The sequence below is a fragment of the Ovis canadensis genome, chromosome 3 (genome assembly GCF_042477335.2).
Source record: "Ovis canadensis isolate MfBH-ARS-UI-01 breed Bighorn chromosome 3, ARS-UI_OviCan_v2, whole genome shotgun sequence".
Lineage (NCBI taxonomy): Eukaryota > Metazoa > Chordata > Mammalia > Artiodactyla > Bovidae > Ovis > Ovis canadensis.
The window spans coordinates 3,324,224-3,439,937 of record NC_091247.1 but is presented as its reverse complement, the minus strand read 5'-3'; the positions used below and the strand labels follow the sequence as shown (position 1 = coordinate 3,439,937).

The 115,714-nt window shown below is 57.1% G+C and overlaps 2 protein-coding genes and 2 long non-coding RNA genes across 8 annotated transcripts; 2 read left to right on the top strand and 2 right to left on the bottom strand.

Moving 5' to 3' along the window:
* Window positions 1-2,319: 2,319 nt before the first annotated feature.
* On the bottom strand, window positions 2,320-85,237 carry NACC2 (NACC family member 2). 3 transcript variants are annotated; one of them, XM_069579923.1, is made up of 7 exons: window positions 85,050-85,237; window positions 83,917-84,611; window positions 40,892-41,834; window positions 11,128-11,292; window positions 8,850-8,955; window positions 8,473-8,570; window positions 2,320-7,298 (listed from the first exon to the last, which is right to left on the bottom strand). In XM_069579923.1, the coding sequence occupies exons 3-7, from the start codon at window positions 41,772-41,774 to the stop codon at window positions 6,793-6,795; spliced, it is 1,758 nt and encodes a 585-aa protein (XP_069436024.1). In that variant the 5' UTR covers window positions 41,775-41,834; window positions 83,917-84,611; window positions 85,050-85,237; the 3' UTR covers window positions 2,320-6,792. The 3 variants fall into 3 exon arrangements, with proteins under 3 accessions (XP_069436024.1, XP_069436027.1, XP_069436026.1); XM_069579926.1 differs by lacking the exon at window positions 85,050-85,237 and having other exon boundaries at window positions 2,877-7,298; window positions 83,334-83,959; XM_069579925.1 differs by lacking the exons at window positions 83,917-84,611; window positions 85,050-85,237 and adding an exon at window positions 43,136-43,574 and having other exon boundaries at window positions 2,877-7,298.
* A 3,604-nt stretch (window positions 85,238-88,841) lies between these two features.
* LOC138435380 (uncharacterized) lies at window positions 88,842-91,513 on the top strand. The gene is made up of 2 exons (XR_011255070.1): window positions 88,842-89,965; window positions 90,563-91,513. It is a non-coding gene; the product is annotated as an uncharacterized lncRNA (long non-coding RNA).
* A 9,161-nt stretch (window positions 91,514-100,674) lies between these two features.
* TMEM250 (transmembrane protein 250) lies at window positions 100,675-104,866 on the bottom strand. 2 transcript variants are annotated; one of them, XM_069579928.1, is made up of 2 exons: window positions 104,743-104,866; window positions 100,675-102,966 (listed from the first exon to the last, which is right to left on the bottom strand). In XM_069579928.1, exon 2 carries the CDS (start codon window positions 102,843-102,845, stop codon window positions 102,426-102,428), a length of 420 nt encoding a protein of 139 aa, XP_069436029.1. In that variant the 5' UTR covers window positions 102,846-102,966; window positions 104,743-104,866; the 3' UTR covers window positions 100,675-102,425. The 2 variants fall into 2 exon arrangements, with proteins under 2 accessions (XP_069436029.1, XP_069436028.1); XM_069579927.1 differs by having other exon boundaries at window positions 104,353-104,779.
* LOC138435379 (uncharacterized) lies at window positions 104,387-107,663 on the top strand. Of its 2 annotated transcripts, none has more exons than XR_011255069.1 (3): window positions 104,387-104,691; window positions 106,017-106,083; window positions 106,213-107,663. It is a non-coding gene; the product is annotated as an uncharacterized lncRNA (long non-coding RNA). The 2 variants fall into 2 exon arrangements; XR_011255068.1 differs by having other exon boundaries at window positions 104,559-104,691; window positions 106,210-107,663.
* The last annotated feature ends 8,051 nt before the right edge of the window (window positions 107,664-115,714 follow it).

Here is a 115,714-nt window from a genome sequence, read left to right as displayed (position 1 = left end):
CCAGCCCCGTGTGCCCGACCTGTGTGGCACAAAAGGTCTTGGAGCTGGGTGCCCCCGGGCAGCGTCCCTCCTGCCCTCCCTGCCCTCCCGTCCTGACCTGGGTGCTAACCCTCTCCCATCCGCCCGCCCCGCTCTCCTTCCCTTTACAGGCGAAGACCCCCAGCGGTCCCTTGACAGCCATCTGCGTCCACTTCCCAGTGGACCCTCCGGCCAGATGGAATGGACCCAACACAGAACCACAACTGACCACCCAGGCCTCCTCGGCCACAGCAGACAGGCCTGGACACCCTCCCACACCGCTGGGATGCCTTGAGGGAGCGGTGATGCCCATTCAGGGCCAGGAAGGACACACCGGCAGTGTCCACCCAGATTGGGAGCGTGCTGGTCACCCCTGTGCAGGGTGCCCCTCCCTCACGGCTTAGCCCCCCCACCCCCACCCCCGGGCTCCGACCCTTTGTTCCGGAGGACAAAGGACTCCTGGCCGAGTTCCGGGTCCTGCTGACGCTGCACCCACTTCCAGGACAGGACAAAGGGGTGGGATGCAAAGGTTCTGATGCCTCAGCCAGTTTCTGTGGAGGCTGCAAGGGCAGGGAGGCCGGTTGAAGGACGGAGGCTGGGGAAGACAGAGCTCGGCCGGCAGGTGCTGGATCCCGTCCTTCGGGGAACCTGGAGGCTCACCCGGGGCAGGGGCTGGGCTGGCGGCTCGAACCAGAACATGGCAGAACTCCTGGGTTCAGAGCAGAGTCCTTTCTCACAGTACCACCCCCAGCCCTGGTCTGAGCTGTCCCTGCCACCAGGGGCACGGGGCTGCCCGAGTGGGGGCCTTCGAGGGGTGCAGTCTGTGGCCCAGAGATCAGGTGTCTCCGTCAGCAAGCCCAGGTGGGTGACCCGGAATTGGCCAATCCCGCAGGTTTGAGGTCTTGGGCAGGAGGGGCAGGGGCTTGTGGCAGTCAAGCTGATGGGTGAGCAGAGCTGAAAACCAGACCCCACGGAAGTGCTCACCCACCAGGGCTGGGTGTGGGGTGGGACGGGCATGCCGGCTCCTCCTGGGCCTGTCTCTGACCAGGCTCCTGGGCATTGATGAGAGGGCTGCGGGGTGGCCCCTCCGAGAGGCCCATCTGGGAACCACATCCACCCACGTTAGACCTTGTGCCTGCTGCACCCTGGCCATGGCTCCAGGGGACCCCGCCCCCTTTGGGGAATGCCACTCCAAGCAGACTTACAGACCCCTGCCTCCTCCAGACCCCTACTCTCCGACCCCCACCCTGTGTTGGGGGGCAGTTTCCAGAAAACAGATGAGTAAATACCATGGCAGGGCTTCCCAGGTGGCTCAGTGGTGAAGAATCTGCCTGCAATGCGAGAAGCAGGTTTAATCCGTGGAGAATATCCCTTGGAGGAGGAAATGGCAACTCACTCTGGGCAGAGGAGCCTGGGGGCTACAGTCCTTGGGGTTGAAAAGAGTTGGACATGACTGAGTGGCGAAACAGCAGCAGCTTGGGCAGAACAATTGCTACAAAGCCTGAGAAAGGGGAGAGGACAGGGGTGCCTTCAGAAAGTCAGCCATGGCCCCTCTGGACAAGACCCTGCAAGGACAGAGGAAGTGAGGAGCCTCCCCACCTAGATGTCTGAGCATGAGTCCCACGTGAGAACCTGAGAAATGATTGAAGTCCATGGGACAAACGGATGCACAACCTTGCCCGCTGGAGCCTAAAAAGGTCCTTGTGGGTACAGCAGTGGAGTCTAGGGTGGACAGAGCTGCCACGCCTGAATCTGCAAACCAGCCCTGGGGAACCTGGAGGGATGGCTCCAGAGATGGTCAGGGGATGGAGCCAGGGGCTCTTGGACCAGTGACCTGCTCCGCCCACTTGCAATTCCTGCCTTGTCCACCTGGGGGCGGACCTGGCCCAGGAGCAGAGGAGGGGAAGGGCGGGGTGGGAGGCAGCTGCACGCCTGGAGGGGTAGGCAGGTGAGCCAGGTGCCCCAGTTTGCAGACAATGAAAGGGAGAGCCCCCTCAATTCACCGGGAGCTCAGGTGCCTCCCCACCCCAGGCATGGGGCACCCCGACCCCCCCACCCCCCTCCCCACCACCGACATCCTACCTACCAGCCCCCTTCCCGTCTAAGAAACTGGGGGCAGGGAGAGGTGAGCGGACCAGGTGTGGACAATGGGCAGCGAGCCTGGGGATGGCCTCTTCTCCCACCCAGGGCTCCCGGGTCCTGAGGGTGCCCCTCCTGGGACGGTTGATCGCCCCACCTCCAACAAACCCATGCCCTCCCTAGCTTCTCCCAACCCCACAGAGGAGCCAAGTGCAGGCAACCTGGGTTTGAACTGACTTTATTATTCTGTAAATGTGAATTTTACAAAGCGCTTTACAATGAACGATCACATCCTTTTGTTTGTAACGGATTTCCACTTCCGGAATCGGCTCTGAGCACACTGCAAGCCTTCTGGTTCCTGGTCGCTGGTGGACGTTGTGTCCTCTGAGTTATGATAGGGTGTCAGCCGTGGCGAAAAAGCAACAGTCTGAATTCTGCCAAGTAGCAGCACGAAAGAGAGGGAGGCGCAGGAGGAACAAACAGAAGTTTCCTCCTTCTTTTAAAAAAAAAAAAAACAAGAAGAAAAAAAAAAAGCCAGTCTCTTCTGAGGCTGAAATGGAACTCAGTGTTACTGTGAAACAGGCCTCCTATACAGCACAGGACAATTTATTTATTGATTTTTAACAGTCGTGAGTTACAGTACTACTTAACCCCTCCACGGACTCTTTAACAACAACCGTCTCCTTTTCAAAAGTCTCTTTTCTTTCCCCAAACAGTCCGTCCAAAGGATGAATGGTCTATTTGCACCCAATGCCATTCAAATGTTCAAGTCAAAAATATTTATACGGTTTATATTTAGTTTTTATTATTTTTTGTCTGCTAAAAATAGTATTGCAAGTTTTGGCTTCTTTTGACATAAAAATGACAACCATGTGCGAAACGCTAACGAAGAAGCATCGATCAGAATCCAAGCGGGCTGTCCAACCTGAATGCTTTAGATGGGCGCTGCGTCAGATTCCTTTTTGTTTTTCTCAAAGAAACAGAACAAAACAAACAAACAAAAACCAAAAACCCTTGCCAGGTTAGAAACACCTTGCACCCCCCCACCCCCCCATGGCCTCTGGCCGCTGGCGGGTGACACGCCCGGAGCTGGCTGGCTGACATAAACACAAATGTATGCGGCAGAAACATTCAGAAACAGTAGTTAAAGCTCAAGACGGCTCTGAGCTCTCAATTCTGCGTTTAGGATTTACTGCTGGCAGAGAGGCAGGCAGAGGTTTTCTCTGAGTTTTCAGATGGTTAATGGGCCATAGGCCTTTTTTGACTTGCAGCAGAGTATTTCCATAAAGATAACCCGGTGGAGGGGAATCTAAGCCATCCACGGCAGGGGGGTGGCATGCACCCAGCCCACGCTGGGAGGTTCCGGCCATCACATGGGGACAGAGTCAGGGCCGGAACCGAGCAGGCCGCTCCCAGGCTGAGCCCCTGCTTTCCTCCTTCCTCCCAGCAGAAAGGCCGCCGAGGAATGAGTTTTCATGGAGGAGAAACACGCCCGGCTCCCGGGGCCCCAGCACCCGGACAGCGGTTTTGGGGCCGCAGGCCGCACGCCCAGAGGCCTCTCCCCTTGCCTCTGGTCCACATTCAAGGGCAGGGTAAGACGATCGCATCAAGTGCAAGGTTAAGCAACCACAGAGAACTCTGGGTGAGACCAGACAGTGCAGAAAGCAAGACAGGTTTCAAGTACGGAGGCCACCGGCCGGCCGGGCGGGCGGGCAGGCAGCCCCACCAAGCTCACAGTATCTGTCACATTGCGGTCCCTTCTCCTGGACCTCTGCACTCGTCCCAACTGCCTCCCGGGGCCCAGCCCGGCCGCCGGGGAGGGCAGGGATGGGGGGCGGCCGCGGAGCCCAGGCGGGCCGCCCGCCACAGCCGCTGGGACTGGCCCAGTCCTTCTCTCTCCGAAAGGTGCTGATAGACTTAGCTCTATGTAGACTCTATGTAGTATATGCGTATTGCTAATAGTCAAGCTTAGGGATAAAGGTGCGGTTATCTCATAAATACTGAGTGGCTTGTCTCTCGGTCTACAGGGGTCGGGTGTGGAGGGTCACGCTCAGGGGACAGGAATTAGTCATCTTGTAAACAGAGGAGGGGAGGGTCTGGTTCTCCTAATTGGTTTTCCTTGGGAAAAATGATCAAAAGATGCTAAGGCACTCTGGAAGGCCCCCCTGAGCCCAGGCCCGCCGCCGCCCGCCCCGCGGAACATTCCGGACACGGCAGGGGGGGGAGCACCCCGGCAGATACAATCATCAGCCACGCCCGTCTGCAAACGCTCCGCCCCACGTCCACCACGGGACACATTAGTGCAAAACGCTCGGCCTGGCCCGTCCGGAGCGCAGGAAGAGTTCAGCAGCCATTCACATTAGATTCTTATTAAAGTTTCACCTGCAGCTCTAGCCTTCCTTACCCAGAACAACGAAACAGACGGCGACTATAAACAATTAAAGGACAGAGGTCATGGGACATTGTGCTGGCCTGAGCAGCGCAGTCAGGCCGTCTCTGGGAGGCCGGCGCCCCTCCCTGTCCTGGCCTCGGGGCCGGGGAAGGCCGCCGGGCCCACGTTGGAGTGGGGGTCAAGAGGAGAGAGCAAAGCCCTTCTGTCCATAGCCAGGGTGGGCAGCCAGCCCCCGAGGGTCCCCAGGGGCTAGTCGGATAAAAGTGCAAACATGGGGTGTCGGCCCCGATGAGGGGGGCTCCACAGGGGAGCTGGTGGGGTCCGCCTCACCCATCCCCACCCCCACCCCCACCTAGGGGCTGTGGCCTCCTCCCAACTCCAGGAGGACTTGGTCCTGGTCCCTGGTGGGCTGTGGGCCCTGGGCTGTGCCAGCTCGCCCCCCTGGGCCTGAGACGGAAGAGGCCTGAAGCCCCAGCAGGAAGGAGCCGCAGCCCCTGGGGCAGGGACAGGCAGGTGAAGGGGCTGAGGTCAGCTCCCATGTGCCCACCCAGGGTCCTCCTAGCCCAGCCCGTGGCCATCAGACCTCTGCAGAGGGCAGGCCACATGTCTGGCCTAGCTGGAAGAAGCACCCCTCGCCCCCCCCACCACCAAGGTCTCCTCCAAGGGCCCTCCACGAGGAAGCGCGGCAGTCAGCAGGATGAGGAGCCTGGGGGGGTGGGGGTCAGTGCTGAAGCCCCCCTCCCATGATGCCCCCCTCCCAGCTGGGACCTGCAAGAGGCTGGGGGTGGCTCAGCTTTGTGGGTTGGCGGCGGGGGTGGGTCACACCTGCCTGGCAGGGGTCGGGGGGAAGGGAAGGTAGAGTGCAGGGAGTAGGGCTGGGGTGGGGGGCCTCTGGCCATGCCTGGGGGCCACCTGGGACTGGGTGGGGGGCGGCCCCTTGGCATGTGGATGGGAGCACTTGGGACAGCATGTGCCCCTTCCCTCAAACAGCAATGAAACTTCACAGTGAGCTTTCCAGCCTCAAACCAACAAAGCCCTTGCCCCCTGACCCCCATCAACACCCCCTGCCCTGACGCATTCCAGAACCTCTGCGCCTGCAAACCGCCTCTGCTCAGGCCTGTGCCCAGTGCCCACCTACCCACAGCCTCAGAGGCCCGCGCACCCTGGGGCTCCGCACACATGTCGGGAGCCCAGTGCCCGCCTGGCCCCCAGTTCCCTTCCTGTTCACCCTGGCTGCCCTTCCACAGGGGTGAGTGGGACCCAGCCTGGGGTCTGGCACACGGACCCCCCAGAGCCGTAGTGGGTCGGGGCAGGGACACCCCAGCCTCTCAATTTTTTTTTGCTCTTTTGGGGCTGAAAGTTTCCAAACCAAGTATGAAATAGATCTGAATTACGATGAAAACGAATAAACAAGCAAACATAAACCCGACGTGGCTGAGGGCTGCGTGGGCTGCACCAGGGGTGGTGGCCCCACCCCACGGGGCGGCGGGCGGCCAGGCGGACGGGGCCAGGCGGGAACCAGGGGGTGCTGGGCGGCCTGGGCCCTGGGTCCCAGGTGGGCTGAGGGTCCGTGGAGCCACGGGGGTCAGGCGGACCCCCCGGGTGCGGGGCAGGAGAGCAGACACAGCCAAGATCACTTCCTCTCACACACACGGACTAGCACGGCCCACCGCCAAGCCGTCGCCACCGCCCTTGCACACGCTCACACACACACACATGCTTTGCACACACACACCCACACCCCATACACACGGCGGACCTGGCAGGCCTGACCCCCGAGTCTCAGGAAGAAGGTAAAACAAGGATTTGGCCCCTGGGGGCCCAGCCTTGGCCCGTGGCCCCAGAGGGGTGGGGGTGGGTCCCCGTCCCCAGGGGTGAGGACCAAGGACCCCAAAGCGCGTGTTCCCGCCCCACAGGCCCCCGGCCTCATCCCGGGCAGGGGGAGCGAGGGGCGGTGGGGTGGGAGGCCAGCAGAGCCAGGCACCGGGGCCTGGGGGCCTCTCGCCCCCTCCCCACGCAGGAGAGGGGGAGCTACAACTTGGAGACTAACCTCTCAAATATCAAAAAGGAGCCCCTGGGACCCTTCTCGCAACTAGGTCGCCAGTGGCCTAATCGTTTTACAGTATAACGAATGCATTTGTTTCCTTCATAAATTTTAAATACAAGCAGAATAAAAATCACATTTTTTTCAGGCAACAGTAGCAGTTCAGTAGGTAAGTGGCTTGATCACATTTGTCTGTATTAGTAACGCATGCAAGCAGCTTCCGTACCCGCCTGGGCGCCGGTCCGCCTGGGGCTCCTCCCTACAAGGGCCCTGCGTACGGGCCTTCCGGTCTCCTCCCCGGGGCCGGCGTGGCGGGCCGGCTGCTGCTGGCGCTGCCCTGCTCGAAGGGCTGCGGGGGGCTCTGGCCGTCGGCGGGCAGCGGCTCGGGCGCGGCCACCTCCTGGATGACCGAGCCGGCCCCGTCGGCCTCCTCGCCGGCCTCGAAGGCGGGGTTGGCGGAGGCGGCCAGGTCGACGCTCACGGCGTCAGTTCTCAGGGCCACGATGGCGGCGGCCTCGCCCCGCCGCTCGGCGTAGATGCGCTGCTCGAACACCTGCGCGGCGGCGGGCGGGAACTCGGGGTCCAGGGGCGCGCTGGCCGCCGAGGAACCCATGACCGTGCGGTACATCTCCACGCCCTCGGGCAGCATGGACTTGATCTTGGGCAGCCAGCGCTTGCGCACGCGGCGGGCGTTGGTACACATGTCCGCGGCGATGACGTTCATCTCGCTCTCCTTGAAGCTGGGGGCGAAGTTCTGACAGTACACTGCACGGACAGGCCGTAGGAGCAGGCGTGAGCGGCCACCCACCCGCAGGAATCCCAGGGCCCCACCCTCCGCCTCCACAGGGGCCGTGGCCTGAGACCCGCCTTGGGGGTGGGGGCGGTGCTCCGGGCTGGGGCCGCCACGCTGGGGCCAGTGGAGGGGGCGTATCCTCCTCCACCCTGTCCCTCCAGCAAAGGAGGCCACAGGGCCACTCAGGCCTCTCCTGGGGCAGTTTGAAGACCAGCGGTCAGTCACCCTTCTTCCTGCTGGAGGCCCCGTCCCACTCCTCTGGGGGTGGGGTGGGGTGGGGTGGGGTGGGGTGGGGTGGGTCTCTCTGGGCCCGAGATGGACTGAAGGGCCGGCAAGGAGTGATGAGGGGACTGGCTCATGCCTGCTTTCAGCAGCATCGTGTTTGACAGTAATAGCCTGCCCTCTCCTCCTTTCTGCTCCAGAAGCCAGGAGACCCAGCTCTCCACAAACAGCAGGGAACTCAGAGGTGGGTCCCCCAGAGTGAGCCCCCCGCCACTGTGAGCCCCGCTGTGGGGCGGGCCAGCCCCACCCCACATGCCCCCTGCCAGCACCGCATGCTCTGGGATGCAATTATGGGCTGCAAAGGCCCCTCTTTGCTCTAAACAGAATTAGCCTCATGGGAGAGATTCTTTTAAGCAAGAAAACTAAGACAGTGTTTCTGGAAGACGGGATCGGCTGGTCTGGCCTGGGCCGAGCATGGGTGGCTTCTTCCCTGTCCCAGGGCAGGGGTGAGTGGGTGGGTAGGGGGTTTCGGGGATGGGGGGGCGGCGGTCTGCCACCAAGATGGACCCGGTTCCGCCCCCACGCACCCAGGAGCGGGAGGCAGAAGCAGGCCGAGCAGATGGCAAAGGCTCAAAATAACCCCCAAATGTAAATAAGGGGTTTTGTTCAAAAAGGAAAATTAGATCTATTTCACATATTAAAATAGTTTCACAGCTGAATTCATCACGCTTGGAAACCTACCAAGAACGTTCACACCTCGAGCCCGGGCTCCTGCGAGCTGTTCTTTTCTCCCCGTCGACCCCAAGACCAGCTCCCTCTGGGAGAAGCTGCCTTTTCCAGGCTGAGATCCAGGGGTCTGGCGCCTCCTGGAGATGCGCCCCACCCCCCAGCATTCCCCCAGTGACCCCCCAGCCCTCCTCTTACATTTCACAGCATTCAGGACGCGGCTGTCCAGCGGCTTGCGGCTCGGGTCGCTGGTGGACGAACGGATGCCTGTGCCACAGCTGTTGGCCAGCGTGTTCCTGGCGGAGGGGTGGGCAGGGGAGGCAGAATGAGGTGGCAGTGGGAGGGGACACCCGCCCACCTGCCTGCACGCCCCACCCACAGCCTGCTGCTTATCTTCCTGGGGGGTCGGGGTGTCCCCGTGACATCAGCCAGCATGCTTCTTCACGTGGGGGGTGGTCAGCAAGCCCTCCCCAGGCCCCGGGCTAACACTGGCGTGGGGCTGGGAAGGTACAGGGCCGTGCACAGCCGCGCCAAGGGGGATGAGGCTTCTGTGCCCGCCCCCCCGGGGGGCCTACCTGTCGAAGAAGGTGGCGAGGAGGCGGCGCAGGAGGACCTTGTGCTTCACTCCCGCGCACAGGTGGCAGTTCATCAGCTGCCCGCGCGTGATGTAGACGCCAGAGCCTGCGGCCAGCGGGCACAGACAGACAGAGAGGCCCTCAGCCCAGACCCAGGGCTGCAGGCCACAGCTGAGGGGGCAGGTGGGGGCGGGCGCGGCCTTCCCAACACTGACAGCAACCCCCCTCCAGGCGCAGGGACCCCAGGGTGCCCCAGGCTGTCCCTGCTCCCTCGGGGCCCTGTCTCCAGGGGGAGGCCGCCTCGGTCACTCGCTTCCACGGGGCGGTCCCCAAACTGCCTTCTGGCCCTCAGGGGAACTGCCTTGGGTGTGGGTTTGCGTAAACCCCTATCTCACCTCTCAGTTGCTCCCCGATCAAAGAGCTGCAGGCAGGGGTGGGAGGTGGAGTCTTGGCACTCAGGGAGGGGCTCCCCGGCCCAGCACTGACCCTCCCTCCGGCCCAGCACAGAGGCAGGACCACACACCCTGCAGTGCTGTTCGCCCCACGGAGCCCGGTCAGACTGGGCCCGCCCAGGGCTCGGCCAACGAAGGGCAGGGATGACTGCAGGCTCGGGCCGCTGGAGCCCGGGTTCACCTCGGATGGTTCACCTCGGATGCTGCCCGAGGAGAAAGGAGCTTAGGCCAGAGACAGTGTCCCCAGCTGGGAGCCGCAGGCGTGAAGAACGCAGAAGGGCAGGGAAGCACCGGGCACGGGGTGCAGGGAGCCTCCAAGGCCTCCTCGGGCCTTTGTCTACGATCTGACTCTACAGAGCACGCACTGAAGCACCTTAGTGAAAAGCAGGAACAAGGCAGCACTCCCTTCTGCGGGGGTGGAGCGGAAGGCGCGAGGACACCCTGGGGAGACGTGACACGCCAGCTCGGGGGGTGGGGGGGCCTTCCCTGGCTTCACGCTTTGTCCCCACTACGAGCCAGGTCTCCAGGGACGCCCGCAGCCTCAGGGCCAAGAAGCATGTGGCTGATGCTGGATGCAGAGCTCCAGTGGGCGCCCAGGCCAAGACACAGCAAGTATCGCCAAGGGCCTCACCACCCCCAAGGTCTGCAGAGCCTCAAACCCAACAGCAAGACGGGTCACCCTGAGCCACATGGGCCGGACAGGCGCCTCGCGGTGGGGACATCTGTAAAGGGGGGACCAGCAGGAGGCTTGGGGCTCGGGTGGGACACAGCCAGGGAAGGTGGCTGGCCCGCACCCCTCCCCAGCCCAAACAGGCCTCCTTGGGGACCATGCCCACCCCCAGGGCTCTGAGGAACCTGCCCACTCTCAGAATCCATCCCAGTCCAATGCTGACAGTCCTGGAACTCAGGAGCTGGGCCCTTGCTGGAACGGTAACAATGGGCATGGGGGCAGGGTGCGTGGGGTATGGCCGGGGGCACCCTCACCCCACCCAGGCCCGTCCAGACCAGGCAACACCTCCTGGTGACTCTCCTGTTGGCTAAAAAGGCCAGGCGGCCTGCTGAGGTGGGGTTCGAGCAGTAAGGACGTCTCGGGCAGAAAAGCCCCACAAAGCTGCCCAGGAGCGGCAGGCAGGGTGCTGGACAGGAGTGGGGGCCCAGTGGCCCATGAATTCTCATCTCTGCTGGACAGCCTTAAACATCTGCAAGGAGGGATGCCCCTCGCCATTCACTGGTTAGGACTCTGAGCTCCATGGTCAGGAAACTAAGATCCTACAAGACCTGTGGCTTGGCCGGGGGTGGGGGGCAGGGGGCGGTGGAATCTACAAGGAGCTGTGAGGCCCAGTGAATTCCAACATTGAGAAGATAAATATTTCCAACAGGCACCAGCCCTAATGGGCTTTGGACCCCACTGTGTTGTTTGTTTTTATAGAAGAAGCGAGTCCATTTAGGAGCCGCTGTGCGGAAGCTGGCGACTCTGCCCCTTGAACATGGCATCTGGACGCTCAGGGGAGCTGGGGAGGGTGGGGGTGGCAAACTGTACAAGACTTGGTTTTAGCCACGACCTAAATTAAAACACAATCATGATTGCGGCCCCTGCCAATCAGAAGCTCGACCAGCCCAGGGGATTCAATTAAAATGCTAAATTAATTCAATTGAATAACTCCTCTTCGTGACACAGTCTTCTAAAAGGAAATTAAGAGGAAATTTAAGATGTTCTTTTTGTTTGTTTGTTTGACTGATTGGTGATGAGGATTGTTCACAGCTCTGAAAAAAAACAAAAGGGGAGGGCCTCTGCACACAACAGACGCGGTGGGGCGGGGCCTCACCTGCCACCAGCTCCAGCTTCTCACCAGGGTCCCCCTCGGAGTACAGCTTGGGGTGGCAGCGGTACCCGATCTGGCTGATGAGGCTGGCGGGCAGGGCCACCAGGTCGCGGCGGATCAGGACGCAGGAGCGGCTCTCCAGCGGCACCGGCTCCGGCTTCTCTTGCACTGTGGACACAGGACCGCCCGGTCAGGGGCGTCCTGGCCAAGCCCTGGGGCCACGGACGGGGAGATCGGCCCTCCTCCACCCAGGCCCGCGTGAGGGCTGCTCTGCGCTCATCCTCCCCACCCACCAGCTGCTGCCCCTACGGGAGAACCCAAGAGAGTAGACAGAGCAGGTGGGGGGATGCCCAGTCCGGCCCAGGAGGCTTCCGGGGCAGGGGGGTGTCCACCAGGCCTTGGGGGACAGCCCAGTAGAGGCGGAGCGGCCACCTCTGCTGGGGGAGCGAAGGCTCGGGGAGGGGACAGACCTCGTCCTGTCAGCCCTCCACCCAGCCGCTCCTCACAGCAGCCCCATGCCACACAGCCCCTCTGCCAGTGGGCACTGCGCCCTCTGCTCCTGGCCAAGAGTGGCTCCATCAGTACCATCCAGCAGTGAAGCCAGGGGTGGCAGAGCCAGGCAGGGCAGACGCTGTGTCTCCACAGCCGGCTCCAAGCCTCTGAGCCTTCAGGGAATGTTCCTGACATATCACCACTCGGGGGGTACTCAGGGACCCCCAGTTGTGCCAGAACTGCAGCCGTGATGGGGTGGCAGGCATGGGGGAGGCCCCCCGACGCTCCCCTGCTTGAACCCCACCCTGAGCTCAAGCACGCCCTGCCCCCATGCCAGGCCAGCCTCCCAACCACCCCCCTACTCTCCCCTCCCCTGCAGGGTCTCTTGAGGCCTGGGTGGGGTTTCCTCTAGTGCTCGGGATGGAGGGGCGGGTCCTTCGGGCACTTGGTGGGCACTCAGCACACCCCTGTGCCTCACCAGGTGTTGGGAGGCTGAGGGGGAAGCCAAGGGCCTGCCCCCTGCCCACAGGAGTGCCCAGCCAGCAGCGAAGGCAGGGTGAGGGCAGAGCCCACATGGAGGACTCCACTATGGACAGGACCCCCCTCTCACCAGGCTCCATGCCCCAGCACCCTTCAAGCAGGCCCCCAGTTCTTCCCCCCTGCCCGTCCCCCTCTCCCCCATGTCCCCCTTCTCTGCAATGCTCCTGCCCCATTTTCCTGCCTGGCACCAATTCCCCCGCGCAGCAATGCAGGCCCAGGCCTCTCAGCAGGATCAGCGAGAGGCCCGTACCCAGCAAGCCTCCACTCAGACCTGCAGACTGGCACCTTCGCCCCAGCTCACGCTTGCAATCGGCCATCAGCCTACCCTCTTCACCCTGCTGCCCCGGCCAGACAGGGCAGGGCCAGTGCCTGCCTTGTGCGTGCACGCGGGCGCACCCGGTCACTCCCAGGGGGGCCACTGCCCCGCAGCTGTGTGGGTGAGAACCCCAGCTGCTCTGGGGCGGGCCGCCGCACACCTGGCCGCGCAGCACGGCCTTCAGGGGAGCCCAGGGCCCAACCCCTCACCCACCCGGAACCCTGGCAATGTCTGCAGGTTGGATAGGGCCCCAGGCTGCTCTGATGGACGCCGGGTGGGTCTTCCCTGCTGAGAGCCTTGATGAGTCCTGGGCAGGGCAGGAGGACACAGCTTGTCAGACCCACCAGGACTTGGACAGCCAGGGGGTGGGGGTCAAGGACACTAGGGGCCGAGGCCTGGCTGGATGCTCTCCTCCAGGTAGGGGCTCAGGGGCGGAGTCTGTTGGGGAGGTGCCACGACCACTCCCAGAGGGTCAGAGGCAGCCCCTTGGGCTGGCCAGTGCCCCCTGCCCTCTGTACTGTGACACCCCCTTGGGGTCACAGGGCAATTCAGCATGGACACCTGAGCCTGGGGAGGGGGGAGACCAAGTGGGGCTGGGAGAAGGACCTGGAAGCCACACGGGGGCTGCTGTAAAGGGGCTTTGGGAGGGAGGGGTGGTGGCAAGGAAGGGTCGCAGCCCCAGAGCTGGAGCAGGTGAGTGTGCATTAGCCCCAGGTTATCTCTGCACCAAGCTCTCGTGGGGGAAGGGTCAGGGCGACCCAGGCCCTGGGGAACCAGCATTCTGCCAACCACAGGGCGAGCCCCACGGGGTAAGGTAGGGTGGTCAGTCCCATCCCTGAGGATGGGCTGGGAACCCACCTGCTGCTCTCGCTGCCTCACCCAGGGTCTGGGATCACTCGCGCTGGAGTCACCCTCCATTTCCAGCAGGGTCCCCCGGGGGCCCCTCTACCCTGTCCCCACAGAGCTCAGCCCTTCCTGGGGAGGCGCTTGCCAACGTGCACAGGGTGAGCATGGTACCCAGTGCCTTCGGCCCGGAAGGGGCCAACTCCAGGACGAAGGAGGGAGCCTCCTGGGAGCTCAGATCAGGGCAGAAGCCAGAAGGGTGGCCCCTCTGGGGGTCGGGCAGCATCGCCCACCTGGCATGTTTGGGGAATGCTGGGCGGGGGTGGGGGGGGCGGTGTGTCGGGCAGAACGGCAGAGAGCCGTCAGAATCTTCCAAACCTGGAATTACCCAGGGGCTCGGGGAGCACAGGAAAAACAACCCGGATGATATTTTAAAACATAATTACTCAGCCCGCCACCCCCACCCCAGCCCGCTGTGATTACACTCAGACTCGGAGCAGAGTGCCAGCACTGGCGCCGTGGCATTTAAATAACGAGCGCTCGCCAGCAGAAATAATCCCATCCACAACCCTCGGCCTCGATGTTTCTCCAAACAGCAGAAGTTGTTTGTGCTCCGCACGCTCCCCCCCACCACCCCAGCCCGGCTCCCCAAGAGCCAGAGGCTGTCAGATCCAGAACAACCAAAAGAGCCTCTTCTATTTCTGCTCCGGCACGTGCCGGATACTGCGCCAGCTAAAAATACCCCCCTGAGCGGCGGCGCATCTGGAAAGGTGCTCCGATTGCTCCGCACGCCCCCGGCCCTAAACTACCCTCTGCCGGGTTGGAGCTGAGCCTCTAGCAGCCTCCGTCCTGGGAGTGGGTGTCGAGTCACAGAGAGGCTCCAGGAACCCAGGAGAGCCTGTGCACCGGGGCTCAGTGACGAGGCCCCTCGAGCACCCCTGGTGGCCTTTGGCAGGTCATACAGTGCCTGATGGCAATAGCAGTGGGAGATGCCTCAGTGGGCTGTGTGCAGGGGTCACACCCAGGCTCCCCCTGCACTGGGCTGGGGGAACCTGCCGGCTTCCTGCTGCCCCAAGACCCGGGCAGCTGCCTGCAGCGTCAGTGGCCCCGTGTCCACCCCTTTATGATGCTGCTTTCTAGGGTCATGGGCTCCAAATATTTAGCCCTGTGAAATCTGGTGGGAAGCACGTGAAAGCCATTAGCCGCTTGCACGGGGAGGTGAGCGGGTGAGTCATGGCCATACAGGTCTCGATGGAATGATCTGGAACAGAAGCTCACCTGGGCAAACAGGCAGCAGAATCGAGGCCTTGGGGCTGGAGAGAACACGCAGTGTGTCCATGGGGTGGGCGGGGGACCCTGTGGGGGGAAGAGGGGTCCCTGCGGTGCCTTCGACTCTGCTGCCCACCTGCCCAGGACACTGCCTGAACCCAAAGAGGGGAGAGACGTCACGCGAGCGAGGTGACACGGACGGCAGAGCCTGCATGACGCACTCGTGTGAGGCCCTGGGGCTGAGGGAGGGGAAGGGGTGGGTGTGCAGTGGGGACAGAGCTTCGGCTTGTGAAGAAGATGGTGGCGACGGCCACACACGTGAACGCACTTGGCTCTGTGCACTCAGAAGTGGTTCCAACAGTAAATCTCCTCTTAGGTACACTCTACCACAATAAAGACACTGTTTCAAAGGCATGAATGGAAGGAGGGAACTGGGAGCATCATGCTGCCCGCAGCCCCAAACATCCTCAACCTCCTGCGGGTCACGGGCAGGGAACCTGAAGCACGTGCTGGACCCTCTGCACGGGCAACACACAGCAAGGCGCCCGCCCCCAGGGTGCCATCATGTCCAGGAGGCTCAGCGGGGCCCCGTTCTCATCCCCAAGCGCAGGTGCGTCTGGGCGTCACCATCGGAGCCCCACCAACGCCGTGACCACCGGCAGGTGCCCAGGCTGCCCTGGTCCCGCCACTGGGGACCTTGTTGAGGTGGGGCAGGGTGGGGAGAGGGCAGAGAAGGTGATGCCTGCTCCACAAAAGTGTATGCCATTTGTTCAGATGGCAGAATAAGAAACTGAGCCCCTAGTCCTTCCTGATACAGAAAAATACAACTGAAAACCAAATGGAAAGAACACAGCCCTACACGACCCGATGCTGGCGGTGACCAAGCCTGCCAGACACAGCGCGGCCCAGAGCCAGACCCACGCGAGCACACTCAGCCACTCCGTGACAGCGGTGCACAGGGGTCCGGTGGGGAGGCGACAGGCTCCCAACAAGGGCCACGCGTGAGTCACACGCAGGCGAAGCCAAGCCGAACGCCCACAGGCCCAACCAGCACCGTGTGTGAAGCTGAACCCAAGTGGGCTGCAGACCTAAGCGTTAACACAAACCTACAGAACTTTCAGCAGCAAATCTGCGATCTTGGGTTTAGCTAAAAGCCTAGACAGAAGCCCAAAAGCACAATCACTAACAGAAGTTAAATAAGAAACTGAACACCATTACAATGAAACGGAACTTGTCGTCTACAGAAGATGACCAAGGCAAGATCTGCAAAGCACGTGCCTGACAGAGAAAACCCTAGGGAAGACAAGGGAAACTCAAGCGGAGCAGGGCGAACAATCCGACTTCAAAAACGGGCAGAAGAGCTGAACAGATACGTTAGCAGAGAACACACAGACAGCGAATCAGCACAAGAAAAGACGCTCATCACCAGCCCTTAGAAAAACGGAAATTAAAGCCACGCTGAGACAACACTCCTCGGGGTTCGGACAGCTTGGCAGGACCCAAGCACAGCGCACCCAGCGAGGACCCAGGGCCCCTGGCACAGTCACGCACCCGCCTGCCCGTCCACGGGAACAAGATGGCACAGGCCGCGGGGAACCACGAGGCCATTTGTTACAAAGTTAGATGTGTGCGGTGCTGAGCCAGCACTCCGCTTCCAGGTGTTTACCCAGGAGAAGAGAGAGAGATGAGCACAAGCCTGTGCAGTAATGCCCGCACAGCTCTGTCCACAGACGCCGACTGGAAACACCCAACATCCCGCATCGGGGGAGGGACAGCCAGGGAGCCGTCCACACGACGGTCACCACGGGGCCACGAGGTACCAGTGGTTGGTGCACAGTTTGGATGGATCCCAGGCTTGCTGCGCCCAGTGGAGAAGCAGCGTCCAGGGTTATCTCCAGGGTGGGTCCACATGGAGGACACGGCCAAAGACACAGCCAACACCAGGGTGAACAGAGGAGAGGGGCTGCCAGGCCGTGGGGTCGGGGTGGTCATCAGAGCAGCATGGGTGAGCCCTGGGGCCCTGGAGGCTGGTTGACGGAGCTCTGCTGGGTGGTGGATGCTCAGGTCACACCACCCGGTGCCCAGGAGGCCACCCAGCCCCCTCTGCTCAGCTCCAGGTGGCTTCCACTCACGACAAACACACCACAGGTGGGCAACCTGGCTTGTCCCTGCAGCTGCCAGCTCGGTGCCAACTAGACCCGCAGTTTTCAAAGGGCCACACCTGTGATGGACATCGTGCGCTGGATACCCCCGGGAGCCTCCTAGGAACAGGGCAGGTGGGTCTCCTGCAGGTACATGCAGGCCCAGGCGGGAGGGACGGGGTGAGCATCCGCAGCCGTCGTCCCGCCTTTACGTGCCTCCTACGTAACCGTGACGCACCACAAACAGTAAGACGCATCTTGTTTCTTGGATTTAAAACTTCGGGGGGAGGATACATCCAAGAACCAGCGCAATTTGGCACATGGGGTAAAAAAAAGTAGCAAAAGTCTAGAAAGAAAGAAAAACAAAGGTGGAAACAGAAATTCGAGGCCAAGGCTGGGGAGGACCTATGTGCAAACCCTGGCCAGCAGACCCCGGGAAGCGGGGTCACAAAGGGACCCATGTGGGTCTCGGGGGCCCTGCGCTCAGGAAGTTCCGGGCTCAGCTGCTGGGAAGACGTGGGGGTTGCAGAGGCCTGTCCCTGGCCTGGCGACTAGCCCCTCTGGGACAGCTCGGAACCCTGACACTCCCCCTGGGCAGCTCCACAGCCTACTTGGCCCGCCCCACTCAGACCCGGGTTCCGTTTGTTGTTTTTTGTGTCCTGTGTCCGAGTCTGGCCCTGGGAGACCCCAGTGGTCCCGTCTAGCCTCCCACCCCTCCCCCCCGAGAGAGCCCAGCAGCTTCTCCCATCGCCACTCTGACCGCGTGCCTCTTCTGTTCCCCATCCTTCCGTCCAGTGCTGACCTAGAGACGCTCGCAGGCCCGCTGCCCGCCCGTGGACGCCGGGCTGACTGGGGACGCTGCTGGGGACCAGAGTGGGAGGCGCAGGGCCATGAGGGTGGGTGGCTTTCCACTGCGTGATTGTTCTGCCCTCCTCAAGACAGCGAGCACAGGCACTTCCCCAGCGGTCCAGCGGCTCCCAGTGCTGGGGGCCCGGGTTCAATCCCTGGCTGGGAACTAAGATTCTGCGCGCCGCACAGCACGGCCAAGAAGGACACAGAGGAAGCTGCCTGGTAGAGATGGTCACACTAAGTCAGTCAGACAAAGACAGCTATCAGATGACATCATTTACACGCAGAATCTTAAGAAAGCCACACAAACGGACTTACAGAAGCAGCCTCACAGATACAGAAAACAAGCTTGCGGTTACAGAGGGGAGGGATACACCAGGCGTTTGGGATTAACATACATACAGCTCTATATGCAAAGCAGATAACAACAAGGACCTACCACACAGGAGAGGGCACTCTACTCAGAGTTCTGTAATGAGCTTAAGTGGGAAAAGCACTGGAAAAAGAACAGACACCCGTGTGTCGTGCAAAGACTCACTCAGCCGCGCACCGGGAACTGACATAGCATTACAGATCGGACGGAGGACAGTGGCTGCCCCGCGGGGTGGGGTGGGGGGGACTTCTGGGAGCAGCAAGCCCAAGGAGGGGGCCAGCAGCGGGGGCCGGGCAGACAGACAGAGGGGTCGAGAGCCTGCAGGGTCCCGGCCGGGAGCTGACACCTGGGCACAGCTTCCCAAGCTCTCTTCGATGTATCTGCCGACCGCTAAGTAGCACGCGTGCAGGACCAGAGGCAGAAAAGCTATTGCCAAGAAACGGAAAAACAACTTAAGTTGGGAATGTGGTATCCCACGTGCGAGCTAGACAAGCATCGGATCTGAGGGCCTGCAGAGGAGGCGGTGCTCGGGGGAATACCAAGACCCGGGGACAGCCAGGGCCCACGAGCAGGGCGGCCAGGAGCGCCCCGCCTGACTTGCTCCAGCAGGTCACATCACTTCCTGACAAACCCGAGGGTCTCTCGCGAAGGACTCTAAAGACAGGTCCCACATCCTCTGAGGAGCAGCTCTGCTTAGAGCTTCCAAAATGTATTCACACATCGTGAAGCATTCAATAAAAAATCACCAGGGGGACTTCATGGTGGTCCAGTGGTTAAGATCCCGCCTGCCAATGCAGGGGACGCAGGTTCAATCTCTGATCCGAGAAATCCCACACGCTGCGGCGCCACAACTACTGAAGCCCCCGAGAAGCCGCCACTGCAACTAGAGAAAGCCCATGAGCGGCGACAAAGACCCGGCGCAGTCAAAAACGAGTGATTAAGAAAAACAACTCACCATCTACAAAAAAGACATCTGATCGGACCCACAGGCGATCTGTAACAGAATACAGGCAGATTCTGTCTTTCAAATAACCTCGCTTCGTTTGTGCAAGGAATGGACATGACGGAGAAATTTCACCAGAAAACTAGAATCAGTAAAAACAATCTAATGCTAGAAAGATGATTGGTTCAGGAGTAAATTAAACAGGGCAGATGAGAAGATTGGTGAGCCGGAAAATAACTCAATCCAAAACACCCAGATGGAAGCTGCAGAAGAAAAAAGGAATAGAAAAGTCGTGAAACAGAACAAAGGTTACGTGGAATTCACAGGACGCGGTGAACGGGAGGAGGGTGGGTGCACGTGGGGAGGTATTGTGACCGAGAATTTCGAACTGATCAAAGACATGAAGTCACGTGAAAGACAGTGACCCTTGGAACTTCCCCAGGGGTCCAGTGGTTGACTTTACCCTCCAGGGCAGGCAGCGGGGGTTCAATCCCTGGCAGGGGAGCTAGGATCTCACATGCTTCACGGTCAGAAAACCAAAATACAGAACTGAAGCACTGTTGTAAAAAATTCAATAAAGACTTTTTAAAAACGGTCCACATTAGAAAACAACAACAACAACAACAAAAAACTGATCCCAGACAGAGGGTAACACAGGAAGACATGGAAAAAATAAATGCGCAGATAAGTATAAACACAGGTATTTAAAACAGCAATGACAAAGGGTGCAGCTAAAAACATGCAAACACTCTCACCCCTACCCAGTACGTCAGGGGGACACAAAGGAGGCTAAAGTCGTGGAGGTCTTGGCAAGCACTAGAGGGGAAGGTCCCTGAAGGAAGGCTCTGAGTCAAGATGACCTCCAACCCTTAAGAGACCAGCTGTTGTTTATGTGCTAAGTTGCGCCTCACTCTTTGTGACCCCATGGGCTGCAGTTTGTCTGCTAATCTCTAAGGACTTCCCAGATGTTCAGCTCAGTTCAGTTGCTCAGTTGTGTCTGACGGTGGACTGCAGCATGCCAGGCCTCCCTGTCCATCACCAACTCCAGGAGCTTACTCAAACTCAGATCCATCGAGTCGGTGATGCCATCCAACCATCTCATCCTCTGTCGTCTCTTCTGCCCTCTATCTTTCCCAGCATCAGGGTCTTTTCCAGTGAGTCAGTTCTTCACATCAGGTGGCCAAAGTATTGGAGCTTCAGCTTCAGCATCAGTCCTTCCAATGAATATTCAGGACTGATTTACTCTAGGATTGCCTGGTTTGATCTCCTTGTAGTCCAAGGGACTCTCAAGAGTTTTTTCTCCAACACCACAGTCCAAAAGCATCCATTCTTCAGCGCTCAGATTTCTTTATGGTCCAACTCTCATATCCATACATGACCACTGGAAAAACCATAGCTTTGATCAGACAGACCTTTGTCAACAAAGTACTGTCTCTGCCTTTTAATATGCTGTCTAGGTTGGTCACAGCTTTTCTTCCAAGGAGAAGTCTTTTAATTTCATGACTGCAGTCACCATCTGCAGTGATTCTGGAGCCCAAGAAAAGAAAGTCTGTCACTGTTTCCATTGTTTCTCCAACTATTTGCCATGAAGTGATGGCATTTCCCAGGTGGCTCAGTGATAAAGAACCCGCCTGCCAATGCTGGACATGTGGCAGGAGCTATGGGTTGAATCCCAGAAGTTGGGAAGGTCCCTTGAAAGAGGAGATGGCAACCCACTCCAGTATTCTTGCCTCGAGAATCCCATGGACAGAGGAGCCTGGGAGGCTACAGTTCATAGGGTTGCAAAGAGTCAGACACGACTGAGCACGCACCTGTGGACTGCAGCCCATTAGACTCCTCTGTCCATGGGCATCCTGCAGGCAGAATACTGGAGTGGGCAGTCATTTCCTTCTCCAGGGGATCTTTCCAACCCAGGGATCATAGCTCTGTTTCCTGCATTGGCAGGCGGATTCTTTACATTGAGCCACCAGGGAAGCGCTAAAGAGACCAGCAGGCAAATTTAAAACAGACACAGAAAAGCAAATAAGCAGATTAAAGTGCTTGAGTGACCTGAACGAAAGAGGGAAAATGGAGAAACCACAGTAGATCAGGGGAAAAAAAGGAGATGAAACCCCCAAACACCAGCAGTTCATGAAATGTAGTTGGACTAAACACTCCAATGAAGAACTGTTAAAGACTGCATAAAAAAATAAACAAACCACCACCACCACAACAACAAAAAAAACAGGAGACAACCTTACACAAAAGGACAAAGAAAGTCTGAAAGCAAAAGGTCGGGGACAAGATGCAGCAGGTGAACATCAAAGAGGAGGGCCCAGGGCAGCTGCACCGAGGCGAGACCAGCAGACTTCAAAGCAAGGGGCCTGCCTGCTGCTGCGGGGTATTTCCAAGACGACCAGCTCGCCAAGAAGATAAAGCAAGCCAGTGGTAAGATAGAACAGGGGTCCAGATCACAACTTCACAATAACTGGCAGAGCTGAAAGGAGAAATGGCGCATCTACCGTATACCTGGAGACGCGAACATCCCCTCTGGGGAGCCAACCCGTGTAAGAAGGAAACAGCGAATCAGAAAGCGTATGTGAGACTCGATGTCACTTTCGGTGCAGTTTATCAGGGCTGAACGATGCAGTTTTTGCCGGTGCATGGAGAACATGTTCCAGGGTACAGAGTGAGTCTCAGCAGATGCCAGCGCAATGGAGTGCTTGGAGGAGGCTCTGAGACCACAGGGAATAACAAATCAGAGATAACCACAAAAGGATGACCAGAAATCCAACACAGGATTGAAATTTTAAACCCACATAACACCCTTAGATAACCCAAGGGTCAAGGAAAAACAACAAAAAGCAACAAAAGCACTGGGGATTATTTTTAACTGAATAATAATGGAGAGAACAACATATCAAAATGTGTTGAGTAGAATGAAACCATGATGAGCAGGAAATGGACAGTCCTTGAGTGTTTATATTTGAAAAGGCTGAGAAATCAACTGACCACAGAAACTAGGGCAAGAGTAGCAGGTTAACTCAGAGAAAGCAGAAATAAACTGAAATTAAATATATATATATTTAATTTAAAATTAATAATTGAATATATAAAAACATATAAATTGAAATTTTATATACAATTATATATGTTTTTATGTATATATAAAGCACAGTTGACCCTTATACAATGTGAGGGTTGGGGCACCCACCCCCCTGAGCAGTTGAAAATCTATGTAAAACTTCTGTCTCCCCAAAACCTAACTACTAATAATCTACTGTTGACGAGAAGCCTTACATCTTAGTCAGTTCACACAGATTTTGCATGTTATATATATTTATACTGTATTCTTAAATTCAGCTGAAGAAAAGTAGGCGTTGTTAACAAAATCGTAAGGAAGAGAATGTATTTACAGCGCTGGACTGTATTTACTGATGTCCTTACGTTTACGCTGTTTCCAAGGTGAATCACCTATTTGTCAGTACCTACATTTATATGGTCCTATATGACATGAAACACTGCACGTATTAACATGTCAGTGGTACCAGACATCAAAAAAGGAAAGACAGTGTGGAAAAGAAATGCATATTTATTTACAAGGACTGCATTTATTGCCAAAAACCTATATATAAGTGGACCCATGCAGTTTGAAGGTCAACCATATACATAAGAGAGAAAAAGCCAAAAGTTGGCTCTTTGAAAAGACTAGTATGTTGGAACTTTCCTAGAGATCCAGGGGTTAAGACTTCACCTTCCAGTGCAGGGGGTACAGGTTTGATCCCTGCTTGAGGAACAAGATCCCACGTGCCTTGGGGCCAAAAAACCAAAGCGTAAAACAGCAGCAGTACTGTAACACATTCAATAAAGACTTTTAAAAAATGATTCACGTAACTTTTTTTTTCATGACTAATATGTTGGAAAATCCCCAGCAAGCCTAAATGAAGGATAATGAGGTGAAAAGACCCTAATTAACAATATTAAATGCTACCGTTCTATGAACATGACCCAGCAGAGTCTATAGAACAGAGGTTGGCAGACTTTTACTGCAAAGGGTCAGAGGGTCAGAGGGTCAGTCTTTTGGGCTACCTTCGGCTGCATTTCCTTCTTTGTTTTCCCCTTTTTCCTTCTAAACTTCTCTCTGAAAATATAAACAGCAGCCTTTGTGTGGGGGCGGTACCTACACTGGCCAGGGGGCAGATCAGTCTGTGTCGCAGTTTGCCACTTTCTTCCACAAACGTTAGGAAGATGTTAAGAGGATATTAGCAGTAGATTCATGCCAATGAATTTGAAAATTAGATGAGGCCCTTAAGCTTCTAGAGAAACGTAACTTAACCAACACTGACGCAAGAAGAGACAGAAATCTGAGCCGGGACCTGATCAACATGAGTCTGAAAACACCATCTTACTTCAGATATTTAAGAAGGAAGTCAGCTAGTCTTATACAGACTCTGCCAGGTCATTTTATAAAAGGGGCGGGGGTGACTCTCAATTCATTTTATGAGGCCAGATAATTCTGCCAGCAAAAAGGAAAACGTGACCTTAAAGGAAAATCAGAGGGCCTCTTCTCTTGTCCATATGTTACAAAACTCCTAAAGGAAATATGAGCCCATATGAAAAGCATGGGCTTGTCCCACATGGCTGGCGATCCAGGCACTGGGTCCAAACTCTTGCCTCCTCTGAGGTGGGTTTGAGAAACTTGTACTGGCACCCGGGCTTCCCAGGTGACTCAGATGGTAAAAGAATCCGCCTGCAATGCAAGAGACAGGGGTTCAATCCCTGGGTCAGGAAGAGCCCCTGGAGGAGGGCATGGCAACCTACTTCAGTATTCTTGCCTGGAGGATCCCATGGACGGAGGAGACTGGAGGGCTACGGTTCATGGGGTCACACAGACTCTGAAGCAACTGAGCGTGCGTGCGTGTGCGTGCACACACACACACACACACACCAGCACCCACAGTGCTTGTGCTGTGTGTGGGTGGGGGGTATGCACACACACGCACGCGCACACACACACACACATACCAGCACCCACAGTGCTTGTGCTGTGTGTGGGTGGGGGGTATGCACACACACGCACGCACGCACACACACACACACACATACCAGCACCCACAGTGCTTGTGCTGTGTGTGGGTGGGGTGTATGCACACACACGCACGTGCACACACACACACATACCAGCACCCACAGTGCTTGTGCTGTGTGTGGGTGGGGGGTATGCATTTAACAGGATTCCCAATGCTCCAGGCTGGAGCACTGGACAACTGTAAGGGGCAGCGGGCACCCTCCACAGAGCCAGGGGCTCCACGTGCAGAGTCTGGCTGCAGAGGGGTGGCTCCCTTGATTTAGCAACCGCTAAACACCCCGCTCCAGTCCTCTTGCCTGGAAAATCCTGTGGACGGAGGAGCCTGGTGGGCTGCAGTCCATGGGGTCAGGAAGAGTCGGACATGACTGAGCGACTTCACTTTCACTTTTCTCTTTCATGCCTTGGAGAAGGAAATGGCAACCCACTCCAGTGTTCTTGCCTGGAGAATCCCAGGGATGGGGGAGCCTGGTGGGCTGCCGTCTCTGGGGTCGCACAGAGTCGGACACGACTGAAGCGACTCAGCAGCAGCAGCAGCAGCCACCTGACATCTCACCTGTCTCTCCTACCTGCGGCCTCCTTCTAGGAGATGAACACTGAGGAGGGTGTTCCAGGTCTGGAAAGCCTCTCTCAAAAGGGCAAAAATGTTAGGCACTTGAATCCAGGGGTAATGAAAAAGGATTCTACGTCACAAGGTTTAACTTATTCCAGGAACACAAGGTCTTTTAATATTCAAAAGCAAGTCATAACATTAACAAAGCAGAAGAGGAAAACTATATGACCATTTCAATATTTAAAGAAAAGGCTTTTTTAATCTTTTTTTTTTTTTGGCCATGCTGCACAGCATGTGGGATCTTAGTTCCTGGACCAGGAATTGAACCTGCATCCCCTGTAGCAGAAGCAGAGAGTCTCAATAACTGAGCCACCAGGGAAGTCTGGAAAAGCTTTTGTTCAAATGGACACTTATTTATGAAAAAAAATACTCAACCTAGGAAAGAAAACTTTCTTCATCTGATAAAGTGTATCATATACACACAAAAGCCTTGAGCAAATATCCTACTTAAAGATGAAATATTGATAGCTTCTCCAGAGTCTGGAAAGGAGACAAGAATGAATGAGAAACCCTGGCCAGTACAGTCAGGCAAGAAAGAAAATTAAAAGGGGAAGAACGGGAATAAATAAATAAAGTGGTCATTTTTAGCAGATGACATGACTGTACACAGAGAAAATCCAAAAGAATCTGCAAGCAAACTGTTAGAATAAATAAGTGAATTTAGCTAGGTGGCCAGATTTAAAAAAAAAACAAACACAAAACCAATTTGTTTCTAGATACTAGTAACAAATAATGAAAAAAAAGAGAGAGAGAGAAACGTAAATACCATGTGGATCAAGACCAAAAAAATGAATTCCTAGGAATAAATCTAACGAAAGATGGACTGAAAAACTACAAAATATTTCCAAGAAAAATGGAAAAAAATGTAGATAAATGGAGGGACGCACCCAATCTTATAGACAGCGGTTCACCTTAGACTAATCTGGAAGGTCAATGAAATCCACCAGCTTCCAAGAGGAATTGTGCAACATTTGACAAACTGCTCCTGAAAGGATAAACAAATGCAAAAAAGAACCAAAGCAGGGCAGCAGTAAGGAGCAAAAACCTGGGAGATTTATACTATACAGACATCAGGAGACTGGGGCCTGGCAGAGACAAGCCAAGCTCAGAGAGAATTCACACACTTTACAGACATCTGGGCTCAACACAGGGGAACTGTTGCATCGGTGCGGAAGAGGTGGTCTTCTCAAAAGAAAGTGGTGGATCGGCTAGCAAGTCATATGAGAAAAAAGTAAATCTTCAGCCCCATGTCACCCACATTGAAAAAACCACACACACACAATTCCAGATATACTACAATGTGAAGACACCTGACTTAGCATGGACCGTTGATTATACAGCAGTGCTATGTCAAAACTGAATTTTCTGAGTTGTGAACACTGTGTTGTGTTTATGCAAGAGAATATCTCCTGGATAAACAACGTTCAGTATTTTGGAGTAAAAGAGCACAGGATCTTCAACGGTTCTGAAACAGTTCAGGACAAACACACACACACACACACACACACACACACCTACACACAAAAAGTGAAACATGAACAGCGTGAAAAGGCGAAGAGACAGGAGGCGGGAAGAGGAGCGAGGTCGGGGGGCGCCCAGCAGGCTCCTGGAGAAGAGGAGAAAGAGCCGCAGAGAGAATGGAGGGACGGAGCCAAGGCAACAGCAACCCCGGCTCTGGATGCGACTGCAGATGGAAGCAAGGTCCGATGCTGTGAAGAGCAGTACTGCGCAGGGACCTGCGATGTCAGGTCCCTGAATCAAGGCAAATCGGGTGGTCAAACAGGAGACGGCAAGAGTGAACGTCGACACCTGAGGAATCAGTGAGCTAAAATGGACCAGAACGGGAGAATTTAATTCAGATGACCATTATATCTACTACTGTGGGCAAGATTCCCTTAGAAGAAATGGAGTAGCCATCAGAGTCAACAAGAGAGTCCAAAATGCAGTACTTTGGTGCAGTCTCAAAAATGAAAGAATGAGCTCTGTTCATTTGCAAGGCAAACCATTCAATTCTCACAGTAATCCAAGTCTATGCCTCGACCACTGATACCGAAGAAGCTCAAGCTGAACGGTTCTATGATGACCTACAAGACCTTCTAGTACTAACACCAAAAAATGATGTCCTTTTCATTATAGGGGACTGGAATGCAAAAGCAGGAAGTCAAGAGATACCTGGAGTAACAGGCAAGTTTGGCCTCGGAGTACAGCATGAAGCAGGGCAAAAGCTAATAGAATTTTGCTGCGAGAATGCACTGGTCATAGCAAACACCCTCTTCCAACAACACAAGAGAAGACTCTTCACATAGACATCACCAGATAATCAACACCAAAATCAGACTGATTATATTCTTTGCAGCCAAAGATGGAGAAGCTCTTTACAGTCAGCAAATACAAGACCGGGAGCTGACTGTGGCTCAGATCATGAGCTCCTTATTGCCAAAGACAGACTTAAATTGAAGAAAACAGAGAAAACCACTAGACCATTCAGGTATGACCTAAATCAAATCCCTTACAATTATACAGTGGAAGTGAGAAATAGATTCAAGGGCCTAGATCTGATAGACAGAGTGCCTGATGAACTTTGGATGGAAGTTCTTGACACTGTACAGGAGGCAGTGATCAAGACCATCCCCAAGAAAAAGAAATGCAAAAAGGCAAAATGGTTGTCTGACGAGGCCTTACAAATAGCTGAGAAAAGAAGAGAAGCTAAAGGCAAAGGAGAAAAGGAAAGATATAAGCATCTGAATGTAGAGTTCCAAAGAATAGCAAAGAGAGATAAGAAAGGCTTCCTCAGTGATCAATGCAAAGAAATAGAGGAAAACAATAGAATAGGAAAGACTAGAGATCTCTTCAAGAAAATTAGAGATACCAAGGGAACTTTTCATGCAAAGATGGGCTCGATAAAGGACAGAAACGGTATACACCTAACAGAAGCAGAAAATATTAAGAAGAGGTGGCAAGAATACACAGAAGAACTGTACAAAAAAGATCTTTATGACCAAGATAATCACGATGGTGAGATCACTCACCCAGAGCCAGACATCCTGGAATGCGAAGTCAGGTGGGCCTTAGGAAACATCACTACAAAGCAAGCCAGTGGAGGTGATGGAATTCCAGTTGAGCTATTTCAAATCCTAAAAGATGATGCTGTGAAAGTGCTGCACTCAATATGCCAGCAAATTTGGAAAACTCAGCAGTGGCCACAGGACTGGAAAAGGTCAGTTTCCATTCCAATCCCAAAGAAAGGCACTGCCAAAGAATGCTCAAACTACTGCACAATTGCACTCATCTCAGTTCAGTTCAGTTCAGTCGCTCAGTCATGTCCCACTCTTTGCGACCCCATGGACCACAGCATGCCAGGACTCCCTGTCCATTACCAACTCCTGGAGTATCTCACACGCTAGTGAAGCAATACTGAAAATTCTCCAAGCGAGGCTTCAACAGAACGTGAACCAAGAATTTCCAGATGTTCAAGTTGGATTTAGAAAAAGCAGAAAAACCAGAGAGCAAATTGCCAACATCCGCTGGATCACAGAAAAAGCAAGAAAGTTCCAGAAAAACATCTACTTCTGCTTTAATGACTACACCAAAGCCTTTGACTGTGTGGATCACAACAAACTGTGGAACATTCTGAAAGAGATGGGAATACTAGACCACCTTACCTGCCTCATGAGAAATCTGTGTGCAGGTCAAGAAGCAATAGTTAGAACCAGACATGTTCCAAATTGGGAAGGGAGTATTGTCAAGGCTATATATCGTCACCCTGCTTATTTAACTTATATGTAGAATACATCATGGGAAAATGCTGGGCTGAATGAAGCACAAGCTGGAATCAAGATTGATGGGAGAAATATCAATACTCAGATATGCAGATGACACCACCCTTATGGCAGAAAATGTAGAACTAAAAAGCCTCTTGATGAAAGTGAAAGAGGAGGGTGAAAAACTCGGCTTAAAACTCAACATTCAGAAAACTAAGATCATGGCATCTGGTCCCATCACTTCATGACAAACAGATGGGGAAATAAGGGAAACAGTGACAGGCTTTCTTTTCTTGGGCTCCAAAATCACTGCAGATGGTGACTGCAGCTATGAAATTAAAAGCTTTGTTCCTTGGAAGAAAAGCTATGACAAACCTAGATAGCATATTAAAAAGCAGAGACATTACTTTGCCGACAAAGGTCCGTCTAGTCAAAAGTTATGGTTTTTCCAGTGATTATGAATGGATGTAAGAGTTGGACCATAACTAAAGCTCAGTGCTGAAGAACTGATGCTTTTGAACTGTTGTGCTGGAGAAAACTTTTGAGAGTCCCTTGGACTGCAAGGAGATCCAACCAGTCCATCCTAAAGGAAATCAGTCCTGAATATCCATTGGAAGGACTGATGCTGAAGCTGAAGCTCCAATACTTTGGCCACCTGATGTGAAGAACTGACTCAATGGAAAAGACCCTCATGCTGGGAAAGACTGAAGGCAGGAGGAGAAGGGGGTGACAGAGAATGAGCTGGCTGGATGGCATCACCAACTCAATGGACATGAGTTTGAGCAAGCTCTGGGAGTTGGTGATGGATAAGGAAGCCTGGCGTTCTGCAGTCCATGGGGTCGCAAAGAGTCAGACACGACTGAGTGACTGAACTGAACTGAAAGAGTAAGAGTGATAAAGCAAATATGGCAAATTCTTACCAGCTAATGAGTCTGTGGAAAATGTACACAGGAGTTCTTAGTACTTTTCTTGAAACATCTCTGTCAAATTTAAAATGACTTCAAATCAGAAAAAAACATTTTTTTACAAGTACACAGAGAATACCACAATGGCCATGAGGTAAAGGAAGAGTTCTTTAAACATGAAGTCAAAATTGCCATTGAAAAAGAGAAAAACTAATCAACTTACTACATCAACATTACATTAAGAAGATGACAAGACAAGCTGTAGAGTGGGAGAAGCTATTTAGAACTTTCAAACTGAGAAAAGAGGACTATCCAGAGTACACAGAGCTCCCGAGAAGCTGTGGGAAAAGAACAGACAACTCGCTCTGCAAACATGTGGGAAAGAAAGTTTAAATGGGCCCTTCACAGAGGAAGACGGCCGAACTGCCGAAAGTATGAGAAAGTGCTCAAAGTTATTACTCATTATGGAAATTCCACTTCACTGTAAGAGATTCGGGACAACAGACTGCCTGCCAGTGCTCGACATTCACGATGTCCAGCATCTGTTACAGAATTAACAGAAGCATGAAGAACCACGAAAAAGGGACTCGCCTGGTGCTCCAGAGGCTAAGACTCCACACTCCCAACGCAGGGGGACCAGGTCTGACCTCTGGTCAGGGAACTAGATTCCACATGCTGCAGATAAGACCCAGCACAGCCAACTTAAAAAAGAAAGAAAGAGAGAAAAATGAACCACAAAAAGGAAATCCTAAGGCGAAGAAAAATCGGTAGGTAGAAACAGACGAAGACGTGACAAAGAGGAGGGCACGAACAGGCAAAGACTTTAAACCAGCTGGAAACACAATCAGAAAATAGCTTTAAAATGTCAAAGCCCGAACTCACGAGCAGAGAAATGCAACATGCAAATAAGAACAAAATGCAACCACGAGAAAGATCAGAGACCATGAAGAAACAGCAATGGAAAAACTCCTCCATCTGAAGCCTAAAGAGAAAAAAGGCTCTACACTAATACATAAACAGAGCCTTGGGATCTCAGGGGCAAAAGCATGTTTAACTGGAGTTATGCAGGGAGGGGCACAAGATAATTGAAGGAATAATGGTATAAATGCACACGTCCAAAAAGCTCAACAAACTGTAAGCAGAGACAAAAGCAGCCTAAAAAGGAAGACACAACTTGTAAAGAGACACACAGAGAAAAATGACGTCGATTTCCTGAGGGGGAAAAAACTGCATTTCAGAAAACGAGACAATGTCTACTGAAAGCAGAAAGTAATAGTCAACCTAGAATTCTATATCCAGCAAAAATACCCTTTAAAAACGAAGGTGATGACTGTATAGTGAAGGTTAATCTCACTGTATATAAATTATACTTCAATAAGGCAGATTTTTAAAAAGGTGATATAAAAACCTCTTTGTAAATTTTTGAGGCTTCATCACTAGTCCATCACTAGGACTGTAAGAAATGTTAACGGAAATTCTTTAAGCAGAAGGAAGATGACACCAGATAGAAACGAATCTATATGAAGTGTGAAGAACTGGACAAGGTAAATATGTGGGCAAATATAATAGTTTTTTTCATATTTTAAATTTCTTCAAAAGTCAATGAGACATCCACATGAAAAAAATATTCAGAACCTTGACCATATCTCTCACTTTGTACAAAAATTAACTCAAAATGGGGCACAGACTAAAACATCTAGAAGGAAACATAGCGGGAACATTTTTTATAATTTTGTTAGGTAAAGACTCAAACACAACACCAAAAGCATGGTCTGTAAGATAAATGATTAACTACTTAGACGTCATCAAAAATTTTAAATGTCTACGAAAGACATTATTAACAGAGAGAAAAGACAAACTACAGACTGGTGGAAAATGTTTAGAAATCACATATCCAACACAGGATTTTCCTCTGGAAGGTATGAAGAATACACAATATCAACGATACTCACTATTCAAACCACCCAATAAAAAGAGGACAAAGGCTCAAAAAGACACCTGAGCAGAATGGGTATACAGAAGGCACACAAACACACAAAGGACGTTCCCCATCATTGGACAGCAGAGAAATACAAATTATAGCTGCAGGGAGACACCATTACCGACCTTGAAAGTGAAAGTGAAGTCGCTCAGTCGTGTCCGACTCTTTGCGACCCCATGGCCTGTAGCCTACCACGCTCCTCTGTCCATGGGATTTTCCAGGCAAAAGTACTGGAGTGGGTTGCCATTTCCTTCTCCAGCAGATCTTCCCGACCCAGGGATCGAACCCAGGTCTCCCGCATTGTAGGCAGACGCTTTACTATCTGCGCCACTGGGGAAGTCACAGTGGTGTCACAGTCACGTCCTTGAGGACGGCTTTAAAAAAAAAAGACAAGACAAAACCAAGCACCAATGCGAACATGGAGCAACAGGAACTCTTGCTCTGCTGGCTGTGATGCAAAGTGACAGGACTACTTCAGACAAGGGTCTGGGCAGTTTGTTATGAAGTTAAATACGTCTTACCATACCACCTATGATGTCACTCCTAGGCTAATTTACCAAATAGAACTGAAAACTGAAGTGTGTGCAAAAAACCTTTTCTTTTTGCACGTTGGCAGCAGCTCAATTCATAACCACTAAAAACCAGAAAAAAACCACAGGTCCTTCAACTGGCAAATACTGGGCTGGCCAAAAAGTTCATTTGCGTCTTTCTGTAAGATGTTAAACCCACTGTGGGAGTACTACTCAGCAGTCAAACAACAAATGAACCAAGAACGCACACAAAAAGAATGAACCTCAAATGCATTTGGACTCGAAAGACCATACAGTGTGTGATTCTACTGATGGGACGAAAACAGGCCAGTGGTTGCAGGAGCTGGGGGAGAGGAAGGAGACTACCGCGGGGCCTCACGGGGATGGTGACATGTGTGAGGTCACGGGGAAGGTGACGTGTGTGAGGTCACAGGATGGTGACGTGAGAGGTCACAGGGGATGGTGACATGTGTGAGGTCACGGGGAAGGTGACGTGTGAGGTCACAGGGGATGGTGACATGTGTGAGGTCACGGGGAAGGTGACATGTGTGAGGTCACAGGCGATGGTGACATGTGTGAGGTCACAGGGGATGGTGACATGTGTGAGGTCACAGGCGATGGTGACATGTGTGAGGTCACGGGGATGGTGACATGTGAGAGGTCACGGGGAAGGTGACGTGTGTGAGGTCACAGGGATGGTGACGTGTGTGAGGTCACAGGGGATGGTGACGTGTGTGAGGTCACAGGGGATGGTGACGTGTGTGAGGTCACAGGGGATGGTGACATGTGTGAGGTCACGGGATGGTGACGTGTGTGAGGTCACAGGGGATGACATGTGAGAGGTCACAGGATGGTGACATGTGTGAGGTCACGGGGATGGTGACGTGTGAGGTCACGGGGAAGGTGACATGTGTGAGGTCACAGGGGATGGTGACATGTGTGAGGTCACGGGATGGTGACGTGTGTGAGGTCACAGGGGATGACATGTGAGAGGTCACAGGATGGTGACATGTGTGAGGTCACGGGGATGGTGACGTGTGAGGTCACGGGGAAGGTGACATGTGTGAGGTCACAGGGGATGGTGACATGTGTGAGGTCACGGGATGGTGACGTGTGTGAGGTCACAGGGGATGACATGTGAGAGGTCACAGGATGGTGACATGTGAGAGGTCACAGGATGGTGACATGTGAGAGGTCACGGGATGGTGACATGTGAGAGGTCACGGGATGGTGACGTGTGTGAGGTCACAGGGGATGACATGTGAGAGGTCACAGGATGGTGACATGTGTGAGGTCACGGGGATGGTGACATGTGTGAGGTCACAGAGATGGTGACGTGTGTGAGGTCACAGGGGATGGTGACGTGTGTGAGGTCACAGGGGATGGTGACGTGTGTGAGGTCACACTGCTCTGGGTCTTGATTATGGAGGGGATCACGTGACTATATGCATTTGTTTAAGCTCAGAGAATAATGTGCCCAAGAGAAGAAATTCTACTCTAAATTGTAAGTGTGACTTAAAGTAGAAAAAACACAACTGGTTGTTTCAAGTAAAAACAGTAACGTTAATAAAGCTTCCCTGATGGCTCAGCAGGTGAAGAATCCGCCCGCAGTACAGGAGACGCAGGAGACTAGGGTTCGATTCTTGGGTCAGGAAGATCCCCTGGAGGAGGGCATGGCAACCCACTTCCGTACTCTTACCTGAAAAACCCCATGGACAGAGGAGCCTGGCTACAGTCCAAAAGGTAGCAAAGAGTCAGACATGACTGAGCACAAGATAAGATTCAAAACAGCCTACGAAGAAGTAAAATATTTTACAATTTCGCAAAGAACTAGAGCAGGTAAAAACGCACGGACAGTCTGAGTTGCGAATTGCCATTGTATCCCCATGGGAGGGGGCAATACACCTGAGAAGGCTGATGGGATAAGTCAAAGATTTGTGTAGCAGCTCTAGGCAAAAAAAGCACGGCGGGAGTGGAAGGTGACGGCACCTATCGGTAGAGCTAAAGAGGAAATCTGGGAAAATTCAATCAGGAAGTGGTGAAAAGAGGAAAAAAGAAAATACGGCTAATAAAAAACTAATGAGATAACAGATCTGACCTTAACCCCCTTGAAAATTACATTAAATGTAAATGGTCTAAAGACTCCCAATAAAAGATGCTAAGACTGGAAAAAGAAGCAGATCTCAACCGTGCGCTTGTATATCATGCGAAATAACTGGGCTAGGTGAATCACTAGCTGGAATCCAGACTGCCAGGAGAAATGTCAACAACCTCAGATATGCAGATGGTACCACTCTAATGGCAGAAAGTAAAGAGGAACTAAAGAGCCTCTTGATGAGGATGAAAGAGGAGAGTGAAAAAGCTGGCTTGAAATTCAACATTAAAAAAACTAAAATAATGCCATCCAGTCCCATTCAATTCAGTTCAGCTCAGTTGCTCAGTCGTGTCTGACTCTTTGCAACCCCATGAATTGCAGCACGCCAGGCCTCCCTGTCCATCACCAACTCCCAGAGTTCACCCAAACTCATGTCTATCGAGTCGGTGATGCCATCCAGCCATCTCATCCTCTGTCGTCCCCTTCTCCTCCTGCCCCCAATCCCTCGCAGCATCAGTCTTTTCCAATGAGTCAACTCTTCGCATGAGGTGGCCAAAGTACTGGAGTTTCAGCTTTAGCATCAGTCCTTCCAAAGAACACTCAGGGCTGATCTCCTTTAGAATGGACTGGTTGGATATCCTTGGACTCTCAAGAGTCTTCTCCAACACCACAGTTCAAAAGCATCAATTCTTTGGCGCTCAGCTTTCTTCACAGTCCAACTCTCACATCCATCCAGTCCCATCACTTCATGGCAAATAGAAGGGGAAAAGGGGAAGCAGCGGCAGATTTTATTTTCTTGGCTCCAAAATCACTGCAGATGGTGACTGCAGCCATGAAATTAAAAGACGCTTGCTCCTTAGAAGAAAAGCTATCACAAATCTAGACAGCATATTAAAAAGCAGAGACATTACTTTGCTGATAAAGGTCCATCTAGTCAAAGCTACGGTTTTTCTAGTAGTCATGTATAGATGTGAAAGCTGGACTGTAAAGAAAGCTGAGCACCAAAGAATTGATGCTTTTGAACAGTGGTGTCGAAGAAGACTCTTGAGAGTCCCTTGGACTGTTAAGATCAAACCAGTCAATCCTAAAGGAAATCAACCTTGAATATTTATTGGAAGGAGTGATGCTGAAGTTCCAATACTTTGGTCACCTGATGTGAAGAACCGACTCACCGGAAAAGATCCTGATTCTGGGACAGATTGAAGGCAAGAGGAGAAGAGGGTAACAGAGGATGAGACAGTTAAATAGCATCACTGACCAACAGACATGAGTTTGAGCAAACTCTGGGAGATAATGAAGGACAGGAAGGGCTGGTGTACACAGGGTCGCAGCCAGACATGACTTAGTGACTGAAGAACCATCACCACCACCACGTGCTGCCTACGTGAAATGAGAAAGACACAGGCAGACTAACAGTGTCGTATCTTTCTGCCTTCTCATACTGTTCATGGGGCCCTCAAGGCAAGAATACAGAAACGGTTTGCCATTCTCTTCTCCAGCGGACCACACTGTGTCAGAACTCTCCACCATGACCCGTCTGTCTTGGGTGGTCCTGCACAGCATGGTTCATAGTCTCACTGAGTTACTGAGATAGTGAAGGAAAGCGAAGCCTGGAGTGCTGCATTCCATGGGGTCTCAAAAGAGTCGGATGTGACTTAACGCCTGAACAACAGATTAACAGTAAAAAGACGGAAAGAGCCAACAGCAGGACTAAACCTAAGAGGTCTGGCGTGGCTATTTTAATATTTACATAGATCGGAAATGGATAAGTTCCATGAAAGATATAAATTACCGTGGCTTGAAGGGGATGAAAGAGAAATCTGAATAGTTCTATACCTCAACTAACAGAAGTGAAGTGAAAGTGAAGGTTGATCAGTCGTGTCTGACTCTGCCACCCCATGGACTGTCCATGGAATTCTTCAGGCCAGAATACTGGAGTGGGTGGCCTTTCCCTTCTCCAGGGGGTCTTCCCAACCCAGCAATCAAAGCAGGGTCTCCTGCATAGCAGGCAGATTCTTTACCAACTGAGTATGAAAACTGCAGGCCCAAGTGCGTTCCCTGGTGAAAGAACGCTTAGGACGGAAACAACATCAACCTTAAACTCTTACAGAAAATAAACGAGAAAGGACATTAGTGTATCATCCTACAAAACCAGCAAAGACACTGGAGGCAGACTGCGGATAATTAGCCTTCATAAATGCAAAATTCCTTACGAAAATACTAGCAAATTAAATACAGCAATATACAAAATGGTAACACATAATGACCAAGTGGAGTTTATCCCAGGAATACAAGGGTGGCTCAACATTTAAAAATTAACTGATGCAATACACCACATCAATACGTTAATGAGAAAACCCAACCACTTCAACAGAAGGACAAAAGTGTAGTCCCACTTATACAAGGGCGTCCACGGCAGCGCGATGCCAAGAGCCATGCTCAACCAGCGCTGGTGGCAGGTCCACGGCACGGGAGAGCGACCCAGCGGCTACGAGGCCCAAGCACCCTCGCTCGGAACCACAGGGATGAACGGACCTCAAGACACAGCAAGCGAAAGAAGGCAAGAGCAAGAGATGCCATTCTGTGCAGCCCCCCTTGCGCAGCAGCGACTGTGACCGGAAGCTGGTGTGTGCTGGCCGGGGCTGGGGTAGGGGCGATCCGGGACAACTTTGAGGGGAGCAAACTGTCGCGTAAACTTGACTGTGCTGCTCGCCGAATCACAGTGACCAACCTCATCACCTGTACGCTCGAAACGGGCACATTTTATTCTGTGTAAACACTTACATAAACAGAAGGTGGGAAGGGTAAGGCAGAACTGCCCCCCAGCACAGGCGAGTCTCAGAGTCTCTCTGCTGATGCTACAGCTAGACTGGAGTGCGGACAGCCTGAAGGTTTAGGTGACGGACAAACGTCCCCAGAGGACAGAAAACAGATCTCAGGCTGCCTGCAGCTGGCGGGGGGGGGCGGTACCCACAAAGAGGTGTGAGTGTCCCCAGGGTGAGAGACACATCCTCTCTGACTGTGCTAACGGCCCCACAGCTGGTCTCAAATGGGTACATCTCATACCCGTGTCACTGGGGTATGTAAGTCACACCTCAATAAAACTGGCTTAAGAAGAAATCTCAGGGCATTGGGTGGTGAGGGTTAAATGGGACACTGCAGGGGGCCGGGGAGGCCACCCCTGGAGGCCCTCAGGGGCCAATCTCAGATGACACCGGGGGTGCTGGCTGGCCCCCAGGGCAGCCTTTGGGGCGCACAACAGGACAGACCCCTGGTGCTGGGCCCCCTCTCACCTGAGCTGCCAGGATGCTACCTCAAAAGAGAGAGGACCCCCCGACCCAGGCAGGGCCCCCCACCCTAGACAAGCCGGGGTTTTTGCTGCACTCTCATGGGGTGATACCCCTGCCCCCAGGCCAGGAGGCAGTGTGGGGGGTCGGCAGGGGGCCTGCAGAACCAACCCCATCTTCTCCCTTCTTAGCGGGACCCCCAAGTGAGCTCCTGTGGGCTCTGAGCTGCGGGTGGGAGCAGTGATTGCCAGGAAGCCCGGGGGCCTGCTGGAGAGACGCCCCGCTGTGTAGAGGGGTGGATATCGCAGGCTTGGCCCCCCAGCCGTAAGATGGGTCAGCGGCCACACTGACCTCACAGGTCATGCCGGGCAGGGGCAGGGCCAGGGCAGGACTTGGTCCTTCTGCACGCAGACACCACGTGCAGCCTCTGATCGGAGTGGGCGGAACCTGGGAACAGACGTGGAGCCGCGTGCCAGCACCCGCTCCTGAGCACCGCCAAGTCCACCCTGCATCCAGGCGTGGGGACAGCGGGCAGACCCGGAGGAGGAGCAGAGCCATGCTGGGCCACCAGCAGCGTCCACGTGCATCCGCAGGACACCCTGAGGCGGTCCTTGCCCGGGAAAGGATTAACATGGAAGTATGTGGTTGGTGTGTAAATACCCAGGCGCCCAGGTCTCAGATGCCCACGGGGAGCACACCTGCCTGCTGACCCAACACCTGCACAGTGAGGGCAGAGCAGGCCTGCAGGCCAGAAGGTGGTCAGACCACAGAGAACAGGGGAGGGGCCCAGGGCGGCGTGGGTCCCCACTCTGTGGCTCATCCCCCGACGGGATGTGGATGAATCAACCAGGGCATCTCCCTGATAGATGGCACTGCCAGACCTGCCCGGAATGGAGGAGACACATGGGCTGGGAACAGGAACCCAGAGGGGGCTGTTGGAGAACTGAGATGCATTTGCTCATCTGTAACGGTCCATTCCTCGATTTCTAAAAGCAGGGGCCCAGCGAGCAGGGGCTGCCAGCGGCTCTTCAGGGGATGAGGCTGGGGCTTCGGTCTCTGGCTCCTTCACGGCCCTGCACGCAGGGTGCTGGTCAGAAGACCCCTGAAGGTCACTCAGGCCACCCTCTCCCTTGGCCAAGAAGGAGAAGGGACTCCAGAGAGACCAAAAGCTCCAGAAGTCCACCTTCAAACACTCCAGATTCCACCAGCTTGGAGCCCTGCCCTGCCTTTGTCCGGGTGCCAGGAGAGGGGCACCTGGCTATCGAGCAGCCCGTGGAGGGTGTGAGGACGTCGCCCGCCTAGATTCAGCCAGTGCACAGTGGGGGCCTGGGGTCTGGGGAGCCAGCACCCAAGGAGCAGCCTGCCACTGGGGATGGGCCCTCTCCGCCTGCCCGGCCCCACAACCCTCTTCCCAGCACACCTGGCACCCAGCAATGCCAGCCACGTCACTGCCGATAACCTAGATTTTAACCAAGAAATAACACCCTCCCCTCCCTGCCCCACTTATGGGCTCACCGAGGAGAACACCCAGACCGGAGCCTCGCAGGTCAGCTGGAGGCAGGGCCGCTCCCAGGCCCACTGTCCCTCCAGTCTCCCAGCTTGCCATCACCACCCTGTCTGCCTCCAACACCCCAGGGGTGTGGGGTAAGGGGATCCAGGGACCGCGGGACACAGGCATGCAGGACTTGCTGAGCCGTGCCCGCCCCGGAGGACTCAGCATGTGGTCTCAGGGGAAGAGGGGCTGGGGAGAGGGCCCAGGCACAGTCAAGGCTGTGGGGCAGCTCGGTCTCCCAAGCCCTCCCCGGGCTGTCCACGGCCACTGTCCCTTGGCCTCTCAGAAAATCCCAGATCACAGGAGATGGCCAGGCTTGTGCACCCAGAGCAGCAGGTGCCCCCAGACGAGCTACTGCCCTGCCCGCACACCAGCACCAGCCTCAGCACCCTGCCCCGTCTCTCCCCGTCTCCGACTCGTCAATGCCTGAGGCTGCAGAGCAGGGCGGGCTGAGCAGGGAAGACCCTGGGGAGGCAGCTGTACCAGGGCCCTTGTTGGTTTGGCATCGCACCTCCAAGGACCACAGGTGGGCAACCCCGCCCCGGGCCCTCAGCAGGTTTGGCCCTGACCCCTCCGCTGAGCCCTGTCCTGCTGCCGGCGTGTGTGTGTGTGTGTGTGTCTGTGTGTGTGTGTGTGTGGTGGTCCTTAGAGGCTGCACATCCCAGGGAAGGGGCTTGGGAGCCACCCCAGCTCCCTCTGGGCACCGCCTGGGGGCTGCTGGGGCGGGAGTGGGCAGAGGGAGCTGCCCAGGCCTGACCCACACCTGAGCTTGTGGGTTTCCTGGGGTCTGGAACACCAAGCCCTTCCCTCCACCACGAAGAGGAAAGCCCTGTCCAGATAGAGGCGGTCTGTGTGCTGGCATCCTGCAGAACTCACACATGCGTGACAAAAACATGTTCAAATAAAGTACTGCCCTCCAGGGAAGACGACACCCGAGCCCACGGGAGCTGTCCAGGGCACCGCCACCCCTGCAGCTCTGAAAGAGACCCCGGGAGGGGCCCAGGTGGGCCAGACCAGAGCCGAGACCCAGCCACCCCGTCCTCGGCCGCTGGGGACCGGCTGTCCCAAGGGCCTGAGTTGGCCGGTGCTCCTGGCTCCCCGTCCCCATTCCCCCAGGACTGACGGACCTGCGCCTGCCTGGAGGTGGAGGAGTGGAAGGCGGCAGGCGGGGAAGAGGGGGAGCGGACAGCATTGGCCCCATCGGGGCGCGAGGGCACGGGCAGTCTCAGGAGAGGAGAGAGTCTCCGAAGTGCCCCAGGGCCCAGCTCTGGGAGGTGCCTCCCCACTGGCACCAAGCTTCCGGCCAGCCAGTCACTGGACTCGGGCCTCGCATGCAAATCAGGCCAGGCGGCGGGCCAGGCACACAGCCGGTCTTCGGGGAACGCGGAAGGCAGAGGGGGACACACCAGGGCCTCGATGTTGGGGCCCTCCACCCACGAACCCTGAACCCTCTCCGGGGTCCGTGAGGAGTTTACAGGCAGCACCAGGAGTCTCAAGTTAGGGTGTGCCGGCTTTATGATCCCAAAGGTGGGAGTCCTTCCGAGACAAGAGCAGGGAGGCACTCGTTGCACTCAGGAGGCACTTCCTGACCCGCCCCGGGGTGTTGGCCGCAACTTCGAGGCTCCAAGGACACTCTAGCCTCGAGGTGAAAGCACGTGGGAGGGGCAAAGGGCGGAGGTCAAAGGTGACAGAGATGGATCTGAGGGGGCAACCTCACTGACAGAGCAACTGAGGCCTCAATCAGGCGAGGGGCCAGCCAGGGCTGTATGGTGCCCTGTGAGCCCTCGGGCAGGTCCCTGGTCCACCAAGGCCCAGAGTCTTTTTCACCTGTCCAGAGAGAGTCCGGGTCCTGGCCCAGGCGCTCCGCTGCAGCTAAACTTTTTCAGAGCCTCCCATCCCACCCAGTGTCGACTTTATACAAAGTCCTCAGCTAAGGCCTTGCAAGAGGGACCCAATTCCTGCCGGTGCTTCGGGGTCAGCTCCCGCCAGCTCGTCCGGTCTGAGCCGGGACTGACCCCTGCACGCCTCGGGCACAGTGGCCGCCCTGAGGTGTCCCAGCCCTGGGACGTGCCTGTCTCCCCACCAGGCTGTGAGGCCACGGGTAAGGCCTGGTCAGCCTCAGTGCCCACACGGGAGGTGCCTGGAGGGCCCCGGCCATGCCCGTGGGCGGGAGGCCACAGTGGCGGTGGAGGCCAGGCCCGCCACGCGTTACCTGCATAGCTGCCCGTGGCCTTGATGTACATCTGGCCGTACTGCTCCTCCACCATGGTGTCGTAGGCCTCGTCGTCCTCCTCATCCTCCTCGTTGTGGTAGGAGGTGGGGCTGTCCGTGGTGGGCAGGCTGCTGGCCCCGGGGCTGGTCCGCTCCCCCTGGGAGTACGGCGCCTGCTGGATGCTGGGGATGAGGGTGGCCAGGCTGGGCACCCCGTAGTAGGAGACGCGGGGCAGCTTGAGAGGGGCCGTGCCCGCGGCCACTGCCGGGCCGGCGGCCACCGCTGCGCCATCCCGGGGCCCCGTCTCCAGAGGGCGCTTGGCGGCCAGGCCCGGGCCGGCGGCCAGAGGCAGCTCCAGGGCTTCGTGCTTGACGCGGGTCAGCAGCGGGATGGGCACGGAGGGGGACACGACATAGGGAGGCGCGGCGGCCGGCTGCAGCTGGTTGCAGGGGCTCTGGGGCTCGGAGCTGGCGTCCTCGATCATGGTGGTCTGCGAGTCGCAGTGGGGCGAGCTCACCTTGAACATGAGGTCGGTGCCGCGCTCCACGATGTGCTGGATCTGCAGGAAGCCGGCCGTGTACATGACCACGAGCTGCTCGCTGGCCGCCATGGTTAGCCTGCCCGTGTAGCAGAAGGACAGGATCTGCTGGAAGCAGGCGGGCGGCACTGTGCCCGGCAGCTCGAAGGCGCTCTTGCTGTTGCCGCTGAACAGGTCGCGGAAGTAGAGGCTGCTGGCGGCCAGGACGGCCCGGTGGGCCTTGAAGGCCTGGCCCTTGACCACGATGGACACATCGCAGTAGAGGCCCAGCAGACGCTGCTCGTTGAGGCAGCCGAGCACCGTGTTCCCGAAGTTGGGGATCTCGATGTGCAGCATCTGCGACATGGCGGGAGGCAAGGGGGCGTCCTCAGACTCTCAGCGGGGGAGCCGCCGGGTGGGGCGCATCTGCGGGAGACAGGGCGTGTACGCGGGGGTCAGGGTCGGGCTCCTGGACGTCCAGCGGCCGGGCCACGCTCCACGCCACCCGGCTCTGCCCCAGCGCCCGCCTCCCCTGTCCCCAGCTCCGGGGCACCCCAGCCTTGCCCCAGCCACGACGCGCCAGACCAGGTCTGGCCGCAGACCCAGCAGCAGCGGGACCCTGGCAGAGCTCTCAGCGCTGCCCAGGAGCCCCAGCCGGGTTCCCAACCAGGTGTCTGTGTGGGTGCCCCCATGCCACCCCAGGGCAGAGCGCAAGAGCCCCTGAGGTGCGGAGACACGCCGTCCTGGCGGGGCCCCGGGAGGAGAGGCCTGGAGAGAGAAGACGGGGCACACAGAAGGACAGGACAGGCCGGCCAGCCACAGCGCCGGAGGGGCAAGGGCAGCGGGCCTCTGTCTGTCCGCACAACTCTTCTCCCAGGAAAGTTAGCAGCAAAGGGAGGGGCCAGAACCCAGAGCACGGCGATCGGGGTTGGGGGGGGTCCTCTCGGAGGCTTTGGTTTCGGTTTGCTCTTTTCCTTTTCTCTTAGAGCAGCCATGCAGAGAGCCGCCGGGGGTAGGGGGGAAGTCCTGCCCCTGCAGGGTGAGAAGCAGCCCCCCTCAGCCCCCTGGAGAGGCGGGCAGGGGTGGGGGGGCGCCCAGAGAAGGGAGCTGGGGCAGGGAGAACTCAGTCGCTCCGCCGTCTCTGCTTCCCTCCGAGCAAAGGAGACTGCGGACTCCCCAACCCGAGCTGCAAGTCCGACTCCGGGACCCAGCTCCCCCCCATCCGAGTTGCCTGGGGATCGGGGCAGTCAGTGCTGGAGTTGGGAGCCTGTCGCAGCCCCACCTGCGTGCCCTCCTGGGCCCCCCACCCCCACCCCGCCGGTTCCTGCTGCCAGCCAATCCCTGCTGGCTTGCTCCCAGCCCAGGTGACTAGAGGGGTCCTGGGGGAGACAGAGGAGGGCCCAGCGAGGGCTCAGATGCCGCCAGGGGTGTGCTGCCAGCCCCCGGGGTCTGGAGCCAGACTCCCCCGGGCCCGATGGGCTGGAGAAGGGCCGGCCCAACTCCACGCAGTCAGAGCCCGTACAAAGGGCCGCTCTGTCCCGCGGGAGGAAAGTGCGGGCATCCGGCGAAGGAGGGCGGAGCGCGGAGACAGGAGTTGGGCAGGTGGGCAGCTGCTGGGGGGCGACGGGGAGAGCCCGCAGTACCTCCCCCCGCCCCCCCCCCCCGCACCCCCGGCTGCGGAGAAGTTGCTGGCCCGGCCGGTGGCACCGGCGGCGGGGAAGACCTACCTTTGGCCGCTGCCGCCGTGGCCCCAGCACTGCCCACTCAGCCTGGCAGGGGCAGGCTCGCCCGCACGCCCGGCCGCCCGCAGCCACCAGCTGCTCCGGGAATGCAGCAAACGGAGCGGGAGCCCTTGGGGTGGGGAGGGCGAGAGGAGCCGGGAGAGGAGGAGGAGGAGGGGGGCGGGGGGGCGCGAGTCTCGGCGCGGGGCTGGGCCGCGGCTCAGCTGCACCCAGCCCGGCTCTCCGGGGCAGCGCGCAGCATCCAAATGAAGAGGCCGGATGCAGACGGACATTCAGGCAGCTCTCGGGAATGAATAGCCGCCTTTGATTTGGGAGCCGAAGTAAATGCCAGCTCCCAGCCCCGGCTTTAAAAAACAGTGGAGTGCTGGTGCCAGAGGAATGCACGGCTCCGGGTGTTGGTACAAGACAGACTTTTGATGACTCACTGCAATGCAAACAAAGATGGCAGAAATACTGTACTGTACGCGGGGAGACGCTTCGTGGTGCCACGGCAACTGAGACAGCCTGGAAATTTATAGTGCAGTTTTGCATATGAATTACCCAGTAAACTGCCACCCTGCCACCCAGTACAGCCAGAGTGTCAAAGCATTTAAACTATTCCAAACAGTCTGCTGGGCTGGCAGAGCCGCCTGACTCCTGGGGAGGGGTGGGGGGTGGCTGGGGCGGGCAAGGGGGCAGGGAGGCCAGGGGGTCCGACAGACAGAGAGCAGAAGCTGGTGAGAGAGGGGAGCCCAGAAGGGGAGGGAAAGAAGGGAAACGAGCAGAAAGGGGGGAGAGAGAGAGGAGCCAGGAGGAGGAGGAGGCGGCCCAGGGCCCCGCCCCCAGTGCCCCCCTCCCCACTTCCTGGGGTCTTGGGAGCCGTGATGGTCCAGCCCCAACACCCCCACCCCACTCACCCACCCAGGGAGCCAGTCGGCACCCCAACTCCCTCCGCCTTGGCCAGGACAGCTCTTAGAGTGGTGCAGCTTTGTGCTGGCAGCTGGGGCCAGGCCCGCTACAGACAGCAGGCAGGAGCCCTCTGAAGAACCTGCCCTGGTCCCTGGTGGACTTGGCACGGGGAGGCGGCAGGTCACCCGTGTGGCCCCACACTGTCCATGGACCGCTGAGCCTGTGCCTGGCACGCTGCCTGCCCTGCTAAAGAGAGGACAGTGCCCCCCAGCCCGCCCCACCGCATGGCTGGATTCGTGGGCCCAGGGGCAGACCACTGGCCTGCCACCCACGGGGCGGCCGCCTGCAGGCAGGGGCTGCGCTGAGACAGGAGACGGCCAAGGCAGGCCTGGTCCCCGCAGCGCCCAGCATCACGGCCATCAGGGAGGCATCCCGCATGGTCCCCTCCGCGGCATCCGGAGAGAAGGAAACGGCCATCTGGCGCCTCTCCATTCACACCCCACGGGGCTCGGCTTCCAAGAGAGAAAGACCGTAGGAAAAGCCGCCGAATGGAGAGCAGGAGGAAGTCCAGGTGTGGGGAGCCCGCCCAGGGAGCAGCAGCCGCAGAGGCAGCTTTGCGCATCCTGTGTGGGGCCTGTGACAACTCCAGGGTGAGGGCGACGCAGGCCCGTGTGGGCATCGTTCACAGAAACGGCGCCCACTCGGCGCTCTGGGGACCTGGGGGCCACGTGGGCCGAGGACAGCGGGGTCCGGCCGGGCCTCCCCTAGCTCGAGGCTCAAGTGGGGCAGCCGCATCCTGGCGAGGCATTGAGGACCCTTCTTCCCCGCGCGGTCAGCCCCCTTGGCGGCCTCTGCATCTGGGCCGCAGCCATATCGCGGGTCCACACAGACACCCATGTCTGCACACCTCTGCTCACGTGTCCCCCCTGTCCATAGCATCGCCAGGCGCCCCCGGACTGGGCTCCCGGTGTCCTCCTGGTGGTCCCCCTTTGCTGGGGCCTAGGTGAAGTCCACCGGCCCCAAGATACAGGGCTGGGGCCTCAAGTGAGGGGTCGCAGGCACAGCCCCCCGCACCCACCCAGCCACAGAAAGCGGGGCAGACTGGGCACAGAGGAAGCCAACCTGGGGCAACAGGGGGAAACTCAGGTCAAAGAACAGCAGGACCCGTGATGGGCAGGGACACGCAGAGAGGCACGCCCTCCACGAGCTCTCCCCGCCACCTGCAGGTGCCACCTCCACAGGGAAGTCCTCCAGGTGCCACACAGGAGCTTGGTGACGCTGGGGTGGGTCTGCCCGACACCTGATGGGCATTTAACCCCGTGCTGGGAATGGCCAGGGAGGGCTAAGTAAGGGACGGGCTGTGCTGCCCAGGAACATACACCGCAGTGGGGACGGGCCTCCCACATAGCCCCCTGCACCCACTGCTGGGAGACTCCCAAGGGGTCTCTTGAGCTAGATGGGGCTCTTGTGCCGTGAGAGGGGAGCGGTGACCTAGCCTGGCGGGGGTGGGCAGAGGCTGCAGAGGCACAGTGGGCACTAGCCCCAGAGGGTCTCAACTGCCCAGGGCTGGGCAGGGAGCAGCCAGATCCCCAGCTGAGAGCAGGGGCCGGGGTGCAGCCTACGGAGCTGTCCCCTTCAAGAGCATGTCCCGGTTCCACTGGGCACTGCCCCATGGGCTGGGCCACCTCGAACGCAGGTGCCGTGGCCTCTATCTAGCAAAGGATGCCCACCCGGGATGGGGGTGGATCACCCTCCTAAGGCGGCCGCAGGGTCATGGGAGACAACGTTATTAGCAAGTGCCCAGCTGGAGCCTGGCACAAGCAATGTGTAAAATCCATCTGGTGACGCTCCCTGCTGGGACCGCCCCCACCGCCCCCGCCACCCCAGCTCTGCTGCGTGGGCCTCCCCCGGGGGCTGCGGCCAGACCATTCGCCCAGAGAGGGGCCACTGCTCTCCCCTGTGAGGTGACAGGCCGCCTGGTCCCCGGGGACGGGGACAGCCAGCCCTGCTGTTGCCGTGTCCTCAGGCCACCTGCGAGGGTGAGGCGGCTGCCCCAGCCGCCCAGCCCGGGACAGACAGCCCAGCCCGAGCTGGTTTCAGGTTGCTTTCTTAGAAGCCTCAGCCGGAGCGAGAACAAAGCTGAACTTTAGGAGAAAAGAATAAAATAAAGGCTTGGTTTACACACCCAGGCCAAGAAAGCAGGACAAGCCCAGGGCCAGCCTGCGGGCAGCGGCAGAGGAGAGAGAGGCGGGGGACCCAGGCGGCCTCCCCTTCCCACCCCCACGTGACTGCCTCTTCCTTCTGTGCCTCAGCTTCCCCTCCTCTTCTCTTCCCTTCACAGCCGGACTCCTGGGCTGGCTACTTACAGAAGGTTCGGAAGACGTGGAGGGAACATCCGAGACCCCGAACTTCTCTCATCCCGGCTGCCCTCAAAGCCACTGCGCCATGGAGCCCTCCCCCTCATAATGCCTTTCAGAATGGAACTTGCTTTGGGAAACCCCAGCTGACACCACAGAGCCAGAGTCCAGCCCATGCAGCTGTGCCAGTATTGGGGGGGCGGTCCCACTCCACACAGACCCCAAGAGCTCCCAAGGAAGAAGTGGGGGGCGGGGGGGATTCTCTTCTGTGAGCCCTCCCTCAGGTTCAGCTGAGAGCTGGACCTGGAACGACGGCTTGTCCACCAGAGCACAACCAGGCACCCTGCAGGCAGTGTGGCCCCCAGATGGACGAGAGAAGGACGCGGGGGTACGGGCCCCAAGAGTGCAGACACACACGCACACGGGGGCCGAAGGGGTATCCAGGGGCGGCGGTGTCGGAGTTCACCCACCCCAGATCCCAAAGAGCCTCCCGCAGCAGGGGCACGGCGGAGGAACGCACCGTTTCATTTCTGCAGGATCGCTACCAGTGAGGGAAAGGGAGGCGAGATAAATTACATTAAATAAAAATTATTTTGCAGGATTTAATTTTACCAATCTAATCAGAGGTCTGGACCTTGGCAAATGCACAGCCATTAAAGGCACCCACTGCAGGGGAGGGGGGGGCAGGTGTGCCAGGAACATTCTGGAAGCAGTAAAAGGAGCACCTCCGGCCCCCAGCCCAGGGCCCATCCCCTTGGCAGCCCTACTGCCCAGCCTCCAGGCCCTGCACCTCAGGACCTCGGCGGGGGGTGGGAGGGCAGCCGGCCTGGCGACCGGAAGGCAGGGCACTGTAGAGTCAGGGCCAGGCCCCAGTGGCCATGTCCGCCAGGACCACGTCTGTCCTGCAGGGCGGCAGGCAGGTTCCTGAGTCAGCACGAACACACGTGGGCACATCAGGGCCCCAGGAATACACTCAGGTCTCCACCCAGAGGCCACAGGAGAGCGTGGGGGGCAGGGGAGGGCTCCTCCTGGCCAGCTGCCATTGGAGCAACGGCCTGGCTTCCCCGTTGCAGCCCAGTCTCCAGTAAGCCGGCTCTCTGACACTCCAGCTCCAGTCCCTGGCTGATGCTCTGCTTCTCAGAGGGGCAAGGGGGAAGCGGCCTGGGGGCTGACCCTTGGGAGGCCCAGGTGCCCGGGTGAAGCAAGGCTGCTCAGTCAGGCGTGCCAGCCCCCCAAGAGGTGGGTGAGGTCCCACTCAGTGTGAGCCTCAGGTTTGCATTAAACTTTTAACACCTCCCCAGGCAGGGCTGGGCCGCCACGGGGCTGCTAATGGAAGGGCCAGGGCAGGGCAGCAAAGCTCCGGGTGGGGTGTCAGCTGCCAGGAGCCTCTCCCCCTGGTCTCCACCTGTGTGCTCGGCTCCCAGCCCTATTTCCTCCAAGTGGGTGCGGGTGAGGAAGCCGGGGCACTCAAAGGGTGACCTTCCTGCCCAGGCCTCCGGCCGGGACTACACTTGATCACCCACCCACCAGCTGCCTGCTTTCAAAACCCCTCATCCTGGGCAACTTAGGTCACTGGGCAGGGGTGGGAAGGGGTGACCCTGCTGGGCAGAGACACTGGACACTGGGCACTGAGGCCTGGACTTGCCCCTGGTCCCCAGGACTCTGCTGCAGAGCAGAGACTCTGACCTCAGCCTCTGTGCCTGGCAGTCTGAGAGTCCCCAGTGCCCAGGGGAGGGGGTGCACAGGCTTCCAAAACCTCAGGGTCATGTGGGTCCCCGGCTGTGGCTCCACCTCCAACACACCCCCACCCCAGGTCACCGCACCCCAGCCCTACAGGCAGAGGCGAGAGGCCTCCTGGGTTCCGCCAGGCACCTGGGCAGCCTCCACCCAGACCACAGCCTGGACCGGCATCAAGCATAAAAGCCGGTTTTAACTGCACTAACAAATGTTTGCCTGGAAGCTTTTTTTTCTCAAACAGAGAAGGGCAGCCTGCCAGAATCCGCAAATTCAGAAATGTGCTTCCCAGCCCTTCCCCTGCCGCCCCAGGAGGCAGGGCCGGCCCTCAGAGAGAGGGGCAGGCGCAGTTGGCCGGCCCTCCAGAATGATCCCTAGCCCCCTGGGGGCCCAGGGCACCGGACTGGGCACCCACAGCAGGGGCCTCATCGGCCCCACTGGCTATGGGACCCCAGGGGCCAGGCAGGGACGGGGTGGACGCACCATTGGGTGGGCTGCAGGGCCCTGTGCCACACAGCAGGTGGCGTATGCGGTGGGCTCTGACCAGGGTCCAGAATAGGGGTCTGGTGGCCCAGCTCCATCCTACATGCCACTGGGAGGGTGACTTCCTGCCACCAACAGGCCAACCTCTGACCCTCCGCCGGACATTTCGACTTCGGTGTGGGTCGGGGGTCGGGAGCCAAACAAACAGGGTGAGAACCTAAAGAAACAGCAATGGCGCCCAGCAGGAGGACAGGGGCCACCTGGCCAGGAGCCCACCTGGACGCCTGTGTCCCACCGAGCGCTCACTAGCCACCGACGGGTCCAGAAGGCTTGTGAAGAATGAAGCAGTGTTTAGAACAGAGCTGACAATCTCTCCCACCCGTATTTGTAATTTAAATACCATAAGCTTGAAGAGTGTCCCCCTCGGGCATCGTTTAATAACTTAGAAAGCCGGCTCTGCGCCTGCAGACGGCACCTTCTCCTCCCTTGTGGGCTGAAGCAGGGTCTCCCCAGGTGCCCAGGCTCGAGGGCACAGGGCAGGGTCCGGGGGGTGGGGGCGGACTGAGAGCAAGGGCTGCCTGGCATGGGGAGCCGGGCCTCAGGCTGTGGCCGCCCACCATGGTCCCCACAGCACCTCGACGTCCCCTCGGAGGGCCGGCAGGGGTCTTGGAAGCAGCTAGGCCTGGGTGGCGGGTGGCGGGCGGGTGGGGGGCAAGCACGCCAGGCCGGCCGGTCACCCAGCTCATTAACAACAGCGCCTCCATACACACTCCGGTCTTTAATATTCATAGCTCTCTTCATCTGCATATCATGCCATAAATAGTCGAGGTAAGACACAAAGCTCTCCTGCATTTCTAATTATGCTTAAAAATCTAATGTAAATCAGACCGACACAGAAATACTAAATCAGCCACTGGCGGGGGGCGGGGGGCAGCAATTACACTGAGATGGGGGCCACGGAGCATGCACCCCACCTCCACCCTCCCGGCTGGGTGGCTGCGGGTGTACCAGGGGTCCAGGCCCACCCCTGGCTTGGAGCTAGGCAGCGGCGTCCCAGGCCACTCCTGAGCCAGGCTCACCCACGTGGCCCTAAAGCAGAGAGACAGCGAGGGGGCCGGGGACATGCCCGTGGCACCTTAGGGAACCCCCCCCAGCCCTGCCCCAAGGCCGGCCAGCCTGCCCCACTGAGGGGTTCTGGTAAAGAGCCTCCCTGCACCCCCACACCTGAGGCCCCCTGGCCCCACACCCCACACAGGGCCCACGACCCCTCAATCCCGGGCTCCCCCTGCCTCCACACCCTACCAGCTCTACAGAAGAACCTGCCTCCGCGGCAGAGGAGTCAGTCTATGTGTCCCAGCCCCAGGCGAGGCCCGCTCGGGGGAACAGAACTGGGCAGCCGGGAATCGCAGGCAGAGCATCAAGCCACGGAAGGGCGTGGGGACAGGGCTGGAGGGGACAGCGGGTCCCCAGCCCTCCACGGGCAGGAGAGGCCTGGGGCGGCCGTGGCGCTGCCCCCTGGGCCCAGTCCCATCTGCGGGAGACGCAAAGCAGGGCTTCAGAGCAGATGCCCAGGGCCATTCAGAGCCTGTCAGCCCCTGCCACCACGGGTGGGCACCAGAGGGGCGTCCGGGACCCCCACAGGTGGCCCTGACACCAGATCTCAGGGTCTCTGCAACTGGGACAGTAGGGTCACCTGGACGGGGGAGCCCAGGAGGAGCAGGGCCAGAGGCAGGTGACCCAGCCTCCATCAGGGCAGGCATCTGCCTCCCACCCCTCACCCTGGCCCCCAGCTTTCTGGGAAGCCCCAGGGGACAGACTGGCACTCAGCACAACTTCAGCCCAGTCCCGGGCCCCCAAAAGGCAGCCTGGAGTCGGGGCCCAGGGCTGCACACCCGTGCCCATCCTGGAGCATGATGGGAAGGCCACCCGAGGAGCCTGCAGGACGCCCAGGCCCGGGTGACACGGGGGTTACCCCACTGCCTTTAACGAGACGCAGAGACGCCTGCTGCCCGCATCTGCCTGGCATCATGCCCAGACCTATTTTTAAGCCCATTTACTAGAAATCCCACAAATTAAAGGAAATACGGATAATGCAGTCAGAATCCTGGGGGGCAAATAAAAGCTGAACACAGTCAGCTCCAGCTCCTCCTACTCCAGCGTGAGAATCTCAACCACAAACCAGATCTCCCCAAAGTGCTCCGGGGATGCAGGCACATCCTGCGTGAGGAGGGCAGTCCAGCGCACCTGGGGCTGCAGGCCCGAGCCGCGGCCCACGGCAGGGCTGCAAAAGGCAATTACCTCTACGAAAAATAAAGGCAACACATACAAATACCCGACTTTATGGCCCGGGAACGCAGATCACCAGTCACTACTGATAGCATGTCAAGACGGCACGTTCTCTCCCTGAGGTGAGGCCAGGCCCCCAGGACAAGCTGGCTGGCCGAGGTGAAGGGCAGAGAGCCCCAGGCCTGCTGGCCTCCAAGGTCGAGAGTCGTCCTGCAGGCTTACCAGCTTATCCGCGCCTAAAGTTGTCAGGACACATGGCTAGACAGCTCCTGAGGAAAACACATCAAAGGCACAGCTGGGCACCAAGCCTCTGCAGACCCCCAGGAGCCCCGGGGCCTCTCCTCCCAGCCTGCAGGCCTCTGGGGTCCCCTCCCCTGCTCGCTCCACCGGCCAGGTGGCCAGGTGTCCGCTCTCCAGCCACCCCTTCACCAGAGCCTCCCCCCTCTGCATCCTGACACAGTGGGTGCCAAGAGACTGGGGGTTGGGGGTCTGCACAGGTGAAAGGGGAGCCGCGGATGGGGAGGTGTGTGCCTGTGCGTGTGCGCATGTGTGTGTGAATGTGTGTATATGTGCACACACGTATGTGATGCAAGTACACGTGTAAGCAAGTACGTGATTGTATGTGTGCACGCGTGTGTGTGCCTGTGTGCGTGTGAGTACATGCATGTGTGTGAGCGAGTATGCATATGTTTGTGTTGTGTGCGTGTGTGCATGTGTGTGGGTACATGTATGTGTGCATAAGCATGTGTGAATATGTGTGTGCAGGCATGCAAGTACATGTATGTGTGTGCGTGTGTATGTGTGCGTGAGTGTGAGAGAGGCAGAAAGACACAGAGACATCCCCAGATCCCCCTGCCTGAGGTCACCCCATGCATTCTGAGCTGACACACGGTGGGGAAGAGGCCCGCCGGTCCCACCATGTTCCGGGATGGGGCAGACCCTCCCCTGGGGGCCAGGGGGAGGAAGCGGCCCCAGTGGCTCGGCCCCGCCCCAGCCCCGCCTGCCCCCGATGGCCCTGGAAGCCACGCTCACATCCTGCCGGACGCCAGGCGGCCTCCTGCTGCAGGGGTGGGGGCGGGCAGCTGGAACTGGAGCGGGCCACGTGTCCCCCGCTCATCTCCGGGACCACAGAAGGGCCTGCAGCTGACATCCCCAGCTACTGGGAGCTCGCCTCCCTCGATCTTACCGCCCTACAGAGCAAGAGGCTGACATTCATGGGCGGTGGGCAGGCCATGGAGGCGTCACCTCAGCCTGCAGGAGAGGCTGGAGGTAGCGGGAAGGGCAGAGTCCCTGCCGCACCTGCTCCTGTAAGACCACCCCAGCCCCCGGCCCCAATGCCACCCAGTCAGGAAAGGCCAGATGGTGAGGCTGTGCCAGCCCCGTGACGGGCAGGCAGCGGGTGAGGGGCGAGCCCACGGGGACACATGAACATCAATTTCAGGTGGACGGCAGACTGTTCAGAGAATTATCAAAAGCTTGGAAATTAAGCACAATGTCGAATGCTTGACCCTTCGCCATCACAGGGGCCATCCAGGGGATTGTCCCAGGACAAGGACCCCCCACCGTCCAGGAGAATCACCCGTCTGCTTGCATTCCGCCCAGGCTGTGCCCAGCTATGCGCACACTCGTTCATTTTTTTGTCCAGGAAAAATTTCAGAGACTTTTCTCCATAGAAAAGATACCCCTGGGCTTCCCTGGTGGCTCGGTGGTAAAGAATTCGCCTGCTGATGCAGGACACACGGGTTCTATCCCTGAACCAGGGGGATCCCACATACTGTGAAGCAAGTCAGCATCTGTACAAGGATCCTGTCTACCGTCTTTAAACAGCTACACGTGACAGGTGCCCAGGTGGACTCACCTGCAGAAGCAGGTCGAGCGGGTTGTTGGCAAAGTCCCTCAGTCTGCCGGTGTCCTAATGTGTGGTTTGGGCCATGTCCCTTTTCTGCATCGGGGACAGTGTTTACTTCTGTGGCTGAAGCAGTGGCCTCGCCAGTCTCGAGGGAAGCCCTGTCCTCACACTGAAGGCAGAACTTTTTCCTACCTCTGAAAGGTATCCAAGAATTACAGACTCTCTTAAAGAGCTATATCCTTACTTGCTAATAGAGAATGAGCAGTTTTATAAGCCAAATGTTTTCAGAGTTCCTGGAACATAAAGAAACTTCTAATATTTTAAAGAGGCTAGCGTGTAAGGGGGAGGGGACACTTTTCAGAGAAACCACTAGCTCAAAAAGCATCTCCGTGTAATACCCTAAATTTCTGCAATCAAGGGGAATCCTGGGCAAATCAGACTGCTTTGATAATGGGTTAAAAAGACGACACGCTGTCTTTGTCCTGATTTATAAATCCAGTGCATATTTCACTTTCATGATCTGGACGTTTTTTCATGAGAGAAGTAGTTACTCTGGATTTCCTAAACTCCATATACTGTTTCAACCAGAGAAGCTAGCATCACTTCTACGTGATACTCAAGATCACGAAAATCATAAAGTGATAAAGTCAACTACACTGCAGAATTCTGACAAACAGGCATCAATGTTAGTTTTGAATATGTAATACTGGAATACTGCGGTGTTGCTTTAAAACCTCTGACAGATAAAAACAATAACAACCCAAAAACAAAACAAAAAGAAACCCTGTCAGACAATTCTAACGTCTGTCATCTGAAAACTCTTAAGAGATAAACAACACGTGAAAACACTCAGCACCTGAAAAATATTCAACCAGCTAGGAAGGGGGGCACTCCATCTGATGGAGGACCTGCGTGAAAAACCTAAAGGTGACGTCATACCCCAAGGCGAAACACTGCATCCTCCCCCCAACATAAGAACAAAGGAAGCAGGCCAACACTGCACAAGCTCCACGTCCAACTGACAGAAGTCAGGCAAGACGATGAAATGACCGACATATAGTTAGAAAGGGGAAAGAAAACCTATCTCAGTTCATGGACAACATGGTCTTCTACAAAGACAATGCTAAGGAATCAACCAAAAGACTATCAGAACTGAGAAGCAGGTTCAGCAAGGTTGCAGCATATAAGGTCGATAGACTAAAAAATCAAATGCATTTGTATGTATCTACAGTGAACAATCTGAAAATGAAATTCAGTAAGAAATGCCATACATAATGATATCAAAAGCGTAAATGATTTAAGAATAAATTCAACAGAAGAAGTATGAAACTTCCCTCATAGCTCAGTTGGTAAAGAATCTGCCTGCCTGAAGAATCTGCAAGAGACTCTGGTTCAATTCCTAGGTCAGGAAGATCCGCTGGAGAAGGGATAGGCTACCCACTCCAGTATTCTTGGGCTTCCTTCGTGGCTCAGCTGGTAAAGAATCCGCCTGCAATGCGGGAGACCTGGGTTCAATCGCTGGGTTGGAAAGATCCCCTGGAGAAGGGAAAAGGAACCCGCTCTGGTATTCTGGCCTAGAGAATTGGAAAGAGTTGCAAAGAGTTGGACATGAGTGACCAACTTTCACTTTACTTCACTTCAGTATAAAACTTACACTTTGAAAACTACAAAACTTTGAAAGAAACTACAGATTTAAATAAATGGAAAGGTATTCAAGTTCATGGATTAGATGTAACATTGCTAAGATGGCAATACTCCCCCAATTGATCAACAAAGTCAATGCCCTCCTAATCAAAATCCTAGCTGACATCTCTGTAGAAACTGACAAGTTAATTCTAAAATTGATATGGAAATGCAAGGGACCCAGAACAGCCAAAATAACTTGTACAGGAGGAACAAAGTTAGAGCACTCATACCTCCCAATTTCACAACTTACTACAAAGCTACAGTAATCAAGGAAGCGTGATATTGGTTCAGTTCAGTAGCTCAGTTGTATCCGACTCTTTGCAACCCCATGAACCACAGCACACCACCTCCCGGAGGCCACCCAAAACCATGTCCATTGAGTTGGTGATGCCATCCAACCACCTCATCCTCGGTCGTCCCCTTCTCCTCCTGCCCTCAATCTTTCCCAGCATCAGGGTCTTTTCTAATGAGTTAGCTCTTCGCATTAGGTGGCCAAAGTACTGGAGTTTCAGCTTCAACATCAGTCCTTCCAATGAACACCCAGGACTGATCTCCTTTAGGATGGACTGGTTGGATCTCCTTGCAGTCCAAGGGACTCTCAAGAGTCTTCTCCAACACCACAGTTCAAAAGCATCAATTCTTCGGCGCTCAGCCTTCTTCACAGTCCAACTCTCACATCCATACATGACTACTGGAAAAACCATAGCCTTGATTAGATGGACCTTTATTGGCAAGGTAATGTCTCTGCTTTTTAATATGCTGTCTAGGTTGGTCATAACTTTCCTTCCAAGGAGTAAGTGTCTTTTAACTTCATGGCTGCAATCACCATCTGCAGTGATTTTGGAGCCCAGAAAAATAAAGTCAGCCACTGTTTCCACTGTTTCCCCATCTATTTGCCATGAAGTGATGGCACCAGATGCCATGATCTTCGTTTTCTGAACGTTGAGCTTTCAGTCAACTTTTTCACTCTCCTCTTTCACTTTCATCAAGAGGCTTTTTAGTTTCTCTTCACTTTCTGCCATAAGGGTGGTGTCATCTGCATATCTGAGGTTATTGATATTTCTCCAAGCAATCTTGATTCCAGCTTGTGTTTCTTCCAGCCCAGCGTTTCTCATGATATACATTGCATATAAGTTAAATAAGCAGGGTGACAAGATATAGCCTTGATATACTCCTTTTCCTATTTGGAACCAGCCTGTTGTTCCATGTTCAGTTCTAACTGTTGCTTCCTGACCTGCATACAAGTTTCTCAAGAGGCAGGTCAGGTGGTCTGGTATTCCCATCTCTTGAAGAATTTTCGACAGTTTATTGTGATCCACACAGTCAAAGGCTTTGGCATAGTCAATAAAGCAGAAATAGATGTTTTTCTAGAACTCACTTGCTTTTTCGATGATCCAGCGGATGTTGGCAATTTGATCTCTGGTTCCTCTGACTTTTCTAAATCCAGCTTGAACATCAGGGAGTTCACGGTTCACGTATTGGTATTGACATACAGATCAGTGGAACAGAACTGAGAGTCTAGAAATAAACCCATGCATCTATGGCCAACTGACTTTCCAGCAAGGGTGCCAACTGTCGGGGCTGGGGGGGGATTGTTTCAAAATATAGTGCAAGGCTCATGGATAGTCAGATGTAAAAGAATGAAGCTGGACCCTTACCTCACACCATATACAAAACTTAAAAGGAGTCAAAGACCTAAATGTGAAAGTATAGCTAAGACTATAAAATACTTAAGAAAATACAGGGGTAAATGTCTGCGACAGTGGAATCTGAGATACGACACAAAAAGCCCAAGGGAAAGAAAGAGATAAATTAGATTTCATAAACATTTTAAAATTTTGTGCTTCAGAGAATCCCATCAAGAAAGTGAAAAGACTAAGAATGGGAAGGGATATCAGTAAGTCACATTTCTGGCCAGAGACTTGTATCTGGAATATCTAAAGAACTGACAGCTTGACAATTACAAGACACATAACTGAATCTTAAAATGGGCAAAGCGTCTAAAGAGACACTTCTCCAAAGAGATATATAAACGTCCAATATGCACGTGAAAAGACACTGAACATCGTTAGCCGTTACAGAAATGCAAATTAAAACCACACGAAATAGCACCGCACACCCCCTGGAATGGCTACAACAAAAAAAGCAGATGAAAACTGGTGATGATGTGCTGGGATTGTGAAACGGCACAGCCGTTTCCAGAAAACAGTCGGCCAGTTCTTCGAAAGGTTGAACACAGAGTTAACACGTGACCAAGCAATTTCACTCCTAGGTATCTACCCAGAAGAAGTGAATACAAATGTTCATGCAAAAGCTTACGCATGAATGCTCACAGCACCATTATTCACAACACCCCCAAACTGCAAACACCACGAAATGTCCATCAATGGGGAAACAGATAAACAAAATGTGGTCTCCCAATACGACGATGTATTGCTCACCACAGAAAAGAATGAAGTGCTGATTCATGCTACAACATGCTGCTGCTGCTGCTGCTGCTGAGTCGCTTCACTCGTGTCTGACTCTGTGCAGCCCCCCAGACGGCAGCCCACCAGGCTCCCCCGTCCCTGGGATTCTCCAGGCAAGAACACTGGAGTGGGTTCTTCTCCACTCCAACGCATGAAACACTGGTGAACCTTAAAAAAAGATGATGGTAAGTGAGAAAACTAGACAAAAAAGGTTGCATGTTATACGGTTCCATTTATATGAAGTGTCCAGAACAGGCAGTTTACAGAGACATAAAGTAGACCAGTGTTTGCCAAGAACTAGGAGCAGCGAAGGTTAGAGAGAGATGGAGGAAATGAGAGTGACTGATGAAAGGATGAGGTTTCTTTCTGGAGTGATGAAAATGTTCTAAAATTGATCGTGGTGATGGTTACACAACTCTTAACAGACTAGAAACCACTGAATTTTACATGGTATGGAATTATATCTCAATAGAGCTGTTACTAAAACACAGATACATCAAAATAAAATTTTATAAAACATTCAAGTGACCCCCTGGAAGGCAAGAGAAAAAAACAGAGAAATAATCAAGAAACAAACAGGATCAAACAGAGAAACAAACAGAATCAAAAAATAAAAAAGCAGATTTAAGCCCCAACATATCAGTAATTCCATTAAATGTAAACGACCTAAATAGACCAATTAAAAGACAGAGATTGAGCAGACTTTTTTTTTTTTTAGACTCAATAATATGCTGTCAACAAGAAACTCACTTCAAGTATAATGATAAAGGCAAGTTTGAAAAGTATATATAGGGACTTCCTGGTGGTCCAGTGGTTAGGAATTCGCCTGCCAATGCGGAGAATCAATCCCCGGTTCAAGAAGATCCTGCGCGTCTGGGGCAATGACCCCCACGTGCCACAATTGCTGAGCCCGTGTTGGAGAGCCTGAGCTCCACAAGAGAAAGCATTGCAATGAGAAGCCTGCGCCGCAATTAGAAAGTAGTCTGCGCACAGCATGGACGACCCAGAACAATCAAAAATAAGCAGATAACTCTGCCGTATACCTGAAACTAGTACAACACTGATGATCACCCGGCTTTCAACACAAGTCGGAATGTTAAAAGAGAAAAAGGGAGAGAAAAAGACAAGTCATGCCAGCCTAAGAGAAAACAAAGATCAGGAACCCCCTGGTGGGCCAGGGGTTAAGACTCTGCGCTTCCACTGCAGGGCGCACCAGTCTAGTCCTTGACTGGGGAGCTAACATCCCACACACTCCGTGGCATGCCTCCCCATGCACCTCCCAAAGGTACCCAGTAAAACAGATTTCAGAACAAAGAAAATTATCAGAGACCCATAGAGGGACATTTCACAGTGGTCAAGGGATTATTAATCTCTGAGATTACATAGCAGTCTTACTTGTGTACCAGACAACACAACAGCAAAATATATGAAGCGCAAACAGGTAGAACTGGGGGGAAAAAAAAGGACAAATCCGTAATGAGAGTTGAGGACTTCAAAACTCACTTGGACAACTGATCGTCATCAGATCAGCAGAGTCACCGAGTCATGTCCGACTCTTTGCAGCCCCATGGACTGAGCCTGCTAGGTTCCTCCATGATAGACCTAGATGATTAATCCACAAAGATACCGAGAACTAAACATCAACTAATAGGGTCTAATCAACCTTTACAGAACTATCCACCCCGAAATAGCAGAATACACATTCTCTCCAAGTACCTATGAAACTTACACCAAGACAGTCCATATTCTGGGCCAGGAAAAACAACTTCAAGAAACCGAGAAGAACTGGGACCATACAGAATGCACTCTCCACCCACAATGGGCTCAAACAGAAGCTCAGCGACAGAAAAGCAACAGGGAGCCCTCCAAACACCTGGAAAGCAGCAACATTCCTCCAAGTCATCCGATGTCAGAGAGGAACTCTCAAGGAAATCACATTAAAAGAAAACGAAAATATAATACACCAAAACCTGTGGAACACCACTTAAGAGCTATGAGGAGAATTTACAGCGCTAAGTTCATGTACTAGAAAGAAGGAAAAGTTTGAAATCAATAAGCTCTCATCTCAGGAACTCAGAAAAAGAACAAAACAAACCCAAAACAAGCAGAAGGAAGAAAAATAATGATAAAAATAGAAATCAATGAAACTGAAAACAGAAAATCAATAGAGGGGAGGAAAAAAAGAATCAATGAAATAAAGAGCTGGTTCCCTGAAAAGATCAATCAAATTGAAAAGCCTCTAGCAAAACTGACAAAGAAAAAAGAGAAAAAAGACAAATCACCAATATAAGAAATGTTTCAGGTGATGACATTACAGACCATGGGGATGTCAAAGGACTAATAAGGTAATAATAGGGACAACTTTAACGCATAAACTTGACAATCTAAATTAAATGAACCAATTCTTAAGGGGGGCTGGGGCAACTACCACAATGAAGCAAAGCATTCAACTAGCCTATAACTATTTGAAAAATCAAAATTTTAATTTAAAAACTCTCAAAAAAGCAATCTCTAAGCCCAGATTCCCTGGAGAATTCGACCAAGCATTTAAAGAATTAGCATCATATATACAATCTTTTCCAGAAAATAGAGAAAGGAGATTTCCAATTCATTTTATTAATCACCCTGATACCAAAACCAAACTCTGTACAAAGAGAGGAAACTGCTGGCCAGTGTCCTTCATGATGCAGATCCAAAGTGAACGTGAAGGTCCTCAGGAGTGTGTGACTCTGCGACCCCATGGACCATAGAGTCCATGGGATTCTCCAGGTCACAATACTGGAGTGGATGGCCTTTCCCTTCTTCTGGGGATCTTCCCAGCCCAGGGGTCGAAACCAGGCCTCCTACACTGCAGACGGATTCTTTCCCAGCTGAGGCACCAGGGAAGCCCAAGAATGCTGGAGTGGGCAGTGTACCCCTTCTCCGGTGGCTCTCCCTGAGCCAAGAATAGAGCTGGGGTCTCCTGCGCTGCAGGCAGATTCTTTACCAACTGAGCTATGAGGGAAGCCCTCCTCATAAAGTATTAACAAATAGAGATTAGCAACACATAAGAGGAATTATATATCCCAATCAAGTGGGAGGCAAGCCGGTCCAATATCTGAAAATCAGTGAAACCACATGAAAATATCATTCAATACATAAGAAAGCTGTGAAAATACTCAACATCCATCCATGATAAAATCTCTCAGAAAACTTCCTGAACTCGATACAGAGCATCTACAAAAATCTTACAGTTATAACGCTTTCTCCTCAAGATGGGGAACACAGCAAGGGTGCCTGCTCACCACTCTTACTCAACACAGTGAGATGAGGCAAGAAAATGCACACAGATTGGAAGGAAGACATAGCCTTGGCCCTGTTTGCAGACGACAGGGATGTCTTGGTAGACAATCCCAGGGAATCTACCAAAAACTCCTAGAACAAATAAGTGAGACTATCGAAGTCACAGAATACAGGGTAAACTGCAATTCCACGTACCAGCAATCACTGAAATTAAGAATGCAATACCACCTACAATCACACACAGAAAAATATGCCTACGTGTAATCTAACAAAACACGTACAGGACTTACACGCTGAAAACCACAAATTCCTGATGAAAGAAACCTAGGTCTACATACACGGAGAGACATACCATTTTCACGGATTGAAAGACTCAACACAGTAAAGATGTCAGCTCTCCCCAAACTGATACGCAGGTTTAACACAATTCCTTTCAAAATCCGAGCAACATTTTTTTGAAAAGTCATATAGAAAGGCAACAGAGGTGGACTAGCTAGGACCATTTTGGAAAATGATTACGTGGGAGGAATCAGTCTATCTGATTTTAAGACTTACTATATAGCTACAGCAATCAAGACTGTGTGAGGAGAGACAGGCCAATGAGCAGAACAGAGAAACCCCAAGACAGACCCACAAACATGCCCCACTGATGTTTTACAAAGACTCAGACCAGTCAGTGAAGGACAGACAACCTCTCAGCAAGTGGTGGTGGAGCAACATCTCACCAGAGGCCAAAAAAAAAAAAAAAGTGACCCTCAACCTAAACCTCATACTGACACAAAAATTAATCCAGGACAGATCAGAGCCTAAATGTATAACTTAAAACTAGAAGAGAGCACAGGAGAGGATCTTTGGGATCCAGGACAATGCAAATACTTTTTTCTGTAATGAAAAACTGATAAACTTGACTACTTGACCCAAATTTAAAACTTCTGCTTGGAACCCCTCATTGCGAGAATGTTTTTTAAAAAAAAAAAAACCAACAATATGGACCAAGACAAGGATGCACACTCTCACTGCTTCTATTCAACATGGTACTGGAAGTCCTGGCCTCAGCAGTCAGGACAAGAGAAATAAAAGGCATCAAAACTGGAAGGAAGGAGGTAAAGCTGTCACTATACGCAGACGACATTATACTACACATGGTTCTCCATACAGAAAATCCTAAGGCTCCACACAAAAAGTGCTAGAGATGATAAACAAATTCAGCAAGGTAGGCGGATATAAGATTAAAATACAGAAATCTCTTGCATTTCTTTATACTGACAATGTAATATCAGAAAGAAAAAGTAACAAAACAAAACCACTTTAAAAATTGCATCCAAAAAATAATACTTGGGAATAAACCTGACCAAGAAAGTAAAACACTTACTTGCTAAGAACTGTAAAACACAGATAAAGGAGATCAAAGATGATTCAGAGATGGAGAAATATCCCATGCTCTTGGATTGGAAGAATTAATATTGTTAAAATGGCCATACTCTCCAATCTACAGATTTAATGTGATTCCTATCAAATCAACCATGGTATTTTTCATGAAACTAGAAGAAATAATCCTACAATTTATATGGAACCATAAAAGACCCAGAATTGCCAAAGCAGTCCTGAGGAAAAAGAACAACTGGAGGCATAACCGTTACAGACTTCAGACAATACTACAAAGCAAAGGTAATCAAATAAGCTCAAATAGTAATCAAGTAATCAATAAGCTCAGCTGGTAAAGAATCTGTCTGCAATGCAGGAGACCCAGGTTTGACTCCTGGGTCCAGAAGACTCCCCTGGAGAAGGAAATGGCAACCTACTCCAGGATTCTTGCCTGGAAAATCCCATGGACAGAGGAGCCTGGCGGGCTACAGTCCATGGGGTTGCAAGAGTCGGACATGACTTAGCAACTAAACCACCACAGTCAATTAACCTATGACAAAGGAGATAAGAATGGACAATGGGGAAAAAAAAAGAATGTAAAATGAGAAAAAGACAGTCTCTTCAATAAGAGGTGCTGGGAAAGCTGGATGTGCTTGCAAGCTCAGTCACTCAGTTATGTCAGACTCTTTGTGACCCCATGGACTGTAGCCCACCAGGCTTCTCTTTCCATGAGGTGTTCCAGGCAAGAATTCTGGAGTGGGTTGTCATTTTCTCCTCCAGGGATCTTCCCGGCCCAGAGATTGAACCCAGGTCTCCTGTGTTTTCTGCACCGCAGGTGGGTCCTTTACCACTGAGCCACCTGCGAAGCCCAGAAAGCTGGACAGCCACATGTAAGTCAGTGAAGTTAGAACATACTCACATCATATACAAAAATATAAGACACAGAAGAGGACACAGGCAGAACATTCTCTGACATAAATCATAGCCGTATTTTATTATGTCAGTCTCTCCATAAAAGCAAAAATAAGCAAATGGGACCTAGTCAAATTCAAAAGCTTTTGCACAGCAAAAGAAACCATAAACAAAATGGAAAGACAACCTACAGAATGGGAGAAAACATTTGCAAATGATGCTACCTACAAGGGGTTAAGTTCCAAACTATACAAACAGTTCCTGCAACTCAGTAACAACAACAAAAAGGAACAATCAAAAAGCGGGCAGCGGACCTAAGTAGACATTTTCCAAAGAAGAAACACAGATGGCGAACAGACACATGAAAAGATGCCCAACATCACTAACTATGAGCAGTGCAAGTCAAAGCTACAAGGCGGTATCACCTCACACCAGTCAGAATCAGTTCAGTTCAGCTGCTCCGTCATGTCTGACTCTTTGCAACCCCGTGGACTGGAGCACGCCAGGCTTCCCTGTCCATCACCAACTCCTGGACCTTGCTCAAACTCATGTCCATCGAGTCAGTGATGCCATCCAACCATCTCATCCTCTGTCACTCCCTTCTCCTTCTGCCCTCAGGCTTTCCCAGCATCAAGGTCTTTTCCAGTGAGTCAGCTCTTCGCATCAGGTGGCCAAAGTTTTGGAGTTTCAGCTTCAGCATCAGTCCTTCCAATGAATATTCAGGACTGATTTCCTTTAGGAGGGACTGGTTTGATATGCTTGCCCTCCACTAGTCTCCAGTAAGAATGGCTATCATCAAAAAATCTACACACAAATCTGGAGAGGGTGTGGAGAAAAGGAAACCCCCTTACACCATTGGTGCAAATATAAACTGGTACAGCCGATGATGGAAAACAGTAAGGCCGTTTCTTAAAAAACTGAAAGATTTTCCACGTGATCCAGCAAGCCCACTCCTGGGCATATACCCAGACAAAACTCTAACTCGAAAAGATACGTGCCCTCCAATGTTCACAGAAGCACTATTCACAGCAGCCGAGACATGGAAGCAACCTAAACATCCATCGACAGAGGACTGGATAAAGAAGACGTGGTGCACACACACAACGGAATACCGCTCAGCCACAAAAAGAAAGAAAGGAGCGCTGTGTGCAGCAACGTGGATCGACCTAGAGCCGATCAAACTGAAGTAAGGCGCTCAGGGAAAGACAATGTTATATAACATTGCTTGTGGAATCTAAAATATGATATTTATGTTCAGAATAAATAAACTTATTTCACAACAGAAACAGACTCACAAAGAAAATACTGGTGGATGCCAGGAGGGAGGGGGTCTGGGGAGGGTTCGATTGGGAACCAGTGAGCACAAACCACTGTATACAAAACAGATGAACACCAAGTTCCTACTGCATAGCACAGCGAACTATATCCAGTATCTTATAATAAACCGTAAAGGAAGAGAATATGACAAAAGAATGTATTACAATATCTTATAATAAACCTCAGTGGAAAAATGTGTGTGACACTGTGCTGTACATCAGGACCTAGCACAGTATCATAAATCAACTTATACTTCAATTAAAGAAAAATCACAGAAGAATACTGACAACATGAAAGAAAAGTATGTTACGTGAAGACATCAAAGTGTAAAACCAAATGTGTGCTCAGAACGCAGTTTTTCAAAATAAATGGTATACATATACACACCTTGGACAGCTAGGAGATCCAACCAGCCCATCCTAAAGGAAATCAGTCCCGAATACTCATTGGAAGGACTGATGCTGAAGCTGAAACTGCAATACTTTGGCCACCTGATGTGAAGAGCTGACTCACTGGAAAAGACCCTGATGCTGGGAAAGACTGAGGGCAGAAGGAGAAGGGGGCGACAGAGGATGAGATGGTTGGACGGCATCACCGACTCAATGGACATGGGTTTGAGCAAACTCTAGGAGCTGGTGAAGGACCGGGAAGCCTGCCATGTTGCAGTCCATGGGGTCACAAAGAGTCAGACAGGACTTAGCGACAGAGCAACAATACATACACGTGCTGAAAAAAAATTAAAAACTGGCTGAAGTCACGGATGAGAGTGAAAAGTGAGAGTGTTAGTCGCTCAGGCATGTCTGTTTCTCTGCGACCCCATGAAGTGCAGTCTGCCAGGCTCCTCTGACCATGGGATTCTCCAGGCAAGAATTCTGGAGTGAGCTGCCATGCCTTCCTCCAGGGGATCGTCCTGACCCAGGGATTGAACACGTGTCTCCTGTGGCCCCCGCACTGCAGGTGGATTCTTTACTGCCAAGCCAGCAGCAAACACCCCATACTGACATTAAATTGAATTAACTACTGATGATTCAATAGTTGTATAATTTGTAAGTACAGGATCCAAACCGTGGTCAACAAGCCGGGCTTTAAGACACACTCTGCTTCTTACGTGTGTTCGTCAGATCCCCTGCCCACGTATCTGGCCATTCTAACAAGGTGTGAAAGGCACGTGTGTGTGTGTATGCGTGTGTGTGTGTTGGGGGGTGCGGACAGGCATGCTCTGGGTTTGCCCAATGTGCTAAGACATTCGTGCAAGACACACAGGTCCCTGTCATGCCCCTCCCGTCACCTGCAGTCCTCTCCATCAAGAAGAGAGTTAAAAGGTGCAACTTGGGGCTCCCCTGGTGGCCCAATGGCTGAGACTCCGTGCTCCCCATGCAGGGGGCCTGGGTTCCATCCCGTCGGGGAACTAGAGTCCATTTGCCACAGCTAAGAGTCTGCCTGCAGCAGTTAAGACCCTCGGCAGTCAAATAAGTAAACATTTTTAAGGGGGCTACCTGCAGGCACTTCCTTGGTGGCTCAGATGGTAAAGTGTCTGCCTGCAATGCGGGAGACCCGGGTTTGATCCCTGGGTTGGGAAGATCCCCTAACTCACTCCAGGACTCTTGCCTGAAAAACTCCATGGACGGAGGAGCCTGGTAGGCTATGGTCCATGGGGTTGCAAAGAGTTGGACATGACTGAGTGACCTCCTTAGCAGGCACTGCAGTGGCCAAGAAGCTGGGGGCACATTGAAGGGTGTGTCATTCTGCCCAAAAGTGAAATGTCTGGTTGCTCCAGCAAGTGAAAGGGGACAGATAAAAACAAAGATGAGTACAGGGAGCGCTGTGGGGGATCCACAGAGAATAACATTTCCTGCATTTAGAATGCCCAGGTGGCTCAGATGGTAAAGAATCTGCCTGCAATGGCAGAAGACCTGGGTTCAATCTCTAGGTCAGGAAAATCCCCTGGAGAAGGAAATGGCAACCCTCCAGCATTCTTGCCTGGGAAATCCCATGGACAGAGGAGCCTGGCGGGTCCATGGGGTCGCAAAGAGTCGGACGTGACTGAGTGACTAACACACACATAATACCTGGACAGGATGAGCCTGAAAAGAAGCCATGAGATGTTAAAATCTGGGCATGATTTGCTTGGCTTTGATGGGCTTATTCCTAGGTGTTGAGTGAAGCTGGCAGCTGGTGCTGGTGTTAGGGTCCACCACCCTCCAAGACGAGGTGACCAGGAAGGGGGATTCACCACCGCCCCGACGGCTGGTCCAAGTCGCCCCAGCGTAGTAACTGCCAGTACTTTGCACCAGCCACGACATTTTTTTAAAATTAACAATCTCCACTCCCAAAGCAGTTAGGGATCCTTATAAAGGTGTTACTGATTTCTAACATTATTTTTCTAAATGTGTCATCCTTTCGATCAACAGGCAACCAGGCTAAAGCCATGCCTTGACCCACTTGATCAAATATCCACGTCTCTTCTGATAACGAAACCAACTTCATTTCCCCCAAATCAGACCCTGAAATAAATGAAGTCAGATTTTACGTCTGCAGTTTCCCAGAGTCCATCACAAGCATGTTTTCAGCCGATGAACAGGGAAATGTTTGACGTGGTATGCCCCGGGATTCTCAGTCCCCAGGAAGAAGTGCACAGAAGAGGCATCGAATCCAGAGTGATCATCCCGGGCTCAGCTTGGCCCAACCGGTGCACCTACGGGAACAGAATCCTCACGCTCCCTTCCAGGAGCTCGACACCAGTATCTGTCCTCACCGTCCACTTACGCTCTTACTCAGGGAAACAGCGATCAAAGCCTCATACTACTGTTCCGCTCAGTGGCCATGCAGTGTCCCTTCCCCCAGGCTGACCCTGCTGGCTGCCCCATGAGAGGAGCTGATCCCTTCTGGTCATCTACAGGTAGCTTCTGCCCCCTGGAAGCTGCAGGCCAGAAGAGGGTTGTCCACAAAATGAGGCTTGCCCGCAGTCATCTCCCACGGAGGCGCCCTGCACCGCTCACCCTTAGACAGCCGTCACCCCACCAGCGAAGCGGGAGGTCTCCAGACACCACGAGGTCCACAAGGGATGGGCTGCTGACCAAGACCCGCAGTGAGCGAGCTCTAACGCGGGGCTGGTCTGGGAATGTTGGGGAAGAAAACCCTCCTCTTCTGCCCCGATGCAGCTGGGGCCCTCCACGCAGCAGATTCACTTCTACAGACTACACAAAACGTTCTGGACACCCTGTGCCCTCTCCCCGAGGCTTCAGAATTCAGAAACAAATACTTTTCCAGAGTCCCTTTACCTTTCATGGCAATGTAGCTATTGGCAGCGGTTCCATGGGAATCTGGACTCTCTCACTCCCTGATGGAGCTGGGCGGCTGAGCCTAACCCGAAGGCCACCCTGGCAAAATGCATGGGCTCCCGAGCTCCAGGATGGGGGGGTGCTGGCGATCACAAGAACAAAAACCCACCTCTGCAGTGAGCGAGGTTCCTGAAAATGGATCAGAGCTTCCTTGTGAAACGCAGAGAAATCGAGTAGCTTCAGTGGTTGCCCAGAGCCCAGCCGCTCTGCGGCTCCTCTTAACCACGGCGTGTTATGAATCAGAACACGAAACCCACTTCTAAAAACTATACTTGGAAATTATGATCACAAAGGGGGGGCTGAACAATTGTCAAAAGCTTGGAAATGTGGTAAAGAGTGACTGTGACCTTTCCATGTCACAGGAGGCCTCCAGGCTTATTTCATTCTCCAGGGGACTGAGGTCCCTCCGCCGGGTTACTAGCTCACACCGCCTGCATCCCAGACCCTGTGACGTGCTAACTCTTCAACAAGGTGGTGCCCCAGAGACACGCAGCTGGTGATCTCTGCCCAGGAGCAGAAAGAGTCCCAAAGGGGCGGGAGTCCTTGTCTGGGGGACCCTCAGCAATTGTGTAACTAACTGAACAGTCTGAGTGCAATATTCTTTCCTCAGGGACTATAAATACACACAGTTCCTCAAATGCTCTTTGAGCAAGCTTTCCTGCTCAAACCATGAAGAAATATTACTCCGCCTTAAGGGGACCCAGGTTCGATCCTTGGGTCGGGAACATCCTCTGGAGAAGGGAATGGCTACCCGCTCCAGTATTCTTGCCTGGACAATTCCATGGACAGAGAAGCCTGGCGGGCTATAGTCCACGGGGTTGCAAAGAGTCAGACAGGACTGAGCAATGAACACTTCACTCTCACTTAAAAAAGAAGGGAATCTGTTGATAAACTGTATTTCATTCAAATCGAGAATTCAAAAGGTCCACCGTTGAGAGCGAAAAGGCCACAGGGAGGAGGTATTTGCAATGCTTTTAACACAGAGGCTGTGTGCTCAGAATATCTAAAAATTCTGTAAGTCAATCAAAGAAAGGGAGGCTCAGGAAGGGGGAGGGAAGCCAAGACCTGAATGGGGCTCACAAAGAGAAGAACACAGCAGGCGGGCAGGGCACCTGTCTCAGGGGTGCAAACAGACCCAGGCAGCGCTGCGCACCTGTCCTGGGCGGGGTCAGCTACAAACACCTGCGTCCAGGCACCTCCCCTCCCCCCCAGGTTCACCCAGCACTCACACCTGGGACCTCCCTAGCAGAGGGTGTCCATAACAGCCCCGAAGCGAAAAAGATGCCGGGCCCTCAGGAGATTAGATACTGAAATTGTGGACGAGCCCCCTGAAATATCATCTACCAGGAACCCTCCAGACTTGTGCCCAAGGGACACGTCTCAGTCTTTACGCTGAGCAGAAGCCGGGCCCTCTCTCTACAGGAGGTTCAAGAACAGTGAGCTCTCCCGTCATGTGATGCAAAGGGCCGACTCCTTGGAAAAGACCCTGATGCTAGGAAAGATTGAAGGCAAGAGGAGAAGGGGGCGGCAGTGGATGAGATGGTCGGATGGCATCACCGACTCAATGGACATGAATCTGAGCAAACTCCAGAAGACAGTGGATGACAGAGGAGCCTAGAGTGCTTAGTTCATGGGTCACAAAGAATCAGACAGGACTTAGCAGCTGAACGACAAACAAAGCTCTTCCGAGCGCTAGAGGTTCGAGGTCTGGGTGGGGGCCTGGGAGCTGAGGCTTCCCCATCACCCTCGTCACACAGGTGTGCTGGCTGCATAAAAACACATCACGCCGTGCACTTGAGATGGGTGTGCTTTCTTAGGTGGCCTGGCCAAGTGTGTGTAAAACACCCACGTAAATGGTAATACAAGACGAGCGGAAGCAGTTTGAGAACTGAACGAGGAGCTTAAATATTGCTTTGTACTCATTACACGAAGGTGTGCTTTTTAAAGGAGAAAATCAGATAAATACAATCACTCTATTAACAGTTTTTTGCTCATAAAGCTTTCAGCGCTACAAATAAAAACCCATGTACAACTTTTAAAACATATAGTGCTGGGGAGGGGGCAATGCCCGCCTGCAGATCATGTGTCCACAGGCCCATGGACCAGGCACACCCCACCCTGCAGTGGGGCAGCCCGGGGCCCCCCAGGACCCTGGCTCCCACAAGCCCTAATCCAGCAAACCTCAGGCCCTCTGAGCTCAGTACCCAGTTTCCACGAGAAAAGCAGACGTGTCTGTGTGTGCAAGAGGCTCCCTCAACTACCCCAGGCTTTGTTTCAATGGCCTAAATTCCCAGGTCCTATGTCCTCTTTGAATTCAAGGTTAGGAGAAATACCATAACCCCATTTTACAGATGGGGAAACTGTGGCTCTGAGTGGGGAAGGAACTTGCCCACGTGGCTTGAGACCTGGACCCTGGATCTTGGGAGTGGACATGAGGCCTCTGCATCCACAGACAAGACTCAGGACAAAATGCTCCTGGGCCGAAGGCCAAGGCTCAGGCCCCGGGTGTTGCCCACAGGGGCTGAGCAAAGCCCAGGGGAAAGAGCCGCCAAGCTGGGTGGGGTGAGTGGGTCTGAGTCCTCGGAGCCATAGCACAGCCCACTGCCCAGTCTCCTCTGCCTGCTCCAGAGAGAAGTGCCCCGCCCCCACCCCTGCCCAAGGCCCCTGCACGTGTCGGGGGAGGTGCAGGGGAGGCTGGGGGCCAGCGCTCGAAGGCCCGCCTGCCCCAGGAGGTCCCGAGAGCCGAGTGCCACCCGCCAACAGCCGTCACGTCGCCACACACGGAAGCCACCACCGCACCTCTGCAATTCTCTCATGCCTCCCCTGGGAGCACTGAAGGTAAATACGCTAATTTGACTTCAATCATGGCTTTTTAGAACGAAGTGCACGCTATATTAATTTAGGGCACAGAACCTGAAAACTACTCATGCGTGTGTCCGAGCCTCCCAGGCTGGGCAAGGGGGACCTGGCACATGCAGGGGCCAAGGGGGTGGGAGGGAGGCCCACCTGTCGAATCGCCAAATGTGAGCTGCAGCGGGACCCGAGCCCCGGAGGCCCAGCCCAGCGGCATTGGCTGGGGGGCTGCCCCTCAGCTTCGTGGCAGAGGATGCTCTCTCTGCAAGGGGCCTGAGGCAGGTGGGCAGGGTCTGCAGGCCCACAGCAGCCCAGGACCCTTGGGAGAGCCCGACTCCCTGGTTCCTCAGTCCCTGACTATGTCTAAGCACAGCCTGGAGGCAGGGCCCAGCCCGTGACAGTGGGACCCCAGGTCCGCCCCTTGTCGCCTCTGTCTCCAGCCTTGTAGGCTCTTTACAGGGGCCCATGGGTCAACCCACTGACTGGGGTCTTAGGGAAAGTGTTAGTTGCTCAGTCGTATCCAACTCTTCATGACCCCCATGGACCACAGCCAACCACAGCTGCCCTGTCCGTGGAATTCTCTAGGCAAGAATACTGGAGTGGGTTGCCATTCCCTTCTCCAGGGGATCTTCCCAACCCGGGGACTGAGCCTGAGTCTCCCGCATTGTGGGCAGACCCTTTACCGCCTGAGTTACCAGGGAAGTGCTGTTAATGCCAGACAGCACAGAGGTGCTCGGCCCAGACTGCACGCAGACAGCCAACGAAGGATACTGGCACCCTCTCATCTTATTTTGGGAGGTGCCATAGGTGGCGGGGGCAGGGGGGAGAATCTCCTCTCCAGACACCTGGTAGGGGGTGAACATCAATACCCCAGGCAGGAAGGGCTAGGGAAAGGACCCCAGCTCACTGTCTGAGCAGGTGCCTGAGGGAGGTATAGACCCAGGCCAGCCCCGCCTGGGACCCGCCAAGCCAGTGAGTGAGAGAAACAGACCAGTTCCCAGCATGAGCGTTAAGATGACTTTACATTTAATAAGCGATGGCACCCCACTCCAGTACTCTTGCCTGGAAAATCCCATGGGTGGAGGAGCCTGGTAGGCTGCAGTCCATGGGGTCGAGAAGAGTCAACTGAGTGACTTCACTTTCACTTTTCACTTTCATGCATTGGAGAAGGAAATGGCAACCCACTCCAGTGTTCTTGCCTGGAGAATCCCAGGGACGGGGGAGCCTGGTGGGCTGCCATCTATGGGGTTGCACAGAGGTGGACATGACTGAAGCGACGCAGCAGCAGCAGCAGCAGCGAGGAACCACACCTGTGCTGTCCATCACCGTGACGACAGCACCAGAGGACCTGCTGGTCTGTCTCCATCACAAGCAGCCCTGACCGTGGTCCCAGGAAGGTCCCCTCCACACAAACTGGGGCAGGAGCCTGCCCACTGCCCCTCCAGCCGCCCTAAGGAGACAGGGAGCCAGAGGAAGAAGCCGATCCAGAAACCCAGCAGCCCAGGGCCAAGGATGTCCCCTAGTCTCAGGGAGAAGAAACTGTTCGTATGAAGTGAACTTCAGCTGTTTTGGAACTTAGGAGGGACGTGGGGATGAGTTCCCAAGGAGAAAGACCAAACCAAACTCGGAACCGGGAGGGCCACCATGGGACCCGCCAGGCTCCCAGGCCGCTGGAAAAACCCAGAGGGAAGGGCAGCCAGGTGGACACAGGCCGGCCAGCTGCCCACGGGCTAACCTGGCCCACCATGTGAACCAACGCCCTGCACGCACCATTCCCCAGGCAGCCTGGGCCGGCCAGGCCAGGGCGACAGGCCAGCCCCGGCCCCTCCTCTCGCCAGGCCAGCCAGGCACTCCCCCTGCGCCAGGCCATGCAGGGAGGCGGTGCCCGGCGCCCGCTTCCACTGCGGCTCTAACGAATTCCCTCGTGAGGTTTCTTGGAAATCAGTGGCTGCAGTGTAATCACAGCTGCCGGGGCTCGGAACAAGCCCGCTCGGGGGCTCCGTGTGGTTATAATTATTACGAAATCGCAGTTAAGAAATAGTGAGGAGGAACCGAAACCTTGAGGAATATCCGAGAGCCCAGAGGGTGGCGGGCCCACCCTCGCCCAGGACAAGGACACGCTTGCCCCTTCCTACTGGTCCCCTGTGCAGCCATCCTGACCCACAATCGGCCCACCTGATGACCTGGGCCAGGTAGCCACTGCTGCCCTGGGGAATCCAGGTGTCTTTATCTCGCCCTGCCTGCCAAGGGCAGCACCCTGGACCCCTAAGAACCCCAAGAGTGGGCAGAGTTTTCCACCCCTGGGTCTGCTCTGACTCACCCCTGGGTCCATTTCCTTCCATGAAACAAGCAAGCATGAGACACTCTCCAAAGACCCCTTGGCCCTGACGTGACCTGATAACTGCTCTGGGCAGCTCATCACCCAGGCAAGACCATGCCTGCCAGGGGCTCCCTGCAGGGCGTGGGGTGTGGTTCCCCCAAGAGGGCAGTGGTGGTGGGCTGGTGGGGGGCTCTGATGAAAGGGAACAGCCAGCAGGTCACCCCAAGGCTCTGCCTTGGGGTCTTGAGCCAGCGGCTGGACCTGCCTCTTCCTGGGGGGCAGGGGGTGCCCTTGCCCATAAATCACGGGGCGGGCCCTCGGGGTCACGCCCAGCAACACAGAAGGGAGCCTGCGGAGCAACCCTTCTGTGGGTGCCAAAACCCCACCTGCTCCCCAGACGGTGCCCCTGCTGGCACCAGACCCCCACCCCCCACCCCCTGTTGCAGCCCCAGGTGGGAGGAAGGTCTGGCCCTGCCCAGAGCGCCAGAGACAGGCGGGCGGGCGGTCCTGAGCTGCCACATCCAACCAACACCCATCAGCGGCCAGCCAGCCACCACAGGTGAGGCCGTCTCACCGCCAGAACAGCCCCACTGGCCACGCCCAAGCTCTGGGGTTCACTCCCATCCTTCTCCCCAAAATGAAAAAGACATGCTTTCCATAAGAGGTGACTTTATTTTGGTAACTTAACCTTCCCGTGTGGACCACTTCTGACCAGGGTTTCGTGCCGACAGCCTCAGCTCTGTTAAACTCCGGAGCGAGAGGGGTGATCCGGTGTGTTTTGAGGCTGCAGGAACTCCTAATCCTTCAGACCAAACCTCCCATCCCCCTCTCCGATGGCGACCTCTATGCGGGCAAGGAACCACTCTGGCACCGGGCTGGAAACCTCACGAGCCTCTCAGCTGTAGAAAGGGGGCCATCCTGCCAGACCGGAGGCCTCTCAGGTGGGCACCCCACCTGCCACCAAAAGAGAGGAGCCAGAGGCCAAAACAGCTGGGCTGGGGGTTCTACGGAAGCCTGGACAGGAGATCAGAGGGCCAGGCTGAAATCCACAATCAGGAGACACAGGAACATGATGGCTATTCCTTCCAAGACTGGGGTGGAGAGGTGGGCACAGAGGCACGTGGACAATTTGACCTTGACCCCTCTACAGGGCTGAACAGGGTCCCCCAAATTCATGTCTGCCTGGGACCTCAGAATGTGGCCGTAAGCAAACCAGGGTCTCCGCAGGTGCAACTGGTCAAATGAGGTCTTGGGCACCCAGGATGGGCCCCGAGGCCAATGACTGGTGTTCCAGGAAGAGAGGAATCTGGACACAGAAGCTGTGCGGCCCAGAGCTGCGAGAGGCAGCAGGGAGCCCCGCCCTGCCGCGCCGGCACACGGGGGCTTCTGGCCTCGGAAGGCTCAGGGGGCTAGGTCTGTGATGCTGAGGTTCAGGAGCCCAACAAGGAAACTCACGACCCCCAGGCCCCCCAACAAGGACCCGGCCCCAGGACCTGAGAGAACGGGACCTGCACGTTTCAGACAGATCTGCTCAACCCGGATGAGGTCCACCAAGGACCAGGGCAGCCGCAGAGCAGCTCTGGGTCGGAAGACGGAGGCAGCTTGGTGAGCGGGGCTGGGGAGCTGCTCATCCCAACTCGGCTCATGGTGCCCCTCCTACCCCCTCCTCGCAGAGCCCATGGCCCAGAGGAAGAGAGGGCCGGGCTGAGAGAGCAGCCGCCCAGCGCCCGGCTCAGAGCTCGTCCACAGGGGACACTGGGCGGATGGGACCTACCTTTCCAAGAGCAGCTGGTGCTGAGCGGACCTGGCACCCTTCCGCACTCAAGAGCCTCCAAAGACCCAACTCCGTCCCCCCACCCATCCCCTTCTCCCTCCCCCAGCACGTGTCCGGTGAGTGGCCAGCCACTCACCCCTGCCCCTAACATACCCATGGCCGCGACTCCCCTCCCCCAATGCTGGGGTTGCTTTAGAAATACACACACCAGACAAATTCCCCAAGGGAACTGGACAAAATCTGCCACGTGCCGCTTCCAGCCAGCAGGACAGTGGCGCGGCCCCAGTTAACATGGTCTGAGATGCACCCAGACTGGGGGCGATTCTGCAGAACTGGCCTGGACTCTGGGGTCAACGTCACGAGAAACCAAGAGAAGACCTCAGGTTTTCTGGACCAAAGGAGCCTGAGAGACACAGCAAGGCTCGGACAGACATGAGCACACCCGCGATCACATGTTTACGACTGGAGACCGTGGAGACAGCCACGTCCCCGGAGAGACCACGGATAAACCCAGGGAAGGCCATCTGCACAGTGGACCAGGCTCAGCCTTAAAAAGGAAGGGGGTCCCGACACAGGCCACACACAGATGAGCCTTAAAGACATGACGCTGACCAAAGGCCAGAGGCAGAGGACAAAGGCCCTGTGAATTCCACCCATATGAGGCCCCGGAGCAGTCAAACCCAGAGACAGGAAGTGGATGGCGGGGCCTGAGGCTGGGAGAGGGAGGGTTGGATGGGGACAGAGTGTGAGTTTGGGAAGATGAGAAAGTTCTGGAAATGGACGTGGTGATGGCTGTCACAGCAATGCGAATGAACTTAATGCCCCCGAGCTCTAGACTCAAAAGTGGTTACGATGGTAGATTTTATGTATAAGTAACTAGAATGCTTCGAATTGAAATTTTAAAAGCACACCCGACAGGTGCCTGGAACGGTGATTCCACAAAGACCCTCTGGCTGTACAGGGGCCTGGGCTGGGGACCGCCTGGAACATGATTCCACAAAGACCCTCTGGCTGTACAGGGGCCTGGGCTGGGGGCCGGGGAGACTCTCCAGCAGCCCTGGGGCTTCGGCCAGGCGGTGGCGGGCCGCTCTCGTTTCAGTGGGTCGCACTGCAGCAGGGGTCGCTGACTCAGAGACAGTTCTGCGTTCAGTACGTGCAGCTTCTCGGTGAGTTTAATACTGTTCACCCTCCACCCTCTCCTGAGTCACCAGGACCAGTGTCCTCCGCGGCCGGTGCTGGGTGGGGGCAGGGGGCCCTGCCTGCCACGCTCAGACCTGAGACAGGCACGGCAGGGCCAGGAGGCGGGGGAGGCCGAGTCAGCACGCCCCCGCCTTGGAGAAGGGGCGCCTGGTCCTGGGAGCCCCCACGTGCCGGGGTCCACCCCACGTCCTGGCCAGACATCCTAAATCCCCTCAGAAGAGCACCTCCGACTGTGGCCAGAATCCTCCTTCTGAGCTTGAGTTGAGGAAGCATGCAGTGTGTCCTCTGGGGAGAGAAGCCCCCCACCCCGCCACCAGGCAGCTGGGGGTGGGGTGGGGAAGGGACAGGAGCCCCCAGACACCCCAGAGACCTCCCAAGTAGAGCGGGGGCTGACACCTATGGATGCGGCTGGTGGGGGAGGGGGGTGCTTCCCACTTTCCTGGGTTATCAGGAATCACACGGAAGGCCCAGCCCCAAACTGCCTGCAGCCTCCTAGCCTCCAAGGCCCTCACCTGGCCAGGTGGTCACCTGCACTGGAACAAAGCCTGGGGCTCTGGACTTGGAGAAGTAGGCAGGAAGAGGACCTGAGGCCCTGCCACAGGCCCTCGGATCACGTGTCCATTCCCAGGCCTTCCACTGCTGCCTGAAGGCATGGTCGAGGCCCAGGAACCTCAGGGCCCCCGGGTCTGGACTCATCTGGGCCCAAAGTCTCAGGTCCCCGCCCCACCGCCTGGATACCAGGGTCCCCTCTGGCCCGCCCAGGCCCCACCTCCTCACGGCATCTCTGCTCTTACTTTGCCTGTCTGCCTCGACTTCTCCACTATTTCACTCCCACTTCGCGACCTTGGTTTTCTTCCGAGGGATGGAAGAGATGCACGAAGGAAGGGACGGGAAGGTCTCGGGGCCCGAGTCTGCGCTGCAGCTCGGGGTCCAGCCCCGAGGGCTCCACGGAGACCTCCCTCCCTCTCCTTTCCAGGCCGCTTCCCGGGACAAGGACTGGCCCACTAAACTGGGTTATGACAATTAACACAAATTCTGCCTCCTGTCCCCAAACTTACATAACCGTAGACACTGTCTCAGGAAAACCCTCCTCCATCGGTGGCCCCATTTCCCGCCCTCGACTAGGGCTTAGCTCCTGAACCAAAGGTCCTTCCAGACTTCCTAGTCTGCGTGTGCTGGCCCTTCCCACCCAACGTCCAGTGGCTCACGTGAGCGGTGGCTACTGTCTGTGTGTCCGGCCGCCCGCCCACCCTCCTGGGCAAGCGCAGTGCTGAGCCATTGGGCTGGCCAGACCCTCCCCTTTCCTCTAGGCACTAAAGGGTTTTTGCAACCAGCCTGCCACACTGGTTGACTAGGGTTCATTAAGAATCTCAGAATGTGACCTTGTCTGCAAACAGGGTCTTTGCTGGCATAATTAGTAAGATCCTGAGATGGGAGGGATGTGTCCATAGGCCCAAGGATTGTCAGCACCCCTGGCCCTGGAAGAGGCAAGGATTCTCCCCAGAGCCCCCAGGAGAAACCAGCCCTGGAGGCTCCTTGATCCTGCCACTGTGTCTCTAGACTGTGAGAGAGTAAGTCTCTGTTGCTTTAAGCCTCCAAGTTTATGACCATTTGCTACCCGGGCCCAGGAAAGTGACCCTACCCCACCCAGTGACCCCAATTACACTCCAGGGTGACCGCAAGGCTCACGTCCCTTCCGACGTGCCCTCTCCACAGGCAAACAAGCATCACTGCCCTCCTGGAGCTGGGAGACCCCACAGGGAACCCCCACAGCAGTGTTCACAAAGTCGGGGTGGGGGATGCTCTGGCCCTGGTAAGGCAGGGAGCCACCTTCAGACTCGAGGAGGGGGCAGGTGTGAGGGGATGGTCGGAGCCACACGCCAAGCCGCCCATCGCCTTCCCCTGGGGGCTGCCCTGAGCCCCTGGGGAACACCAAGCGCAGCTGAGTCAGGCAACAGGAAGGCCTGCTGCACCCGGGGGTGGGGGTGCCCCATCTGCGACTCCAATCCCTTCAGCAGCGACAAGCACTTGGGGTTCGTGGGCCCCCAGGTCCAGCTGCTGCCAGAGCCAGTCACAGGCCACCATTACCAGTGGGCGAACTGGCCGCTTCATGAAGGCGCCCAGGTGCCACCCAGGGCCTGCTGCAGAGACCGCACTCACTGCACAGACAGCACAGAGCCCGGGGCGTGAGCATCCCGCCTTCACCCTGCCCACAGGAGCCAGGCCGGGTATGGAGAAAGGGGACAGGCCCTGCCCGGTGTCCGCAGGCACAGCCAGGAACTGACGGCTGAGGGGCCCGGGATGCGGGCTGTCACCTCCCCCAACCCCGGAAAGGGACCTGCCCGCTCCCCACCCACTCCCCACGCACATCTCCATCCTGGGGGGAGGGCTCCCGGAGGAGCCAGCGGGCAATTTGCATAATATTCTTTGCAAGTTAATATCAGCCTCTGATAATGATCTCGGCATAGCGTGGAGCGCTAAGGCGGCTGTTACAACACTAAGTAATCATATTTTAAATTATGTTTCCCTTTATAGAAAGGTGTTGCAAAAACACACAGACACGAAATCTGTCTGTTGCAGCCCCCTGCCAACCACCTGACCAGCTTCCCAGAGCCATGGCTGTGACCATCTACTGCTCAGGGCGAGCTAGACCCAGGCGCCCCAGGCTAAGCCGGTGTCCCCACCCGGCCTGAGCCTCACCCCAGTCAGGGGTGCTGTCTGGACGGGAACCACCACAGGCTCCAGCCACAGTAAAGGGTGAGTCTGTGCAGACAAGTTCACGGAGCACCAGGGGGGTCCCACCCTCGGCAGGGGCGGTGGGGGGGGGGTCCCGGCTCCCCTGGGCATAGACAGTGGGGGAGCTCCCCGCCCCCCAACTCCAGCCCTGCCTTGTGCTGGAGCCCCCAGTGCCCAGGACACCAGACTTCCAGGTGCGCATCTCCTGGGGGACGAGGGATCCTGAAAACTCAAAACCAAAACCATCGGTCCTTCCGGAACACCCCCCTTGCAGCCACTCACCCAGCGCCCGGACTTGGGGACCCACCCCTGGAAGGTGAGATCCTTGAGCCCTGGACACTTGCACCCTGACCGCGGCCATGGGACACCCTCCCGCCACAGGTGAGCTGGGCCTGGCAAGGACATGGGTCTGAGCACATGGCCACGCCGGGTCCCCTGGGGGAGCAGCAGGGGCTGAGCCCGCGTGTCCAGAACTGCTGGCCATCCACGGGACAGGAAAGAGGGCTGACAGCCCGAGAGGGGCCCACAGCCACCCCCAAGAGGAGACCCTTCCCTCCCTTTCTCTTCATGCGGGACCTGGGGCCACCACTCAATCTTTATTTTCTTAAAAGCTTTCTTTTCTTTTTTATTAAGAAAAAAAAATCCAATTATAGCACAAATCTCTCAGCAGGGGTCAGTGTGGAATAAGAATAGCCCGAGTTAATGGACGTGACACAGGCAAGATTAATGCCTAAAGGGTTTCAAAAGTTGTATGATGCAGATTTCATTAACATTTTAATTGTAATGTATCTTTTTAATCTTCTCTCACCCTAATGGCTTTATATCCCCCCCAAAAAAGAAAAAAAAAACCGCTGACAACAACAAAAAGTATTAATATACAAAATTTAACAAAGGCGCTTAGCAGTGCAATGGAAACTAAATTAAAGGAGCGCTCTGTGTTAACACTGATTTTTTAACAGCGCTACAATCGGAATGCAGCAGAGGCGGGCTGCTTCTCCCTTCTTGGCGCAGAGACCTCGGGACAGACGCTGAGGGTGAGGGTGGGCAGGCCCCAAGCGGTCCAGGAGCAGACTTCCCGCAAAGACCACCAGCAGCCAGAGGGCAGTGCTGCCCCTCCCCACCAGCTGAACTCCAAGCAGCGTCCAGGAGGTGGGGGAGGAGGCGGGGCACGGCGGGGGTGGGGGGAGAAGGGGGCACGCATCTTCCAGAAAATGCCATCCATCAGAGCAGAAGCTCCTGGTACTGTGTGGATGGGGTAGGGACAACTAGGGGTGTCACCAGAATGAAGGGGGCATTTTCTGGGGCGAAGGCTGCAGGCACCCTGCCCCCAGCCCACAGCCAAGGGCCCTTGGGTGGCTCAGGCCAAGAGAGCAGCCAGGTTACAGCCTCCAACTTTCAGAAGCGGTGTCTCAGGAAATACAGGCGGCCCTGACTACTGAGTGTCCCTGAGACTTTTGTTGTCAATCAACAAACACTCCTAGAGCACCAAACCGGTGCCTGCTGCTGTATGTGACGCTTTGCTCCAAATCCAGCTGCTCTCAGAACACAAGCCCCTCCTCCTCCTGCTCCAGGGCCAGCCCACCCTCAAGGACCTGGGGGGCCGGGCCAGCCCTGGGCCTGGGATGCAGCCCCGCTGGCCAGGCTCACTGCTCACCCCGGTGACTATATATGGGCACTTTTGGGCCCCGGCGGTCCCCGCCCCCGGCCCTGCCTGCTTCCCCCGGCACACGGGCAGGCATGGGGCGGGGCCCCACCGAGAGCTCGGGCCCATCCATGGCCATGTGCCCTCCTGGACGCCAGGGCCCAGGGCCAAGGGGGAGGGAGAGGGGGAAGATTCCTTCAGAGCCCCAAAGGAGCCAGCCTCTCCTCCCCATGGGACAGAGACCAACACCTCAGAGAAAAGTACGCCTCCACCCTCCCCGCAGACCCTCCCTGCAGACAGAGAAGCAGGCTTTCCTTAAAGAGGCATGAACCAATGCCCCCCGCCATGCTGGCTCTAGGGAGGGGGCATCTCCAGACGGCCCTCAGGCTGGGCCTGCTCACCTGCAGACTCCCAGCAGGAGCATCACTACACACTGGCCTGGGTGGGGCTCAGAGAGGGCAAGTTACCCACCCCAGGTCACACAGCCGGGGATTCAGTGAGAGGCCCGAGAGGTCCTGCTCCCGCGTGCCTCCTTGCCTGGACTCAGGTCCAGACAGTGGAAGTTGAGGGCAGCCCCGGAGAGCCCAGGGCCACATCAAATCCCCCCTCGGTTCCTCCTGCTCAGATCTGCTCCCAGACCGGGCAGTGGGGAGTGCTCCCCACCATCCTTGTTCTCAGGGGGGGCTCTGAGGATGCCAACCCCAAAGGCGGCCACCAGGGAGCCCAACTTGCTCCACGCCTGCCACGCCAGAGGTCTGCTGAGATCCTCACCCACAAGACCCTCGCCCTTGTGAGGGGGGAGCGCCTGCTTCCAAAACCTGCACTTTAAATGACAAAGGCCAGAGGCCAGGGCACAGGAAGCCCAGCTCTCAGCTCCAAGCAGCTGCAGGTGACACAATGTGGAGGCCCCCAGCCAGCCGGGAAGCATATTTTGCAAATGATCTCATTGAGAGCCAGGCCTGGTGAGAGCAAGGATTTGCTAAAAGAGAAACAGAGGTCGCCAGGATCCCTGCCTGCTTGGGAGGCAGGGCGGGTGGCAGTGGAGCCTCGGGCCTTGCTAAGGGGGAACGCTTCCCAGAGAGGGGGCCCGGGTGGGGAGGGGTGGAGGGCAGTGGGGGACACACGGGTCACAGCCAGCGGTACAGGGTGAGGAGACGTTCGTGTCTTGAATTGGGGTGCAGACATGAATGGAGATGCTGGCTCTAATCCTAAATTCGGGCCCCACCTGGAAGTACCCGAGGGCCAGACAGCTCGCCTCGGGGAGGACCGAGGGGTTGTCCAGGCAAGTGAGCCAGATGCGGATGAGGCACCGGCAGAGGCCGGGGCAGCGCCCAGACCACGGAGTGGTCAGCAGTGCTCCCTGCACACGTGCAGGCCGGCCTGGCTGGGGCCAGTGAGAGGCCCTGAAGCCCCTCCCCAGCCCCCAGTCAGACCCCAGACCCAACCAGACTCTCCCAGCTCCCAAAGTGGGGCTGCCCACAGCCAGGAACAGCTCTGGGTCCAGCCAGGGACCGAGGGGCCCCTCCCTGTGCAGGGAAGTGCCCCCCAACTCCACCATACTGCGGGCAAAAGACTGGACTGAAAGACCAAGTTCCTGGGCCTGGGGCATCCCTTGGGGACCCTGGCCGCGCGAAGGAGCCAGGCCCCGGTCAGCTAACACGACAGATCCTCAGCTAGAAGGCAGCTTGTCTTGTCCCGAGAACCCAGCCTGGGTCAAGCTCCCAAGTGCGCTTGTACTCGGGGGTCTGCAGGAGGCACCAGGTCTCGGGAGAACCAGGCCGGAGAGCTGGGAGCTAGAGGCTGTCATCTGGGCTGCAGTTTATGCTCGAAGGGCTCACCAGACGTTCACCACTCTGCCCCCAGCTAGGGGGCTCACCCGACCCCCACACCCCAGCAGGACAAGAGAACTTGGGGCAGGGCGGAGGGGGGGGACCAGGCTGGAGCAGAGCCCAGGCGAGACAGGACAGGGTGACACGGAAGGAGGCAGATGGGCGGTGGAGGCCGGGCTCGCATCCCCAGGTGGAAGGAACGAGACCTCAGGTGGCTGAGGCTGTGGGCTGTACCAGGAGGGCCCGGGGCCAGCAGAGAGACCCTGTCTGCTGCAGCCCGTTCAGGCTCTTCATTCCCGGGAGCACAGTCCTCAGAGGAGGGGCGTGGGGTGGAGCCCTGGGAACACCCTTGAAAGGGTCGAAGTCACAGTGCCTACCTTCTGTCCCAGGAGGGGTTCCAGGCCCACCCTGGCCCAGGCTGCAAGTCAGGCCCGCAGAGCCCTAGCTAGAGGCAGAGGTGCCAGAGAAGCCCCGGCTGTGAATGCCAGCTCAGCACTTGCCATCACCACTGTCTCTCTGACATGAATAATGCAGCTCACGTTTTAGCTGGAAAACAGAGGGGCGCTTTAAGGGCTCTGTAAAAAGTCACCCACGAGCCCACCTCCCGGAAAAGGCCCCTCTGAGCGCCCCACCACATCCCTGACAAGGACCCAGTGGCACTCCCGGGCAGCCAGGGTGGCCCGTGTCACTCTCGGAAAACGCACAAGCGTCTTCTCCTGGGCCAAGATTCTGCAGGCGCCTCGAACGGCTGCAGAGCAGGGGCTGGACGGAGCCGGCTCAGAGTCAGCGGCCTATCAGACGCCACGGCCGGCGCCCACCCCGCCAGGTGTGACCACCGAGCACCCACCTCTGCCCCTGCGAGCAGAGAAGTGACACGGTCCTCCTGCGATGCCCCTTCCCACCAGCTCACCGAAGCAGCGGGGGCCAGCCACCCTGGGCCTCGCCCCTCCCAGCTCCTTCACTCAGGCTCCAGCCGAGGTGCCACCCAACGGTGGCATGACCAACGGGAGGATGCCAGTGGGCCTCCTGGGGGGGGGGCACCACAGAGGGCCACGGGGAGGAGGGGAAGGGGAGTGTTGGAAGGTGGACAACAGCGCTGGCTGCTGACCCTTCACTCCTCGCCTCTAAAATGGAGCCGGTCCTCAGAGACGCCTCCCCTAGGGTCCTTGGGGGGCTTAGACGACACTCCACATGGAGCGCTGAGAAGCACCTGTGCTGAATACCAGACCCACATCCTTTGCCGAGGGAGGAAGGGGAGAGGGGCCTGGAGTTCAGTGGGGAGGAGGAAGGGAAGGTGGGGAAGTGGAGACCTGGAGAGACCCAGACCAGACCAGACCAGACCAGACCAGACCAGACCCAGCGAGCACAGCGGTGTGTGTTCAGAGTGCTCAGGAGACCAGCTCTGCCAGATGGCCAGCCCGTGCAGCCTGTTTTCCCCCTGCCCGCCGGCCACCACAGGCTCAGCTAGAACCTATGGCCAGGGGACTCACAGCTGGGTGCCCAAGCGGTCCTCAGAAAAACCACTAGAAAGAGCCCAACTGCTCCCCCGGGCAAAACCTTTCAGACCCAGGTCTGGAGAAGGAGGAAGACTCCATCATAGTGGGCAACTGCCCAGATCCAGGACCGACCCACCGCAAAGCCACAGGTTTAAGGGCCACCAGCAGAGAGGTGGCCATTACCAGCGCCAAGACCAAACTTCTGAGAAGCCTGGAAGAGGGGACCCGGAGGTGACCTCTGACCTCATGACCACCCCGCCCCCCCACCAACCAGGTCTACGTCGGAAGGGCTTGAGTACCGCACCCCCCGCACCCCCACCCCGGCCCTGGCGGAGGTGGGGAAGGGCAGCAGGCTCAGAGCTCACCTCTGAGCTTCTTGGAGAAGGGGCTCGGGGCCCCAAGACCTCAGCACCGCAGGAAACGCAGCGAAGACAGGTGGGATTCCCCCGCCCCAGTGCAGCCGTCCCCCAGGCTCTCCCAGGTAGGGGGTGCACGAGGGCGCCCAGAGGGCAGTGATGCCCCGAAGGGCGTTGGGGGGGGGTGTCCAGCGAAGGGAGACGCAGGGCGGGCTGATGCGCAGCCGCGCGGCGGGCCTCGGACCCCGGCCTCAGAGGGAGGGGCGTGTCCCCAGGGCCGTATCCCCCCGCCGAGCCCGCGCGCGTTTTCCGCCCCGAAGGGCTGGGATCCGTCCGTCCGGTCGCGGGAGGCCGAGTGTCCCGAGAAGCCCGGCGGGAGAGGAGACGCCCAGAGCCCGGGTCCCCGCTCGGCGGGGCGGGCGGGGTGCGGCCCGGCCGGGGCGAGCGCCTCCCCAGGCCCGGGCGCCGCCGGCCAGCTCGGCGGGCGGCGCGCGGCGCGAACTTGGGCACTGCGGCAGGCGAGGGCGGGCGCGCCGCGGAGTTCGCGGGAAGTGCGGCGGCGGGGCCCGCGGGCGGCGCGAAGTTGGGGTACCTGCGGGCGCCGGCCCGGTCCGGCCTGCGGCAGGAAGTGCTCCGGCGGTCCGGCGCTCCGGCTCACATGGACTTTCTCCGGCCGCGCCCAGCACCGGGCCGCACCGCGGCGGGCGGGGCGCGCGGGGGAGGCGCCGCGGGCCGTTTAAAGGGACAGCGCGCCGGCCGCGTGCGCGCACTCGCCGCCCCGGGGCGCGCCGCCCCGCGCCAGGTGGGCGCCCGGGGAGGGGCGAGGACGGAGCGGGGGCGGATCCCGGGGCAGGGGGCGGCCGGTCCGCACCCCCTCCGCGCGCCTCCTCCCCGACTCCTGGCGTGGGACCCTGCGCGGGGCCCGAAGCCGGGGCTGGACGCGGGCAGGACCGGGGCGCCGACCCACACACTCTGGAGGTGTGGAACCCCCGGTCCTGGGGCGCCCCCTCCCCGCGGCGGCCGCGCCAGCACCAGGATGCCGCGCCGCGTGGGGCCGCCAGCGGGAGCAGGTGCGCGGCGTTGGCTGCTACAGACGGCCCGGAGGCCGGAGAGCCGGGCTGCGGAAGCAGCGGCGGCGGTGGCCGGCGCCTCCTGCGCTGAGCCGGGTAACTGCTAGCTGCGTGGATGCGGCCGGGTCTGCTTTCAGGCCTGGCGTGATCTGGGCGCACTGGCTGTTAGTGACTCCTCCCGACCCCAGCGGCTCCCGGTTTGCTCGAGGCCCCCCTCCTGTGGACAGAGGTGATGTTTTAAAACAAGGGCGGACAAATAAAATCAGCCACAAAGCTGAAAGAACCCTCAAAAGTCCCCCTCAGTCGCCCCCACACTATCCTAAGGCCTGGGGTCAGGACAGGCTGATGTGGCCCTGCTAGGCCGGAGACCTCCTGGCTCGCTCAGCGCCGCGGGGTCCTTGCAGAAAAATGGGGCGGCACCAGGTCAGTGGTCCTGAGCAGAGGGTCACTGGGAGGAGGGTCTTGGTGTGAAGAACGGGGTCCCCACCCTCAGTTTCACCCCCAGAGTACATTCTGGGCCCCGTGGGGGTCAGAGCCCGGGGCTGAAGCCCTGCAGGACAGTTAGCCAAGGTCATTCCTAGGACAGTGGTCGGAAGCTGGTCTGAGTACTGTCCCCAGTCTCATGGTAAGTCCTTGACTTTGTTCATGGACTGACCCGTGACCCCATCTTGAGGTCTGCAGAGAAAGCCTCCTCCCATCAGCTCACTCCTGCCTTGCCTCAGGGGGCATGGGTATGAAGCCTTAAGGATGCTCTGGGTACACCCCCAGAGCCCCACTTAGACCTAAGCTTGTCCCAGGCCCTACATCCTCCCAGCCCAGCGCAGACTGCCTGCAGGGCAGTCTGACTGTCCTGAGGGCACTCTTATCAGTTGGAGACACAATCACGTGGCTTGGCCTGTGGTCCTGACAGGTAACTGCCTCCTGCTCAGCACAGGACCGGTGGAGGCTGGGGGGCGGGGTTCGGCGGGGGAGGGAAGCCATGCCCTGGCCTAGAGCAGCTTTGCAGCCCCAGCTTGCCACTGGCTCCTCAGTGTTATGAGAACCTCAGCTGTGCAAATGCCCCAGGGCCCTGGGAAACTGGGGCTTCTGCAGACTATACCTCTGAGCCCAGAGGGACCTCTCTAGCCACTTCCAGGCAAGGGGTCAGGATGGGAGAAGCCATCCACCAGGCTCCAAAGCCCCCCCACCTCATGCCGGTGGCTTGGGTCGCTGTGTGGATGGGGTCTACAGGTGTGGCCACCTCACGGGCCCCAGGTAAAGATGGGGCGGGGTGCTGGCTGTTTCACTCACTCACCCAGGGAGCTGGTCACACCTTCGGACATTCCAGTTGTTTTTATCACTTGTATTTTCTAAACATGAAAGAGATTCTTCTTTAAAAAAGGACATTTGGAAAATATTGAGAAGTTTTTAGAAGACAACAGATAACCCACAAGCCTGTCTCCAGGTGTGAGGAACAGCTTCGGTGCAGCTTCTGTGTGCATGTGGGGGTGTGTGTGTGTGCAATCCACACCTGCGCATTTTAAACACTAAGGCTGAACACCTGTGAGAATCCAGGCCTGCACTACGTGTCCTACGAGTTGTCTAACTCGATTTTCACAGCAGTTCTTTAAAGCTGGTTCTCTCGTCCTGTTTCACTAAGGAGAAAAAGGCAGCTTAGGAAGAAAATGCAGCCAGCCTGGGATTCCTCCTCACTCCCGGTCCCCCAACAGGCAGGGCAGGGTGGGGTCCCTCCGTCTGATCACTAGGACTTGTAGACGTTAAGAAGGGTCAAACTGGGCTGGCTGATATGCAGGCTGGGCAGCCACAGTCCCCTCAAGAGGAGTCTGATTAGCGCCGCAGTCCGTCTGAGATGCCAGCAAGGGGTTTCTCAGCTCAGGGAGGCCTGGCCTGGCCTCCCATCCTGAGCTTTCTTGGTCTATAGCTTCGCTTCCTGACTTTTATCCAGAAAGTGTCAGGCTGGGGAGAGAGAATAGTCACAGAGGTGACCCTACAGACAGACTGATGAGCAGGGTCTCAGGGGTGGGGGCTCCGGGCGCACTAGGGGGCAAGGCCTGTCCGCTGTCTGTCCTTCCCTGGACAGTGGACATGTTTGGCAGCTGGCCAGGTGCCGCTCCAGTGGTCCTGCAGGTGGCCGAGTGCCGGGCGGTGGGGTGGAGCCGGCTCCCATAGTGGAGGGACGCCTTCCTCCCTCGTGCTCCCCAAGTCCAGCCCAGTTAGCTGAGGCCTCCGCCCACTCTGCTGTTGTCCTGGGCCCTGTGTGGCCTGGGGCTGCCCACCCTGCGGACCCCTGAAAGCCAATACTAATGGGCGGGTCTGCAGGCATTGCCACATCAGCTCTGGAAAGAGGCTCGTGTCCTCCATCAAGGCTCATCTCAAAGAAGATTAAGGTCCATCAAGCACACCAAGCCCGAGACCGACTTAGCCAGGCGCCTCCCTGCCCTGTCCCCTCGGGTGGCCGATGGACATCTCGGTGTGACGTGGCCTGACTGCCCATCTCTGTGCCCCGTCCCCCCCACCTCAGCACGTGGCAGCGCTTCCTTCCAGAAGCTCCATCTGTCCAGAGCCCAGTGCTTACAGCTCTGCCGCCGGGCTGTGTCAGAACTCCGACCGCCTCTTACCCCTCCCGCTCCAGCTCCCCACCCTCCATCTACCCTGCCCCGCCCCTCAGGTCCCCACAGCAGCCCCCTGCCCGGCCTCCCTGCCTAGCCCCTCAAGCCCCTGCCCGGCCCCCCATCCCCGCCTCGAGCCTCTGCTCCCGCATGGCAGCATGGAGATGCTTCTACACAGGTCAGATCACGGCACCCCCTACTCAGCTCCCTGTGTGCCCGCATCTCACTTCTCACTCAGAACGCAAGCCTGAGTCCTTGCAGTGGCCGGGACCTGGCTCCTCACCCCACACCCCCTCAACTCGGTCCCTCTCCAGTTCTAGCCACACTGGCTCCTGCGTGGGGCCTCTTCATGTTGGCACCCTCCTGCCCCAGGGCCTTTGCACCTGCTGTTCCCACTGCCTGCACCTTCTTCCCCCAGTGTCTCTGAGGCTTGACCTACAGCTCCCTCTGGGTCTCTGCCCGGATGTCCCTGGACCGTGGGTGCTCCGGACCCTCCTGTATGAAACAGCCAGTTGGGCCTTTGCCAGCCAGCTCTCCCTGACCCGACCCTGTATGAATCCACTCTGAGGTTCAGAGGCCCTGTCTCCCCGCTTGGGCACAGGCTCCCTGTCTTGTCCACGGCCCTGGCCCTGACCGGCAGGGTACCCGGCACGGACCAGGTGCCCAAGGCCATCTGTGAGGTGTGGGAGCCTGAGGGGTGCTCTGTGCTCGCTGACGAGGGACTGGACACCCCCCCCCCACCTGCCTGAGTTCTTGGCGCCGCTTTCCTGTCCTCAGAGGGTCCAGGGCACCCAGTCAGCAGGAAAGGAAGCAGCAGGCGGGGACGCCAGGCCGGACCTTTGGCTGGGAACCGCGGGGCTGAGCACAGACTCCAGCACCGTAATCAGCAGAGTGAGGAAGCGGGTCCTGTCGGCTGTCTTGCGTGGGGGCCGCAGCCGTGGCAGCGCCCGGTCCAGGCCAGGCAGGGAGCGGAGAAAGGCCTGTCTGCCTCCTGCCTGACCTTTGTCAGCAGGACATGGAGGAGCCCCGGCTGGCACTGCCAGTGTGTGCCTTCTCAGGGGAGCCTCTAGGTCTGTGGCAGGGGGGCCACCTGACTTCCTGTCCAGTCCCTCCTCGGAAGCTGCCCCCACGTAGGGGCTTCCCAGGCCTTCATAGGGAGGGGCCTGTGGAGGGTTTTCCTGCAACTCTCAGAGCAGCATTCCCAGTGGAGGCACAGGCAGCAAAGACCCCTCCCCAGACCAGGCGGCTGTCAGGATAGCCGTGCGGCTCCCTTTCCGGCTCCGAGCGGAGCCCTGGCCGCCCTGTTAGCGGCCGTGTGCCAGCAGTCCACAAAGTGCCTCTTTGTTGGGCCCCCACCCCGTGCCAACCAGGCCAGCCACTCGCAGGCCGGCTTTGAGCAGGGTCCCCGCCCTCCCCCAGACTTGCAGAAGTCAGGCCTTCCAGTTTAGCTGGGTTTGTGCCCACCTTGTCCCAAGCTTGGGGTTCATCGAGTTCACCCCCACTTTTAATAATGGAACAGTCCCCTCCCAATCCTACAGCCTACCCGACGAGTCCCCCACCCCCTGGGAAGTCTGCCAGCCCCCCAGGGTGGCTCCCGCCCAGGGCTGGAGGGCAGCAGGGGGCTGCTCACTGTCACGGCCTCTCTGGGCAACGACAGCCTAGGACAGTGGGTAGGGACCTACCTCCCCGGCCACCCAGGGCCCAGGCCACCCTCCAGCCAAAGCCCAGCACAGGCCCTCTGGCCTGGCATCTCTCCCAGGAGACCCCAGCCTGCCCTCCAAGGAGACTGCCTCTGCCTTTGTTCCTGGCAGAGCCTGGAGTTCCCCTTCGCCTATCAGGGTGCGTTGCCTGCAGCTTCCGGGCACTGGGCAGGATGGTGGGGAGATGAGTCTGCAAGGCCCACCCACCCCAGACCCTCCCACAAAGGGGCTGGCAGCCAGCCTCTTGGAGACAAGACCCTCCTGGTCCCTTGGCTGCCTCCTCCCACTGCCACTGCTATTCCTGGCAGTATTCTCACTGGAGAGTTAGTGAGACCCGCCTCCCACAGGGAGGGGCCACCCCTCCGCCCTCCAGATGACCTCGCGCTCATCTCAAGGGTCGTGCTGGGCCACGGGGCACTCCCGTGGGCACTCCTGGCTCTTTCTGTGGTCGTGGCTGAGTTTGCTCCGAAGCCCACCATGACCTGCAGGGCCCAGTGGCACCTGGCTCTGCATGGCAGGTGCCCGTCACCCCCTGCAAGGCCTGCCCAGGGGACGTCCACCTACCTCAGACCTGGGCTCAAGCTTGCCCTGCAGTGAATCTGGGGACAGACTGCAGGGCTCCAGCCCCCCAGCCAGCCCACGTGCTGCTGTGAGTGGCAGCTGGACCCCATGTTGGGGGGGACTGTGAAACTTCTGAGCATCTGATGGGAAAGCCTGGCCATCCTGTAGCCATGCGAGCTGGGGACTAGGGTGATGCCCAAGGGCGAGGTGCAGGGAGTGGGGGAGGGGCGGGTGGAGTGGGGGAGGAGTGGGTGGCGTGCCCAGAAGGGCTGGCAGGGCCTCATTCAGTGACATCCCCCCAGGACTGAGCGGCTGGCCTCGGTCCTCTCCCCACCCACCCATGCTGTCCTTGAAGCACCCAAGCTGCCTGTCTGTGCTGGCCACATCTCCCGTCCCTGCTGCCACAGGGCCTTTGCACCTGCTAGTCCCCTGCTTGGGAAACCTCCTCCTCTATGCTGGCAAGTGAGCTCTGGTTGGTTCACCCTTCAGGCCGAGGCCGTCCACTTGGGCTCTCAGGGAAGCCATCCTGACCCCTCCCCACGCTGGCTCTCACACTGCTGGGCCCTCTCCTTTTGGCTCACATACAACTGAGCTCTACGCCTGTGAGCAGATGGTTTAATCAAGCCCTGGGAAGAGGAGACAGGTCTTGCTCAGAAGCGGGGACTGCGGACAGAGGCCGCAACAGCCTGGGGAGCCTGCAGGTAAGGCGGCCCCATGCTCGGGGCGGGGGTGGGGGGCGGGCAGCACGCTCGCTACAGATATCAGGTCCTGCTCGAAGTCCTGCTCTGCGCCAGGCCTGGGACTCTGCCCCGGCGGTCAGTGGAGAACACGACATGCCGGGCTGCTCCCCTGGGGCTGCTGTCCCAGACAGATGGTTAAAAACAAAATCAGACTGAAAAGTGCCATGCACACAAGGAGATACCACTTCATCCATTACGATGACAAGAAGCAGATAAAACAAAAAACAGGAAATAACCGGTGCTGTGGAGGATGTGGGGAAATTAGAACCCTCATGCAATGCTGATAGAAATGTATATGGTGAGGTGCCACAGAGAACAGTGTGCTGTCCTTCAAAATATTAAACGTAGAACTGCCATGCGATCCGGCAGTCGCACTCCTGGGTGTACACTTCAAAGAACTGAAAAGAACTTCAAAGGGTCTACCAGAAATGTGTGCCCCTGTTCATAACAGTCAAACCTGAAAACAGCCCGGGTGTCTGCAGAGGGTTGAACAATATGTAGTGAACACGTTCGATAGTATGTTGTTCAGCCTTAAAAAGGAAGGAAATTCTGACACAGGCTGCGGCGTAGATGAGCCTGGAGGACATCGTGCTTGGTGAAATGAGCCCAAGACCGCAGGACAAACCCTGTAGGATCCACTTCCAGGAGGTCCCTCGAGGAGCCAAACGCAGAGAGACAGAAAATAGAAGGTGAGGGCCCGGCGCTGGAGGAGGGGCCTGAGCGACTAGTGGGAACAGAGGGTCAAGCTGGGAAGGCGACAGCGTCCTGGAGATGGGCGTGCCGATGCTTGCCGCGATGTGAGTGAGCTTCATGCCCTTGCCCTGTGTTTTTGTTACGATGGGGCTTCCCCGGTGGCCCAGTGCATAAGAGTCCCCCTGCCCATGTAGGGGACACGGGTTCAGTCTCTGGTCTGGGAAGATCCCACATGCCACGGGGCAGCTGAGCCTGTGCACCACAGCTACTGAGCCCGTGGGCCCTAGAGCCTGCGCTCTGCAACAAGAGAAGCCAGCGCAGTGAGACGCCCGTGCACCGCAGCAAAGGGTAGTCCCCGCTCGCTGCGACTAGAGAAAGCCCGTGCAGAGACAACGACCCGGCACTGCTGTGCTCTGCTTAGTCGCTTGGTCGCGTCCGACTCTCTGCGGCCCCGTGGACTGTGGCCCACCGGGCTCTTCGGTCCACAGGGATTCTCCAGGCAAGAAAACTGGAGTGGGTTGCCGAGCCCTCCTCCAGGGGATCTTCCCAACCCAGGGATCAAACCCAGGTCACCCACAATGCAGGTGGATTCTTTACCATCTGAGCCACCAGGAAAGCCCATGAACGGCTGTTGTGGGTTGCCATGCCCTTCTCCAGGGGATCTTCCTGACCCAGGAATCGAACTGGGGTCTCCTGCATTGCAGGCAGATTATTTTTTTTTAACCAGCTGAGCCCACTTGCTGCAACTAGAGAAAGCCTGTGCAGCGACAAAGACCCAGCACAGCCAAACACAAACAAATAAAAGATTAAGATGGATTTTATGTTACTCATATTTTGTGCAAGGAAAAACGAAGTACCATGCCGGGCACTGACAGGAGGAGGCTGTTGGCCAAGGGGAGACCTAGGGGTGAAGAGGAGGCAGGTGGGCAGGGCTGAGGGAGCAGGGGCCCTGGAGCCAGGAGGACCAGGCTTGGGGGTGGGGCCTGTGGCAAGGGGCGGGGCCAGGGCTGCCTTGTTCTGACCCAGTGGAGGTGAGGGGGAGAATGTTCTGTTAGACACGCTGGGGCCTCTCCTGGGGCCCAGGGAAGGCTGAGGGGCATGGACTGGGTCCGGATGGGGAGCCCAGAGGATGAAAGGGTCAGGGAGGCAGCATTTGGCCCATCGCTAGGATGGTGGTCCATGAGGGCCGTTTCCTCAGACAGGGCAGTGGGGGCACAGTTTGGGGGATCAAGCCCCCCTGGGAAATGACAAGTGGCACTTGCTGCTCCAGGGTCAAGGCCCTGGGAGTCAGACCAGACTCGGCTGGGGCTAGAGGCTCGGGGGTAGCGGGCTCGCTGTCAGCAGTGGTCACACGGTCTGTCCTGGTCTCATCCTCCCCTCTCAGCATCTGGCCACACAGCCGACCCTCTGTCCTCCTCCAAACACCTTCTAGTGGCTCCCCCGAGCCACACTGCTGTCCTGGGACCCTTACGCCCCGTGCCACCCACTCTGATCCACCCCCAGGCTCTGAGGCACAACTTTCGGAGTGCAGATCCCCGGGTGACTGGTGCGCTGGTCCACACTGGGATCTGCGGGGAGTGTCCTCGGGCCCGGCCCGGCCTGCCCTCCGCCTGCAGGACCCTGAGACTCGCAGACCCTGCCAGCTGGGGGCCCGGGGGACCCTGGGGATGGATGTTGGGGGGGGGCGGTAAGGAGATGCTCTGGCAGCTCAGACCGCAGGCAGGGACACCGAGTCTGGGGTCTGCTCTCACATCCCGGGGGCGTCTACTGAGGTCAGCAGGAAGGGCCCCACAGACTCAGACCCGGGTCTGGTGGTCCTGTGAGGAGCAACAGGTGCCTGGAGTCCACAGCACACGGAACTAAAGACCATCCCTTCTGCAGGAGTGGCGGGGTCTACACGGTGACCCGAGGGAGGCCCACAGGGCGCGGCCGTCAGCAGAGCCCTCCCCACGCGGCAGTGGCAGGGCTCACACCCCAGGAGCTCGGGCATCAGCCCTCTCCTGGCCAGCTACCCGGAGGCTGCCCCAGCCTGGGGCCTCCTTGGGGGACGAGTGATGTGATCGCTGTGCCCTCTTGACCTCCAGCCCTGCTGGACCGTCACTCCCGTGCCTGGGGCTACAGATGGGCCTGGCACCTCCTGGGCCTCCCCAAGGGCACCCTCACCGTCTCCATAGGGAGTCGTCGGGCTTGATAACAGATGAAGGCCCCATGGCCATCTCCGGCCACAGCAGGGTCCCCCCACCCCTGGTGCGGTGGTTTCGCTAGGCTCCTAATACCCCACCGTGGCTCCAGCAGTCCACGCCCGGGGCTCTGGGGCGGCAGTGCGGACCGAATCCAGCCCTGCCCTTTGGTGCCGCAGCCCCGGTCCCTACTGGCCCTGGCCATCACCTTGTCATCTTTCTTTTCCCTGGAAGTTCTGAGCAGGGACCTGGTGGCTCAGATCCAGGCTCCCCCAGTGAGGCACCCAGCCCGGGGAGGGACAGGATGGGCCTTTTAGTCACCAGGTGCGGCCTTAGCTCAGGCCTGGGCTTTGTGCTAACATCTATGTCCGCATCCATCCGCGGTCCCATCGCCCCTGGAGGCCAATCCTCACCAGGGGGCTCCCACCTCAGGGCTGGGCATCTCTGGGTCCAGGACACGGGTCTTCTGGGCGCTTCTGTGCAGGAAGAGCCCATCCAGGGAATTAGGTGCCTGCAAACTATGGGAGGGTTTGAACTGTGATGCTGGAGAAGACTCTTGAGAGTCCCTTGGGCAGCAGGGAGGTCAAACCAGTCAATCCTAAAAGAAATCAGTTCTGAATGTTCATTAGAAGGACTGATGCTGAAGCTGAAACTCCAATACTTTGGCCACCTGATGCGAAGGGCCGACTCATTGGGAAAAAAAAACAAACCCTGATGCTGGGGAAGATTAAAGGCAGGAGGAGAAGGGGACGACAGAAGATGAGATGGTTGGATGGCATCACCAACTCAGTGGACATGCCACTGCTGCTGCTAAGTCACTTCAGTCGTGTCCGACTCTGTGTGACCCCATAGACGGCAGCCAACCAGGCTCCCCCGTCCCTGGGATTCTCCAGGCAATAACACTGGAGTGGGTTGCCATTTCCTTCTCCAATGCATGAAAGTGAAAAGTGAAAGTAAAGTCACTCAGTCCTGTCTGACCCTCAGCGACCCCATAGACTACAGCCTTCCAGGCACCTCCATTCATGGGATTTTCCAGGCAAGAGTACTGGAGTGGGGTGCCATTGCCTTCTCCACAATGGACATAAGTTTGACCAAACTCCGGGAAATAGTCAAGTACAGGGAAGCCAGGTGTGCTGCAGTCCCTGGGGTCAGAGAGTCGGACTCGACTTAACAACTGAACACCAAACGATGAGAGGGGCATCGGGAAGGGAGGAGCCGGACTGACTGAGTGCCACAGCAGGTGGAGGCTGAGGGTGCAGGGCGTGGCTGCTGCGCCCCATATCCACAGCGGACCTGCCGTGCTCCTCTCACCACCCCCCCCACCCGAGTGAGCCGCGGGCTTCTCCTGGGTGGGGGTCACCTGCCTCTGGGCGGGCGGCAGCAGGCCCCGACACCTGGGGATGGCGTCTCTCTTCCTGATGACCGACCAGGCCGCCCTCTCTTTCATCTCCACCAGGGGAGGGCTCCTGTCCCGGGCGTGTTGCTCACAGCTGGAGGGCTGAACAGGTGCCAGGTGCAGCACCTTTTATCACAGAATCCACTTCCCTTCCAAACCCAGGCAGAGGGTGTTGGTTTCCTGGTGTTCCTTCACCTTAGGGACCAGGCTGAACGCCCGCCCCTTTGGGTTCCCACTCCTGGCTCCCGACCTAGGCAAGCACTGGCTTTGAGAACTGGAGGCTCCTGAGCTCGGGACTGGGTCCCCGGGGGGAAGGGGGCCTGAGGCCCACCCCTGCCCGCATGCTCTCATACAGATCAACCCCACACCCCCGCTGCCCACCCCACAGCCACCCAGCGGTTCCGCCGAGGGCGGGGCCTCATTCGTAGGGGTTGGTGGATGATGAGGGCAGCTCTGGGATTGAGGCTTACTCCCTTGGCCCCAGACCCCTCCCAGAAGCCCTTCACTGGGGGCAGCCCCCACGTCCACTGGACCACCTTCTCCAGCTGGGAGCTGGGTCTGAGAGCGCAGCCACCGCTGGGGTGTGAGGCGCCGTCTCCGGGGCCCGTGTGGCCTTGGGCTGGAGCTGGCCTGGGGTAGCTGTCTGCCCTTCCGACTCCTGACCACCCCTACTCCTGGCCTCAGCCTGCCCTGCCGGGCAGACACACCGGCCAGCGCAAGGGACCTGAAGTGCTGAGGCCGGGGCCATCTGCAGGCGCCTGTTGGGCAAGTTTGGATCCCTTGCACAGAAGGAAACTGGGTGAGCCTTTCGGTTTCTTGTCAGAGGCTGCAAACCCGTGGCTTGCTCTGCACGTGAATTAGGGCAGCGCCGTTTTGGTTTCTGGATACCTCCCCTCGGTTTAAATTGGATGCTCAATCTGCTTCCTCTTTTGTCCTAAATTTCCCTCCAACATCTAGTGCAGCTGTTAAGCAGCTGCTTCTGCCTCCTCCTGAGAAGGCCAAGGGGCCAGGCGGCCGAATGACTCACCTTCTCCCAGGAGGGATAGCAGGGTCTGGACAGGGTAGATATGGCAGCGTAGGGGACAGTCAGTGTCTCTCGGGGATGCAGGAGAGAGCTGAGCACAGGTTCCCCAGGGAGGAGACAGACAGGATGGAGACAGGACTTGGGAAAGGTTTTGACAGCTGCAGCTAGAGACACCCAGGTGAGACAAGCAGAAGGACTTCCGGGGGTCAGGTCCTAAAGAGTGGGGCTGATTTTCCAGGGATAACTCAGCAAAAGGCAAGCACCCATGCCCATGGGCACTTCTGGTGGGAGACCTCCCGACCCTGAGACCCAGCGGACGGAGGCCTTGAGTGACCCTGGACACAGTCATTAAGAAGGAGGAGGGGCTACTGAGTGCCAGCCCCAGGGACATGGGGCGTCTCTGGTGAGTGTGTGCCTGTCCCCCGGTTTACATGTTAAATCCTGGACTCCAGGAGAAGGTATTAGGAGGTGGGGCTTTGGGGAGCCCCACCCTCAAAAATGGGATTATAGACAAAGACCCAGAGACCTCATGCCCTTTCCACCCTTTCCATGGTGTCTGGGATCCTGGAAGCTGCCCTTGCCAGATACCCACTCTGCTGGCCCCGAGACCTTGGACTTCCAGCCCCAACTAGGAGAAACAGACAGGAAGATCCCCTGGAGAAGGGAATAGCTACCCACTCCAGTATTCTTGCCTAGAAAATCCCATGAACAGAGGAGCCTGGCGGGCTACAGCCCACAGGGTCACACAGAGTCGGACACGACTAAGTGACTAGCACTTTCACTTTTCGGGAGACGCAGATGTTTGCTGTTTATGGGCCACCAGATCTGTGATGTTCTGTCTCGAAAGGGCTGAGATAGGGCAGTCCTGTTCCTTCTCTCGCTCATCATTCGACAGAGGGCCAGGTCTCGAGAAGGTCCTTCTAGAGGTTGTTCCCTCAGGTCGTGTCCCTGAGGTCAAGACCAGGGCGGCTGATCTGCCCCCAGGCAGGCCCTGCAGCTGTCGCCCCGGTTGCCAGCAGCTTCCTGGAGCAGGGGACCTGGTCCCTCTGGGTTGCAAGGGCCACTGGAGCCCGCTGCGCCCTCCTCCCTGCAGCCCCCACCCAGAAGGAAATGCTGGCCTTGAGCTGCACTCCCCAGCACCCCTCCCAGCCCCTGGGAGGAGCTGTGTCCAGCAGACCCATCCACTCTGGGTAGTGAGTCCAGACTGCCCCCCACCCATTTCCTCTCCCCTCTCTCGCAGGAGGAGCTAGTGGTAGAGAGAAGTGACCCCTCCTCCCAGCACAGGGTCAGGAATAAGACCCATCCCCACGCGAACCAGCTCTGAAGACAGCGGCCAGAGGAAGCCGGAAAGGCAAACGGAGCCGGGACGCTTGCCTCCCAGCTTGGAGCTGCCCCTGCTCCAAACCGAGGACACTGGTATGCACACGTCTGCATAGCGTGCACATGTGCACACACAGGCGTGTGCCGGTCAGCCGCATGGCAAGGGGGAGGGGTGGGGGGGTCACACAGGGCTGCAGCCGCTCTGAAATGCTCCTCAGTGACCCGTCCGCTCGGGACACCGGTGGGTGTCCAGCGCAGGCTGAGTCAGCCTCAGGGTGTGGATTAGGGAGGATAATCGTGTTCGTTGGGGCACTTTCATGCACGGAGCCGGGGAAACAGGGTCATGGAAGTACAATTTGAAAAGCATACAAATAATTCATGTTCCCATTATGTCACAGTGTTGTAAACGATGAATTCACACCTAAAACCTAGGGGCATATCATCAAAGAGCAGCTGCCCACCACCCTCCCCACAGGCAGCAGAGGCCCCCTTAGTTCTGGAAAGCAAAGTCCACAGGTGGGCATCGGGCAGCAGTGTAGGCCTGGAGGAGCCGAGGGCTGGGCAGTGGGCAGAGGGGGCAGGGATCCTCCAGGTCAGAGAGACACCCAGTGCCACCAGCCCAGGGGGCAGCACAGCAAAGAGAGGGGAGAGGGTGCTGGGGGCTGCTGGAAAGATCTGGAAACCCGTTCTCTAGTCACAACGTGAGCCCCATTCACAGGGGCAGCCGGTGGTCAGGGTGAGCAGCACCATTCCTACCAGCAGGGGCCCCAGGTTGTATTGGGGGGCTCCCACACACCTGGCTACACCCGGCCCTGGGCCAGACCATCCGTCTCACCATCTCGGCCTCAGACAGCTGGTGTCGGGCTCCTGAGCTCAGTGAGGGCAGGAAGGTCACCGCTTGCTGCCTGGGGAGGGGGCCGCCACAGCAGGACAGCCAACTCTGCTCGGTAGCCCTGCCCTGGCCTCCTGGGCTCCGGGCCGATGTCACCATCCCCTCCCCTGGCCACCTCTGCTGGACCATTGATTCTCTATGAATATTCATGTGGCATTTCAGCCAGGGCTAGTCGTTAATATTCCGAGAAAGCAGAATGGAGCCGCTTCGGGTTCTCCTGTGTGAACGGGGGTCACACGCGCTGATGGGGACGTGGCCTGGGCCTCGCCGACACTTGCATCAGCCTCCAGGGCTTTTGTCTGAAGACGGTGTCTAATCGACCCACCGACCAACTGCAGGCAGGCAGGTAGCACAGAAGTACAGGGTCCAGAGAGGGCAACAGGTGGGGGCTGCCCCAGACCCCTCCCACTCTGACCACATGGCCCTTCAGGCCTCGCATCCCCTCTTCCCAGGATGCTCGCCCTGCATTCATGGCCCTCTCTGTACTGAGGATACTGAGGAAGGCCCGGCATCTTTGGCGTCACTTTTGGGGCCCACAGAGCAACACCTGCCTGCCCTAGCATCTAGCCAGGCCGCCTGGCACTCCGGGCCCTTGGGGGTCCTGGCTTAAGCCCTGCCCCACTCTGGCCCGGGGCCAGTCCCCACAGGTGGCAGCACCCGCCCCTTTCAGCTTGTGCCTGCCCCAGGGCTCTGGGTCACCAGGGCCAGGGTGGCAGGTGCCCACAATTGGGCCAGCCGGGGTGGGAGAGCTCTGCCCAACTGGTACTCCTGTGAGCTTGCCTGTGGCCGGGGAAGTGCACTCGCCATTTCTTGGCTTAGGAGGACGAGCTGACTCTGGGGCCGTGGTGGCGGTGCCTGAGCACCCTCCTCTTCTGCCTTGGGCCGTGGACGTGCCTGGACTAGGGGTGCCTGGCAACCCGCCTGCTCAGGCCCTCCCGGCATCCGTCTGCCACCCCCTCAGGCGCAGTGCGGGCCACACAGCGAGAGCCACAGCAACCCTGCCGGAGGCCCCATGTGACACAGCTGCCAGCCTGCCTGGGCACGCTGCCCGGCGGGGCTGGGGGAGGGGCAGGCCCACGGGTGCTGAGTCAGCTGCCCCCGCGTGGTTGCGTCCCCACCCGGGCAGGGATGCTAGTGAGGTTTGGGGGAGCTGTCAGATGGCTGGGGATTTTCTCGAAAATGGCTCCTGCAGGAGCCAGGCCTGGAGGGGCGGCGGGGGCGGGTGGGGTGGGAATGAGAGGAAGGGCCTTCCCGGAAGACAGGCCCTTTCCAAACAACACCAAAAAGGGAGAAGGGAGAGGACCGCCGGCCTGAGCGGCGGGAAGGAAGCGCTGAGTCAGCACCGAGCAGGCCTCCCTCTGCCAATCAGGCGCCGGAGGGGACAGGGACTCTCAAGGTCAGCGGACGTCAATACCCGCGGGCGTCCCAGTAGACCGCCCTCCCTCCGCCACCACCACAGTGGGGGCACGCTCCTCCAGAGCAGGACGGCGGGGCGGGGGGCGGCCGCCTGCCCCAGCCACCCTCCCGGCGGGGGCTGCGTCCCTCCCCATGGGCTGTGCGCTCAGGAGGTCAGGGCGGTGGGAGGACACGAGGGTCTGAGTGTGGTCTCCCTCCCGGGGCCGCCAGAAGCGACTCCGGAGCCAAGAGGGCATCTCTGAGGGCGCCTTGTCCGCCCCCTTACCTGGGGGCTGACTTCCTCAGATAAACCTCTGGTTTCTAGAAATTCCCTTCATGACATGACCCCTCTCTTTGGTTGCCTCACTTCCCATGGGCAGCCCCTCCCACCCTGCAGGCCGGGGTACTCCCCGGAGGGAGGGCTCCGTGGGTGGCCAGCCAAGGGAGCCCCAGCACCTGGCCAGGGAGGCCACCACCCAGCCCTCAGGCCCTGCTCTGTGTTCCAGGGGAGCGCCTCCCCCGGCTTCTGCCCCAGCCTTGACCTGCTGCCCTCCCTGCCCAGGGATCACCGCCCCGGAATCTGACTGCCCTCTCTTCGCAGGCCACAGGCCCCCAGTGTCCGGAGTCTCCCACGCTTGGGCGCCGACCGCTGCCTGGGAGGCCTCGCCCCCAGCCCCCGCCCCTCCCCAGCTCGCCCTCGGGCACTGCTCCTCCCCTCCCCTGGCCAGCTTCCTTCTTCATGGTCACTGTGCCTGCCTGCTCCCCTCAGGCCTCCCTGATTCCCACAATCAAGGCCCACCGTCTCCACCACCAACACGCCAACTTGCCCAGAAAGCAGGGAGGGAGGCCAGGCCCGGCGGCCTGTGGAAGCCACGGAAGGTGGGCCTCCCCAAGGCTCGGGTGTGGTGAGGACGAACCTGGGACGGTGCTGCCCACTGGCACTGGCTCCCCGTGAAGCTGGCATGCCCAAGAGGGTTCTCCCTCCTGGCCGGAGAGCATCGCCCCACCCGAGCCTCAGCCAGGCTGTATCCAACAAACCGCACCTCCCGAGGGTCCTCTGTTAGGTTTTGAGGGCCAAGGCTTCTGTGAAGAGTCTACCGACTCTGCCATCAGAAGCAGTTAAACCCCTATAGGACTCGGGTTGGTTTCCACTGATACATCAAGCCCCACACAATTCCAGGGTCAGCAGCGAGGCCGCCCTGTTGCAGACCTGCAGCTCCCCTTCCGGGGCGCTTTCCGGCCACCTCAGCTGCAGGAGAGGACATGACCCTCCTCATCACGGGAGTCAGGGAAGCCTTCACCCAATAGATAAGAACGTGCGTTTCATTTTTCCAATTGTTTTTTGGCTAAACAAGAACGGTACCTTGGGTTTTCCGCCAGCATTTCTCCTGCAGGTGTCTTCTCTGAAACTGGGTGCACCCTGCATGCACACGGCCATTCCGGCCTGAGAGGGCACATCCTGTCTTATAAGGACTGTATGCACTTGGTTCGTGAATTCAGCCTCACCGGCTCTCCTCGCCCAGTACTGACCAAGTCTCGTGGCCACCCCTGCCAAACCCCAAGGACAAGTGCCAGCAGTGGAACCCCTGGCCTCCGGGCACAGAGGGCCCACCACGGCCCAGCAGTGACTCCTTCTCCAGCTTGGTAATGGCCGCTTTTAAAAGCTTCCCACTGTACTTACGAAAAAAAACGGCATCTGTGGTGTTTCTGGCTTGTTATATCCTCTACAAAAAGGTATAAACCTTTTGAGCCTTAAACAGTCACGCCATCAACATGTTAAAAAAATAAGTTTAATGCAGGTGGCTCATTTCATAAAGAATTTCACAGGCACTGAGGACACCAAGCAGCGTGTCCGCACCACTGTGACCCCCCCAGCCCCACGGGCACTCGCCCACCTGGGGAGGGGGGGCCTCAGAGTAACAGGAGTCAACTGACACAAAACAAAGCTTTCAGGAAACAGCATGACTTAGTGCAAAAGATTCTCTGCAGCGCTGAGAAGCGGGGTCCACGCTGATCGGGTCCTCGCCTGCCGTCCAGGTAATTCGGACAGACTCGCTCCCCACTCCCTCCAAAGAGCCCACCGCTGACCTTGAGTGGACAATCGCCTGACAGAAGCTGGCTACAGATAAAAAAGCATGGCTTGCAGCCAAGTTATTTTTTGCTTTCTTTACCTGATTTGGGTTTTTCTTCCAGCGGCACACAACTGCCCTGACAGCCCCCCTGGCCACTAGGCAGCCTGGACAGACCGGGCTGAAGGGGCCACTGCCCGTGCCTGGGGCTGTGGGACAACTTGGGGTGGAGCAGCTTGAGCCTGCAAGTCGCCCGTCTGAAGCCCTAAGTCCTGCCTCTGGCTGTTGTCCCAGCTGAATCAGAGTGCCCCTCGCCTGCCTACGAGGCCCAAGGCCACCCTGACCTCATCTGATGGAGGCGGGGGAGGGGAGGGGCAAGGCTTGAGCCCTTTGGTATGTTCTCTCTGCAATCGGAACCGCCCTGGCCCACTGGTTCCTTCCTGGCCCACATTCACTCTTGCTCTGCACTCCCAGCTGCTCTAACAGCTGCCGAGGCAGGAGCAAGGGCCACCGAGTCCCTCACCTGGCGGCCCAGCCTGGTGTGCCCATGACTGCAAGAGGTGTTTCTTACACGCAGCACTCGGGCCACCTGACACCTGCTCGCGACACACACGCCTCAATCCTGGACGCTCTCTCCAGGGAAGAGGCTGAAACCCCCACCCCCACCCCCAAAGCCCCCAAAGCCAGAAATACACTGAGGTGCCCGCCTCAGAAAGTCACACTTGAAGAGATGTCATCTGGCCAACATTCTCAGCAGACCTGCCCAGGAGGAAGACAGGCGTGCCCTGGAACCAGCACGCCCCCTCCTGATCTAGCAACCTGCCAAGTGAACCCAGGTGACACGGAAGCCCGGTCTGGAACTCAGGACACCTCACAGGGTAACATATGGAGGACAGTCTGTGGGTTGAGCCAGCACTTGGTGGCCCAGGGTGGAGTGAAGAGCTTGGTGGCAGTGCGGGGCGTCAGCTGGTGGAGCCTGACGCTTCCCTAAGGCTGGCGCAGGGGCTGGGGGTGCACAGGAGGGGACAGGGCAGCTGGGAGAAGCCCCCTCCAGGTCTGCACCAGCATACCACACCCTTCCCAGGGGCCTCTCACACCAACACTGATGATGCTGGTGTCCTGGAGAGGGACAGGGACGCGGGCTCTCCAAGTACAGACTGGACCGATGGGTCCCCTCTGTAATTGCTGGGGAAGTGCAGGTGGAACCACAAGCAGGTGGCCCGGGGGATGTTGCACCGAAAGCACACAGAGAAGGGCTGAAGCAAAGACCAGCAGGAGCGAGGGCGCCAGCGTCCCCTTCACAGAAAAGTCTCCGCTCTTTCCAGTCCGGAGGTAGCTCCTCTGGGATGGGGCAGAAGGGGCCCTGACCGATCCCGGCAAGAAGAGCACCCCTCGCAGGCGCAGCTACAGCCAGGTCGCCATCAGCCGCCCCCAGAGGAGCCCGCAGCACCCTCACATGTCCACGAAGACCATGAAGCACCAGCCCAGGCCCCCGACCAGCAGCATGGTCACGTGGATACCGTAGACCAGCAGCTCGTTGAGGAGGCGGAAGTCCACGCGCCGGCGGCCCAGCAGCAGCAGCAGCGCCGACAGCTTGAGCTGGAAGCGCAGCAGGACACGGACGCCCAGATACTGCAGGCAGAAGAGGGCGGCCAGCGCGCCCCACAGCGCGGCCGTGAAGAGGCTGCAGCTGAAGTACAGCAGGAAGCGGATGAAGCCGTAGAGCCAGCGCGCCCGGACGTACACGTCGAAGTTGTTGTACTTGGTGCGGGCCGGGCGGGAGGCGCGGGCGGGGCCGCAGGCGGCGTGCAAGCAGGTGGTGTGCGGGCCGTGGAAGGAGCGCACCCGCCGGGGGATGGGCATGACCGGCATCGGGTCCGGGCGGCGGCGGCGCTAGCTCGCGGCGGTGGCAGAGTCCCGGCGGCGGTCAGCATAGGCGTCGTGGGAGCCTGGGCCTGGGCGGCCGAGGCTGAGCACCGGGGGAGGCTGGGGCCTGCAGGGAGAGGGACACGAAGGGGAGCCGGGTCAGCCAGGACACCACCAGCCTAGGGCTGCCAGGAGACGGAGACTGGAGAGCCACTGAGTTATCGTTTTCAAAAGGCTGAGGACACTCCGAAGGGACCCACAATCACGTGGGAAGCAAAATTCCATCAGTGACACCAGGAAGAAGGGTCAGGACAGAGGGCGCAGACCCCCCACCCCCCACCCCCCAGTGCAGTCAATGCTAAAAGGACAGAAAGGGCCAAGAGAAACCCCGGCTAATCTCCCCCTCCCCAGAGGCTTGGAGAGTCCCCTGCAGTGGACTCAGCCCGGCTTTTAACTGGGATGCCCAAGGCTGCCTTCACTTCTGTGGCTGCTTTATCCAGGGAGAATAAGCCCCTGGGTGGCAACCAGCACAGGACAGGAAGAGGGAGAGAGTGCCCACTGAGCTGACTGGGTCACTCTCTTTAGCAACTTGACAGGCCAAGTGCTGGGGATCAGGCAGCTGGCGCAGGGTTCTGGGCTCCCCCGACGGCGCCTGAACCCCGGTGCTGTCCTTCACCAGGAGGGTAACCTTAGGCAGGTCACCTCACCCTCTGAGAGACTATTCCTGCTCTGCACCATGGGGATGCCAGCAGCACTGGGCTTCCAGGGGTGCTGAAGGAAGCAAGCATTACTGGGCAAAGGCTGCCCATGCCTGGCAGAGGAGGAGATGGGAGCCCAGGGCTGCCCAGTGGTGTCATCGCAGGTCATGGGACTGGACCACCGGAGAGGAGAAAATACCAAGTGGCCCTCTGGCTTTGCCTAGCAACTGCCGTTTATAGCTGTGCCTGGGTCGTGGATGGAAAACAGAACTGGAAGTACAGGATGCGTAAAATCGGAGCGGCAAAGTTGACGACAGGCCCAGGAGAGGCGCTGCCTAGGGCATCAGCCTCCCGTCACGTGGCGTGCAGCCTGGGGGCCTGCAGAGGGGCTGGTGCTTGCTAGCTCTCACTCTGGCCGCCCACGTGCTGCTGTGGCCAGAGCGAGAGGAAAGGGGAGGCCGGCCGCGTCCACCCTTCCCTGCTCATAGGCCCAGCCCTGCCCGCAGGCTGCGGCCAGAACCAGGTCTGACAGCATCTGATGGCACTTAGACATTGGTGCTCCTGCGGGGTCGCAGCCAGGGGTGGGCTGCTAGCCATCCTCCCGTTGCCCACCTCGCCGCGGGCAAAGGGTCTGCGCCACGGGCTTCCAGGTGGGGGGCCGGGGCGACACCCACGCGCTCCCCCAACCCCCGCCGGCTCAGTGCTAGGCCCTCGACCCCCAGAAGCAGGGCCAACCCGTGGCGCCCCTGGGAGCCGCCCCCGCCCCGCCCCGCCCCGCCCCGCCCCGCCCTGCCCGGGCACCCCCGCCTGCTCACCGGCTGCCCTCTCCGCGCCGGCGTCCCGAGCCGCGCGGCCCCCTGTCCCTCGGGACTCCAGGAGCAGGGCGGCCGCATGGTGCCGACGGCGCAGCCCGGACCCTCAAGCGTCCCGGCCCGGGGCCGCCCCGAAGGGACAGGGTCTCCCGCGCCCGGCGGCCGGCGGCGTTTGGCCCAGCGTGGGAGCCGTAGCGCCGTCCCTCTGCGGCCACCGTAGGACTTTCCTCACACACACACCCCCCCACCCACCCTCCGCCCGCGCCGAAACGGACAGCGCCTCCCTTCCCCCTTTTCGGCGTAGACCCGGAGCGCCCGGAACTCGGCGCTTGCCCTCCGAGCGTAAGTGCGTGCGTGCGTGCGTACGCGCCCGGCGCGCGGCCCGTGACGTACCCCCGGACAACACCGCCCCAGGTACCCGGTCGGCGCCTCGGCCCGTCCTGCGCAGGCGCAGATAGAGGATCTGCCCAACGGCGTCCCCACCGCCTCCAGGCAGCTCCTCTGCGCATGCGCCTCTGTGCCCCAGGCTGTGGGCAGTACGCAGGCGCGTGCGCTTGGCTCAGTGATGGCCCTGCGGTCTGTAAAGACGCCTGAGTCGTGGTGCTGCTGGTGTTGGCCCCGGCCCTGCGTGTCTGCCGTCCGGCGAGTCTGGAGCGGATTGGGGACACCACCCAAGGTCCCCAAATGTAGGGAGTCAGGACGGACTGGTTGACACCACCCGCAGATGTCAAGATCCCATGTAGGGAACCACAGAGCCCTGGGAGAGAGAATGTCGGTGTAGACGTGTTTAAGTATTTTAATCCGGTCGAGGTCAGGATAGGGGAAACTTAACGCTCCTTGGATGTAATTGGCAAGTTCCACCTACCTGAGTTCTGTCGGGTATGGAGAATCTGTCTCCACACGTGGAAGAAGCTCGTTGCACCCCCAGTGCCTGGGGTCCTGGACTTGGTCGTTGTTTTTCCCATCGGTTGCTCTAGTAGAGGCTAGTTCCTCGGGCATCCTTTACAGAAGACAGTTGGGTGTTCACCTCCCCTTGGCAGACGCCCCAGGGCTGGAGCCCCTACCTGCCAGCGCCAGGCGTGCACGTCCTGACCCCAACCAGCCCTCGCCCGGCCCTGTCCTAGGGGTGGAGCACGGTGCTTGGGGACACACATGGTGGTTCTATCCCTGTAGCTGCCGCTCTGCTGGTGAGGAGAGTCTGACCGCGTCATGGTGGAGAGAGGAGGAAGGGGCCCAGATCAGGTCAGGGGGCCACAGGAGAGGATGGGAGAGAAGAAGGGTATTGTAAGAAGGGATTCTTAAACTGCATCTTCTCTGTGGCTGGGCCTCTGCAGCTGATCCCTGCTTTGTACCCTAACCGAGGGTGCTGGTTTTCTTCCCCAGATCTGGGTCCAGCCCTGTCCCTTGAAGACGCCCTACCCAGGCCCCCTCCTCAGCCCTGTGAGGAGGCCCCATTGCTCCCGTCCCTATCCCTTCGTACTAGCTTTTTCTGTCCCTCTGCCTCTCCTCCACCCAGTGAGCTCCTAGTCACCCTTTAAAACCCCAGTCACTATGCCCACCTCCAGGAGACTGCCTCCAACTGTGTGCCATCCCTTCCCTGGCCGCCCCCGCCTTGGTGGGAGTTAGTGGTTCTGACTAATCTCAACCATACCCTTTCTCCACCTCAGAAGCTCAAAGATCGGTTGATGGATCGGCCTCTCCCACTGGCTCAGTTTCCTTACCACAGGCTGCACGGTAAGATAGATGTCTGTCTACACCGTGATCTAGTCCATACATGCACACGATTAAACAACTCCAGAAGCTTCACAGACTGCACTTCTCCTGACCACATGCTCTGCTATGTTCTGTTGTTTCATTCAGTAGACAGGCTGGAAGCCACCGTATCTGCAGCCTGACCACCGCCAGTTCCAGAGCCACAAGGACGAAGATGAGGCTGTGTCCTCGGGGCCAGCTCAGTGGCAGGGCAGGGGGAGACCCCAGGCGTGTGCTGCGATTTTTTGCAGGCTGCCCCTGGCAGGGGTGGGGGGGGCTGTCCAGCGGGGGCTCCCTCATGTTGCCTTCCTCGCAGGCACCCCTCTCTCCCTGCTCCCCCGCCCCCACGTCAGGAGGACATCTGTGATGTGGGCGGTGGCTGGGCGCCACCTGCTGGAACAGTGCACGAGGTGTCCCAGAGCCAAGCCTGAGACGAGTGAAGGGTCCAAGAAGGGCCTGAGTCCATCGGTGCTTTGAGCCGTAAACCAGGGCACCACGGGTCCCAGTTGTCTGTGGAGCTGAGTAGCCTCTGCTGCAGAGGCCCATTAGCCCGCAAACCCTCTACTCTCTGCCTTTGCAAAAACCTAGTTCGCCCCTGCTTTAAACAAGCATTTATTACACGGCTCACAGAGAATGGTAAACGGGCAGACCGTCAGGTTGGAACGGTCTTAGCCACCCCCACCCTCCACTGTCCCTGTGCTTGCTGGGGAGCAAGGATCCGGTCACTTCAGGGGCCAGACATGGAATGACTCTTTGCCACCCAGGACAGTAGAGGCTGAGTGACTCCTGACATCAGGCTGCCCTGCAGGTTTGGGTGTGGGGAGGGACTGACCTCTCTGCAGTCATGTTCCAACTGTCCAGTCCTCAGGCAGGGCTGGTGTGACCTCCCACCCTGTGACGGTGGGTTTAATCCTCACGAGGGTCTCAACAGCGTAGTCAGGCGTGTTAGCCTTCAGCGATTGCTTAGTCCTTGTGAGCGGTCCTACAGTCACCTCGCCATCAAGAGACGGACTTACATGTGACCCAGCAATGCCACTCCTGGGCATATGGGCAGAGAAAACTCTTAATTCAAAAAGATACCTGCATGCCAGTGTTCATAGCAGCCCTACTCACAGTAGCTGAGACATGGAAACAACTAAACGCCCATCGACAGAGGAATGGATACGGAAAACGTGGTGTATATATACTCGGCCACAAAAAAGAACGACATGCCCTTTGCAGCAACGTGGATGGACCTAGAGATGATCACACTGAAGGTCAGACAGAGAAAGACAAGTACCAGAAGATGTGGACGCTGAAATACGGCACAAGCGAACCTGTCTGTGAAACAGGAGCGGACTCAGCAGCACAGGGAACAGGCTGGCGGTTGCCAAGGGGGAGGGTGTTGGGAGACGGCCGGAGCGGGGCTTGGGGCCAGCAGATGGACGCTCCAATAGAGAGTGGCTAGACAGCAAGGTCCTCCTGTACAGGACGGAGAACTGTAGTCAGTATCCGATGATGAATCATCATGGAAGAGAGTATTTTAAAAAAGAATATTAAAAGAAAAGAATGTATGAAAATGATTTTGTGCGCAAGGGAGTAAAACTAAAAACCACCACCACCAAAAAAAAAAAAGAGTCGGAGTAGATGAATTCCCTCCCCTTGGCTCTGGGCTGCCTTAGTGAATAGATCCTGAGGTCAAGTGACACTGTGTGAGTCCAGGGCCGTGCAGCCTCGTCCTCAGCCTCGGAAATGCTCTTGGAAGCCCCAGTCATGGCGCCCTGAGACGCAGGTCCACGTGGGTCCCCGGACCAGCCCATGATGGGCGGCTCGGCCGAGCCCAGACTTGGGGCATCCCCGCGCAGGCATCAGACTCGTGAGTGGGTGACTCTCTGGGGGATTTTGACCGCAGCCCTTTGGGTCACTCATCCACTTGAGACTGCCCGGCTGAGCCCCCAGGTGGTGCAGAGGAGGGAAGCCCTGTCTGGGCCCTGTGAGCGCAACGAAAGAGATGCTGTTTTACAGCATCAGGGTAGGGAGGTTGGTCACATCCCCCAGTGGTTTGAGCGAATATATGTCATTTCAAATCTTCATCACCGCCTTCAAGGGAAGTCGTCTTGCCTCCACTTTTACAGATGAGGAAAGAGAGTTTTTTGTCCAAGTCAGGCCTGACTCCCAAACCTGGGTGAACCCACCACCCACACCACCCATGGCTAATACGTGGCACGCGTACTGGCCCATCTCCTCCAGAATCCCTGCAGACGTCACTGTTGATTGGCACTGGTCTCACTCCCTTGCTGGTCCTTGGTTACGGAATCCCAGCCTATCTGGGTGGCATCTCTCATCCCTGATGTGACTCCTCCTTTAATCCCGTGAACCCGGAGAGGACACCCCTCTCCTCCAGATGGACTCTGGCCGGTGTGTCATGACAGCCAGCTGAGCCCCTGGAGGTCACCACAGACTTGTGTGTGCAGGCGTGTGCCCTCAGTTACGTGTGACTCTTTTCGACCCAATGGACTGTAGCCCACCAGGTTCTTCTGTCCATGGGATTCTCCAGGCAAGAATACAAGGGGTTGCCATTCCCTTCTCCAGGGGATCTTCCCGACCTAGGGATTGACCCTGCGTCTCCTGCATTGGCAGGCAGATTTTTTCACCACTGAGCCACAGACACAGTGAACGGCATTTGCAGAGGGCAGTGTGGAGTCAGATCGTGTGCTGCTGCGGCCCCGTCCTGCCTGCTTCGGCTCTGGCCCACCAGTTTCTAACTGGGCAAAGTCCTCTGTCCCTGTGCCTCTGGCTTGTGTCTCCGAGGCAGCTGGGGAGGGGCGCAGGGACCCCCTCCCGCCTTGGCCTCCCCTCCTCCTGACTCCCCCACCAGCTGGCTGTCCTCCATTCTTCTAAGTCCAAGGCTGGCATGAGCTGGCCACTCGGTCTCAGCATGGTGGTGCCTGGCAGGGAGGCTTCCCTTGCCCCATTCCGCCCCCTGTAGCCCGTGTCTGGCCCACCACAGGCCCAGGGCTGCTTGCGTTGGTCGGTTGGTTGGTTGATGAAATGCCTGCCCTGCACTGGGCATTCGGAACTGGGGTACAGGTGGGGGGGAGTGGCCTCAGCCTGGCATCGCCCAGTGACATCCATGGGCATCAGCCTGCCCAGCTCCAGTCTGGCCCCCCTGGGTGCCCAGTGCAGGGGTAAGGGGCATTGGAGGGAAAGCAGATTGAGCTGGACACTGGCTACGGGCTTGGGGGTGGCGAGGGGGCAGGCGGGAACGGCGCCTGGATTATAGTTTATCGGTGACAGTCTTGCCCTGATTTCAGAAGTGTGTCCAGCACCCCCGCCCACCTCCCCCAGGCTCTTCGGTGGGTGGGCTAATCTACGTAACCTCCCTAGGTGTCCAGCCTCCACCTGTGAGCTGGAGGTCTCATCCTCGGTGGCTGTGAGTGAGGACCTCAGGGTGCAGAGTCCACGCGGTGCTGCCAGGGTCTGAGCTCCCAGACTGGGGGGACTCAGCCTCTCACCATGGGAAGGAGGAGACCACACAGCCCTGCGTCTTGGCCTTGGTTTCCTCCTGGGCAGCATGCTTGCTGTCTCACGGATGTGCCCTCCTAAGACCCAGACTCAGGCCGATAAGCCGGCAGGGAAGGCGCGTGTTCAAGGTCATCGCTCACAGTGGCCCCTTCCTGCACCCACGGCCCCAGTCCCCGGCCCAGGTTGTATTTCCTCCTGTGCTAATTTCACAAAAGACACAGCTCACACTCCTGTTGATTGAACAGTTTTGTGCTGACAGGAGGGAAGATTGGTGGCAGAGTTATCATCCCCCAGAGCGTGGGCGATTTGTCTGGCTCGGAGGAGCCCCGGCGGGGTGGATATGTTTTATGGTGGGCCTGGAAGACAAACACAGGCATTTATATGTCACTTGTTGCAATATAAATGCTAACTTGTACTTCGTTCAAAACTTTTAATGAATTGTATACATTCCAGAAGATTTATAGGGTGAATGCAATGGCTCAAAATGTTACTTTTAACATATTTGTCAGTTTGGCAACAGCACCAAAAAAATCTGGAGGATATTGCATTCAGAAATAAATCATAAATAGATGCATCTTAAAAGAGGTTTATTTTGGTCGTTAATGGTTGATGGGCCCCCCAGTGCAGGATTTAAAGGTAAATTATGCAAAATCAAAAATAAACCTTATAATACTTCATCAAACATGCATAAAACTGTCAGGCCCAAATAAATTCTCTCAATTAACTTGCTTCAGATTGTGATTGCATTTGCTAATTTAATCAGCTCCAGAATAATCTAGAGGCCCAGAAGTGATGGATGGCTGTGCGGGCACGCCCCGGGGAGCAGGGCAGAGCCAGCCTGGACAGGACTGGGAGGTCAAGGCCCGCCTCTCCCACTGGGTGGCCTTTCCCACCCCCATCTTGGGGGCCGAGCCCGTCAGCCAGGCCCTCTGCTCGTGCCCCTGTTAGCTGCTGCCCTGGGGCTGCGGTGGTGGCCTTCGCGTGTGTCACCTGGATGGCCGGGCCTGGAAGTCAGCACCAGGAACCACGCCCCACTCTGGTCTGGCCTGGCTCCAGAAGCCCTGGCGCTCACGTCATCGGTGTGGGTGCCAGCTCCTTCTTGGTCTTTACTAGAACAAAGGGAAGTGGGACGGACTGGGAATGGTTCTCTCAGGGTCTGCCCATTCCTCCCTCTGATTCTTGATTAAATGAAGATTTTTGAATTAAATGTTTTACCCATTTTGTGGGGGAGGGTGGCGGCAGGCCGTCAGGTTGGGGTGAACCCGTGCCCTGGGCCAAGGCCTGGAGAGGGAGGAGGTGTCCTCTGCTCGAGGCCTGACCCAAGGCAGGCACGGAGCTGAGCTTGCCAAGCGCGCCGTGAGGAGCGGACCCGGGCCGTCCAGTCTCCCCATCACTTTGCTTCCCATCTGACGGAGCTGTGTGCCCATTTCTCCTGGTCCCTGCGGGAGACCGTCTCATTCAACAAGACCATCCGGACTGGAGAAGTCACCGAGGAGACCTTCACAAAGCTTTGTGCTTTAAGGGAGGACCGTGTCTTTGTGGAGGGTCTTTGTTTCTTTCTTGTAAAATCTGGTGAGTCTGTTTCAACAAGAACCACACCTGCTTCTTGTGTAATTCTAGCAGATGAGACAGGAAAGCACACACAAACACGGAGAGAGAGGGAGGCTGGTGTGCACCTGTGGAGCTGAACAGGGATGAGTGGGCCACTCAGGGCTTCAGTCTGAGCTCGACTGATGCCTGGATCTCGGTACCCCACCTGGGGACCCCCGCCTCACCCCAGAGCCCCACGTTTTGGCAGAGGGCCTCTCTTAACCAGCCTGCTTGGTTTCTTGGGGACCAGCCTGGCTCTGCCCTGGGACACAGGAGGACACGCTGTGTTCCCTGGCACCTGCTTTCCACTGGCAAAGTGCTCTAGTATTTTATTTTTCAAAAGTGGGATTCTGTTGGGTACCTGGGTTTGCATCCTGCTACCAGTCCGTCCTAAAGGAAATCGAGTGAATGTGAATTGGCAGGACTGAGGCTGAAGCTGAAGCTCCAATACTTTGGCCACACGATGCCAAGAACTGACTCCTTAAAAAAAGACCTTGGTGCTGGAAAAGATTGAAGGCAGGAGGAGAAGGGAATGACAGAGGATGAGATGGCTGGATGGCATCACCAACTCTGGGAGACGATGAAGGACAAGGAAGCTTGGCATGCTGCCGTCCATGGGGGCTGCAAAGAGTCAGACACGACAGGGTGACTGAACAGCTCTCCCACTTGGCCTTTCGTAAGGAACGTGTTCCAAGGCAGCGGCCACTCTGCACAGATCTGGGGCCCTGCGTGTTCCAGCACATGACATCCTGTCAGTTACCTCATCATTCCTCTCTGACCGGACACGGGCACTGACCCCAGTGTTTCGGTATCGTACACAGTTCCGTGATGGACACCCTGGCACATAAAGCTGGGTGCACATCCATTTCGTCTTCCCCTGGGCTGGAGCGCGGATGCTGGCCAACTTCTTAGGGCCCCTGACAATTGTCGTGGCAGGACCCCTGCTGTCTTTGCAGCTGCAGAAGAGTGAGGGGCGAGGCTCTGGGCTGCTGGCGGGGGCTCCCCACCCGAGGCTCTGCCTTTGCCACGCCTCGCCTGCCCTCGCCGATACAGACGCAGGCCCTGGAGATGGGGTCATGTTTGTTGCTATTTAGTCACTCAGTAGTGTCCAACTCTGCGACCTGCTGGACTGAAGCCCGCCAGGCTCCTCTGTTCATGGGATTTCCCAGGCCAGAATACTGGAGGGAGTTGCCATTACCTTCTCCAGAGCATCTTTCCCACCCAGGGATGGAATCTGAGTCTCCTACATTTCAGCCAGATTCTTTACCACAAAGCCCCGAGTGTCCATGCCTCGGGGGAAAGCTGCAAGCTGCTTGTCCTGGGGGCTTCAGAGGAGTGGGCTTCCGTAGAAGCACAAAGGGTGGTGGTCTGAGACACAGCAGAGGGGGACACTTATTTGGAACACAGTGTCTGAGCTCAGGATGGTCTCAGGAAATTCACTGAGGGCCACTGAGGTCAAAGAACAGTGTGCATTCTGGATGGTCTGCCCATAGGGCACCGAACTCACTCAGCAAAAGACGGGGACCCTGGAGAACACTGCGCTCAGTGGAATGAGTCAGCATGGCAGGCAAGGTCTGTGTGATCCCACTCGTGGGAGGGCAAGGCGGCAAAGAATCGGCCTGCCAGTGCAGGAGTCATGAGACTGGGACTGGTCCCTGGGTTGGAAAGATCTCTGGAGGAAGGCACGGCAACCCACGCCAGGATTCTTGCCTGGAGGGTCCCATGGACCGAGGAGCCTGGCAGGCTACAGTCCACAGGGTCACAAAGAGTCTGACGTGACTGAACTGACTTAGCACACAGGCACACACACAAGGAGTCAAACCTGACAGAGACAGGAAGTAGGTGGCGGGGCCAGGGCTGGGGGAGGAGAGGGGCCGTGAGTGTATAACAGGGACAGAGTGTCAGTTTGAGAAAATTCTGGAAATGGACAGTGGTGATGGTGGAACACAATGAGAATGGACTTAACACCATTGAACTGTGCACTTAAAAAAATGGTTAAGATTATAAATTTTTATCTTAATTTATGTATTTTTGATAATTTAACTTATCCCATATGGATCTAGGTTTTTTTTTTTCAGTTAATAACTATGTTATGCGATGGATGTCCTTGTCCTGGTTTCCTTGGGGGTTTTTCGAGCATGTGGGATCTTAGTTGCCCAACCAGGGACTGAACCGGCTCCCCCTGCAGCGGAAGCTCAGAGTCCTAACCACTTGACTGCTAGGGAATTCTCCTGTGTTGTATATATTTTATCACAATAAAAAGGAAAAGAAAAACAGAGGGGATAAAAACCATATATTTCTAAGTGCTTGAGTTTGCCTAAGAGGCACGGGAAGAGTAAAAAGGCTGCAGGGGGGCTGTCCCTGTGCGGATGGCGGGCTTCAGGCCTGATGTCCCAGCCCTCACACAGTCCAAGTGGGTGGCCTTGTATGGATGTCCACCGAGGAGTGCATGCATCCCTGCCGGGTTAATGCCTTTGAAACTGACCTGTCCCTCCCCATCACACCAGATATCCCTCCGGACGTTTCCAGCGCACTCCTGCAGCTGTCTCCACTGGGACTCTGAGCTTCTTTCTGCTCTCCAGCCTGGTCAAGGGTCCTAGACCCTCCAGCCCTGCTGGGGTTTGAGAGTTTAGCGCAAGGAAATAAACTAAAATGAACCTGGGGAGGGACAGAAACTTCCGTCAACACCTGCCCCTGGAGGCAGGCCTGTGCTGGGGGATGCCGGCCCCATCCAGCTTCCTGGCTGGCAGAGAGAGCAGCCCCAGCCTGGGTGGTGCTCACCTGGCCAGGGTTCTCGTGGAGTCCCTGCTCCGTGGAGACGCAATTCTCCTGGACTCTCACGTTCCAGCATGGAGGCGCTGTGAGCAGTGAAAGGGTCCTAGGGACTGGCCTGTTGACCCTCCGGGAAGAACAGCAAAAGCTGTGTGCCCCCTCCTGCCCCCGCCACCCAGAAACTGCTCCTGGGTCCCAGGAACAGTGTCCCCCATGAAGGGACACTCCTGAGCCCATTCACCGGGCACTGGCGGGCCCAGAGCGCCCTCGGGGACTTCCTGTCCTGGCTGCATCTCTGGGGTCTCAGCACCCATGGAGCACCCTCCTCCGTCAGGGGAGGCTGACACTGAGGCGGACCAGGGCACCTCCCTCCATCACCTCCACCCCCCTGTCCAAGGGCCCTGAGAGCCGTGCTGCCTGGGAATGCTCAGGGTCTCAGGCCCAGGACGCAGGTCCTGAAGGTGGTCACAAACCGGCTCTTCTGCACTCGCCTTGTGCGTCGCTGCTGCCGGGCACACTCAGCGGGGCTCCCCTCTCCCATGGTCTGGGTCTGAGGGGACAGCCTCCCGCGGCCCTCCCTGCCTGCGCCCAGGAGGAGTTAAGGGCAAGTGGCTGGCAAGGGCCCTTTCCCTTATGGGCTGGTGGTCCCCGCGCTGGTTCCCTTCATTTAATAGAGACAATCATAGCATCAACTCTCATTACAGGGCAGCGACCCACTGTTACAGACCTAAGAGTGCGTGAACCGAGGTCTACCATCGTTTTATAACTGGCAGCGAAAGAAAACATACTGCCAAACACTCACCCTCCTGCCGGTAAGAACAAGGACAGGTGAGCGTCTCAAAAGAGCAGGGGCGCACCTCCGCGCCTGCGCAGTGAGGCAGCTCAGCCCCGAGGGCGTGGGTGATGGAGCTGCCGCACAGGAGGCCTGGCCCGCCCCGGGGGTGGAGGGGCAGAGGTGCCCCCAGCTCTGCTGCCGGGGCTCAGCCGGGCTGGTGCGCGCGGCGGCCGGCAGGGAGCGCCCCGGGGCCGGGATGCGCGCTCGGGCGGCGGCCTAGGTCTCCCCGAGACCGCGTGGGCGCCGGGTGACCGGAGGGCGCCGGGCACCCCTGCCCACCACCGCTGATCGCGGAGGGCCCCGGGGACCCCTGCGCACCCCGCGCGCCCCGGGAGCACGCTGGCGCATCCCGGCGCCGGGCGTCGCTTGCGCTCCTCGTTGCGGGTCTCTTTCCCAGGCCCTAGGGCGTCAGCTACAGGAGGCATGCGCTGCTGAGAGTCGAGGGCAGCAGCACCTGGAGCCCAGGCTTTTTGGGGGTGGGGGGCGGTGAACAGAGCGCTGATCCCAGGAGGAACTCGTATCCCCCTGTACATGAGGACCCCGGGGGCAGGGCAAGTTGGGGGGCACCCGGAGGTGGGGGGCGGAGGCAGAGCCAAGAGGAGAGCTATGCGTCCTGACCTGCCCACTCCGGGGTCCCCACCCGCTCTTCTGACCGGCCGAGAGACCTCCCTGGACTGACCCACTCCCTCGACGCGGGGAGAGGGGGAGGCGTGTCTCCCTCCCGCAGAGAACCGCGCTCCTCCGGCGGCGCTAGGGGGCGGCCTCTCCCTTTCCACCGGCTCCTGGGACGCCTGGTTCTCCCGATCCGCGGGAGCGGGGGTGGGCGGGCTCGCTCAGCAGCCCCACCTTCAGCGCTGAGAACCTCCCACCCCCGCGGCCTTCCTCCTGAAACAGAATGAGCCGTCATCAGGT

Bases quoted from the DNA above. Each gene is read 5' to 3' on its own strand.
- NACC2 (XM_069579923.1), bottom strand. From the start codon at position 41,774: ATGTCGCAGATGCTGCACATCGAGATCCCCAACTTCGGGAACACGGTG. The intron at 8,956-11,127 runs GTGAGGCCCCGC...CGCTGGCCGCAG, and splicing joins GAAGCTGGAGCTGGTGGCAG to GCTCTGGCGTCTACATCACG. The intron at 7,299-8,472 runs GTAAGAGGAGGG...CTGTCCGTGCAG, and splicing joins CGTCCTGAATGCTGTGAAAT to TGTACTGTCAGAACTTCGCC.
- TMEM250 (XM_069579928.1), bottom strand. From the start codon at position 102,845: ATGCCGGTCATGCCCATCCCCCGGCGGGTGCGCTCCTTCCACGGCCCG.